The sequence below is a fragment of the Suncus etruscus genome, chromosome 6 (assembly GCF_024139225.1).
Source record: "Suncus etruscus isolate mSunEtr1 chromosome 6, mSunEtr1.pri.cur, whole genome shotgun sequence".
NCBI lineage: Eukaryota > Metazoa > Chordata > Mammalia > Eulipotyphla > Soricidae > Suncus > Suncus etruscus.
In genome coordinates, this window is record NC_064853.1 from 86158841 (window position 1) to 86303019 (window position 144179).

Sequence of the window (144179 nt, forward strand, 5' to 3'; positions counted from 1 at the left end):
ACTCTCTCTGGCCCCACAAAAATACTTTTTAACATGGCTAGTGGCTTTCTTTTAGCAAACTGAAATGCTGCTCAAAATAGTGACTGTTCTTAGTATGTTACTTGCCAAAATTATTTCAATATCTGGCAAGGATAAAGGGAAGTTAGTTCTCTTTCCCACAGATTAAAATGTCAGCTAAATATGTACAATTAATCTTAAGATAATTTTCTAGTAGTTTTTTCTCAAGTTTTAGCTATTAAATAGAACGTTAAAAACAAAACCAGGGGCCGGGAAGGTGGCGCTAGAGGTAAGGTGTCTGCCTTGCAAGCGCTAGCCAAGGAAGGACCGCGGTTCGATCCCCCGGCGTCCCATATGGTCCCCCCAAGCCAGGGGCGATTTCTGAGCACATAGCCAGGAGTAACAACCCCTGAGCGTCAAACGGGTGTGGCCCAAAAACCAAAAAAAAAAAAAAAAAAAAAAAAAAAAACCAAAATAAATACCTTAACTTTATTGTGTACCTCATTTTGAAAAGTAAAATTCACGTCAGTATCAGTGCATAAAACTACAATTACTGTCAAGTAAGAGATCTCAGGTTTTCATTATAAAATGGGACTAGGTCCGGGAATGCGATCCAAATGGCAAAGCACAAGCTTAGCATGTACAAAACACTGAGCTGGTTCCCCAGCATTATATGCTTCCAGAGCATCAACTGATGGCTCCCAAATAGTAGGAAGCTGAGTCTTGCATGGTAGGGCCCCATTGTCCCTTAACTATAAATATAAAAACATAAATAATATAAATATGTAAGAAAAAAATTTAAATGGATCTAGATAGCAATCAGGGATGTGTCTAACTCAACTATAAAGCATTTGCCCAACATCAGAAGTTGTAGATTTAAAATTAGGAAACCACAAAACAGTCCATGTGCCAGTTCTTACTAAAAGAGAACTTAACTAACAATCCATAATAAAGCAAAAGAATATTTGGACTGGAGAACAGAAAAGGCTTTTCTCCCATCAGCTCCCATGCTGACCCAGCAGTCATCCTCCTTCTCTCCCTGCCCCCACACCCTGACTTCTCCCAAGGACTAGAGGCACAGAGTCAACCTGGGTTCAATCCTCGGCATCCATATGGTCCCCACGAACCAACAGGAGTAATTCCTGAGACAGACCAGAAGTAATCCCTGAGCATCGCCAGGTATGACACCCCCCCCAAAAAAAAGAAAAATTAATTAAATCTGTCCTATAATAACTTTCCAAATAAAAGATAAAAAGTCCGGGGCCGGAGAGATTTCATGGAGGTAAGGCGCCTGTCATGCAGAAGGTCATGGGTTCGAATCCCGGTGTCCCATATGGTCGGTCCCCTGTGCCTGCCAGGCGCAATTTCTGAGCATGGAGCCAGGAGTAACCCCTGCCTGAGCACTGCCGGGTGAGACCCAAAAACCACCAAAAAAAAAAAAAAAGATAAAAAGTCCTTACCTCTACTGCAAAGATCAGAATATCACTCTAGAACTCAGTCAGGGAGATAGTACAAGTGGTAGAGCACATGTCTGGCATAAACAAGGCTCTCAGTTTGAGCGTAAGCAGCATGTACCTGTCCTCCAGCACTACAGAATATGGCCTTAGTGGCCCCCTCAAGCACTCCCAAGCTGAGAATCAATGGAACCCCAAGCCCTAATGGAAAAAAAAGGGAGGGAAGGAGTGACGGAGAAAGGGGAGGGAGAGAGGGAGGGAGGGTGGAAGGGAGGGGGGAAGGGAGGGGAGGGAGGGAGGGAGGGATGGAGGAAGGGAGGAAGGGAGGGAGGGAGGGAGGGGTGGAGGGAGGGTTGGAGGGAGGGGTGGAGGGAGGGGAGGGAGGGAGGAAGGGAGGGAGGGAGGGAGGGGTGGAAGGAGGGAAGGGAGGGAGGAAGGGAGGGAGGGAGGGAGGGATGGAAAGGGTAGGAAGAGGTAGATAGGGGAAGGAAAGGGAAGGGAAGGGGAGGGGAGGGAAGGAGAGGGGAGGGAGGGGAAGGAAGGGGAGGGGAGGGGAGAAAAGGAGAGAATGGAACTCTAGCACTACACTTTTCTGCAATATGAATAAAGTCAATGCACTAGGAAAACATTAAACACCCCTCCCCCACTAATAAAAAGAGCTTTTACCAAAGATGTCTATTAAGTATTGTAGTTGTGCCTAGCAGGCAGGTGACTCAATGCTCTTCCCAGACCTGAATTATTCAGCCTATTTTAGGACCTCATATGATTTCCCTTTGGCTTAAATTAATCTGAATTGAGTATCACACAAGAATTCTACACCAACTTTGGGAAGTTGACCATTGTTAAGGCAGATTATCACTGTTAAAACAAGTTACAAATGCTCTGGAATCTATATAAACCATTAGTGAAAATGCCTAGTCCTTGTCATATTACTTAAACAAAATCTCTTTTCATTAAAACTTAAGAAAAATGAAATGTAAAATGTTAATCCTTTTGTTTATTTTTCATTTCCCTGCTTTTTCCAAAATCTCATGCTAACTACAAGTACAATCCTTAGAGCAGGGGTCTCAAAGTCAATTTACCTGGGGGCCGCCGGAGGCAAAGTCGGGGTGAGGCAGGGCCGCATAAGGGATTTCACCAAAAAAAAAGTCCTTAAACATCATTATTAACAATTGCAAATACTGCAATATTTGAAGGTCGGCCGCGGGCCACAAAATGTTGTGCGGAGGGCCACAAACGGCCCACGGGCCTCGAGTTTGAGACCCCTGCCTTAGAGAAAAGCAGACAACACTTTTGTCCCTGGGCTTCCTTTACTTTGGATATACATTAAAGCCTCTTTGAATCCTCTTGCGAATGCAACCTTTTAATTATTTCCAGTATTCTACAGTAAGGATGAAGCAACTGAAGGTTATGACTTACTGACTAAATCGTTCCTGAGAAAACAATTCACTCAAATATTTGTGCAATTCCTATCAGGTCCAGTTTTAAGTCCTGGTGTGAGAAGATAAAGAAGTCCCTCCCTTCTCATGGAATTATAATTCTAAGGGTGATACATTTTCAAACACTGATAGGAAGCTATTATGGAGATGTGTTAGAAGGAAAAAGAACTTTGGGAAGGAAAAATCCCAGGGAAAGAGCAGCTATTTTCAAATGTGACCTAAGGTAGTGACACTGGAACTGAAATCTGAATGACATAAAAGAATTAACCATAGGACAATCTCCTGGCAAAGCCTGAGGCATAGATTGCAAAGCAATTAAGGCAGTGAGACAGGAACAAGCTTGTTCAGTGGAACTGGTGTTGCTGGGCATAGTAAGGAAGGGTGCTACAAAACAGAATCAAGTTTGTGGGATGGCCAAGGGCCAAATCACATGGAGGAGGGGGCACTTAATCGCTAACAGTGATGTCTGAGTTTTACACTATGATGGAAAAACCAAGGAAGGTAAAAAGAAAAAAAGCAAACATTGACTGAGCAAGCATCTAATGCAGTACCAGACAAGAGTGAGCACAAATGTTTGTACAGTACCCTATAAAATATATTCATTCATTTAATAATGTGCGTTTACTGAAAGAACATTACAATGTTATTATGCAAAAGCTCAAAAAATAAAGTTTTCCTTTTACTAGTTCTCACTTTCTCACTTGCAGAAATCACTTTGTTTTTGTTTTTGGGCCACACCCGGCAGTGCTCAGGGGTTACTCCTAGATATCTGCTCAGTAATAGCTCCTGGCAGGCACAGGGGGACCATATGGGACACGGGGATTCGAACCAACCACCTTAGGTCCTGGATCGGCTACTTGCAAGGCAAACACTGCTGTGCTATCTCTCCGGCCCCAGGAATCACTTCTATGTTGATTTGTCAGGTCAACTCAACCAACTAATGTTATCTACAAAGAAAGCATATATATATATATATATATATATATATATATATATATATATATATATATATATATATATGTATGTATATATATATATATGTATGTATGTATATATATTTGTTTGTTTGTTTTGGGGTCACACCCGGCATCGCTCAGGGGTTACTCCTGGCTCTATGCTCAGAAATCGTTCCTGGCAGGCTCGGGGGACAATATGGGATACCGGGATTCAAACTGATAACCTTCTGCATGAAAGGCAAACACCTTACCCTCCATGCTATCTCTCCTGCCCAAGAAAGCATATTTTGAGTCACCTAGAAAAGAACGCAAAAAGCCAAAAAGAAAAGAATTCAACAAGGTATTTGTAAATGCATATGACCAAAAGAAAGGGGAACAAACCAAGAAAAGAAACAACAAATAAAAAACCATATCCAGAGACAAGCAAAGAGCCTACAGATATGAAAAATTACTTATATAAAAATATTCTAGGGATAAAAGAATAGGAGACTAAGGAGTTTAACTTGCATGAAGCAACACTGGTTCAATGCTCAGCATCTGGTTGCTATCTCCACCCCAAACTCTAACAGCACAAAATACAGTATCCTTGTGTGGAACAGCCTTTTTGGTTGGCCCAGAATTAAGGAAGAGGCCAGAACATCTTAACATTGTTTGGAATCACTCCTCCAATCCCCCCAAAAGAGCAGACAAATAAAGAATTAAAAAAAACTGACATCAGGGGACCAGAGTGATAGTACATAGCAGCAGGTAAGTAAGTAGCACTTGCTTTGGATGCTAACAACCCAGGTCTGATCCCAGGCATCCCATATGGTCCTGAGCAACCATAGAGTGACTCCTGAGTAGAAGCCAAGAATGACCCACACTGCTGGGTGTGGCCAAAAAAACAAAACAAACAACAAAAAAAATCGATATCCTACTGACCCCAATTCAATTTCCAGCACCAAATATGGTTCTTTAGCACTGCTAGAAGTAATCCCTAAGCAAGGAGTCCAGAGTAAGGAACTCCTGAGCATAGCGAGGTGTGCCCCCCCCCCAAAGAAAGAAAATAAAACAATGTTCAGAGGGAAGCAAAAATGTTAGTGTTTAAAGTTATCTTCCAAGGCCAGAGAGATAGTATAAGGGTTAAAGCACTTGCCAAGCATGTGGCCAACCATATGCTCTGGTTCCCTGGAGAGCAGCCAGGAGGAGGCCCTGAAGATGACAAACAAAAAATAAAGAATTCTCCTCTTGGTAAAATTTTTAATCACTGAACTGTAATTTTCACTTTAAGTAGAAATATTTCTTAAAATAATGAAAAAAAAGGGTCAGAATGATAGCACAGCAGGTAGGGCGTTTGCCTTGCACGTGGCCTACCTGGGTTTGATGCCAGCATCCCATATGGTCCCCAGGAAACTGTCAGGAGTAATTCCTGAGTGCAGAGCAAGGAATGAACTCTGAGCATCAACAGGTATAACCAAAAAATAAATAAATAAATAAATAAATAAATAAATAAATACATACATAAATACATAAATAATGATATACTACCAGAATTAAAGCAAGGTGGAGGGAAATAAGAGAGTGTACACTACAAAAAATGCAATCAGGGGCCCGGAGAGATAGCACAGCGGCGTTTGCCTTGCAAACGGCCGATCCAGGACCAAAGGTGGTTGGTTCAAATCCCGGTGTCCCATATGGTCCCCCGTGCCTGCCAGGAGCTATTTCTGAGCAGACAGCCAGGAGTAACCCCAGAGCAATGCCGGGTGTGACCCAAAAACCAAAAAAAAAAAAAAAAAATGCAATCAGGAATATGTGAACAAGTTGACACAACACACCAACTCAGGTGTAACTGCAAAGGTCAGGTCAAGGTCTTCTGTCCTCTATTTTCTATTTTTGAGTCATATCCAATACTATTTAACAGCCATTCCCACTGGTGTATAGGTGACCATACTGAACCAAGAACTCCCTAGGGTTCCCACATACAAAATATACTCTTTCCCTCTGAACTAGCTAGCTCCCTGACCCCATATTTCATTTAATTCAAGGTCAGAGTATATACACTGTCTCTAATGCTGAAACCTACAGAGCAGTGCAATAGGTCATCCATAACCTCTTAACTCAGACTAGGCAAGCACTTTACACTTTGTACGATCTCAATGGCATCCATAAGCCTTATATGTGAATGTGTGAACATGAGTCCAATATGTAAACATGAGTGAATCGTTTTCTAGTTTTATATCTCTGAACCACTCTCAAAGATGCCAAGGCTGGGACTAAAGCAAGTACAGAGAGTAGTGTGCTTGGTTGCATGCTGACACCCCAGATTAGATCACCAGCACCCCATATTCACTTCTGCATAGCCAAGAGTGACTCAGGAGTGCAGAACTAAAAGAATTAGAATACTAATGGGTGTGTGCCCCCCCCCAAAATTAACGAAGAAAAAAGGGATATTCAAGAGTCTTGTGGATTTACTTCAATGTAATGCCTACAATTTACCAGACACGGACCAAAAGAATGAAAATGGATGAAAAAATATAACTTCTCAAAAAAAAGCCCTGCCAAGTGAGAAAAAAAAAAAAAAATCAACCAATAACTCTCAAGGAAAATTTTGGAGCAAATGCTAGAACAGATAACTTAGTGGGTCACTTCAGAACCTAGAAGAATGCTCAGTGGCTTACAATAATTTCCTGGCACATGCTAAATTGATCAGGACAATCCCACTGTTTGTGACTTCATCAAGATGGGTCTAGATCTGCCTTTGTGGCTTAAAGCACTTGCATAGCAAGCTCAAGGCCTTGAGTTCAAACCTACTGGCACCCCATACACTGAAGTAAAAATGATCACACTATTGTTTGGAATTCCCAGAGAAAAACCCAGATGACTCAATGGCTTCGGACATGCTGAGGACAACCAAGAGGTCCTGAGTTTTATCCTGGGCATATGCCAAGGCAATCTTGCTCACTCACCTCATGGTCAGGGGTTCCCAGTAAAGGGAGAAAAAAAGAAAGCAGTTTAATCTTCAATCCAATAGTATTAACTTCATGTAGTCAACAAAGCTATGGTAGTTCCATTTTTATATAAAACAATCTATTTAATCTACATTCTCTAGAGCAGGGGTCTCAAACTCGCCGCATTACTAGCATACTAGCATTAGATATTAATACTAACAAACATGACTTATCTATGTTCTAGCATTCAAAAATAACAATTTGTTTCTAATTTTAAGTCATTTGTTTCTAAGTTTAAGACCTGATTCTAAGTACCTGTAAGTTAAAGCAGCTACTTCCAACCATAGGTTTAGACCACAGCCATTCTATAGGTAAAAAGGCAGAAAACCACTGAGTTAAAAAAATTATGATATACTCTACTATATTTTTAAACTTAATCTAGCAAATGATAAATATACTATTTATAAAGTTAGTTAACCTTTATAAAAACAAAAATTTAATAAAAATATTGAACATGAGCATATATCAAGTGTTAAAGCAAATATTTTTGAAGACTTTTTCAGTATGTCTGCACAAATGCAATTCCTTTGCTCAATAAATTTCCAAAAATCTACATCAAAATTCAAATATTTAACATGCCTACTTGTGCTGATTGATCACACAATCAGTACCCACTAAAGGAATAGATTCCATTCCAGGAGCAAAGACTTTTTAAATAAAGACATACTTGGGGGCACAATTTACAGATGTGACCAGTTACAAAACTGCTATGAAACATATGTAACTGAAGCACAGCAAAGCTCTACCACAGACATTCTCATTTGAGATTGAACAGCAGAGAGCAGCCAACAAGGCAGAGTCAGAGTTATCTGAATTGGAAATTTTAACCAGCCCATTCTGCTGCTGTCACAGGAAGCCATGAAAAGTTTAGAAGAGAACTTCACTTTTCTATGTATCTTTAATGCTAGTACTGTTGCAGTTAGCAAAGGCACCTTGTAGTAGCTAGCAGTAAGTTAGTCCTATATGCCAACCCTCCAAAAACTGTTAGACGTGTATTCTCATTTAAATCCAACACGGCTATGTGAAGTATTATCTCATTCTACTCAGTTTGAGTTAATATTTGAATTTTGATGTAGATTTTTAGAAATTTATTGAGCCAAGGAGTTGAATTTTCAAGGTCCATGCAATTAATAAGTAGGGGGATGATAGGATACAAGCCAAGTATGCCTAGAAACAGACTTAAGATCTTCACCACAGAAACTACCTGACAAGAAATTCTATTATCCAAGATTATAAACAAACCCTTGCTAGTCCTGCTATGGTCAAAAGGCACACTGCTCTTTAAAACACATTCTGCAGGTGCAAGACAGACTTAAAACGTTCAAGTTCAGTACAATTAAATATACAAAACCATTGCTATCTTTCTCTTTAGTTAAGTGGTTCCAGCTTAAATTAAAAGTGATGAGTACAAAATGAGAAAGCAAGACCAAGATTGGCAAATTAAATAGCCAATCAGAAAATTCAAACACAACTATCAATTATAAAAATTGCAGATTTTTTTCAGAACCTTCAAAATATAATGTGCCTGTATCAAAATACATAAAGTAGAGGTAGGATCTATGTCAATATCAAAATCTACAATTTCACAAATCCCACTGTGATTACCTTAATTATTAAAATCAATTGTTCAAGTATAAGAAGCCCAATTTCCACTTGACTTTCTAACTTTGGCAAAGATCCACGTTTTATGTATGTGTATTATATAAATATATAATAATATGTATATATAAAGAGAAAAAGGGGCCTCCCTTTATGGTTTTTGGGTCACACCCGGCAGCTCTCAGGGGGTACTCCTGGCTCCACGCTCAGAAATCGCTCCTGGCAGGCTCGGGGGACCATAGGGGATGCCGAGATTCCAACCAATGACCTTCTGCATGAAAGGCAAACGTCTTACCTCCATGCTATCTCTCCAGCCCCCAAGACCTCCTTTTAAAGTTTGTGTTGAAATAATTCTACCTTGGATAGGACTTGAAAAGTTCTGTCACTATCACTAAATAGTTACTTGCATTGGTCTAATGAGGCAGTCATGTATTATAATCAACAATTTTATGTTTTCGTTTTGTTTTCTTTTCTCTTGTTTTTTTGGGGGGTCACACTCGGAAGCACTCAAGGGTTACTCCTGGTTCTACGCTCAGAAATCGCTCCTGGCAGGCTTGGGGGACCATATAGAATGCCGGGATTTGAACCACCGTCCTTCTGCATGCAAAGCAAACGCCGTATCTCCATGCAATCTCTCCTGCCCGTACAATCAACAATTTTAATTAATACTTAAAATGACTTAAACTGTCAGTGACTCTTGAGATACAAAAATGTGTGTAAAACTATACACAATAGGGGCCAGAGAGATAGCATGGAGGTAAGGCGTTTGCCTTTCATGCAGGAAGGTCATCAGTTCGAATCCTGGCATCCCATATGGTCCCCCGTGCCTGCCAAAAGCAATTTCTGAGTCTGAAGCCAGGAATAACCCCTGAGCACTGCAGGGTGTGACCAAAAAAAAAAACACAAAAATATTAATTAATATCTATGTTATTCAAAAAAATGTTTAATAAATCTATTACTCTTCTAAAAAAAAAAAAACTATACACAATAAGAACAGAAAGACCCAACAAAACAGTACAAAAGCTTTGAACAACTTCCAAGTACATCGTCATGAGGTCAAATCTCTAGAGTCCCACACGTGCCAAATATAATCGCATCGATTCTGTTTTAGCTTGTGGCTCTGATGCCTGCTATGACCACTGCTGCAAACCATTGCTAACTGCACCTGAGCCAGATCTCTGGATGAAACACAAATAGCAGAGTGACTCCCTACCCTAGAGATCACCACAACCAGAAAGATATAAAAGCACCTTGGCCAGTATTAACCCTATAAAGCACATGTGTGAGCACCATACAAACAAACCCCTAGGAAGTAGCACAAACATCATTTGTGTACCCTAGAGAGGGAGGGGAGGGAAAGAGGAAAGGAAGCTAGGGAAGGAGGAATGAATAAAAAGAAAAAATGAAAATGAAAAAGGGGGAAAAAAGAGGAAAAGAAAAGTGGGGAGGGGAGAAAATCAAAAACATACCTACACAAATCTATAATCTAGAATTCACACAAAACTTTTCTCAATGGATGTAAAAATTCATAATCTTGGGTGACAGGACATATAGAAGTTCAAAAATGTACTCCCAAGGCCAGAGCAATAGCACAGCAGGTGGAATGTTTGTCTCCCACACAGCAGACCCAGGTTTGATCCCTGGCACCCCATATGGTCCCAACACACACTGCCAGGAATGACTCCAGAGCACTGAGCCAGGAGTAACCCCTGAGCACTGCTAAGGTGTGAGCCAAAACAACAAAATAGTATTCTCAGGGAAAGTCTATCTGCGTAAGAAATAATAATGAGGGGACCAGAAAAATAGTACAGTGGGCAGGGTATTTGCCTTCAGCTAACCCAGGTTATCTCCAGCACTCCATGCGATTCCCTGAGCAGTGACCCCAGAGCACTACACCAAAAAAACTTAGCACAGCTCGGTGTGGCCCAAAAACCATAAAGAAAATGGAAACTGATACAATAACAGCAGGCACTTCTAATCCCAGTATGGAATCTCCAAGATGCACTTGACTTGGGCCAGATAGTCAGTAGGCTTGAGCAAAGGTTGAATCCTAGGTAACCCAGATTTGTCAATATTAACAGTAAGATATGCAAGATGTGCCTAGTACACAGATCTGCGTGCACGCACGCAGACACACAGACACACAGACACACACACACACACAAAACAGTATAGTTATCAAGAAAGAGAAATGAAAGGAAATGATTTAGAGAAAACCCATCACTTTGATGAGAATTTTACTTACATAGCATCTATCATATATATGTATATATGTGTGTATTTATGTGTTTGCCCAAGAACATCAGTAGTTACATATAGCATCAAAAATTTCACACACAGGATAAACTCTATCCTATAAAAAGATAATTATGCAGAAAAAGAAAAAATATATTAAGGAAATTCATTCATTACCGACTCCCATTACCTTATTTTAGAAACCCAAAGTAGATGACCCAATTGCTTTATACTGTGAGTTAATGATGTTAATGACATCTGATAGCCCCCATATAGAAATGGAACAAAATTAGTATGCTTTACCCAATTAGCCTGCTCAAATTGAGAGGAAAACATAAAACACCTCTCCCTAACCCAGAAGCTTTGCTCCATTAGCAGTTGACAGTAGCCACCGGAATATACTGTAACAACTATGGCAAGATGTTTGCTAATTCTCATGCCAAGTACTTTCCATTATTTTACGAAGGGCTATAGATTTTGTCTCTAAATACTCTAAAAATTTTTATGCCCCCCAAAAATTTAAATTACAGTCACCGTTTTAGTATGGGAATTGACTATTAATGGTTGAATGAATGAGCATATTTTAGGCAACATTTCAAATGATCCAATTCATAGAAATTTCTAGAAGCTGAAAGAATTATCTGTATTAACTATGGCTTGGCAAAAAAATAATTCACCTTATTAACATTAAATCCATGTGTAATGTTGATATCAAGTTGGTAGATTAGAAAAAAGAACAAACAAGAGAACACAATAATTTAGTCACTGATGACTTCATCCTAACATCCTATCATTCAGTGTACTTAAGATTTGGATGCATTCAGAAAGAACCAAAAATATCTATATATGACCTGTAATGTCATATAAAATAATCAAGAAATAGATCAATATGAAAACTTCATAATATAAAAACTTCTTCAATTTGTTTCAAGTTCTATCTTAGGATTTCATTTTAAGTATGTCTCTAAATTTTTTACTGGCGTACCCAGGTTCAAGCCCTGAAACTACATTATTCTCCTGGCCCACCAGGAGTGATTCCTGAGCACAAAGACAAAAGTAAGCCATAAGCATAGCCAAGTGTGGCCCAAAATCCAAATTAAGTCTGAGGGCCAGAGAGGTAGCACAGGGGTTGTTGACTGAATCCCACCTGCCCAGGTTCGAATCCCAGGACCACACAGGATCCCCTAAACACAACTGATCATCCCTGAGCAAAGAGCCAGGAAGAGTCCCTGAACACTACAGGATTTTGACCCAGGGACTGGAGCTGTGGCGCAATCCATAGTGTTTGCCTTAAGCGCGCTAACCTAGGACAGACCGCGGTTCGACCCCAGGCGTCCGATATGGTCCACCAAGCCAGGAGCGATTTCTGAGTGCATAGTCAGAAATAACCACTGAGCATCACCAGGTATGGCCCAAAATCAAAACCAAAAAAAAAGGATTTTGACCCAACCTCCTCACCAGAAAAAATTATGTTTGGGTGTCCATGAGTACATGTCCAAAAATGAAGAGCTATTCTATAAGATTCTGGAATGATGATTGCCAAGGTCTCCTGGATTCTTTTAAATTTTACCTCCAGATACAACAAACTGTAGGTAAAGAACAAAACCATTCTAACTTCACAGTTTAAGCATTATTCTCCCTCATTCATTCCTTATTTACTTTATATAAACCTTTACCTTACTCGGAATTATCTGTTTACTAAATGAAATTTAGCTAATCTTTCAGAATGACCCTTAAAACTCTGGGTCAAGCTATGTTGTCAGAAAGTATGATAATACCCAACTCATTTTGGTTTCTGATGAAAATTAAGTTATGCTAAAGTTTGTTTTTATAAACTCTAAATATAAAATAATTCGGAGGCTGAAGTGATAGCACAGCAGGAAGCGCATTTGCCTTGCATGGTGTCAACCCGGGTTCGATCCCTGGCATCCTATATGGTCCCCCAAGCCTGCCAGGAATGATTTCTGAGCACAGAGCCATGAGTAACCCCTGAGCGCCATCAGGTGTGACCCCCCCCAAAATAAACAAATGAATATTAAATAATTCAAATTATCATAATACTAAATCAATCCCCTTCAGCGCAAATGACTTTAATATTAGAATTAGTATAAAATCCTATAAAATGGCTAAGAACATGCCTCAGAAATGTGAGGATCTGGCTAAGATTTCCTGTGGGTATATGGAAAAATGGCATCCTATTGAGATGGTTTGTTATTTTTGTTTTTGTTTTTGTTTTGAGGGGGGGTTGGGTCACACCCTGCAGCGCTCAGGGACTACTCCTGGCTCTATGCTCAGAAATTGCTCTTGGCAGGCTCAGGGAGACCATGTGGGATGCCAGGAGTTGAGCCACTGTCCTGTATGCAAGGCAAATGCCCTACCTCCATGCTATTTCTCTGGCCCGGAGAGGAGATGGTTAAAATGGCATACTTCTGATAAACCATACCATTTATACTGTATAATAAAGACACCCTATACTGAACATTAATACATTCATAGCAATGGCTTAAACGAGACGTCAGTGTGATTGGAATGCTAACATACATACCTAGAAATAGAAATAAAATCTTACTAACAGCACACTACAGAGAAAGTAATGACCAAAAAGCTTTAAACTACAAAATAAAATCCAAACTCTTAAATTTCACTGTATGTGGTAAAAAAAAAAAAATTAACAAATGAACCAGCAATAAGACAACTAAACCAAATAAATTTTCCACATATCTTGTGACTACTATTGCAGGTCTGAGAACAAAACTATGCATTCCCATTTTACTTTTAAATTTTTACAGATTTTCTATCCTCCTTAACAGAAGCAAAATTAAAATACATCAATAGTGTGATTTGAATTGTGAGTATAGTAACATACTTGCCATTTTCAAGATCAAATTTTTACAAGTAAAACCGGAGCCTGTCACTTATTTGAACATGGGCATAGGCTCTAGTAGAAAGCTACTTTTTAACACAAAGAAACAATTTTAACAAGAATCAAAAATTCAGCCAAGTACTTGAAGAAAAAATGTCTTCAAGAAATGGAACATACATTTGGGGTGATGAGATATATAACCAAAAACCAACTAAAAATTATGTAATCCCTGATATTCATTAAATGAAACAGATTTTCAAAAAAGAAATATTGTGCATCAGGATGGCTAGGAAAACTTTCATAGAAGTAAACAGGACAAAGAGGGCCTAAAAGATATTACAGAAAGGGGCCGGAGAGATAGCACAGCAGTGTTTGCCTTGCAAGCAGCCGATCCAGGACTTAACATGGTTGGTTCGAATCCCGGTGTCCCATGTGGTCCCCCGTGCCTGCCAGAAGCTATTTCTGAGCAGATAGCCAGGAGTAACCCCTGAGCGCCGCAGGGTGTGGCCCAAAAACAAACAAACAAACAAAAGATATTACAAAAGGTAAGATACTTGTCTGCATGCAGTGGACCCTAATACCATTACTGGCACCCTACCCCACCCCCCTAGTCAAAGGGGCAGAGCAGAGGGCACTACCAGGTATAACTCAAACCAATCCTCATATTTTTATTTTGTAAACAAAAATAAAGGTGTCATGAGTACAACAAAATTGTAGTTCTAAACAGGTTTGTTAGGGAATGTGTGGCAGGGAAAATTGAACAGGTAGAAAGGAATCTTACAGGGCAGACTAAAGAATATAAAGTCAATCCAATTGGCAAAGAGAAGCCATGAGGGGTTCTCCAGCAGAACTAACATTATTACCATTATTTTAAATAAATCATCCTGTCGGTGGTTACAGAAGATAGAATGAAGAAAGGCAAAACCAAGTAGAAAATTAAAGCAATAATCCATACCTGAAACCATTCATGTATTCACTAACAACATCAGATGCTACTAATAAAAAACACTAGTTAACCAAGTCAAATATTCTGCGTCTAAATATATCTTCTGCATTTTCTTACTACCTAAGCCTTGGTTTACTTGGTATTAAAATCAAAACAGCACAATGTTACAAGACATAGGGTACATGCCTTGCATACGACTGACTAGGGTTCAATCCCCGACATCCCATATGGTTCCATGAGCTACTAGGAGTGATCCCTGAGCAGAAAACCAGGAGTAAGCCCTGAGCACAGCTAGATGTGGCCCTAAACAAATTACCAAAAAAAAAAACTTAATTAAAAAAATTTTAGATCATGGGCCGAAGGCAGTGGCAGAAGCGGTAGGGTATTTGCCTTGCATGCGCTGACCTAGGACCTCGATTGGATCCTCTGGCATACCATATGGTCCCCCAAGCCAGGAGCGATTTCTGAGTGCATAGCCAGGAGTAACCCCTGAGCATCTCTGGGTGAGGCGCTTAAGACAAATAAAAAATTTTAAATCAAATCAGGGTATCAATCACTCAAGATTGTCAGAAGTGCTTGTCAAAGCTTTGCAGTCCAGAGACAGAGAACTCTATCAGTAGTTAAATTTAAAGCTGAATAGAAGCAAAAATAGCTCAAAGGGTTGGAGGGCCTGTGACTACCATAGGTTTGATTCCCAGTACCTGGTGTGGCCTAAAGACAAATTTTAAAAGTACTGAATGAATGGAGGAAAAAAGAGAGAGATGGAAGAGGGAAGGGGAAGAATTATATCAGGGAGAGAATGAGGTACTCATAACAACATCATTAACATAACAGTATTATAAATCAGAGAACCTCAATATATTAAAAAAGTAAACTAAAGGGGCCGGGGAGATAGCATGGAGGTAAGGCATTTGCCTTTCATGCAGAAGGTCATCGGTTCGAATCTCGGCGTCCCATATGGTCCCCTGTGCCTGCCAGGAGCAATTTCTGAGCATGGAGCCAGGAATAACCCCTGAGCACTGCCGGGTGGACCCAAAAACCACAAAAAAAAAAAAAAAAAAAAAAGTAAACTAAAAACTCACGAAACCATATTGTCTATATGACTCTATACACACATACAACTTTCAAGTAGAGGTGTCTGGGTTGAAAATATGAAAACAGAAATATAAATAAGACGTCAGAGACTGAAGTAAACAATAACCAACTTAAAGTAATCATCTCAACATAAAAAGCAGAGCCTAGATATTGCGGCCCCTGACAGCAAAGAAACGAAACTTGGAAGCAGAGAGTACAACACATAGGCACTAGCCTTGCATGAGATCCTTGCATGAGATTCAGATTCCTACTAGCATCCTATGTAGTCCCAATATGCGCACTGCTGGGTGTGACCCTAAAGCAGGGGTCTCAAACTCAATTTACCTGCGGGCCGCAGGAGGCAAAGTCAAGGTGATCCTTGAGTGCAAAGTCAGTAGTAAGCCTTGAGCATTGGGGGATGAGACCCAAACAACTAAAACAAAACAAAACAAAAAATGATTCCTCTAGGGCAGGGCCACAAAATGTTGTACGGAGGGCCACAAACGGCCAGCAAACGGCCATCAGGCTGAGTTTGAGACCCCTGCCCTAAAGCAAACAAACAAACAAACAAACAAAGGACGAACTTAGGACTCAAATAGATGTAGTTGTACAGTGGGCACAGCACTTGCCTTTCAAGAGGCCCATCAGATAGGACCCCCTTGGTCCAATCCCCAGCATCTTATATGACCTCCGGAGCCTGCCAGGAGAGAGCCCTGAGCACAGAACCAGAAAGAGTAAGCCCTGAGCACCAAGTGATCCAAAAACAACAACTTTTTAATTTAAAGTATTGGAAAACAATTCTAATGCTGCAAAACAAAAATTCAAGCAGAAATGTATATAAAAAAAAAAAAAGAGCAACAAAGACAAGCGAAATTATTTCCACCTCTTACAACCAAGCAACATGATACATTTAGTGTTAAAAATCCAATCTAGTTCTTCAAGATATAATATGGGAGTCTTACAGCACAACTTTGAAATTACCATAGTTATCTGTTGGGAATATTTTGCAAGGAAATTTAAGAATGAGAGTATTGAAAGTCTTTCTTTGACCTTATGACTTCACTAAAATACATACCAAACAAAATGTAATACAAAGAAACAAAGACAAACCCATCATCCTTATCCTACAAAGTTAAGGTCTAAGTTGCTAGTTGTAAATCAAGAACCATACAAAGTGCCTAACAAATACAATTTGTAGCCTTTCAACTCCAGTTTACTATGCCAGTTACACAGAGGGGAAACAGACTGGGGGGTGGCTTCCTCAAAAACTAGGGAGTTCAATAGGGAGGAGTCTGAATATGAATCCAGGGCAGCTCAACCCCAAGAAACCTGACCAAATCACTAGCTACATAAAAAGCTTTCTAGGAGTTTTCTTGTGTATGTTTTCTGAAAAAAGCAGCTGAAGCGGGCAAACCCTTATTTGTTTCTTCTCACAGATATGAAACCGTATTTTGTTTCTTCTGGCAATACTTGAAAGAAACTATCTTTTTTTTGGAGGGTGAGGGCGATGGAGGGGCCACTGAGTTATTCTCAAAACCTACTACCGGTTCTGTACTCAGTAATCACTCCTGGAGGGCTCAAAGGACCATTAGGGCCAGGAATTAAATCCATCTCAGCAAGCACCCCTACCTGCTTTAATGTATCTCCAGCCCTTTCCACCACTGTCACTCTTTAGTATACTGTAATGTAAGAGTAGATTGCATTTCAGGATTCTAGAAAGTTAATAAATACAAACCCTACAAATTTCATTCATCCATCCCACAACTTAGCCCAGTTAGCAGAGATATCCAACTACAGAATTATAAATTTGATCAAAAACACTAATATTTGTAAGAATATGTAAAGACAAGATTTAACAACTGGGGGAAAACTGACAACTACAGTCCTCTACAAGTACATGAATTAGGGCTGAGAGGACTGAAGTGCACCACTTATCCATCCATTTTCTGGCCTGGAACACAACGAATTATGTAACTCTGAGTTGTTTCATTGCCCAAAAACCCAAATAGGGGGCACTACCCTCCTCATAGGATTCACTTGAGAGATAACACCAAAAGGCCTTCAGGCCAATCCCAACAACAGTGACCAACAAACCTCTTCAGCAGCAACTCATTCAGGAAGGGTTATTTGGGGGGTTTTTTTGCTCTTTTGGTTTTTGTTTGGTTGGTTTTGATTTGGGGACCACATCCAGTAGTGCTCAAAAGTTACTCCTGGCTCTGTACTCAGAAATTACTCCTGGTGGGATGCCAGAGATCAAAACCGGGTCAGCAACACGCAAGGCACTACCTACCCACTGTGCTAACACTCCAGCTCCCACAACACAAAGGTTTCTTTTCATCTGAGTTTCAGAGGGGATAAAGCAGAAGCTACCAGTCTCCAAACTGGGTCATCCTCTTAGCAGCATTATGCTACATAGCCTTGGGGATCATAAACTGGGGATCTAAGTAAGGATCTCATTGTTAGTTGTGGGGTTTTTTTGGTTGTTTTTCAGTAACTTCTATTTATGTTATATGTGAAAAGAGCCAACTTCATAGATATCAGAAAAAATAGCAAGATCCAGAGTAGCTCTATGTCTGCCATCTATCTCTCTTCTGACTTACAACCAAGCCACATTTCTCCCTGTTCTTAAATTTTTACGTAAGACAGAAATGGAACAAACTCAGTGAGTTATTTCCACTAATCTCATCAAAATCTGTCCCATCAGAAATTATTTGTTAACAATGCCAAAGCAAGCTTAAAGGAGTTCTTTGTCGTATGACTTCTACTCCACTCTTACATAAAAACAAAAGTATTTACTCAACAGGTTGTCATTCAAAAGGCTCATTAGTTTCATCTCTGTAGCAGTAATCCCTATATTTATATTAAACTGCCGTTTTTGCATTTTAGGTTGCAAGGCCCTCAGCAAACAGAAAGCAGTTCCTTTTTGCATTCTTGGTAAACTGGTATCGTGGCAATTATGATAAACTGATACTAGAAAACAAGTAACCAAGATTCCTGGCCACGTGTAAGACTCCCTAAAATGTTTCACTACTTTGAAGCAAACAAAAAAATAATAAAACGTCGCCCAAATGGCCATCACATTTCTCATGTCTCAATACTAATAATCAAAGCCTGTAGATGTTGAAAAGAAAAACGTCCCATAAACGAGCACAGCCACAACTTTATGTCCTCAAGAAGTTCCCCAATTAAGCTATTTAACTGCTCTAAAAAAAAAAAAAACTTTCACATACACATTGCTTTCATTTCTCACAGCTGAATTATTGTGCTCTACAGGTAATATTCAAAATGACTGAAACATTTGCCCATTCAGTGGTTGTAATTAAACATATCACACGGTGCAGGACAACAGAACTGGATGGAAAAATCACCACGTCCCAGGAAAACCTGGATGTGGGAAAAAATATAAACACTCCTCTCTACTCTCAGGCCTATTTTTCCCCTGGCACTCCTCCTCCAGAGGGTAAATGCTCACTCTTTCTAGAACCTGGCTCCAATGATAATTTCCGAGGCTGGCTTGCCATGAAAACTCCCAAGATACAACCCACTTGTTTTCATGGAGACAAAGCTGCTCTAGGTTCCCTAGACTATAAACTTGCTCCAAATGATGAAAACATCCAGTTCCCAGAAAGTCCAGATTACTAAAATACACCAATGTGATACGGAGACTGCGTAACAAGAATGAAAACGAACCACCCTGAGGAAGCCAAAATATTACTAATGTTCTTAAATGTGTAACTAGGATATTTACTGCCAATTTGATTGAGGTAAGCAGATGAAAACACCATGAGGGGCCTATTATCCGATCTGCTAAAAGGGGAAAAGAAAAAAAAGGAGGAGGAAGAGGATTATTTCACTATGGGGGAGGAAGGGATAAAACCATCGGACTAAAAATAATCCATCGCTTTGCCCACCATATTTTATTAATTAACAAGCTTGTTTAGATCAGCAGACGGTCCTGGTGGAAACAAGAAAACCAACAGTCAACTTCCCTGAGTCCACTGGAAATCCAAGTCTATGGTGCCCACACAAGTCCAACTCCAGACAGGGAGGAAATTTAGGGTTTGTTGTTGTTTTTTTGTTTTTTTTTTTTTTTTGCAAAGTGGGAGCACTTGTCACTGGCAGATCACCCGAGGATTGGAAGAGGCAAAGTTGTGAGCTGGACCTCACATCGAGAGCAATTTCTCGAGCCTTTCTGAGCACGGTTTTACAGAAAACACACAGCATTTTCCCAGCCTCCACGGGATCTCGGCGGCCGCTGCAAACGCGCTGCCTTTCAGCAAATTAGGAACTTCCCAAAACACTGAACATGTTAGCACATGCATGGCTGCCCTCGAGCTGCCGGGGGGAAGGAAAGATGCCTGTTTCACTGGCATGGAAAAGTGAAATAAAATCAAATAAAAGCCTGCTTCGGTTCCAATCCTGACATGGGGTTTTTTGCAAAGAGGAAGTTACCCAGAGCCACCCCGCACAACGTGGCCCTTTTTTTTTGGGGGGGGGGGAAGAGAGTCGGTGCCACCTCTAACTTACCAGGAAGCTGGCAAAATAACTTTGCCAATTCCCCGCTTCGGAGCCCAACTTGCAAGAGCAGGTTCTCGTCCCAAGCAGCCCAGGAGGGGTGACGAGAAGCGCCCCAAGAACGAAGCCGCCACTGGGGCCCCAAGAACAGGCCAACCCCGCGCGCCCCTCCCCCGCCGGGCGCCCCAAGATCCCGCCGCCTGCCCCCCCAGCCAGCATGCCCGGGGCCTTGCTTGGGCCTGTGTGTGGAAGTGGAAGGGGGTGGGGGGCTGAGAGAGGCTGCACCCCCAAAAATAATAATACCACCCTGCCCCAAAAGAAGGAAAAAAAAAAAAAAAAAACCTCCCTCTCCTCTGCTAAAAATAGGTTCTCCAGGAGTCAGTCGGCCTCATGATGGCTCCTTGATTCTTGAGGTGCCGTTGGCACATTCTTTCCTGCAAGCCTCCCCCGCGCCCCAAAAAGAGCCCCGCGCAGGCAGGCAGGACACACAGACAGCGGTGGCGGCCGGCGATGGGGGGCTGGGACGGGGGGAATAGGAAAAGGGGGTGAAGGAAGGCCCGGGAAGGGAAAGGGGGGAATAAGAAAAATAAAGACACGTTTTCGGGAACCCGCACAGCACCTCCAAATCAGGGTGAGGAAGAAGGGGAGCACAACGTTCCCCGAAAAAATAAACAAAAACACAGCCCAGATTTGGGGGGGAGGAAGGCTGAAGATGGGGGAGGGGAGGGGGCCGGGCACGTGAGCGTGGGCTGAGCCCGGCGGAGACGCCGAAGAGACGAAGAGAGGACTGGAAATAGGCATCAAGGGGGGAGGGGGCGGGACGGGACGGGACGGGACGGGACGGGGCGCCCCAAGTGCGCCTCGCTCGGCTCGGCCTCCCCTCCCCCACCCGGCGCCCCAAACGGGGCCGAGCGGCGAAATGCGGGTGCGGGGAGCCCATCCCCCCTTCCCTCCTTCGCCTCCTCCTCCTCCTCCTCCCCTCCCCCCGGCGCCCCCCCAAGCCGAGCCCAGCCTCGGGGTCCGGCCCCCCCCCCCCGAGCGCTTACCTGCACGGACCCCGCGCGAGGAGAGCCGAGCCGAGCCGAGGAGAGAGCAGAGGCCTGGCCTCCGCGCCAGCCGCTCCCCCTCCCGGAACGGAGCCCCGGAAACTCCCGCTCGCGGCCCCTCCGCGCCGCCGCCGCCGCCGCCGCCGAGCACCCCAAAGAGCCCCTCCGGGGGGCGCGAGGCAATTAGAACCCCGGCGCGGCGCGGCGCGGCGCGGCAGGCGAGGGAGGGAGGGAGGGAGGGAGGGCGGGAGGCGGGCGGGCGCGGCGAGCGAGCGAGCGAGCGAGCGCGGGGGAGGGGCGGCGGGCGGGGGAGGGGCGCGGGTCCCGTCCCCAGGCGGCGCGGCGCGGCGCGGCGTGGCGAGGCGAGGCGAGGCCGGGCCGGGCCGGGCGAGCGAGCGCTCGTGTCCGCTCCAAGCGGAGGCTCCGCTCGGCTCGTCGGCGGTGCTCCGGGAGCCGCGGGGGAGGGGCGCGCGGCGGGTGGGGGAGGGGCGCTCCTCGGGCCCGCGGGAGGAGGGAGGAGGGAGGGCAAAGCTGTTACTCGGGGAAAGAGCCCAACGGTTCGGCGCGGCCAACGGCTCAGACACTCGGAGGGAGAGAGAGAGAGAGAGAGAGAGAGCGCGGAGGAAAGAGAGAGCGAGAGAGAGAGAGAGAGCGAGCGAGCGAGAGCGCTGGGGACCAGCCAGGCACAAATGAGCTCGCTCCTCTCAGAGGCCCGCGGCGGCGGCGGCGGCGGCCTGCGCACGGCAAAACAAACCAAACCGAGCTCAGGCCCGGCGGGCGGGGGAGGGGCGGCCCGGCTCGCCCCGCGCGCTCCGGGTGGGGGATGGGGCGGGGGTGGGGCCGGGCTTTTGGGGGCAGGAAGAATTAAAAAAAAAAAAAAAAGAGCGAGCCAAGCCCGCAGGCGCTCAACTAGGCCGCCCCGCCCCCGCCGCCGCCGCCGCCCGCCGCCTTGGGGTGCGGGGCTGCTGGGGGATGGGAGGACAGGGGCGCCCCGCAGCACCCACCGCCCGCCACTTAACCCCGGTGGGGTCACTCTGCCCCGGGGAAGGCCGCCTGCAGCGCCCCCTAACACAGCGCGCGCACGCGGTGAGCAAGCAGGTGTGGGGTGCACGCGGTGGGCTTCCCCCACCCCTGCACCCCTCAATTTTTTGGGGGGGACTACAAGAACTCCGCACACCCCTCAAGTGTCCCACCATCATCCTCGGCCCTGGAGGAGACGCGTGTGTCGTCTAGGCCCAGCGTTCTCCTCCCCCCACACACACAAACACACCCGGAAAAATAAAAATAAAAAAGGGAGCATTTTTTTATGTTTAACTCCGTGAAGAACAGCGATTTTGTTGTGTTGTGTTGTTGTGTTTTTTTCCTCGCCCGAAATTCGAACCCGGGATCCGGAGAGGAAAAAGCCCACACGAGGCAACGCCAGCAAAGCGTTTCTGCTCCAAAAAGCAAAACACACCAGGCCTGGCAGCCGCCTCCCCCACCGCCCCAGGGATTGTGAAGCAGACGCGGTTGGGTGTCTCCAGTCTCTTGGGGGGCTGCTGAAAAGGTTGGGGGGGGCTCGGTGTCCCTTGCACACGCGCCCCAAAAGAATCAGAATTAGCATTAAATGTTGGCCCAAGATGCACCTACCTCTCTGGCTCGTCCCCAGAAGTTGATCCACTTTGTACTTTTTGCGTGAATGGAGCCCAGGCAGACACTAAGTGGAACTTAGTAATAATGTGACAACCGGCCTGAGCCTGGGAGTTGGGCGGGTGATTGCTTTCTCTTTTTTTTTTTTCTTAAGGGAGGCACCTAGGTTTTTTTTTAAAACAAACGTCTTCATCTTTTCAGAAACTAGGAACTGGATCCCTTTTAGACCTTTGTATGATCCTAGGACAGAAAAAAAAAAAAAAAAAAGCTCTTGGAATATATTAAGAAAACCATTTTTTTTTTTTTTGTAGTCATTTCCCATTCTGACTGCCTTCAGAGAAAAAAGTAACCGTTTTTCTGCAACTTTGCCAAAGAGGTCGTTTCTATATGTTTTCATCATCCTATTTGGAAATAGGTGTAGTCATTATTTGAAAGCATTTGTCGTTGCCTCTCAGCAGAGAGTGATTTTCTCAGGGAAAAAAATGAAAAGTTCATTTGAAGTGACTTTTATATGTCTGGACCCCTGGTGGTGGCCTAACCAGCTATGTGATTAAATGTTTTCTTTTTTTGTTTTGTTTTGTTTTGTTTTTGGCCTATGGCAAAGGCTCAGTTCCCTCCCCCACCAGGGCTGGGCTGGCTTGTCTGGGAGAAGAGCCACCGAGAACTTTGCTGCCCAAGTTTTTTGGGGGGGAGATGAAGTTTAGGAGTAGCCATCAGAAGAAAGAAAGGGAGTGGGATTGGAAACTCCCCTGAGCACCAGAGAGTTCAAATCTTTAGGTGGTTTGTCCTAGGGGTTATTTTCACATGCGAAAGAGGGAATGTTAGATTAAACAATGTCACCTGATGGGAATTCAGATAACTGCAGGTTTCCAAGATACTGTTGGATATACAGGGAAGTAAGCACAGAGAAAGCAACTCTTGCATTTCAGTAAGATGTCATGACGACTGAGCAGAACTAAAACCTTTGCAAAGACTTTTATTTAGAAAGACATAAGGGTCTAGCGACTCCCTAATTAAAAATAAAAATTAGCCGTAAGAGTTGATTAATGGCATATGCCACTAAATAGTCTTCTTTTCGATAAACAAACAATCACGGTACAATTAGGATTGATTATCTGAACTGCCCCAGGAAACAAATCTATTGACCCAGATTGTTCTAGAAAGTTCACATTGTTCCACAGAACATGTGTCTTCTCCAGGGAGCAGCTACTATCAAAATCAAACCACTCTTGCAGTAAATGAGGGCTTCCCAAGTACAACCGATTCTTAACTGAATCCTCTCCAAATCCGGGGCACTAGACAGTCCTCCCATAAACTGACCTCTATCCACCTCCACAAGGAACTGGACACAGTCCTTGGCGTTCATTCCGGTGACCCAGGGCTTTCAACCTGGGGATACCCTGTAACACTCCAAGCTGCCTCCTTTTCTAACAAGTGTTATCATCACGGCCATAGTCATCCATGTATTTGTTTACACCCAAGTCATTTACAGGTGTGTCTGTGCATGAATTAATCCACTCATTTGAATAGCATCTCAGGGACCTGTGCTATGAATTTGTTCCAGTTGCTGCACCTCAACCCATTGATTGCTCTCTGAGGAAACTAGTATTTGGGGGCAATGGGGCCGGGGAAGAGCACTATATGTAGAAAGCCCTTGATTCTCATAGCAAAGGATTTTCCGTTGAGATCATGTTTTGATCATTCTGATTTCTCTATTTGGGGACCTGTCTGAAATGACAGGTGTGTGGCTTCAATGTGAAATGTTCAGAGAAATTGAGCTGCTGCGCAAACGTCACCTGTTTTATCACTCCACCCTATAGTCTTGCCAAAGATCAGAGGACACACATCCATTAGGCACAGGGATAAGTAAAGTAAGGACAAAATAGCAACAGTTATTACTAATTTCCAGGTCTTTGTCAGTCTGCAAGCCACCAAGATCCTCTGCTTTAAATATAAATGTTAATATGCTTCTAGAAACGATGCGGCTAACTAAGACATTTTTTAAGTGGAGAGCCATGTTATTAAGGAAGTTCTCTTGAACTTTCTAAACTCATTACTCAACAAAGAGAAACCTCATACTAGCAACTATTACCAGAAGTTACATATGTATTATAAAATAACTAAACAAATCTTGACTTGTTTAAATTCAGAAATTTTACCCCCAGGGGTGTGGTCTGGCAAGATAGCCGAGACTTCTGCAACTTTCATCACTCAGGAAATAGAACTTAATTTTAAGCTGAAGGAGTTTAATCCCCGGCCGACAGGATCTGGTTACTACATATATATATTTGTTTATTTGCTTAAAGAACCCAGGATGTGTTAAGTTGTTTACATTAGCTGATCTATGTGATTGAAATGTTTAAAACGGACTTAATGGCATAAAAAAAAAGTGAATTTGATACCGAAAATATCCTGGTTACGATGCTGCTTCATTTTCTTTATCCAGCCAGGAAGCTGGGCTTTATTTCTGTAGCACTTACCTCACACCCACCCGACCTCCTCCAAGTGTCTTTCTTGCCCAGACCCTACAATATGTTTCTCTTTCATTTTGACTCTACAGTTTTCAACACTTTGTGGTTCTTACCGCTTCTAGCTCTTGCCATCCTGAGTGAAGCCCATCTCAGCCGCACGTTCCAAGCTCTTTTTCCTCTGTCTGTGCTTAGCATGCAACCTTTCCTCGTCACTGTGAACCTTGTCACAGGTTTCCATTTCATTACAACAATGAACTTTACTTGGGAGCCTTCATTTAAATTACAAAAGAAAGACACAGCCATCTTAAAGCATGTATGTCTCTCCAATGATGGAAACAGCAGGTTGTATCCTGCCTTGGTGATTCAGTCAGCACAGAGATCCAGCCACACAGAGAATGAACGGATTGCTGGACTAGTCACTTACACTGCCCAGCTCTGCACTTCTCCAGAGCTGCACTCACAGCCTTGCATTATGTTGATGGTTTTGTTATGCATTCATTCAACAAATATTTATTGAATGCTTACTGTGCCAGGCACTCTTCAAGAAGCTGTTTACAGTGAACTAAACAGAAACCCTGCTCATGGAATTTGACATTCCAGGACTGGCAGGTGGGGGTTGGGAGGACAGATAGACTTCGAATAAACACAGGTCTGAGTTTGGTGATAGTTTGATTTCTGTCACAAAGGCAGTGTAAAAAATGGCTTAAACAAGATAAAACTTTAGCTGCTTGTTTAGATCAGGGAGATGACTTAAAGGGACTAAAGTATCTATTTTGCATACCAGACCCTGGGTTTAATTCCACTGTACCACATGGATTCCCATCTCCAACAACAAACCCTGCTGGAAATAACCCTTTAGCACCATTATGCATTACTCATTTATGCATTCATTTATTCATTTCATTTGGTTTTGGGGACCACACCCAGCTGTGCTCAGGGTTTACTCTTGGCTCTTCACTCAAGGGATTGTTCTGGAAGGACTTGGCAGACTCTATGCTGAGATTGAACCTAGTTGGCCACATTTAAGGCAAGTACTCTAACCATTGTACTATATCTCCTCAGCCCTGACAAAGCATCAGTATTAGATAGTATTTCCACCACTTACTGAGCATGTCACTTTTAAGATTGTTACTTTCAGGAAGAAGAGATAATATAGACTATGGTATTTGCTTTGCATGCAGCTGACATCATTTGGATCCTCAGAATCTCATAGGGTCCCCAAGCCCCTTGCCCAGGAATAATGCATAAGCACTGCTGCATGTGTCCCCAAATAAACAATTTTTTTTCTTTTTTTTTTTTTGGTTTTTGGGCCACACCCAGCGGTGCTCAGGGGTTACTCCTGGCTGTCTGCTCAGAAATAGCTCCTGGCAGGCACGGGGGACCATATGGGTCACCGGGATTCGAAACAACTACCTTTGGTCCTGGATCGGCTGCTTGCTGTGCTATCTCTCCGGGCCCTATTTTTGTTTTTGTTGAAGAGCTACAACTATCAATGTGCAATGTCCCCTCACATTTGCCAACCCAGTTTCTATCCTGGTTTTCCATATACCAGATTATACTCTGTTATCCCTGAGCACCACCAGGAATAATTCATGAGTATAGAGCCAGAAGTAACTCCTGAGTACTGACAGGCACTTGACCCACAAAAGCAAAAAAAAAAAAAAAAAAAAAATCTGTTTAATAAATGAGTAAACTAAAGTAACATCTATATATGACAAGGCAATGATTTGTACACTAGACTGTCTGCGTGCAGACTTCTTTTTCCACTGGTAAAAATTATCAAATTAATTCAAGAAAATTGAAAAGTCCTTCAACAATAGTCCTTTCAGCCAATGCAGGGAAATACAAAGTGAGGGTGTGAAGCAATAGCACAGCAATAGGGCATTTGCTTCCTCGCAGCTGGTTTGATCCTGGTGTCCCATATGAGCCCCAAGCCAGGAGCAATTTCTGAGTGCATAGCCAGGAATAACCTCTGAGCATCACCCGGTGTGGCCCAAAAACCAAAACAAGAAATACAAAGTGAGAAAAAGGGAGGAAACTAAGAAAACCACTTCTAAATCACATTTTCTGACCTATATTCCCAAAATCAGAATGGCAAAAAATGTTTCCTGAATAGTAGCTTGGATATAATCAGTCAGGTTCGGGGCCGGAGAGATAGTACAGTGGCAGTTGCCTTGCAAGCAGCCGATCCAGGACCTAAGGTGGTTGGTTCGAATCCTGGTGTCCCATATGGTCCCCCGTGCCTGCCAGGAGCTATTTCTGAGCAGACAGCCAGGAGTAACCCCTGAGTGCTGCTGGGTGTGGCCCAAAAACAAAAAAAAAATCAGTCAGGTTCTCTTGGTTGCACATGGATACTCTGAGTATCTGTGCTGATTACATAAAAAAGAACTTTGTCCACCCATATCTACCGCTCCTCTGCCATCACGTGACCACTAGGTTAGGACTGCTTTGAGATTGGGGGCAGGAGAGATAATACCTATTATTTCAATTTATTTTTGTTGTTGAAGAGCTACAACTATCAATGTGCAAGAACTACTCTCAGCCCTTTGCTCAGAATCACTGGCAGCAGGACTCAAAGGACTGTGAGGTACAGAGGATCAAACTTGGTCCTCCTGCACACAGAGCACAATGCTCCAACTTCTGAGTTCTCTAGTCCAAATTAGTTTGTTTTTTTTTTGTTTTTTGTTTGGGGTATTTTGTTTATTTTTCGGCCACACCTGGTGACGCTCATGGGGTTATTCCTGGCTATGTGCTCAGAAATCACTCCTGGCTTGAGAGACCATATGGGACGCGTGGCGGGGGAGGGAGGACACACAAAGTACGGTCAATCCTAAATCAGCACGTGCAAGGCAAATGCCCTACCTCTTGCGCCAGTGCTCCGGCCCCCAAATTAGTTTTTCATTGCAAACTTGAAAACATCATTTTTAGCTTTTACTTTCATATTATATGTATGCACCTTCTTTTTAAGAGAATGTTGAATTTTTACCCCTCCCTGAGAATGTTGAATTTTTAATTTTAATTTAATTTTAATTCAATTGATTTTAATCATTATATTACATTATATATTAAATATATTTAATTATTTTTATTTTTGGGGGGGTCACACCCAGCAGCACTTAGGGGTTACTTCTAGCTCTACACTCAGAAATCGCTCCTGAAAGGCTCGGGGGACCATATGGGATGCCAGGATTTGAACCACCGTTCTTCTGCATGCAAGGCAAATGCCCTACCTCCATGCTATTTCTCTGGCCCCCAAATTTATTCAATTCTTAAAAGTAGTACTTCTGCGGGCAGAGAGATAGCATGGAGGTAAGAGATAGCATGGTCCCCCGAGACTGTCAGGAGTGATTTCTGAGTGTAGAGCCAGGAGGATCCCTGAGGACTGCCAGGTGTGACCCAAAAACCAAAAAAGTAATACTTCTGTGTGGCTTCTTCTTAAGCCAATTCTCTCCCTCGATTGCTTGTCATCTCCATTTCTTTGCTTGCATAACCTGTTTTCTCTCTCAAGTGCATACTTCTCTTTCTCTTGCATCTTTCTAAATAAGTTGAATATAAACTATCTTGCTTCACAGGAAATAAAAACATTTAGTTGTTTAACAAATAAAAGAATAACAAGTAGTTAAGGGACCAGAGAGATAGCACAGTGGTGTTTGCCTTGCAAGTGGCCGATCCAGGACCTAAGGTGGTTGGTTTGAATCCCAGCGGCCCACATGGTCCCCTTACCTGCCAGGAGCTATTTCTGAGCAGATAGCCAAGAGTAACCCCTGAGTTTAGCCAGGTGTGACCCAAAAACCAAAAAGAAAAATAAGTAGTAAAGTCATGCTAATAAAATCTAATGAATCAAGTTCTTTTGAGTATCGCAAAAATGTTTATAGATTTAATTAAATTATCATATTTTTACTTAAAACCAGAAATTTAAATCAATTACTGAATGTTTAAAATAAGTTGTATAAGAATAGCCTGTTAGGGCCAGAGAGATAGTATAGCAGGTATAGTGCTTGCCTTACACATGACCATGGTTCAATTCCTGACACCACATGTGATCCCCTGAGCCCCAACAAATGTGATCACAGAATATATAGTCTGGAATAACCCCTCAGCACAGCTGGGTGTGCTCACTATCTCCCAGCAAACAGAAGAAGAACCTGTTAGAAATTCTAAAACATCAAATTATATTTCACATCATAAATGTTTAATATCTACTTCCAAATACAAATGTGTACAAATTACTTTTAAACACAAAATTAAAAAAAATATTTTAAAAGAATAGTATTATGGATTTACATTGTCTATTTACTTATCCTCATGCTTTTTTAAAGCTAAAACAAAGCTATGCTTTAGAAACAGAGGTGTGGACCAGAGAGACAGCATGGAGATAAGGCATTTGCCTTGCATGCAGAAGGATGGTAGTTCGAATCCCGGCATCCCATATGTTCCCTTGAACTGCCAGGAGCAATTTCTGAGCATAGAGCCAGGAGTTACCCCTGAACACTGCCAGGTGTGACCCAAAAACCGAAAAAAAAAAAAAAACCAGAAGTGTGGCAGAAGATAATTCACAGAGCTGATATATGCCTAGATCCTAGCTATTTGCTATTTACTTCCTAGGAGACTCCTCCCAAAGGTTGAGGGCTTGGGATTTAGCTCAGAAGTTGACTAGATAGATTCCTTGCACACACGAGGTAGGATCCCAGCTAACAAACAAACACACACACACACACACACACACACACACACACACAGTATGCCTGTTTTAAGTAAACAATTCTGTTGGCTCAGGGGTGTGAGAGTCATTTCAGGGAGTGAGGGGTTCTACTACTTGGAAATGCAAACATTTCTTGAAAGGTTCCATCTGGAAATGCAAACATCAAAAAAAGCATTTCTCATATCTCAAAGAACATGCAGAAATCTCCATAATACCAACAACCCCAGGTCCTTGCCTTCAACTGAGTAATCTTGCCACAGTCCATGTCTGCCAACTCTGGCAAGACCTACTCCTTCCAAACTATTTGAATTTGGGCCCCAAATTCCAGAGAGCTGACTCAATTACTTTATATACTACAGCTTCATTTTATTCCGAGTTACTTTCATTATTTTCTCCTCTGATAGGATACAATTCTTAGAGAAAGTACTTTCAGACTGTCTTGTACCTTTGGTTCTACAGTTAGAACATCACACACACACACACACACACACACACACACACACACACTCATACTCATATACTCACATGTGAACAATATAATTTTATAGCCTCTGATAGAAAAAAGACTCATCTTTAAATGAATAATGTCTAAAAATTCCCTTTGGTAGATCATTGCCTTGGGGGAAAAAAACCTAGTGACTATTATCACTTTCTTAGATCAAGATTTCTGACTGTGTTCCACTCATAATGGACCATAAAACCAGAAGCATAGATCATGCTTCTGGGTGTAAAAGGTTCTAACCCTTAAACACTTTGGGAAAATCATGCTCTGAATAAATTCAGAATAAGTATACTCTGAATAAGTGCATTGTGAGGCCTTGAACCTCACCTACATAGCATCCCACCTATCACTGAGACTAGGGGAAGTTGTCATGGTTCTGCCCTCAGCCCCAGGACCTCCCCTACAGATCCTCAGATCCTTCGTAGTAACTAACAGTTCAGATATCTGTCTCAGAATACCTTCATATTGACACTGATATGTAAATGGGAGTAATTGGATTTTCACTTGCCTTGCCAATGAAATTCCTCTCAAAGACATAGATATTGTTAGAATAATATGTCATAAGCAGTAGCCCCTCATTTAAAATAAGAAATCAGATCAATACTCATAATTAGGAATCTAAAGCTCAACTCTCAACACCTACAAAATTCTAAGGGCAATGAGGAAACAGAAATTCATCTATATGGCAGACTGGGACAGAAGTTCCAGCAAATTCTCTTCAAGGTCAACAAAAGCCTTAGGTTTTATCACAGTGGACCTCAAGTCAACACTCCATGCAATCACAATAGAATTATTGCAATCACTAGATCAGAAATTTAGTCATCTAAGGAAGAACTAATTCAGGGTCTTAAAAAATTTGTATTGGGGGCCAGAAAGATAGCATGGAGGTAAGGTGTTTGCCTTGCATACAGAAGGTTGGTGGTTGGAATCCCAGCATCTCATATGGTTCCCCGAGCTTGCCAGGAGCGATTTCTGAGCATAGATCCAAGAGTAATCCCTGAGCGCTGCCAGGTGTGACCCAAAAACCAAAAAAAAAAAAAAAAAAAAGAAAAGAAAAGAAAAAGTTCATATTAATGGAGAGACCAGAGCAATAGTATTGTGAATAAGGTGCTTGCCTTGCACACAGGCAATACATATTCAATCCTTGGTGAACCATAGTCTTCCCTGAGCCTGCCAAGAGTGATCCCTTAGCCCAGAGCCAAAAGTAAGCTCTGAACACCACCAGGTATAGCCCAAAGAGAAAGAAAGTAAAGAGTTCACATCAATGAAATTGTAGGAGTTAAAGAATACAATAGCAAACCACAACAGGATTCTGAATTTAGAGAACTGTATTGGCAAAGTTGAAAACAAAATACAAGTTATCGGGGCTGGAGCACAATGGGGAGGGTGTTTGCCTTGCACACAGCTCACCTGGAATTGATCTCAAGCATCCCACATAGTTCATCGAGCACTGCCAGGAATGACACTGAGCACTGCGCCAAGAGTAACCCCTGCGTGCAGCCAGATGTGGCGCAAAAGCAAAAATAAATACAAGTCAACAATAATGAAGTAGTAAAAGAAAAGAGAAGTCAAAAACAGATGAGAATGTTAAGATTTTTGATGGATAACAAGAATAATCCCCAAATTATAGGAATGCCATAATGAGATAAAAATAGGAAGAAGAGGGGCCCGGAGAGATAGCACAGCGGTGTTTGCCTTGCAAGCAGCCGATCCAGGACCAAAGGTGGTTGGTTCAAATCCTGGTGTCCCATATGGTCCCCTGTGCCTACCAGGAGCTATTTCTGAGCAGACAGTCAGGAGTAACCCCTGAGCACCGCCGGGTGTGGTCCAAAAACAAAAAAAAAGGAAGAAGAATAACTGATACAGAAACTAATAACAGAACATAACAGGTTTCTTCAGGGAGACTTTTGCACAAATTCAAGAGGCTTAAATAGTACCAAATAAAATAGATACAAACAAAACAACACCAAGACACATAGTGATCAAAATAAAAAGGGGGGGGGGCGGGCCAGAGAGATAGCATGGAGGTAAGGCATTTGCCTTGCATGCAGAAGGTCGTTGGTTCGAATCCCGGCATCCCATATGGTCTCCTGAGCCTGCCAGGGGCAATTTCTGAGCATAAAGCCAGGAGTAACCCCTGAGTGCTGCCGGGTGTGATTCAAAAAACAAAAAGGTAAAAAAGGACAAAAACCTTCCATATCATATAAGGAAGAAAAAAATGGAATGACATGTTCAAGGTATTGAATAAAATATTTTTTTCAATCTAGACTCCAGTACCCTACAAAGCTATAACTTAGATTTGAGGGTGGGATAAACTTTTTAATACAAGTAAGAGCTGTCAAGATTTATGACAACAACAGGGGCCGGAGAGATAGCATGTAGGTAAGGCGTTTGCCTTTCATGCAGAAGGATGGTGGTTCGAATCCCGGCATCCCATATGGTCCCTCGAGCCTGCCAGGAGCGATTTCTGAGCGTAGATCCAGGAGTAACCCCTGAGCATTGCCAGGTGTGACCCCCCTCAAAAAAAATGACAACACCAATCGTGCAAGAATTACTCAAAGGCTGAGAATAAAAGGCAAACATTCACTTGCAAAAATAACACTCTTCGGGGGCCAGAGAGATAGCATGGAGGCAGGGCGTTTGTCTTGCATGCAGAAGGATGATGGTTCAAATCCCGGCTTCCCATATGGTCCCCTGAGCCTGCCAGAAGTGATTTCTGAGCATAGAGCCAGGAGTAGCCCCTGAGTGCTACCAGGAGTGACCCAAAAACCAAAAAAAAATAATAACACTCTCCAACAAACACAAATAGCAACAGAGTCCTTATATCAATAATCCCTCTTAATGTCAATTGACTAAACTGTCCTATAGAAAGGCATAAAGTAGCAGAATGAATCAGAAAGAAAATCTGTCTATTTACTGCTTATGCCTTATGGGAAACTCACCTAAATTTATAGGATAAATACCGGCTCAAAGTGAAAGGGAGCTGGGACATTTATACTTATATCAGATCAAATAGCATTCAACATGAAGTAAGTAATTAGAGGCAGTGATGAACACTACTTACTAGTTAAGGGAACTATAGATCAAGAAGTACTAACTATGATCAATATTTATGCACCTATAAAGGGTCAACAAAGTTCATAAAGCTTCTGCTCACATACATAAAGAAACATATTGATGAAAACAATAGTAGTAGGAGACTTCAATACCCCACTTTTGCCACTAAAATCTGGACCGAATAACAGACAAGAGTCCAAAATAAGAAGCTCGAATTACTGGGATTATTGGACATATACTTTCCACGCCCCAAAAGCTGAATACACTTTCTTCTCTACTACACAAGGAACAATCTCTAGGATGGCCACACACTAGGATATAACTCAAACATACATAAATTAACAAATATAAAAATCATACATAGCACCCCATCAAACCACAAAACCATGAAAAGAAAGCTTAACTATAAAACTAAGGGCCAGAGAGAGAGTATAGCAAGGACAGCACTCTACTTGCATGTATCAGATTCATGTTTGATTCTTGGAACCTCATATGGTCCCAGAGTACACCAGGAGTGATCTCTCAAAGCAAAGCCAGGAGTAAGCCATGAGCATCAGCAGGTATGGCCCAAAAACAAAAGAAACAAACAAAAGATGATCTACCTAGAAAATTTCCAACACTTGGAAGCTGAAAAAAACACTTCTAAATTACAATGGAATCAAAGAAATCAATCAATAAATAAAAAAATTCTTGAAACTAATTAGAATGAAGATATGACTCAGAATCTTTGGGATATAGGAAAAGCTGTACAAAGGGGAAAATTTATAGCAAAACAGGCCTATATTCCCTTTTGGGGGGAGGGGTCACACCCAGCAGTGCTCTGTGACTCACTCCTGGCTCTGTGCTCAGGGATCATGCCTGGTGGGACTCGGGTGACCATATGCAGTGCTGGGAATCGAACTCGGGTTGGCCGTTTACAAGGCAAGTGCTTTACCTGCTGTCCTATCACCCCACCTCCCAATGCAGGCCTATATTGATAAAAAAGAAAAAGCCCAAATCAACCATCTAAGCATACATCTCAAATATCTAGAGAAGAAACTACAAATGAATGCAAAAAGTAGTAGAGGGAGAGAAATAATGAAAACCAGAGCAGAAATCAAAGAATCAATGAAACGTTTATATGATTCTTCTAAAGAATAAAGATAAGTAACTAAAACGAGGTACAGTATGTATGGTGTTGCCTTGTATATGGATGGTCAGTACCCAGCACTATATATAATCCCCAGAGCCCACCAGGAGTGACCCTGAGCATAGTGCCAGGAGAAGACCTGAGCACTGCCAAGTGAGTCGCAAATAACCAAATTTTTTAAAAATTAGGGGCCGGAGACATAGCATGGAGGTAAGGTGTTTGTCTTTCATGTAGAAGGACGGTAGTTCGAATCCCAGCATCCCATATAGTCCCCCATGCCTGCCAGGGGTGATTTCTGAGCATAGAGCTAGGAGTAACCCCTGAGCACGGCCCCAAAAAAAACAAAAAACAAAATTTTTAAAAATTAAAAGTGAGCAGGAGGGGCCCGGAGAGATAGCACAGCCGCGTTTGCCTTGCAAGCAGCCGATCCAGGACCAAAGATGGTTGGTTCGAATCCCGGTGTCCCATATGGTCCCCCGTGCCTGCCAGGAGCTATTTCTGAGCAGACAGCCAGGAGTAACCCCTGAGCACCGCCGGGTGTGGCACAAAAACCAAAAAAAAAAGTGAGCAGGAGCCGGAGCGATAGCTCAGCGAGTAGAGCTTTTGACTTGCATGCAGATGATCTGGGACGGATCTAGGTTCAATTCCCGACATCCTATATGGTCCCCCGAGACTGCCAGGAGCAATTTCTGAGTGCAGAGCCAGGAGTAACTCCTGAGCATCACTGGGTGTGGTCAAAAAATTAAAAGTAAGCAAGATATACAGATTTCTAGTGATACAAATATAAAAATATTTTTATAATATATTTTACAAATATAAAAATGTTCAAATAAATCAGATATGAAAGGAAATATTACAATATATACCTCAGAAATTCAAAATATAATTAGAAGGTACTATAGACAACTTTATGCTGTTAAGCTAGAGAATCTAGAAAAAACTGGGCAGGTTCTTAGAATTGTGTAGTCTCCCAAACCTGAATATAAGGAGGAAATAGAAGTGTTAAACAGGTCAATCACAGCAAGGAAATTAAAAGAGTGATTAAGAATATCTCAAGAGCAAAAGTCCAGGTCCACTATATTGTATACTTTATATAAAATGGGGGGCCAGAGAGATAGCGTGGAGGCAAGGCTTTTGCCTTGCATGCAGAACGACTGTGGTTCGAATCCCTGCATCCCATATGGTCCCCCGAGCCTGCCAGGAGCGATTTCTGAGCTTAGAGCCAGGAGTAACCCCTGAGCACTGCTAGGTGTGACCCCATCCCAAAAAAAGACTATATAAAATGTATTAAGGAGGTTCCGGAGCAGTGGCACAGCAGTAGGGCGTTTGCCTTGCACAAGGCTGACCTAGGATGGACCACGGTTTGATCCCCCCAGCATCCCATATGGCCCCCAAGCCCTGAGAATCACTGGGTGTGGCCCAAAAACAGAACAAAAAAAAACCAACAAAATGTATTAAGGAGAAAATAGAACATTACAAGATTTGGACCTCAAAAGGATCTTCAGCAATATCATGCCACTGGCAAAGGCAACAGAATAAAATATAAACAAATAGAACTATATCAAATTAAAGAGATTCTGCATAGCAAAAGAAAAATGGACTAAAACAAAAATAACCTCACCTAACTGAATGGGAGAAAATATTTATGCTCAATATATCAGATAAAGGATTGATATCAAAGATATAAAAGTACTCGCAACAATCAACAGCAATAACAACAAAATCAAAAAACCTATTCAAAAATGAGAAGAAATGAACAGGCCCTTCTCTGAAGAAGACAGATAACCAATAAACATATGAAAATGCTTGATATCACTTATTATTAAAAAAACTCAAATCAAGGTGACAATGAGATATCTCACACCAATAAGAATGACCCATATTAAAAATACTGGTGTTTGCAGGGATATAGGGGAAAATATCCACTGCTGGTCAGAATGTTGTCTGGTTCAATCCCTATAGAAAGTAATATGGAGATTTCTCAGTAACCCGAGACTAGAGCTGTTATACAACCTAGTAATTATACTTCTGGCTATCTACCACCAAAACACAAATCTATTCACTCAGAAGGATATATGCATGTCATTATTCATTGTTCACTTAGTATAATAGCTAAGACAAGGAAATCAAGTGCTGGAGCAATAGGACACCAGGGAGGATTTTGTTTGCCAACCACCAGGTTCGGTCCTTGACATCCCACAGGAGGCACACCCTCCAGGAGTGATTCCTGAGCACAGAGCCAGAAATAACCCAGGAACACCAATGCATATGGCCCAAAATTTAAAATAAAAAATAAAATAAAAGATATGGAATCATCCTAGGTATCAATGACAGACAACTAGATTATAAATATGTGATATACACATAACAGAATACTATATACTTGCTAGTAGTGATGAAATCATGCATTTGCTGCAACAAAAATAGAAGTGGAGGATATTGAGGCTTGCGTGGTGGCGCAAGCGGTAAGGCATGTGCCTTGACTGCAATAGCCTAGGACGAACCGAGGTTCGAGCACATATCCAGGAGTAACCCCTGAGCATCACCAGGTGTGCCCCCAAAAAAATAAAGAAGTGGAAATCGTTCGGTGAAATAATCCAGAAGAATAAGCATGGGGGGGTTGCATCTGTGTATACAAAATAAATGAAAAAGTCAGTACAAGGTATTAAGTAGGGGTATAACTTAATCACCCTTAACTTCAAAATATGGGAAGGAGAAAGAAACAGAGGGAAGGAAATCAAGGCGGATAGCAAAAAAAAAAAAAAAAAAAAAAAAAAAAGGCTAAGGGTCAAGGTCCTTGGGTATATCAATGGTGCAGAAGAGTGATATAGCTTTATACTCAAATCTCAGAGTAGATAATAAAAGAATTGACCAGTAGGTTCTCCATGGCCACTAACCAGTGGACTATGCCAGATCATTTGACTCACTGGCAACTTTACTCAGCTAATATTTATGGATGCCCTCAGTGTGCCAGCTCTTACCCAGGGCTCTTGCAGATACCAAGTTAAATCATGTTTGTGAAAGCAATTACCTACATACCAAAACAAGGTCTTTTTGGTAATTATTTTTCCATATTTAAAAAAGGGAGCAACAGAGTCAAAGATAGAACAGCAGACAGAGTGCTAACTTTGCCTGCTGCCAACCTGGGTTCAATTCCCAGCATCCCGTATGGTTCCCCCAAACTCACCAACAGTGATCCCTAAGCACAGAGCCAGAAGTATACCCTGAGAACCCTGGGTGTGGCTCATGAAGCAAAAATAAAATAGAATAAATTTTAAAGGGGCAGTTGGAAGCCCTGCACACATTTCCTCAGTTTCACAATCTTGCTGATCCTGAGTCTGAGAGCAGATGTCACCTTGAGCAAGAGCTAAAGGAAGCACAGATCTCAGCCAACTTCAGCACATTAAATCCTAGTCAGAGCTAGCAATTGACTGATTATTAACCAAGAGTGAGACTATGCTCAAAATTATTTTATATGGTGACTGTAAGGATAGTACTGCAGGTAAAGCCCTTGCTTTGCATGTGATTGACCTGGGTTCAATACCCAGCACTCATGTGTTTGGTACTCAGGGTTTACTCCTGGTTCTGTGCTCAGGAATCACTCCTGGTGGTATGCAGGGGACCATGTGTGTTGCCAGGGATTGAACCTCAGTTGGTCAAGTGCAAGTCAAGCTCTTTCCTTGCTATACTATTTCTCTGAACCCTCCCTCCAAACCTTTATTAAAAAAAAAAAAGGTGGGGCCGGCGAGGTGGCGCTAGAGGTAAGGTGTCTGCCTTGCAAGTGCTAGCCAAGGAAAGGACCACGGTTCGATCCCCTGGTGTCCCATATGGTCCCCCCAAGCCAGTGGCAATTTCTGAGCACGTAGCCAGGAGTAACCCCTGAGCATCTAACGGGTGTGGCCCAAAAAACAAAAAACAAAAAAACAAAAAAAAAAAAGAGGGCCCGGAGAGATAGCACAGCGGTGTTTGCCTTGCAAGCAGCCGATCCAGGACCAAAGGTGGTTGGTTCGAATCCCGGTGTCCCATATGGTCCCCCGTGCCTGCCAGGAGCTATTTCTGAGCAGACAGCCAGGAGTAACCCCTGAGCACCGCTGGGTGTGACCCAAAAACTAAAAAAAAAAAAAAAAAAAGGTACAAATCATTCATAGTTCTGGGCTGCAGCTGGATTTGTTCAGTGAACTAGTGTTTGCCAACCAATCTCTTCTCTAAAGAAATAATCGGTAAACCTCACCGATTTCCTGAGTCTGACTGTTATCCCTCTCTGGCCTACTTTCTGATCTTTTGGTCATTTGGCTTAAATCACCACCTCCCAGCCCCATCCTGCTGCAGTTAGAGGTGCTATATGATGAGGGAAAAGGCATAAAGTTCAGACTCTGGTGATGCATCAGGAAATCTGAGATATGTTCCACTGAGATGCCTCAGAACTAACTCTGTTTGGCAACCGGAAGGTTTGCTCTGGGGATTTTTATGCCATGCACAGCTGCGCACATGAGCAACGCTGTGAGAATTATGTTTCATGCCACATTCCATTTAGGAACTGATGCCCAAGACAATATTACAGAACAATGAAACTTAGTGTTACTCTATTTGAGAGGAAATGAGTAGCAAACTTTCCCTCTCTCTCTCACACACACCACACACACCATCACACATAGACACATACACATGTGGAAACTTTCAATGTCCTTAGAAGAGCCTGTCAAAGGCAGGAAGAATATATTATAATTTGGGGGGAAACTTTCAGTTATAAAATTTTCTTTGAAAGAATATACCAGGAGCTGGAGTGATAGCACAGTGGGTAGGACATTTGCCTTGCACACATCTGAGCACTGTTTTCTCCCCAGCATCCCATATGGTCCCCCAAGCTTGCCAAGAACAATTTCTGAGTACAGAGTCAGGAGTAACCCCTGAGAGATGCTGGATATGATCCAAAAACAAAACAAAACAAAACAACCAAAAAAAGAACATATTAAAAAAAAAAGTATGGCTCTAAATGTCTATCATTATAAAAGCTAGAGCAATAGTACAACAGGTAGGGCCTTTGCCTTGCAAGTGGCCTACCTGTGTTTGATTCCAAGCATCACTTTTGGTCCCCCAAGCCTGCCAGGAGTAATTCTTTTTTTTTGGGGGGTGGGTCACACCCGGCAGCACTCAGGGGTTACTACTGGCTCTACACTCAGAAATCGCTCCTGGCAGGCTCCGGGGACCATATGGGATGCCAGGATTTGAACCACCTACCTTCTGCATGCAAGGCAAATACTTTATCTCCTTGCTATCTCTCCAGCCCCAGGAGTAATTCTTGATGTTGAATGAGACTAACACCTGAGAACTGCTAGGTATAAATCCAAAACCAAGTAAATAAAATAAATTACTACAGTGATGTATTAGGTGTCTCAATTTTTTTCTTTCCTTTTCTACACATACCTGTGTGGTGTGAGCCTCTGGGTACCACAATAATAAATTAACCAATAATCAAACAAGCAAATAAATTCCTAGCTTTATTATAGAAAATTCTTCTGGGAGTGGGTAAAAGCAATTTGAAATGTTTTATTATTAAGATAGTTTGGGACCGGAGCAGTGGCACAGTGGTAAGGCATTTGCCTTGTATGCATCTGACCTAGGACAACCACAGTTCGATATGGTTCGATATGGGGACCATATGGTCGCCCAAGCTAGTGATTTCTGAGTTTATAGCCAGGAGTAACACCTGAGGGTCATAGGGTGTAGCCCAAAAACTAAAAATAAATAAATAAATAAATAAAGACAGTTTATTGTTCTACAATCTGCCCTAAACTCTCAGCTTATTGTTCTACCATCTGCCTTAAATTCTCTGTCTGATAGCTAGACATAAACATACTCTTCCAACACTGACCTTGCACTGCACAACTAAAACTGTTGTTATTGAGTCACATTTTAGGCTTACAGGGGCCACCTAGTAACTCAGCAACTTACACTTGGCAGTTAGTACTTTGAACCAGTGATAAAGTGGGGTAGGGGCAGGTGAGGACACAGGACTACTCAGGAAGGGGGGAGGGGCAAGAACTGTAAGAATTTAATTTAGAGTCTAATATATTCTGGGAATGTGTTCTCCCACTTAAACTATCTCTCAAGCCCCTTAAAATTCTCTCTGAATATGGGCTAGAGAGATAGCACAGGGATAAGGCATTTGCCTTGCACGCAGCCCATCCAAGACAGAAGTGGTTCGAATCCTGGTATCACATATGGTCCCCCATGCCTGCCAGGAGTGATTTCTGAGCACAGAGCCAGGAGTAACCCCTGAGCACAGCTGGGTGTGATTCAAAACAAAAAGCAAAAAAACAAAAACAATGTGTGTGTGTGTGTGTGTGTGTGTGTGTGTGTGTGTGTGCGCGCACGCGCGCGCCATACCTGGCAGTGCTCTAGGCTTATGCCAACTCTGTCCTCAGAAATCACTCCTGGTGGAGCTTAGGAGACTAGATGAGGTGCTAGGAATGGAACCCTGTTTGTCTGCATGCAAGGCAAGCTTCCTTCCTGCTATATTCCTCTCCAGCTCTTAAAATACCTTGTTAATTATTAAAATCACCATGAGATAAAGAGTTAAAAAGTTGTTGGTAGTCAAGTTTCTGTCATACAATGTTCCAAAACACATCCCTTCACCAGTGTCCATTTCTTGTCACCAATTTTGCCAGCTAATCCTTCCATCTTTCCTACCTCTCCACCTCAGTCGGCCTCTATGGCAGACAGTTTTCTTCTCTCTTTTTCTGTTTCTCTTTTTTAAGCACCGTAGTTTACAATGCTGTTCAGGAAGAGTACTATCTTTAATAAAGTAAAGGACAGAGTTTTCAGATAGGGACTGGGAGAAAAGAATTTATGAAATACTTCTATTAACAATTATTTACGATTTCTTACTTGGGGCTGGAGAGATAGCATGGAGGTAAGGCATTTGCCTTGCATGTAGAAGGACAGTGGTTTGAATCCCCGCATCCCATATGGTCCCCGGAGCGAAGAGCCAGCAGTAACCCCTGAGTGCTGCCGGGTCTGACCCCCCCCCAAAAAAAAAGATTCTTATTTAAGAATAACAGTAAGCCATGGTTTTAGATAATTATTAGAACTGTCCAATGCATTTAACATGAATTAATATGCTATAGAAACAGCTTGTCATGGATATGGGGGAGGTTATGGTTATGAAGCCAAGGATGGAAACTTGTCAGAAGGAGCATAAAGGAAAAAAAGAAAGAGTTGGCAGGACTCAAGACAAACACCTTTTTGGGAACTTTAGTTCACAGTGGTGTAGAAGCCAGAAAGACGGCACTTGCTAGGGCAAGAAGCATTATAAACAATTTCATCTCCACAGTCCCTGCTTAAAGGCAAATAGAGAAAGTACCTACTGAACTCATTGCATTCATTGTTTCTTGCCCAGGCAGCCATGAGATCTCTTTGATAATAGTTCTCTGTGAACAAAGACAGGCTGCCTAGACTACATATTCATCAAGAAACAGTAAGAAGAGAATTGCCTCACAGTACATTTTAGAAGTATGTTCTGTACAAGTTTTAACTGATAGACAATGATCTATGTGGAGTAGGTAGGTAAATTAATGTTTTGTAGTTATTTTCCGTTTTGTTATTTGAGCCGCACCCGGTGACGCTCAGGGGTTACTCCTGGCTGTGAGCTCAGAAATTGCCCCTGGCTTTGTGGGGACCAGGGGACTGAACCAAGGTCCATCCTGGGCCAGCCTCGTGCAAGGCAAACACCCTACCACTGTGCTATCGCTCAGGCCTCTGTTTTGAAGTTCTTTTTTTTGGTTTTTGGGTCACACCTGGCAATACTCAGGGGTTACTCCTGGCTCTTCGCTCAGAAATCGCTCCTGGCAAGCTTGGGGGACCATATGGGATGCTGGGATTCGAATCACCATCCTTCTGTATGCAAGGCAAACACCCTGCCTCCATGCTCTCTCCGTCCCTTGTTTTGAAGTTCTTTCTTTTTTTTTCTTTTTTTGGTTTTGTTTTGTTTTGTTTTTGGGTCACACCCGCCAGTGCTCAGGGGTTACTCTTGGCTCTATGCTCAGAAATCTACTCCTGGCAGGCTCGGGGGACCATATGGGATGCTGGGATTCGAACCACTGTCCTTCTGCATGCAAGGCAAACACCCTGCCTCTATGCTATCTATCTCTTTGGCCCATGTTTTGAAATTCTTAAATAGAGTTCTTTAACCCCCTGAGTTGCCTCTATATACTGACCTTAAACCAATCAGCAATGTCACTCATCTGCAGTAACTTCTGCCTCTAATCTTAGTGTTATTTCCGGTTATCACATGCTCCGAGTGCTTCCCACCACCAAACTTTTATCACTGAAATAACAGGAGAGGACCTTCCTTACTCCAGGATTTCAACCTCTTCCTGGTTCACTTTCCTTGGGAAGATAGTTCTGAGCTCTGAAAACATGAAATCTCCCTTTATATCTATGATTCACCTTCTCTCCCTCCTCCTCCTCCTCTTTTTCCTCCTTCACCACCTCCTACCTTCTCCTTTTTTCCTCCTCCTTGTTCTCCTCCTTCTCTTTTTCATCTTCCTCTTTCTTCTTTATTTTTAGGCCATACCCCTCAATGCTCAGGTCTTACTCCTAGCTGTTCAGGGGTCACTCCTGGTGGGACTTGGGGTGCCAAATGTGGTGCAAAAATTTCACTCTGCCCCCTTGCCCTTGATCTCTCTCTCTCTCTCTCTCTCTCTCTCTCTCTCTCTCTCTCTCTCTCTCTCTCGGAACACATTCAGTGGTGCTCAGCGCTCACTCCTGGCTTTGTGCTAAGGAATTCCTCCTGACAGGGCTCAGGGGATCATATATGGTTCTGGGACTTGAATCTGGTCAGCTACATGCAAAGCAAGTGTCTCAACTGCCTTACTGTCTTTGCTTTTCTCAAACAATCTCTTATCCTAGGAATTTGCTCCTCACAGTGGTTATTACAATGATTATTCTGTATATATTTGCCTGTTGATTTGAGTTACAGTCTCTCTCATCCATTTGGCCGTGTGCTTCTTAATGGTGAATTTATGCTTGTTTTATGAATTAATGTACAAGGCAGAGTAAGCATTCAAGGTGAGCTCTCTTAGTGATATACATCAAAAACAGTAGATCAACTTTTCATCATTTAGAATGCTCTGTGTAAGAGCTACTTATGAAATTGATTAAAAAACAATTAATCATTGCATAAAAGACATGATGTCAAACTGCTCAGTCCAATAAATTCAGAGAAAAATAAAACGCTACTGAATAAGTGTGGACTACTGTTTTCTGTTATTCATGAACCACAGCGTATCTACGTCTGTGGTTGTGTATTTTTTTGTGTATTATAGCAAAACAAAAAGATATTATGGAGTGTTAGAAGTGAAAAATTAGGGCCTGGAGAGATAGCACAGCGGTGTTTGCCTTGCAAGCAACCGATCCAGGACCAAAGGTGGTTGGTTCGAATCCCGGTGTCCCATATGGTTCCCCCGTGCCTGCCAGGAGCTATTTCTGAGCAGACAGCCAGGAGTAACCCCTGAGCACCGCCGGGTGTGACCCAAAAACCAAAAAAAAAAAAAAAAAAAAAACAAACAAACAAAAAAAAGAAGTGAAAAATTAAAGATGTTTTTAGTGGTGGAAAGGACTTGTAGGAATCACTTCTCAGACTCCATATCTCTCCCTCCAGTTAGCCCAGAGGGGCAAGAGTTCCACTATTAATTGCATTTTACTGGAATATTGAGGTGTGTCTAACAAAACGGGATTTCATCACACCTTAAATATGGAAGGAATTTTCTTCTTTGCTAATCTTTTGTTTATATATGTGTGTATATATATGTACATACAATTATTTTGTTTTTGGGTCACAACTAGCTGTGATTAGAGATTACTCCTGGCTCTTTCCTCATATGTTCCACTTATCAGTGCTCAGAGAACCATAGATATTCAGGATCAAACATTGCTGGCCACATGCAACTCAAACACTGCACTCTCTCTCTGGTCTAAGTTTTGAGCTAGCCTTTAAAAAATGTGAGATTAAATGATCATCATTATTATTTAAAAATGTAAGATTCGGGCCCGGAGAGATAGCACAGCGGTGTTTGCCTTGCAAGCAGCCAATTCAGGACCAAAGGTGGTTGGTTCGAATCCCGGTGTCCCATATGGTTCCCCCGTGCCTGCCAGGAGCTATTTCTGAGCAGACAGCCAGGAGTAATCCCTGAGCACCGCCGGGTGTGACCCAAAAACCAAAAAAAAAAAAGTAAGATTCTTGCCCAGTACCCTAGCAATTTATTTTCTTCTAGTTTTTAAACATTTCCCAGTCATATCCTGTCTGTTGAGGGTTTATTCCTGTCTGCACACTGGGGTCACTCCTGGAGAGGGTTCAGACCAGCTGTGTGCGAGATAAGCACCTCACCCAGTGTACTATCTCTCAGCATCACCTTCAGCAATTTCTTATGCCTAAATCAATTTGTGATAGAACGTTATTTTCCAAAATGCCTATCTCAACTTAATAGATCTGTAGAAGTAGATGATTTATAGAGAAATACTTGAATTAGAAGAATGCTATGGGAGCCGGAGAGATAGCATGGAGGTGGGGTGTTTGCCTTTCATGCAGAAGGACAGTGGTTTGAATCCGGGCATCCCATATGGTCCCCCCGAGCCTGCCAGGAGCGATTTCTGAGCATGGAGCCAGGAGTAGCCCCTGAGCACTGCCGGGTGTGATCCAAAAACAAGAAAGAAAAAAAAAGAAGAAGAATGCTATGAATATACTAGTCTTGTAACAGACGGTAAAAAACTTTCATTTAGTAAAGAAATACCTCCAAGGAAGCGTTGGAGTGATAGTACAGTGAATAGGGCATTTGCCTTGAATGTAGCTAACCCAGGCTCTATCCCAGGCACTTGACATGGTCCCCAAAGCACCATTATGAACAATTCTTGAGTGCACAGCCAAGAGTGTAACACGTGAGTACATACCCATGAGTTTTGGGTATAGCCCAAAACAAAAAAAGAAATACCTCCAAAGAGTTTTCTTAGCTTTATTTACTACAAAGGAGGTAATAACACCCAAAACCCTGCTAACCCCCAAAGTTTAATACATTATTGTTTTAAGACATTATTTTTCCCCCACAGGTATGTTCCAAAGAAACCTGAAGGTGGCAAAGCAGGAATGTTGTTCAGGGACTTCGCTAAATTTTTATTTAATTTCAAATTTAAGAACTTGTTTATTTTCTATGGAGATTCTTCTCTTCAACTCGTCATTCTGTGGTTCAGCACTCATAAATAAATCACTTACAATTGAGGCAAAATATCACCAGATTCCTTCAGAGCTACAGAAAATGCCTTGTGGGGGCTAAAATGAAATAGGGAATGGAACAAGTGTATGGAGTCTTTGTTCTATTCTAGGGGGTGATGGTACTAAGAAGACTTACAAACCCTATTTATGACTCACTGCCTTCCACCCACACTTCCTCTCTAAGTTCTTGGGGTTTCTTGTGTTATCTTAGGTTTTCCCCCACTGTTCTCCAATTAACTTCTTTCTCTATTTGTAGACACTTGAGAAAGAATGACCTGATTGGACCGACATTTTCTTTTTTTTTTTTTTTGGTTTTTGGGCCACACCCAGTAACGCTCAGGGGTTACTCCTGGCTATGTGCTCAGAAGTTGCTCCTGGCTTGGGGGACCATATGGGACACCGGGGGATCGAACCGCGGTCCGTCCAAGGTTAGCGCAGGCAAGGCAGGCACCTTACCTTTAGCGCCACCGCCCGGCCCCGGACCGACATTTTCACCCCAGTCTTTAGACTCTCCAAAGCCATCACCTCTGAGGTAACAATTCTCTCCATAGGCCTTTTGCATCCTGTCCTCATATGATCTTGGCTTCTCTTTAGGTCCAGTTCATGCTCTTTTCTCTAAACAATCAGGACAGTCAAATTTGTAATTTGTCTTGGTTATTTTTTATCTCTATGTTTCCTCAGATCTTGCCATTGAACTAGTATGGGGAATAGTTAGGCTAACTTTATCCTGCTAGATTACTCTAGCAAGGGTAGAAAAAGGCTTACCTAGCTTGCTTTGCATGTGCTTCCCAGCACCACATAGATAATTGTTCACTGAGCCAAATGTACCTCCTGAGCACTGCTAGATGTGACTTTAAAGCCAAAAACAAAACAAAACAAAACAGGGGCCGGAGAGATAGCACAGCTGTAGGAGTTTACCTTGCATGCAACCAATCCAGGACAGATGGTGGTCCGAATCCTGGCATCACATATGGTCCCCCATGCCTGCCAGGAGTAATTTCTGAGCACAGAGCCAAGAGTAATCCCTGAGCACAGCTAGGTGTGACCCAAAAACAAAAACAAACAAACAAAACAAAACAAAACCCAATAAAACACAATCAAACAAAAACTCCAAAAGTTTGAAAGTGGAAGCTATAGTACTTCTGGTAGGGCATTTGCCTTACATGCCCTAACACTCCATAGTATTTTTGGAGCCCACCAGGAGTGATCCCTGAACATAGAGCCAGGAGTAAGCCCTGAGCAGGGCTGAGTGTGGCTAAAACCAAATAAAAAATAACTGACTTGACTGCTTTCATCAGAGACCTTTTCTCTGCTCAGTTACTTTGGACTTTTCTATCGTTCTCAAATCTGTGGGCAGCTCTAATAACAAGTATGGATAATGTTACTCCCTCAAGCAGGAAGGAACAATCTGCCTCTTTCCCCCTTTTTTTTAGAACTGCCTTCCTCAACAGCAGGTCTCCTCCCCCACTAACTCCCCCAAGGAAAGTTCCTAGTAATTCAAGTGATAGACTCCAATGCCTTAGGGAGTGTCCAGCATTTATTATGCAACGTTCCTAAATGTTATCTGCTGGGGGAAGGGGGAAGGCTTAGACACTGAAATAAGTTATGAAGCAGGTTTAGATTCTTACTCCCTGGAGGTCTTTAAAAGCAAGATATATTCTCATCTGTCTGAAATGATTATGTTGGATACTGTTAGTAGGCCAGGGGATAGACAAGCTTATCATCAACAAATAAATTTAGTAAACTTCTGGGCACTTATAATACTGTTCTAGTTTCCTTATATAATCAACAGCAATTTAAAAGACACAGCCCTACTCTCAAAGAAGTTTTTAACTAAAGAAATGAAAGATTTGTACAGGGGATGAAAAATAAGATTGTCAATAGCACTGAAAGTTTTTGTACTACATGGATATTCTCATTTTCTTTCTCTTCTTATACTCTTTAGTTTGGAGCTAGGCAGAGCTAAATTTCCAGTGAACATATTTTTCTAACTCATATTTTCCAGGAACTTGTGAATGATGTAAAATGGGAGCAGATATCAGAAGAATTAAGTGGGGCAGGAAGCACAAAGTGGCCTCAGTTCTATCATGCAGAAAGCAAGAAAGTGCTGGGTTTGCTCTCAAAGGATCCTTCATTTTGTAATATCCTGGGAATCTAGGTCAAGGGGTAATTAGGGTCAAGAGAGAAACAAAAGGAATAGAAAGAGGCAAGAAGAGAAAAAAATATCAAATATTTCCCCCATCAAACCCATAAAATCTTATTGGCCAGGGGCCCCTTACAGGTCAGGTTTTGGCACAGAAATAAGTTTATATTCCTGGAGAAACAGCAGGATCACGTGATTCTCCTCTGGGTGCATCTTTCACGGAGGCCCATCTCCCTGCTGCTAGAAAAACCCTGAAGAAGTGCCTCAGGTCTGTTTGTGCAGAGCCCAGAAAAATAACTGAAGTGTCATATAGACATTCATTATCCTGTTTTTTTTTGTGTGTGTTTGTTTGTTTTTGTTGTTGTTGTTGTTGTGGTTTTTGGGTCACACCCGGCAGTGCTCAGGGGTTATTCCTGGCTCCATGCTCAGAAATTGCTCCTGGCAGGCACGGGGGACCATATGGGACGCCGGAACTCGAACCGATGACCTCCTGCATGAAAGGCATACGCCTTACACCTCCATGCTATCTCTCCGGCCCCTCATTATCCTGTTTTTAAAAAAACATCTCTTTGGTGACTGAACAGATAATATAAGGACTGATTAAGGTGCAACAAACCTTTTGTTCAAAAGAACACTGTCCAATCCCTGATATTACAGGGTTCCTTCAGGAACTGCTAGGGACAGCCTCAGGATCTACCTCTACCCCTAAGCACCTTTGGATGTGACCTTGGTGGACCCAATGGATCACAGGATCTGGGCTGTGCTGCACCATAGGCTCTTCACATTAAAAACAGGCTAGGGGGCTGGAGCAATAGCACAGCTGTAGGGCTTTTGCCTTGGATGCGGCTGATCCAGGATGAACCTATATGTGTGTGTGTGTGTGTGTGTGTATACAGTCTAGGTTGACTGAGTATTGCCTGGAGTGGTCTCTGGGCCCCTGTTCCACTTTGAACACTCCCAAAATAAAGAAGTAAATAAAGAAAGAATAAAAGGAGCACTTCTTTCTGAACTATTACTTTTGTCTCTCTTAGGAGAATAAGACCCCTGAGAGTCTTTACGTCCCTCTTGGTGCATCAGTTAGAACCAGACACACATTTCTCTATGGGATCTAATATTGGGGAGCTGGCTGGGGTTTTTAAGTTTTGTTTCTTTTGGGGCCACATCTTGTAGTGCTCATAGATTTCTCCTGGCTTTGCACTCAGGGATTACAATGTGTGGTACTTGAGGGATCTTATATGATGCTGGAGATTGAACTGGACTTGGCAGTGTGCAAGGTAAGTGCCTATCCATTTTACTATTTCTCTGGGTAGCTTTTTTGGTGTAGGGACTCAGACTGTGACTTTCTTGGGGTTTCCAGCAAGCCACTGTCCAGACTCTCAGAAGCTGTATCTTTCTGAAGTTTTACCCAGTATGTGAAGATACAGTGAGGAAGCAAATAAGTCAGTGTAGAAATAAACTCTTACAAGCATGCTTCCTCCCACCCCCCAACAGTTTCAATTTCATTTTGATGCTTGGTCTCTAATTTCTCTCCTTAGATCCCCAGGCTCCTGAAAGGTCAGGATCAGCTCTGGCACGTGTGCAGCACTGGGAATTGCTCACTGCCTCACTCTTGCCTTGAGCACTTCCTTAGTCACTCAGCCATTGACTATTAGGATTGTTTCAGAGCTCGTGGGTGGCACCAGCATTGACATTTGAACTTGTGGCCTTGAAATTTCTTGCCGAGCAAGCATTTGAAGCCATTGAGCATTCTTTCTGGCCTCTCCTAACAGTTGGATGTCTCAACTCTATTATTATTTGAATTGGGAAGGAATCCACAAGAGGACCTTAAAGGGCACTAAGATGTTTTTCAATAATAAATTAAGTAGGGGGCCAGAAACATAGTTCATTGCATGGGGTATGTTGCTTGTAAGCAGCCAACTTGGGATTCGATCCCTGGCACCCTAGTTGGTCTCCCAAGCCCATGAAGGAGTGGAACCCTGAGCACCCCTGGATGTAGCCTCCAAACAAACAAAAAACAAAACAAAAAAATATAGATGGTTCACTATTATGTCCAGTTTCTTTTAAATTACTTTTTTTTTTTTTTAATTTTTTGGGTTTGAGACCACACATTATGTGCTATCCTTAACTCTATGCTCAGGAAAATATGTGCTGTTGGAAATCAACTTTAAAGCTTCTGCATGCAAAACATGTATTCAGCCTTTTTAACTATCTTTCCAGGCTAAATTATTTTTTAGCATCTCCATTTTTAAGTAGGAACCAAGACAGTTGACATTTAATAAAGATAATATGAGTGGATTTAAAACATGAGTAATTAAATGTGATATAATTCATCTTAGGGTGATATTTTTGCTTTTGTTGTTGTTGTTGTTGTTTTTTGTTTTTTGCCACACCCATTGATGCTCAGGGGTTACTCCTGGCTATTCACTCAGAAATAGCTCCTGGCTTGGAAGGACCATATGGGATGCCCGGGGGATCGAGCTATGTTCTGTCCTAGGCTAGCGCTTGCAAGGCAGACGCCTTACCTCTAGTGCCACCACTCTGGTCTCTTTTTTGTTCCTTTTTTAAAAATTTGATATTACATTAATTAATATAAGAATTTCAAATGCATTCTTTTTTTTGTTTAGTTTTGTTTTTGGGTCACATCTGCAATGCTCAGGGGTTACTCCTGGCTCTACACTCAGAAATCGCTCCTGGCAGGCTCAGGGGACCATATGGGATGCTGGGATTCAAACCACGGTCCTTCTGCATGCAAGGCAAACACCCTACCTCCATGCTACCTCTCTGGCCCTCAAATGCATTCTTTTTTTTTTTTTTTTTTTTTTTTTTTTTTTGGCTTTTGGGTCACACCCGGCGGTGCTCAGGGGTTATTCCTGGCTCCATGCTCAGAAATTGCTCCTGGCAGGCACGGGGGACCATATGGGATGCCGGGATTTGAACTGATGACCTTCTGCATGAAAGGCAAACGCCTTACCTCCATGCTATCTCTCCGGCCCTCAAATGCATTCTTAACAGATATTGACATTGGAAAATTAAAGAATACTGTAGGTTCTTATTTGTTTGTTTGCTTTAGAGCCACAATCAACTATGTTTAGGGCTTACTCCTAGCTCTGTGCTTAAGGTTCACTCCTGGCAGTGGTTGAGGGACCTTATGGGGTGCCAAGGATAGAACCAGTGTTGGCTGCATGCAAGGCAAGTGAGTTATCAATTGTATTTTTTTCTTCAGCATCTCTTTATGTGACTATATTAGGGAACACTTGAAAATGCTTGAGACTAGTCACATTAGGCATCCTCTGTTTTCTTGGTGTGCTGGAGTATTTGAAGAACTGCTGATTACTGGCTGTGGTCCTCATGGCAGAGTCAGTCACCTGGTTAGTGACATGTACCAGATTGCCCTAGAGTTTCTTAGTGAATGAGAAGATGCCAATTGTAGACATATTATAAGAACATGTAGAATTTCCATGAAATGCTGTTAGTCATCCGGATATGAGGCATTATCACTTAGAGAAAAATCAAAGCTTCTGCCCAACTGTCAATTTTGATAAACAGCGGACCTTGGTCAGTGAATAGTCAAGGATCACTGCTGCCAAAAATGAACCTGGATCAACTCCTATCATAGATGTGTGGTGATCAGACCACTACAAAGTTTTGGGGGAAGGCAAAGCTCTGGAAGCAACCTGTTGCTGTTTTAAATTTCTAAATTTAAAGTTTTTAATTTTTAGCCAAGAGCTGAGGAGATCAAGGAAGTGGACAGGGCCTTGTTCTGGTAGTTTAAAGCTACATAAAGGAAGGTTCATTAAATGCTACAACTGCTCTTCTTAAATTAAAATTAAAAAAGTATTGGATTTCAAAAAATATTTCTATTCTACACACCTAAATTAAAAAACAGTTTCCAGAAAATTCAGCAAAAATATACTATCTAAAATATTTTAATGAGTTATTGAGGACGTTCAAACATTATTTTCATACGTTCTGTGTGTGTGTGTGTATGTGTGTGTGTCACACCCGGCGGCACTCAGGGGTTATTATTTTCTCAGAAATCACTCCTGAAAGGCTGGGGAATCCATATGGGATGCCAGGATTTAAATCATATACTATTCTGGGTCGGCTGTGTGCAAAACAAATGCTCTACTGCTGTGCTATCTCTCTGGCCCCTTTACTTTTTTTAAATTATTATTATTTCTGTTTATTTGTTTTGGGGCCACACCCGGTGACACTCAGGAGTGACTTCTGGCTGTGTGCTCAAAAATTACTCTGGTTCAGGACTATATGGGATACCAGAGATTGAACCCAGGTCCGTCATGGGTCAGCTTCATGCAAGGCAAATGTCCTACTGCTATGCTATCGCTCTGGCCCCTACTTTATTTTTTTAATCAATAAAAAAAATAAAAATTTTATTAGTAAGTACACACAAAAGAAATCTATGCATCCTGAGGCCAGAGCAATAGTACAGCAGGAAAGATGTTTGCCTTGCTTAAAGCCATTTAGGGTTTCATTCCCAGTTTCATATGATCCCCACAGTCTGCCAGGAGTAATTTCAAAGTACAAAGCCAGGAGTAATCTATGAGCTCTGCCAGGAGTGGCCCAAAAACAAAATCTATGCATCTTTTTACTTTACAGAATTTGCAACAGTTCAGACCATAAAGTAGTATCTCTGGCAGTAGTTTTCCTTTCAAGAAAATTGCGAGTACCATCAGTACATTGACTGATCCTTGCCGCCATATTGCTTCCTAGCTGCTTCCACCAAGCATACTATACTGGTATTACTTTTTTTGGAACTTGATTATGATTAGTGACAATTTCCTATTGGTAAGATTTGAATCTTTATAATCCAAATTAAGTCTCTAATGCTTTCTAGTTTGATTCTAAAAGACAAAAATAATATGCAGCAGTTACTTTATCATGACTGTGTAAATATTGTTCACTGCAGAGATAAACAGTATAATGCATTTCTTTCTCTATTGTTCCAATGTCAAAATACTGGTGAGAGGCAAAGAATATTATAATAATTTCTCCTTGTTCCACTCTATTAATTGCTCAAAATCATGGCAAATTTATAAATAATAGCATGAGGGGCTAGAACGATAGTTCAATGCACTGGGCACTTTCATTGCATGCTGCCAATCTAGGTTCTATCTCGGGCATCCCCTGAGTTCCTCCAGGAGTAGTTCCTGAGTGCAGATCCAGAAGTAACCCCTGATCATCTCTGGGAGTATTTCAAAATTAAACAAAATAAAAAATATATAAATAAATAAACAAAATATTAGCATTGAGTTTTTGTTTGTTTTTGGGCCACACCCAAAGACATTGAGGGGTTACTCCTGGCTCTGCACTCAGAAATTGCTCTTGGCTTGGGGGACCATATGGTATGCCCTGGATAGAACCCAGGTCTGTCCTAAGTCAGCCGAGTACAAGTCAAATGCCCTATTGCTGTGCTCTCGCTTCAACCCAGCATCCATATATATATGTATGTATGTATTGTTTTTTGGGTCACACCCAGCTGCGCTCAGGGGTTACTCCTGGCTCTCTGCTCAGAAATCGCTCCTGGCATGGGGGACCATATGGGATGCTGGGATTCGAACCACCTACCTTCTGCATGAAAGGCAAATGCCTTACCTCCATGCTTTCTCCGGCACCAACATCCTTTTTTTTTTTTTTTTTTTTTTTGGTTTTTTGGGCCACACCCGGCGTTGCTCAGGGGTTACTCCTGGCTGTCTGCTCAGAAATAGCTCCTGGCAGGCCCAGGGGACCATATGGGATGCCGGGATTCGAACCAACCACCTTTGGTCCTGGATCGGCTGCTTGCAAGGCAAACGCCACTATGCTATCTCTCCGGGCCCGCATCCATATTTTTTAAATGAAGCTTTTATTTTTCTGTTGCTAATTGTCCTAGTAGCATTATTTTTTATATCATTAGCAGCAATCTATGCCACGAAATACTATATTTTACTTCATTCTCCTATTTTTTTTTTTTTTTTGGTTTTGGAGTCACACCCGGCGGCGCTCAGGAGTTACTCCTGGCTGTCTGTTCAGAAATAGCTCCTGGCAGGCACGGGGGACCATATGGGATGCTGGAATTCGAACCAACCACCTTAGGTTCTGGGTCGACTGCTTGCAAGGCAAACACCACTGTGCTATCTCTCCAGCCCCTCATTCTCCTATATTATTCAACATTTAATTGTTTTAAATTATTCCTTAGCATGTAGAGTAGTTTATTAAACATCTTGGATGTTTAACAAACATATTTTTGGAAAAAAATGCCTATTGAATAAGATTTAATAGCAGAGGGGTTGGCGAGATAGCACAACAGTAGAGCAATTGCCTTACAAGTGTTTGACCCAGGACCCACAATGGATCAAATCCCGGCATCCCATATGGTCCCCCGTGCCTGCAAGGAGCGATTTCTGAGTGTAGAGCCAGGAGTAACCCCTGAGCACCACCAGGTGTGGCCCAAAAACAAAAACAAAAAATGTAGAAGTGGAGTAGCTGGATTGAAAGGAATATTTTTATTTATTTTTATTTTGGGGTCACACCCTGCAGCGCTCAGGGGTTACTCCCTCTATATAAGAATTTGCTCCTGGCAGGCTTGGGGGATCATATAGGATGCCAGGATTCGAACCACTGTCCTTCTGCATGCAAGGCAAACACCTTACCTCCATGCTGTCTCTCTGGCCCTTGAAAGGAATAGTTTTATATAAAATTTTAATTTAATCAATAAGATCCACAGTTCATGATTAAGTTTCAGTCATAAAATGTTTAGTGGCTGGAGAGATAGCATGGAGGTAAGGCGTTTACCTTTCATGCAGAAGGTCATTGGTTCCAAACCCAGCATCCCATATGGTCCCCTGTGCCTGCTAGGAGCGATTTCTGAGTGTGGAGCCAGGAGTGACCCCTGAGCGCTGCTAGGTGTGACCCAAAAACCAAATAAATAAATAAATAAATAAATAAAATTTCCAACACCCATTTATTCACTGGTGCACATTTCCAATGTTCCCAGTTTCCCTTCTGTACTTCCTCCAGCACTTTCTTTATGGCAGACATTTTTCTTCTCTTTTTCTCTCGCGCTTGAAGAGATTATTGATTGTTTTATTCATTTGAAGTCAGCTGATGAAGAACGTTCAGATAGTCATTGTCATCTACATTTTCACTAATAATATAACACATTCTTTTTTGTTTGTTTGTTTCTGTTTTTTTGGGTCACATCTGGCAGCGCTCAGGGGCTACTCCTGGCTCTACACTCAGAAATCGCTCCTGGCAGGCTCAGGGGACTATCTGGGATGTCGGGATTCGAACCTTCGTCCTTCTGCATGCAAGGCAAGCACCTTACCTCCATGCTTTCTCTCCGGCCCCAACACATTCTTTTTTTATTGTGGTGATTTTTACTAGTCTGTTTAGTTAAAAGTATCTGATTTCTGTTTAGATTTTTTCTTTATTATTACTGAGGTAAAGTATCTTTTCTTTTTTGTTGTTGTTGTTTGTTTGTTTGTTTGTTTCGGCCACACCCATTTGATGCTCAGGGGTTACTCCTGGCTAAGCGCTCAGAAATTGCCCCTGGCTTGTGGGGGACCATATGGAATGCCTGGGGATCGAACCGCGGTCCTTCCTTGGCTAGCGCTTGCAAGGCAGACACCTTACCTCTAGTGCCACCTCGCCGGCCCCGGTAAAGTATCTTTTTATATACTTATTGATATTTGGTATTTTTTAATTGATTTTATTTTGTTTTGTTTTGTTTTGTTTTACTTCTCAATTGTTAAGGTTTCTTTATATATATTTGTTTATTTTCCTGTTAAACAAACTGTGATCATATTCTCCCAGCATATCACCATAAAAAATTTTTAACTTTACAGTGTCGTCTCTTAAAAATATGTTTTAATTTTAATAGTCCACAGTCGTTGCCATGTCAGCTCATCTATCGTCCCAGCTCCATAGATTCACTAGTCTTGTAAGAGATGCAGGCAAGACACAAAAGTTCACAAGAACATAAGTCTTCTTTCTGAAAATTCTGGGGTGCACTCAGCAGGATTGGTCTAAATTCATGCTCTATCAAAACCCTGGCAGCTGCATCCACACCCTATAGCTGCCCTCCCAGATATTCAACTTCGATGCTTCACAATTAAATCTCTGCAGACACCTTAACTGACAAACTCTCCAGTTACATCAGTTTGGGGGCTGAAAACTCTGGAACCTTCTCAGAGTGGGAACAGGCAGCCTCCACTCCCCTCCCCCCCCCACTTCTGAGGTACCAGCAATTACACGCAGGTGCCTCAGCCACACCATATAAGCTCAAACTTATTTCTAGAAATTCTGGGGTTCCTGTAATATACAACTACAAATGCAGCTGCATGACACTTTCAAAGACCTTAATACTAACACTTTCATAGGAACACACCAAAGTTAGAACATAGAAGCCAACTAATATCAGTAAATAATAATAACAGCAACAAGAATACTCAGCCAGGACTGAATAGCCTAGTAAACCATCCACCATGACTTTTTGCTTTTTGATCCGATGACCTCTGCTCCCATTCTTTTTTTTGTTTTGTTTTGTTTTGTTTTTGGGCCACACCCGGCGGTGCTCAGGGGTCACTCCTGGCTGTCTGCTCAGAAATAGCTCCTGGCAGGCACGGGGGACCATATGGGACACCGGGATTCGAACCAACCACCTTAGGTCCTGGATCGGCTACTTGCAAGGCAAACACCGCTGTGCTATCTCTCTGGGCCCTCTGCTCCCATTCTTGATTCACAAATTTTCTTTTACTGAAATATCTTTTGATAATCCTATCAGCCATTAAGTTGTAAAAAGTGAAAAAAAAAAAAAAAACCACAATTATTTTGCACTTGGACAAGGGTGCAGATTGTGGGGGGGCAAGGGAAACTGGGGACAATGGTGGTGCACTGGTGGTGGTAATGGTGTTGTAACACTGAATGCCAGAGTTTAAATAAAATAATTAAAGAAGTTTCAATTTCATGTAACTAAAAATTAACCTGAGTGTGGCTAAATTGTAAAATGCATGCCTTGCATGCATGAGACCTGGATTCAATCTTGTTAGAAACAAAAACAAACAACCTTTCCCTCTCAATAGGTTTTACATTGTTTTTCCTTAGCTAAGGAGAATGATGGTCATCTCCTGTGTCTTTGAAAATATTTTCATTGTACGTTTAGGTCTTTAACTCATTGTTTAAAAGTTAGTTATTTTGTATTCTTTTTGTTTGTTTTTGGGTCACACCCTGCTGTGCTCAGGGCTTACTCCTGGCTCTGCACTCAGAAATCACTTTCCTGGCAGGCTTGGGGACCATATGGGATGTCAGGAACCAAACCCGGGTCTGTCAATGGTTGGCAGCGTGCAAGGCAGCAGCCTTGCCCTACTGCTGTGCTATTGCTCCAGCCCCAGTTATTTTGTATTCTGAGGTAATTTTCTTAATTTTGAATGTGTATTATGGATTGTATAATAATTCTCCAATTCATGAAGAGAAAGGAAATAAAATCCTCTTCTTGTCCATTTTCAAATATGCCTCCTGACTTCTCATTTTTCTCTCTCTTTTTTTTTTTTTTTTTGAGGGAGAGCTGGGGGAGGGTTGGGGAGAGAGGAAGTGGGGAGGACAAAAAATAACCACTTCGCAGACAGCACAGCAGGCAGTCATTTCTCTCTTACCTCTACAGATCTCTGACTGTATTCACTGGGCTTTCTTACATTATGAACAATTTTAGCACCTTCTAAATATCCCTTCTTTTCTCTATATGGAAAATGTTATTGTGACTCAATTCTATCCACACACAAAACTATACATCTCAGTTCTTGTGAAGTTAGTTGGCCAATACTTTCAAGAGGAGTGGTGCATCACAGGCCATTTCAGGCAATATTGTAAAGCTATGATTGCATTGCAGCATTTCTGGAGTCCTTGCTTGGGATGGTAGAGCTGCAAGAAAACAGTTTGGTCACTGAGGATAAGGAATCTGTTGATTTGCTTGAACAAGAGTGAAGTCATTGTAAATGAGAAACTCTTACGGGTTAAGCCACTGAGGTCTTCGGACTTGTTTATTATGCTATCAAAGGATAAGTGGGCAAGGAATGACCATTTCCAGTTTATTTGATTTTGTTCTAGTTTTTAAAAGATTGACAGTAAAAATTATCATTTGAAACAAATCGTTTGTAAAATTGCTTGTAACATATTGGTCATAGATTTAGTCAAGTAGTCAAGAAATTAAGGTGCTTGCCTGGCAGACAATGACTTTGTTTTATATACATATAATATATATATTCCTTCCCATACTCAGATGTGCTTAGGGCTTACTCCTGGCTCTGTATATAGAAATTACTCCTAGGGCCAGAGAAATAGCTCAGAGGTAGGGTGTTTGCCTTGCATACAGCAGATCCAGGACAGATGGTGGTGTGAGTCCCAGCATCCCATATGGTCCCCCATGGCTACCAGGAGTGATTTCTGAATGTAGAGCCCTGAGTGCCTCCCTGAATGTGACCCAAAAACCAAAAATAAATAAGTAAATTAAAAAAGAAAGAAAGAAGAAAAGAAAGAAAGAAAGAAAGAGAAAGGAAGGGAGAGAGAAAGAAAGAAGAAAGAAAGAGAGAAAGAAAGAACAAAAGAAAGAAAGAAAGAAAGAAAGAAAGAAAGAAAGAAAGAAAAAGAAGAGGAAGGAAGGCAGGGAGAGAGAAAGAAAGAAGAAAGAGAGAAAGAAAGAAAGAAAGAAAGAGAGAAAAAGAAAGAAAAAAGAAAGAAAAAGAAAGAGAAAAAAGAAAGAAAGAAAGAAAGAAAGAAAGGAAGAAAGAAAGGAAGAAAGAAAGAGAAAAAAGAAAGAAAGAAAGAGAAATCACTCCTGGTAGTGCTGGGACAAACGTCCTGGGAGGATGCTCGGATTAAACCCAGGTTGGCCACATGCAAGGCAAATGATGCTATACTAGTTGATGCCAGTTTGATCCTCAGCATGTGAACTCTGAGCACAGATAGGAGTAAGCCCTCAACATCATTGGGGATGGCTCCAAAAGCAAATCATACTAACAAAAACAAAACAAAACAAAACACACACACACACACACACACACAAAATCTTGGAAAATGAATTGAGAAACACCAACATCACTTATTAATTACTTAAGGTTACTTATTGACTTATTCAGAAATGTCTCTTTGAATCAAATGAGACTAATAGACTGGTCTTTTTTTTTCTTTTCTTTTTAAAAAGCTTTTTATTGAGAGCATTGTGAATTACAAGTCCTTTTTAGTTGTATTTCAGGCATAAAATAATGGTGAACTCGGGCCATTCCCACCCGTGTTGACCTTCCTCCACCAAAGTTCCCAGCATGCATCCCACACCCACACCCTTAGCCCTCTGCTCTACAAGTGTATCAGGTCCATTTTGTGTTTAGACTGTTATAGTTTGGGTCACTTCATTCTATTGTCATCGACTTTGGCTTGGGTATTTAGTTCTGACCATTTTTTTCCCCCACCCAATATACCTGAAGCCAGTTGACCCCTGGGTCTCATCCACATTTTTTTCTTCTCTAAGTTTGTAGAAATATGTAGAAATATGAGGTAGAACAAAGTGATTCATGTTCCAAGGTTCTATGAAAAAAGTAGGAGCCCCCTAACTAAAGACATAAATAAAATTTATAAAAGGGGGGGCAGGTACGGTTGGTTTTTCTTTCTTTTCTTTTCTTTTCTTTTCTTTTCTTTTCTTTTCTTTTTTTGCATAGGTAAATTAAATACTGGGGAAATTAGAAAAGAAATATCCTTTGCCTAAAAAAAAAAAAAAGAGAAAAGACAAAACAGGGTGTCTCTACCCATGAAGCATACTGTCATAAGATTGACTACAGGCACCTGGCATACTAATTGTCTAATCTCTAGGCCTTTCTTTATGATCCCAGGAGAAGTTCTTGTTTTGTTTTGTTTTGTTTTTGGGTCACACCTGGCAGTGCTCAGGAGTTACTTCTGACTCTGCACTCAGAAATTGCTCCTGGCAGGCTCAGGGGACCATATGGGATGCTGGGAATCAAACCAGGGTTTGTCCAAGGTTGGCTGCATGCAAGGCAAATGCCCTACCACTGTGCCATTACTCCAGCCCAATTCCAGGAAAAGTTCTACTCAGTCATGATTGTCATAGTCTTCTATTATTAGAGGTCATGGTTCTTGCACAGATCCTAGGTCAAACTTGGGTGTCATGGAGTGTCTTCTGCTTTCATATCAAGGGACTGGTCTCTTTGTTCATGGAGCTTGGTGGTAAATCCCAAGAAGAGACCATGCAGGGAATCATTCAGATCTTGGTATTGATGTAGATGCCCTCTTTGAGCCCTGGCTCTGCCTTTTGTTAATTGAGTAAACTTATTTACTTAATTAACCTTTCAGTGTCTCATTTCCTAATCAATAAAAGTTAGAGTAAATGAGTTAATGCATGTAAAATGTTTAGCACAGGCTTTGACAAACAATAAGCACTCAACAAATATTACTTATCAACACTATTGAGAACTTGACCTGGAATACACCCAGGTGCTTAAGTGCATGCAGAGCTATATCCACCAAATATATAGCCAACATCCTGAAGTCACAATTGCAGCCTAGCAGTTGTTTTGGGGCTGCAGCTTGGTTTATTCACAGTTTGAAAATACGGAGATGGGTTGGAGTAATAGCACAGTGGTAGCGCATTTGCCTTTCATGAGGCTGACCTGGGATGGACATAGATTCGATCCCAGATCCCATATAATCCTGCAAGCCTTTCAGGAGCAATTTCTGAGTGCAGAGCCAGGAGTGTCACTGGGTGTAGCCCAAAATCCATATATATATATATATGTTATATATATATATGTTATATATATGTTATATATATATGTTATGTATTATATGTGTTACATACATACATTTATACACATATATAGACATAGTTTTCAGTAAGAAGCAGGAATTATGGAAAGTATCTTGTGCTGTTATCTTATTTTTAATGTTTCAGCTCTCTGGTGTCACAAAATATAATAATCTATTATTAGATGTCCTATAAAAGATGAGATAAGTCTAGTTTATGAATTCTAAAATTCTCAATTTAGAATACAAGAGCTTTGCAAATTTAGCTCATGGGACCTATATTACACATGTACACATACACTTAATATTGTGCAGGTATGCACACATTCCAATGGATCATTCTTATAGATAGTGTCATTTATTCTCTATTATTCAAGGCCACAGAACTGGTCAACAGCAGTAACAAGATTAGAATCATGAAATCAGCAATGCTCTTTCATCACAACCCCATCTTGCAGGACAAATAGCCACCTTTGACTTTCAAGAGCTGCAGTCAACATTGAAAACAGAGTAATATATTATACATGCACACATTTTTATTGCTAAATTGCATAGCTTTCTCTTCAACAGAAGTTTTAATATTTTCTGTGTAAATATATACCACTATAGCTAAATTATTAATAAACACAGAAAACAAAGTGAATTCTAGATCTATTTTCAGGCCAATAACAAAGTCTCATACTTTTCCCTGTACAAACATCAGTTTACTTTTGTATTGTGATAATTCCTTCTAAGCAACCTATCAAATTCCTAAGGAAAACAAAACTTTTATTGAGATACTAACATTTATATTTTAGGAACTGTGCAAGAGCTCTATATGAGTATAGCCTTCAAGAAATAGACAATCACTGGGGCCGAGAAGGTGGCGCTAGAGGTAAGGTGTCTGCCTTGCAAGCGCTAGCGTAGGATGGACTGTGGTTTGATCCCTCGGCATCCCATATGGTAGCCAGGAGTAACCCCTGAACGTCAAACAGGTGTGCCCCCCCAAAAAAAGAAATAGACAATCAGTATAAAAACATTAGTTACATAAAACTTTATTTCAGCTTTACTAAACATAAGAGAATAAATATCTACTTACCAATCTACCTTTTCACTTATCTCTACCTATCATCTATCTATCTATCTATCTATCTATCTATCTATCTATCTATCTATCTATCTATCTATATCTATCTAACTAATCTATCTATTTATCTATGTGCTTTGGGACCACATGCAGTGGCACTTAGGGTAACCCCTGGCTCTGTACTCAGAAATTACTCCTAATGTAGGGCTGGAGCAATAGCACAGAGGGTAAGGCTTTGCATGTGACTGATCCAGGATTGACCCAGGTTTGATCTCTGACATCCCATATAATTCCTCAGCCTGCCAAGAACAATTTCTGAGTCCAGAGCCAGAAGTAACACTTGAGTGCTGCCAGGTGCGGCCCCCAAAAAAGACAAAAAGATGAAAGAAAGAAAGAAAGAAAGAAAGAAAGAAAGAAAGAAAGAAAGAAAGAAAGAAAGAAAGAAGAAAGCAAGAAAGCAAACAAGAAAGCAAGAAAGCAAGAAAGAAAGAAAGAAAGAAAGAAAGAAAGAGAAAAGAAAGAAAGAAAGAAAGAAGAAAAGAAAGCAAGAAAGAAGAAAGAAAGAAAAAGAAAGAAGAAAGAAAGAAAGAAAAAGAAAGAAAGAAAGAAAGAAAGAAAGAAGAAAGCAAGAAAGCAAACAAGAAAGCAAGAAAGCAAGAAAGCAAGAAAGAAAGAAAGAAAGAAAGAAAGAGAAAAGAAAGAAAGAAAGAAAGAAAGAAGAAAAGAAAGCAAGAAAGAAGAAAGAAAGAAAAAGAAAGAAGAAAGAAAGAAAGAAAGAAAAGAAAGAAAGAAAGAAAGAAAGAAAGAAAGAAAGAAAGAAAGAAAGAAAGAAAGAAAGAAAGAAAGAAAGAAAGAAAGAAAGAAAAAGAAAAATTACTCCTGATAGGCTTGGGGATTATATGAGTTGCCAGGGATTGAACCTAGGCCTATGTGTACAAGGCAATCCATTTCTTGCGAGCCATCTTTCTTTCTTTTTTGGTTTTTGAGTGATCCTCAGGGGTTACTTCTTGCTCTGCTCTAAGGAATTATTCCTGGCAGTGTTTAGGGAACCATATAGGATGCTGGGGATCCTAGTTGGCTGTAATATAAGTGCCCTATCTACTATACTATTATTCCAGTCCCCACAACCATCTTTTCTTACAGCCATACAGTTTCCCTGAGCCATTACTATATATTATAATTTATGTACGAATTCTCATATTATTGATTGACTAGGCTGTTTTCTATTGTCTTTGTCATAATTGATGAATTACTGAATTTAATTCTTCAGAAGAGAGACCATGATTGCCCAAAGTAAAAGTATTTAGCTAGTCTGTTCCAAAGGTTTAATAAAAGGAGCTTTCCTCTTCTTCACCAAGCACAGTACATGGAAGTAATACAGATAGGGACATCCTTGAGTTATGGGTCCTAGTCTCACTTCTAATCATTCATGACACTGTTTACCCTTAACTGGATTTAAGTTTCACTTTTGAAACTAGTACTAGTTGACTTCCTGAAAGTTCACAGAAACTGAGAAATGTGGAAATTGGATTGAAATTAGAGCACAACAAAGCAGCTGACCATCCAAATGACCTGAGGGATTGAACATAATTTCTTGGTCTTGATCTGGGACTCTGTTCCTTATAAAACTCTCTGGATGGCTGGAAACATAACTTCAAAAGTCAGAGTGCAAAAAGGCCAGAGTGCAAAATTTGCATGCTGGAGGTCTGGGTTCCATTTCCAGCACAATATGGGACCTTCCTCCGGCACTCCTGAGAAAATCCCTGAGTATGGAGTAGTTATGAACACAGCCAGGTGTGGCCCCAATAATCACCCCTCCCCCACAAAACTATACACCCTCTGCCCACCCACGCCCCACTCACAAACGCACAAAACCCTCTATGGACCAGAGTGATAACTCAAAAGTGAGGGGCATGTACTTTACATGTACTAAATCCTAAATTCAATCCCTGGGGCTACATAGTGCCTGACCACGAGCTAGTGTGTATATGCTGGAGACCCCTGCGCATTGCTGGAATAGCCTCAGTGATTCCCAGAAGAGCAGGGGTGAAGCCACATCACCAGCCCCTAGAATTAAATCCCCCTCTCCTCCCCGAAACTCTTCCCCCTATCTTCTTTTACCTAATTTTTTTTTTAAAGATGTTAATCACCCCGGAGAGAGCACAGCGGTATTTGCCTTGCAAGCAGCCGATCCAGGACCAAAGGTGGTTGGTTCGAATCCCGGTGTCCCATATGGTCCCCCATGCCTGCCAGGAGCGATTTCTGAGCGCATAGCCAGGAGTAACTCCTGAGCGTCACCGGGTGTGCCCCCCCCCAAAATAAAACAAAATAAAAGAACAAAAACAAAACAAAACAAAACAAAACAAAACCAAAAAAACTCAACCTGATTCTCTTTCTGCACCAGGGGCCACAGGTTAAGTTTAGTATTGGGAACTGCTTGTAAACAGATGCTTGGTTGATTCACCGTCAATCCACACAGGCTATTTGACTTGCAATTTTGGATGCAGCACTTCTTTTCCCACAGTCTCCCACAGAGACGAGGTGGTGGGGTGAGAATCGGGCTGTTCCCAGTTCTTTTATTTTTTTTTGGTTTTTGGGCCACACCCGGCGGTGCTCAGGGGTTACTCCTGGCTGTCTGCTCAGAAATAGCTCCTGGCAGGCACGGGGGACCATATGGGACACCAGGATTCGAACCAACCACCTTTGGTCCTGGATCGGCTGCTTGCAAGGCAAATGCCGCTGTGCTATCTCTCGGGGCCCTGTTCCCAGTTCTTAAGTACTGCACTGTGTGCTTGAAATTCATATTGTACTCATCCAGGAAAATGTGTTGCTTGAGGTTGTCATCTGTTAGTGCACTGTCTTTGGCAGCCAAGAGAACAGTAACTGCTACTAGGTTGTCCAAACTGTCCCCTTTTCTGTTTAATCTTGGGAGGATGATTTTGGCCTCTCTAGTATCAGAAAACCTACACTTCAGACCTTCAAGTTTTATGTTTGCTTTGCCAGCCAAGGAGATGCTCTGGGAAAGAAGATTAAAGTGCTAGGTAGGGTCTGTGAGAAGCTCCTCAATCCAGGGCCCCTTTAGCCTACCCAAGACCAGGCCACATTAAAATAGTTCCTTTGTGCATGCTTTTGCTGGGGAAGCGACCAGGGCCTCATTCGTGTGAGTGGAGCTATATCTCTTGGTTATGAATAATGCAAATTAGGGACAAAACAGTAAAATGATCTCACTTCTGCTTTTTTTTTTTTATCAATGTGCTGATTTATCAACTTATTATATCTTTGGTTTGAAAAAACTAAAGTCCAAGAACCAGATAGAGTAGTACGCACTTACCTTTTGTCTGCCAATACAGGTATATGATGTCTGGAATCTTAGGTACCACTGTGAATGCAGAGCTAAGACTAAGTTCTGAGCACATTCAGATGTGGCCCCAATACAAAATAAATGAAAGAAAAGGATGCAGTAAAAATCACTTTTTTTCAAAGGCTAATTATGATTTTTCTTGACTTTCAATAAATATCACCTGACAAATGACAAGTGAGCTGTTTTTCAAGTTACAGTTGAAGTCTAAAGTTACTAGAGTTCTGAAAAATCTATTTTTTTTTCTGGCAGAACGGATGCAAAATAAAAAATGTATGCAGTTCTACAACTCATTTTCTTTTAGAGGAACATGGTAATACAAAAGTATGTTAAAATGCAGTTTTTCCTTAGAAAAAATAAAATATATAATTATAATGTTATTTTCTTTTTTGTTTGTTTTTGTTTTGTTTTTGGGTCACACCTGGCAGTGCTCTGGGGTTACTCCTGGCTCTAGGCTCAGGAATTGCTCCTGGCAGGTTCGGGGAACCATATGGGATGCCCGGATTTGAACCACCGTCCTTTGCATAAAAGGCAAACACCTTACCTCCATGCTATCTCTCCGGCCCCAGTGTTATTTTCTTTTTAAAGTTACTTTATTTAAGCATTGTGGTTACAATCATAAACAACTTTAACAATCATGAATAATATAGTTGTTTGGGTTTTTTCCATAGGAACAAGGTTGTTCATGATTAAATTTCAGTCATACAATGTACAACAATTTTTCATCAGTGCACGATTCTTTTCTTTAGGGGGGATGGGCCATACCTGGTGACCCTCAGAGGTTACTCCTGGCTATGTGCTCAGAAATTGCTCCTGGCTTGGAGGACCATATGGGACGTGGGGGATCAAACCCAGGTCTGTCCTGAGTCAGCTGCATGCAAGGCAAACTGCCCTGCCGCTGCCGCTATCACGCCAACCCCAGTGCACAATTTTTGCTGCCAATGTCACCAGTTTGTTTCTTGCCCTCACCCCCCTGTCTGCCTATGGGGCAGCTATATTTCTTCTCTCTCTCTCTCTCTCTCTCTCTCTCTCTCTCTCTCTCTCTCTCTCTCTCTCTTTCTCTCTCTCTCTCTCTCTCTCCCTCCCTCCCTCACCCTCCCCCTCTCTCTCCCCCTCTCTCACTCTCTCTCTCTCTCTCCCTCCCTCCCTCCCTCGCCCTCCCTCTCTCTCTCCCCCTCTCTCACTCTCTCTGTCATCTTCTTTTTGTTTCCTTTTTCCCCATATTAAACACTGTGTGCAATATTGTAAAATTTATTTCTTTGAGATCTGTTTTCCACTGTTTATATATTTTTTATTTTTTTTGTGGGGGGTCACACCCAGCAGTGCTCAGGAGTTACTCCTGGCTCTACGCTCAGAAATCGCTTCTGGCAGGCTCGGGGAACCATATGGGATGACGGGATTCAAACCACTGTCCTTCTGCATGCAAGGCAAATGCCTTACCTCCATGCTATCTCTCTGGTCCCTCCCTCCCTCTCTCCATCCCTCTCTCCATCCCTCTCTCCTTCCTTCCTTCCTTCCTTCCTTCCTTCCTTCCTTCCTTCCTTCCTTCCTTCCTTCCTTCCTTCCTTCCTTCCTTCCTTCCTTCCTTCCTTCCTTCCTTCCTTCCTTCCTTCTTTTCTTTTCTTTTCTTTTTTTCTTTCTTCTCTTCCATGCCTGCTGTGTTCAGGGCTCTGTGCTCAAGAACCACTCCTGGGGGCCGGAGCAATAGCACAGTGGCAGGGCATTTACCTTGCACGTGGCTGACCCAGGACGGACCTGGGTTCAATTCCCAGCCTCCTATATGGCTCCTGAGCCTGCCAGGAGCAATTTCTGGTGCAAAGCCAGGAGTAGCCCCTGAGCACTGCTGGGTGTGGCCCAAAAACAAACAAACAAACAAACAAAATACCCACTCCTAGAGGGATTCTGGGGGACTATATGGGATAGCGAGAATCAACCCCCATTTGGCTATGTGAAAGGAAAGCACCTTGCACACTATACTAATGCTCCAGCCCTAATTTTTATATTTTCTTTGTTGTTGTTGTTTTTGTTTGTTTGTTTTGGGTCACATTCGGCAGTGTTCAGGGGTTACTCCTGGCTCTACACTCAGAAAACGCTCCTGGTAGGCTCGGGGGACCATATGGGATGCCGGGATTCGAACCACTGTCCTTCTGCGTTTAAGGCAAATGCCCTACGGCTGTGCTATCTCTCCGGCCCTGGCCCCCAATCTTTATATTTTCTATGTGATTCAGAGAAGTGATTTAGAGCATGTTATATTTTAAAAGTAAATATTAACTGAATTTAATTTTATAACTGCAATATGAAGATTACTTTTTTATCCATGCTAATGGATAAAAACTAAGGATCTTTGAGATGTTAAAAATACATTATTTCTAAGTGAGGAAAAAAAAAGCTCTGTTATACCAATTTATTAATTAAGAGGTAGTGGGGCTGGAAAGATAGTGTAGTTGTTAGCACACTTGCCTTTCTTGTGGTAGCTGATTCAGAGATAAGCTCAACGCTGGTAGTAGTCTCTGAGAACCATGGATTTTAAGACATGGCTAGCATGAAATTCTAATGAAAAATATGAGACTTTTATTCAGAGATCATATACCACTATGATAGGATCTGCACTTTCAGTGGAGACTTACATAACAATGGAAATGAAGGAACATTATATCAAATATCAGGCCCGTAATGGATGAATATAATTGCATTAAATTCTTCTCTTCTGCACTCTAAGTCTAGTTTATATCGTCTGATAGAATAAACCATTTGATCCAAAACCAGTAGTACAATGAAATAAAACTATTCTAGAAGACTTGGAAGGTACTGAGTTGTTTTATGCATTGCATTTTACTTAGGATGTAATATCCCAGAACTGAAGCCCCAAAGGTTACTATTACTGGGAGTCATTTATCTACAGTTTCGATAACAAAGCTAACAATAAATATAAAACTATTCATAATACTGCTCGGTAAGAAAAGTATCATTAAAATAACTCCAGGATTCCAATTTAAGTTCATGTAACAAAAAGAAACCTTGAATTGAAATTGTCTTTATAGCCTCAATTTATTATTTGAGAGGTTGAAGAGGAGAGTTAGGATTTAATTCTTTCTCCCTGGGGAAGAGAGATGACTATTATGATGTTAAAAAGCTTAGAGCAAAGGTTCTTTTGAAGTGATTTCTTTTGAAAAGATGGGGGAATTACTTTTAATTCTTCCCAAACCCAAAATTTGTGATAATGAGTCAAGTAGAGATGGACCATGTCAACCCTTTCCTGTCTCCCAGTCCTCTGGAGGTATATATGGAGCAGCCTGGTTTGTGAGGGGTAATAATCTACTCAAATTTAAAATTACTTGTATATTTCTTGTCTTTTCCATGATAGTAGACTTATCCTATGGGGAGTGGCTTTGTATGTGTGTGTGTGTGTGTGTGTGTGTGTGTGTGTGTGTGTGTCTTTGTTTAAACCATCTTGAAACAGGAAACAGTGAGAGCTATCTTATGCTGAAAATAACTTTAATGGATTTAACATTTCAAAGATGGGCCTAGAAGTGAGTTTAAATTTAGAAATAAATTTCATTGTTATCTCTAATGATATTCTCACATTAGGGCAGTCTGAGGCAGAAGGTAAAAAGAAAAAAGTATGCCAGTAAGATTGAAGATAATTTTGAAGTTTGGTTGGAATAGAGTTGAAAGATTTAGCAAACAATGTTGGCAATTCTCTCTGTAGTTCTGTAAATAGAAAAAGGAAAGTGCCTGCACTGTGTCTCTTTACTCCCTTATTCCCTAAAATCAACCCAGTAACAAAAGTGTTGTAAGAGTAGAATTTGCCTGGGGGAAGAGCTGGGTGGAAATTGAGTGGGCTTTACATTTCATGTTTAGTTGATGTTGCTAGGAATAGAGAAGAAACTTGAGAAATATCATGAATAACATTTTCTAATTCCTCAGAACTAAAAGATGGGAGCCATAGGTAGATATAAAAATACAACCTCATGGGCATTACATTAATCTTTTATTTAATCTTTTATTTAATATAGAAACTACTTTATTTAAAAACCATGTATTACAAAGTTGGTCATAATACATTTGTTTCTAGTGGGAGTGAAACTATAAGAGAAACAATAAAAAGAGAAGAGAGGGCCCGGAGAGATAGCACAATGGCGTTTGCCTTGCAAGCAGCCGATCCAGAACCAAAGGTGGTTGGTTCGAATTCCCGGTGTCCCATATGGTCCCCCCTGCCTGCCAGGAGCTATTTCTGAGCAGACAGCCAGGAGTAACCTCTGAGCACCGCTGGGTGTGGCCCAAAAACCAAAAAAAAAAAAAAAAAAAAAAAAAGAGAAGAGAAAAAATAGTACAGCAGCAAGAAAATTTATATCTCACAATGAAGTCATTAAGTTGTCAGAAGGTTTACTAAGCTCTTGCTGCTAGTTGATCTTTCTGTTGCTTCTTTTGTTTAGGTAGCTTCCAAAAATTGGTGTGTTCCTACTGGGATGACAGTTTAAAAAAAAATTGTAGTTTTAGGCTGTGTGGCCTAGGAATTCCAAGCACTATGGCTGATACTGTAGGGAGTGTGGTTTGTGGAGTGTGGTTTAATCTACTAGGCTTTTCAGAAGCCTGAGAAGGCTGGTGAAGGGTGTCCACACTCAATCCAAAAAAGTCCAATTCTACTTTCCCAACATCATGTCAGCCTAAATAACTAGCATCCCTGGAATTTTGGTTTGATTAGTGACTTTGCAGAAAGCCATAGCTTGACAGTGGTGGGGATGTGGCCCACCCTCTCCTCCCTGGATTGCCAGCTTTCAGCTGTGTGGCCAGTGTACCCATGATTTTTCCCATCTTGGTTTATATTTCTTTCAGGAATAGATTTAGTCTATAGAGCTGGCTGAATGAGGACATAGCCACTGTGTTCATGGGGTGTTCTAGGCAGCCAGGCATTACATTAGACTTGGAGAAAGATTTGAGACTTGAACAACTCAGATCTGGTTTACTGTAGACATGAGAACCTCAGTCTTATGTCTCAGTTTGGACAATCTCACACTGTATTTGGGTTTTAGTTAGAGGAAGTTAACTGCTGCCACAGATAACCCCCACATCTAATCAGTTTAACAAAATGAAAATGTATTTCTTGTTCATATAGCACTCAAATATAAATCCATGGCTTCAATAGCAAAGCTAGTTTCTTTTTTTTTGTTTGTTTGAGATTTTTTTTGGGGGGGGTCACACCTGATGGCGCTCAGAGGTTACTCCTGGCTCTGCACTCAGAAATCGCTCCTGGCAGGCTCGAGGGACCATATGTGATGTGAGGATTCAGACCACTATCTGTCCTGGATCGGCTACCTGCAAGGCAAACACTCTACCTGCTGTGCTATCTCTCTGGCTACCTAGCAAAGCTAGTTTCAATAATAACAATATTCACCATGTTTGGTTGTAATGAAACATCATTGAAGTGACTTTAATTTGCACTTGCATAACCTAGTGAGACTTTAAGATTGGAATTAAGAGAAGAAACAGGAAACTCTGATCCAGACAGGATGTCATTTCTCTAGCAGATCCTCAGATAAGTAGTAAAGGAAGTGGAACACCTGCTTTTAACTGCCATTTTCACCTGAAAATACTACCCATTATTCTGCTCACAACTCCTTCTGAGATTCAAGGGATCTTGCATCTGCCACTCTCAGTAAATAGCTACTAGAGTAAATTACTACTCTACAGCTTCTGTTGGTTATCCATTCTGGGTCTTGCACTTAGAATTTTATTTTTTAAATTACTCTTTAGTTACATTAGAGTTCTTTTTGAAGACATGTTGGAAAACTATTTTTTTTTTTTGGTGGTTTTTGGGTCACACCCAGCAGTGCTCAGGGGTTACTCCTGGCTCCATGCTCAGAAATTGCTCCTGGCAGGCACGGGGGACCATATGGGACGCCGGGATTCGAACCGATGACCTCCTGCATGAAAGGCAAACACCTTACCTCCATGCTATCTCTCCGGCCCCTGGAAAACTATTTTAATTCATTTAAAAATTAATTTAACTTTAGGCACTGTGGCATATAATACTGTCAATGATAAATTTTTTTTGTATAAATCATTCCAGAACACTACCCTCCTCCCCCAATCCTATTTTCCCTTATTCAGCTTCCCACTGAAGACCGTTCTCAGTGACTATTGCTTTAGGGCATTTGTTATTCCCCTATTATGTTTCTTCATATCCCTCATATGGAAGGATCATTCTGTGTCTATCTCTCTCCTGACTAACTTCACTCAGCATGGTATTCTCCAAATCCATTCATGTAGCAGCAGATTGCATGATTCCATTCCTTCTTATAACTGAGTAGTATTTCACTGTATATATGCACTATAACTTCTTTATCTATTTCTCTGTTCTTGAACACTTGGGTTGTTTCCTAATTTTGGCTTGTAAAGAGTGATACAATGAACATAAGAGTTGCACTTAGGGCCGGGCGGTGGCGCTAAAGGTAAGGTGCCTGCCTTGCCTGCGCTAACCTTGGACGGACCGCGGTTCGATCCCCCGGTGTCCCATATGGTCCCCCAAGCCAGGAGCAACTTCTGAGCACATAGCCAGGAGTAACCCCTGAGCGTCACAGGGTGTGGCCCAAAAACAAAAAAAAAAAACAAAAAAAAAACAAAAAAAAAGAGTTGCACTTAGAGCTTATTGAGAAGATTGTGGTAAAACAACTTCATGCTTAGAGTTTCTAATAGACACTTGCTTAGCATGAGAAATTTCTAAATGGCAACATTTTAATAATGGTGAGAAGGGGGATAAGCCTGACCTAGATCCTCTGAAATTATGATTATATATAATTACCTGTTGTGATTGGTAATACACACCGGTAACTATTAATGCTTGTTAATCTCTTTGGCAATAGTATGTTCCATGTAACATGTTTTAACTATAAACCCTTGTGGATGCCAGGGTTTCTGTTCCACCTTGACTGGATCTTCTAGACTTTTGTGCCCTCTTTGAGGAATGGAATCAGTCCTGTTGAAATGGGCCTTCTCACTGGTATCAGTGTTGCCATGACTAAGGATAGATGTTGCTAAAAGGAGGCTTACACTCTGTGGAGAGGGGTATCTTGTCCCACCCTACTTGAGGAGGACTAGTGATTGTCCTTTGGACTCAGGTCAAGACTTAAACAGTTCCCCTCACTCCTTGAGGCAGGTTCCTGTTGTTCTGTGACTTCCAGTCTGGTGTGAGGCCTGTGCCCTGCAGAGTTAGGACCCTCCACTTCCGGACTGAGATGATACAAGATGCTCAAGTCAAGTTCAATGTTATAAGTTATGTGGCCATTTCTATTGTTGAAAACAAGCACAATGGAACCAAATAAAATTGAAATAAAAGGAAGAAAATTGGGGGGGGGAGTAAAAAAAAAGGGACAAAATCACCTTATTGAATTCCAGAATCCTATGAGGCACATGATATTATCTCTATTTTACAGGGGAGAAAAACTGAGATATAGAAGACAGAAAACAGCCATAGCTCAAACTGAAAAGTTTAAGCTCACAGCTAGAACAGGAGGCTGCCTCTTCTCCTAAAGGCCTCTCCTTTTCACACTTAAGACTGCAGTCTAGAACATTGTGTCGTAAGTAGGTGGTTATCTGAAATTTCCACAGTAGAATTGTGCTTTCATAGAGTTTCTTAATGGTAGCTCCAGTTATAAAGAGAGTCCAAATAAGCACAAATTACAGGCAAAATGATTATATCCCAGAATTTCTTTTTCAGGTGAGCTGGGAATTGAACTGAGGGTCCTTCCCATACAAAAGGAATGGGTTTGACCACTTTAGCTACATCTTCAGCCCTCCAGAAACTTTAAATCAATTTCCCAATCCATGTTGCTTCATTAGATTAAGCAATGAAGAGAATTCAAGGTCTTAAGAGCAAGCTGGTGGAAAAATAAGTAGTTAGAAATACCTTTTACCTCATTCCTTCATTTTGTTTTCAATCAATATTTATTGAGTCCCACTTTCTTTTCAAAAGTCATGTGATACAACAGTGTGTAACACAGACATGTTGTATGAGATTTATAGCCAAGAGGAAATATATATTCGACTTAAATATGTTTATAAATATATGATAATTCCAATTGGCTAAGTGCTGTGAAAAAAATAGATAATAGTATAAATAGAATGAGTAATGTGAGTCACTCTAAAGATGCTGGCAAGGCTTGTTAGCCCTTAAAAAGTGAACTTTGGGTAAAAGTTAAATACGTCAAGGGAAGCGTGAGGTGGAAAGAATATTGGAAGCTAAAGGAGTAAGTTGTGTAAAGGCTCCTTAGAGAGAAGGGCATCTAGAGGGGACTGACGAAAAGAAAACTGGCTGTCACTCACAGAGTTAGACAGGGAAAGGTTAGAAATGTAGGCTGCAAACTCTTGGGGTAAGAGGGGTGTTGCAAACCACAGTGAGGATTTGATGCTTGTCCCTGGAGCAATGGATATCCAGTGGAATTTTTTAAGCAGGGAAAGTGCACAATTATATTTTCATTTCAGAATGATCATTTCAGCTGACAGGTGCAAGGGATTTATAAGGAAAATAGGTAAACTGGTGAAGTGACTACTACAGTCATCTATAGCACTTAAACTCTACAACTTACTGCCAGTATGTGTGAGGTGTCCTTGTCAATGACCCTTGCAATGAAAGATACAGTAAGGACTTTCCAAACTTATGTAAAATTGCCTGTTTTGGTATGGATATTCTGTCTTTCCTTGAGGTGAGGACATGTGTAGGACTCCTACTAACACTGATAAGGTGTTTTGCAGTTGGATCTTCTTTCCTCATTATAATTTAAGATTGATAATGTGGAAGCAGTCGGTCTTGGAGATAACTGGATAATAAAAAAAATGAGAGGTTATATAAAAAGATCATTGAATACAATAAATATTTATGGTGCCCATGAGTAAAAGAAAAAAAGCATATAAGAAATAATAAGTGAGGGGAGAAGAAAAGAAGAAACCATACGTGAAATGAGAAGCAATTCCAGTTTTTTTTATGGAGAAGAATAATATTTTTTACAACATGAGACAGGGATCTTGTGAAGTATTCTAGAGTCTTTTTTTCCATTCACAATGTAGTTTGAGAATATATTTTTGGACTGATCTAAGGTTACCTGTCAAAATAAGTGTTGCTTACTCTAGTTTGGGTGATAGCTCTCACTGTTACTAAGATTTTTACCTTTTTTTTTTTTTTTTTTTTTTTTTTTTTTTTTGGTTTTTGGGCCACACCCGGTAACGCTCAGGGGTTACTCCTGGCTATGTGCTCAGAAGTTTGCTCCTGGCTTGGGGGACCATATGGGACACCGGGGGATCGAACCGCGGTCCGACCAAGGTTAGCGCAGGCAAGGCAGGCACCTTACCTTTAGCGCCACCGCCTGGCCCCAGATTTTTACCTTTTTAAGGTTTTAAATTGCTTATTAGGCAACTAGAAAGTGAAATGAAGAAATGAAGAGTGAACACATTTCCTTTAAGAACACAACTCGGGGCCGGAGAGATAGCATGGAGGTAAGGCGTTTGCCTTTCATGCAGGAGGTCATCGGTTCAAATCCCGGCGCCCCATATGGTCCCCCGTGCCTGCCAGGAGCAATTTCTCAGTCTGGAGCCAGGAATAACCCCTGAGCACTGCTGGGTGTGACCCCAAAACCACAAAAAAAAAAAACCCACAATTCCAGGGCCCGGAGAGATAGCTCAGTGGCGTTTTTGCCTTGCAAACAGCTGATCCAGGACCAAAGGTGGTTGGTTCAAATCCCGATGTCCCATATGGTCCCCCATGCCAGCCAGGAGTAACCCCTGAGCACCGCCGGGTGTGACCCAAAAACCAAAAAAAAAAAAAAAAAAAAAAAAGAACACAACTCCAGGACCAGAGTGGTGGTGCAAGTGGAAAGGCATTTGCCTTGCACGCAGCTAACCTAGAACGGACCGAGGTTAGATCCACTGGTGTCCCATATGGTCCCCCAAGCCAGGAGGGTTTTCTGAGCGCATAGCCAGGAGTAACCCCTGAGCATCACCGGGTGTGACCCAAAAACCAAACCAAACCAAACCAAACCAAACCAAACCAAACCAACAATAAAGAACAAAAAAGAACACAACTCCACAGGCTAGAGAGAGAATGGTAAGGCACTTGAAATGCATGTGGTTGACTCAGGTTTGATCTCTGGCTTCTAAACACTGCCAGCAATAACTCCTGGGCTCTGCTGGGTGTGCTCCAACCCCTCCCCATCACCACACAATAAAAACCCATGTTGTTTCTACCTCATTAGCTAGAAGTTGGTCACTTGTAGCCATAAGAGGTTAAAAATATAGTCTGTTACTAGAGAAGTAAAAAAAAAAAAAATATATATATATATATTGGAAATGAACAGCACTGTAAAATCTGTGGCGTGAATACTCTTTTGATAAAATGAAACTATGTTTATTTAATACTGAAAACATGATGTTTAAGTTGAAATCACTGAGCTTTAAAGTATCTGCCAAAGTGGCAGGTGGAATTGGGGAGGTAGGTCAGGGGTGAGAGATGATGGAGTATGGGAGCACTGGTGATGGGAGCACTGCTGGCAGATTGGTGTTAAAATATTATATGCTTAAAACTCAACTATCGGGCCCGGAGAGATAGCACAGTAGCATTTGCCTTGCAAGCAGCCGATCCAGGACCAAAGGTGGTTGGTTCGAATCCCGGTGTCCCATATGGTCTCCCGTGCCTGCCAGGAGCTATTTCTGAGCAGACAGCCAGGAGTAACCCCTGAGCACCGCTGGGTGTGGCCCCCCCCAAAAAAAAACTCAACTATCAATAACTTTGTAAACTGCAGTACTTTAGTTAAAAAAAAAGAAAAGAAAAACTAAATGTAAACAGGAGTGTGGTACATAAAATGCTCATAGTAACAACAAAATTAAATGAAACTATAAGTATTTATTGTTGGCTAAGAAAAAAGAAATTGTATCCTATTATATTTGTAGATTGTTGAAGGCCATATATATTCCAATAAAACTATTAAAAAGGTTGGGGCTGGAGAGATGTCGTGGAGGCAAGGCATTTGCCTTGCATGCAGAAGAGGACAGTGGTTTGAATTCCAGCATCCCATATGGTCCCCCGAGCCTGCCAGGAGTGATTTCTGAGCTTAGAGCCAGGAGTAACCCCTGAGCACTGCCGGGTGTAACCCAAAAATAAAAGAACAAAACAAAACAAAACAAATGAGTGACACATGGAAAGCTAAGTCAAATGCTTTACCCAGGGATTTCCCTTTGAGGAAAGATTTGTGGTCTTAATTTTAGAGTGCTGTCAGTCAACAGTCTTTTAGCCCATTTGTTTTAACTGCAGAGAACTGCCTTGCCCAAAGTTATGTCCTTCAGCTGGTACCCACATTTCAGTGATGAATCAAATGAGAGATATCCACGACTCCCCAGAAGAAGAGACATGCTATTGGATCTACTTTCACATTCATTGTCAAACTCTGCCTCAATTTATGCTTACTGCATCCCACTGTCCTATTTTACTCACCTTTTGTCCTATGCTGCAAACAGATGTTACATGCTTTTTAAAATTTCCTTATACTGTAGGAGGGTTTTTCAAATATTATTCTGTCATGACTATATATAGAAACTATTGGTCTGGGATGCATGCATTATGGTCATATGGTCATTTTTATTTTTGGCTTCTCTACACATTGAGAGATGGACTCTAATTCTCAACTATTAAATCTGACCAGGTCTTAAGTTTTCCCTGGAGTGTGGGTAGAAGTGATATTCTTGGGTTTCTGGAAATCATTACTCAGGGGAAGCTGGTCACATTATAAGAAATTTGACAACCCTGAGAATGCTGTGCTGAAAGCAATTTGTTGGTGCGCTGGTTGACAGTTCCAGCTGAGACCATTCTTCAATCACCCTAACCAAGGCACCAGGCATATGAGTAAGTCTGCCTCCGAATCTTCAGACCAGTTTATGTCATGTGTATATAATCAAATGACCCCAATAGATGACACAAGAAATAGAAAAATCACCCAACTGAGACATGCCCAATTTTCTGACCCATAAACAGTGTGATGTAATAATAGTGTGTAATAATAGTGTGATGTAAAGTGTTTTTCAAAAGGGAGGTACTTGGTATTATAGCAGTAGAGTTCTGGATTATTACCAAGGACATATTTTGACTTAGAAAGTTTGGGGCCGGGTAGGTGGCGCTGGAGGTAAGGTGTCTGCCTTGCAAGCGCTAGCCAAGGAAGGACCGCAGTTCGATCCCCCGGCGTCCCATATGGTCCCCCCCAAGCCAGGGGCGATTTCTGAGCGCATAGCCAGGAGTAACCCCTGAGCGTCAAATGGGTGTGGCCCAAAAACCAAAAAAAAAAAAAAAAAAAAGAAAGTTTGTAATTTGAGGGGACAAGGAGAGAAATTTTAGGTTTGGAATATATACTTTGATTGCAAGAGGCCTAAGTTCAATTTTTCTCACTAAAGCACTGCCATACGTGTGTGTGTGTATGTGTGTGTGTGTGTGTGTGTGTGTGTGTGTGTGTGTGTGTGTGTAAGCACAGCTTGGTGTGGTTCGAATAACAAAATATTGTTGCTATTTGTTTAAATATTATTTTTTTAGTCTGGTTTTGGGGAATTGTTTTATTCCAAATAGTAGTAAATTTTCAATTTTCTTTGGGGATTGGATAGGATATGTGGGTAGCTAGGTTCTGTGAATAAAAGCCCAATTTTAGGTATGATTGTAGAAATCCCTATTTAAGTTTCCCTTATCCAGCATCATTCACTGCTTAAATCCTTTCAAACCAAAACTCACAAATTAAAGAACAGTGTCTGAAAATTCTCAACTGAAGATGAATGCTTGATTTGTTTATTTCCCTTCTTCATTCTCTTTCTTCCCTAACAAATGAAACTTCAGAGTTTCTTGACTGCTCTTCTTTGCCCCACTAAACCACTCATCACGCTCATTCTCCAGATAGATTGCTCACTTTCTGGGGTCAAACACCAGCCGCTCACCTTTCTACTTTCATGGGAAAATAAAAAGCCTTGATTCATGCTGCTTATGCAAAGATGGTAATTTAATGAATTACTCTGACAACTGTATCAAATCTACGCTAGGCTTTAATTTTGATGTCTCTAAGCTTAGAATGTAACTGAAACGACTTTTATTTTTATAGCGAAGAGTTACATTATTCATATTTTATTTTCCTGAATGTAATTACACTACAAGTGAAACATAAAAAAAAAAAAACTTAAATGTTTTGAATATGGATGGTTTTGCCTTTCAGTCTATTCAATTAACTTTTGTCCCAGAACCAGCAAATTTCAGATGGGGGATAGAAATCTACTATTTTTTTTTCCACCATATTTGGTATCTGAGTGCCTCTTGTTTTAAAAGCTCTCACTACATTTAGTAGGACAGTAACAAATATATAGCTTTGAGTGCTGGGTATATGGCTCACAGCAGAGCACTTGTGTTCCAGTACTGGTAACATGTGTGCACATGTGAGAACACACACAAGATACAATTTTATTCTGACATTATTGCGTTAAATGTAGCCTTGTAGGCATGATATCATAAGTGTGATTCCTGGTGCTGCCCAACATGTGAGTACAATTCCCCAAAGCACTATTGAACTGAGGTCCTTCAGGGCTTGGCCACATCAAGGCAAACGCCCCAACTCTGTGCTATCCCTCTGGCCCCTTGATTAATTATTTCTGATTAGTGGTGCCACCCCTAATAATGGTGCTCATGTTTATGTTTGGTGATGCTTGGTGTTGTTTCTAGGTAGCGTTCTAACTAAAACTTTTACAGGCAACGTATTCCAGAACTCTGGAATGCACTCTTGCTTCTGAGCCATCTCCCACATCTTCAGATATTGAACCAAATAAATATTATTTTGATGAAAAATTTCTAGTGAAGATGTATAAGATATTTTTTCATCTCAATCTATTCTCTTCCCAAGAGCTTTCTAAAAATCATATTTACTCAGCTTTTAAAAAGTACCTAAGCAATTTTTATAAAAAAAAATATACATTGTGGGGGGTGGGCAAAAAGGTAATACGATAAGTAATGTGCCTACCTAGAACTCTACTAATTTGGGTTCAATTCCAGGCACCACACATGGTTTTCTGAGTTCGTTAGGAGTAATTGCAAAGCCAGGAGTCAGCCCTGAGCACAGTCAGGAGTGGTCCCAAACAAACAAATAAAAAATGATTGCGTGGTCTGAAAGAAAACAAAGTTTCATGTACATATAATAGAGGCCTTAAATAGAAATAGAAAGTGGCAACATCCAGACAACTCTTGTAGGGAAATGGTTCCTATAGCATTTCCCATGTTAGAGGGCATTTTACCTTGCTGTTGTTTTCCATGGCATCTTATTTCTAGCCACATTTTTTTTGGTCTGAGTTTTTGAGCCACACTTGTTGTTGCTCAAGGGTTACTCCTTTTTTTTTTTTAATATGTTTAAACACCATGATTACAAACATGTTTGTAGTTGGATTTTAGTTATAAAAATGAACACACACACCCCTTCACCAATGCAACATTCCCATCACCAGTGCCTGACTCTGCACTCAAGAATCTAGGCAGGGCTCTGGTGATCATAAAGGATGCTGGGAATTGAACCTTGATGGCTGCCTGCAAGGCAAGCATCTTACACACCCATTGTATTATTGTTCCAACCCCTAAAACACATTTTTTGGTAGAGGGAATGTTTGTTCACTTGGGGGCTATTCTGGTTAGTGCTCCAGGGCTACTCCTGGCATGTTTGGGGAGTTGCTTCCTGCATGTCACGAATTAAACCTGGTCTTCTGGTATGTGAAGCACTGACCCTTTTAACTATCCCTTTATTTAATTTATTAATACCCTTTAAACTATCCCTTTATTTAATTTATTTAACACCCTTTAAACTACCCTTTAAACCATCTCCCAGGTTTGAGAGAGAGAAAAATGTTAAAGGTTTTTGAGATTTTTCTTTTGCTCCTTCTTATTTTGTGATTTATTTAGTTTGCCATTCTCTCAGATCTTTTTCAACTATTGTGGAAATTTGGGTTCTGATTCTAATATTCACCAGATGCAAACTAAACTCCTGACCACCTGCCGCATTCCTGAGTGCTTATGTAAGAATGGAGGAATTGGAGCTCATTCGCTCAGGGCTGTTTACTCAGGTGTACTGACTCCCTGGCAGAATCTGGGACTCTTCTCAAAGCAATACATGTCTCACGTACCACATTTCAAATACCTAAGAACACAGTGAAAATAAAGCCTCTCTCCCTGGTGATTTTGATTGTAAATAAATTTTGCTTGTAAAATTCACTGGTGTTTATATTTTAGTTTACATTGTGCTTTTTCTCCTATTCATTTATTGGGTGGAGAAGTTGTTGTTGTTGTTATTGTTGTTGCTTTAATTTGTATTTCTTTTCAACTTTCTATTTACTTAAATTTCTGGTGAGATAATGTTTGCATTTTGTTTTTAGTACAGATATTCTTTGTTAGTAAACAATTAAAATTTTGTTGTTGTTGTTGTTGTTGTTGTTAGACAAAGGAACAGAAGAGAGAAAAGATCAGCAAATATGTATCTTCACTCTGATGTGGTCTTTTGGTTTGAGCCATATCTCGAGGTATTCAGGGATTCTTCTTGTGTCTGTGCTCAGTAGTGACCCTGGTTAGGTTTTCAGGGGATCATACGTAGTACTAGGAATTCACACTGGGGTCAGCTGCACAGGAGGCAAGTGACTGACATCCATATTATCTGTCCCTTCTGAGTTTGATGCTCTGATTTCAACTTTACGTGGATGTATTTATTTACCTAATTATTGCTGCTGTAGTTGAGGAGATCATCACACTTGTGATGTTGGAGAATCATCCTTCAGATCTCATTCATGCTTTCTATGACTATCCATCTTCTTAGTCCTCAACTTATCCTTATCTGTGGCTTACACTGTTAATGGTTTTGGTGTCTGAGTTGTTCATTTTTGGCTTCCCCTCAGAGATGTTAGCTTGAGTTTCGTTTTCCAGCTCTCTCTGCTTTTAAAGTTATCACTTAAAAATTTGCACTAACTACCTTCTTGGAATCCAAAGTCTGTTCTTAGCATTCTGCTTAAGGTTGTCACTGAGGGCTGGGAATGCCACTCAGTGGTAGAGTACATGCCTGGTGTGTAAGAGATGTGGGTTTAACCTTTGGCAATGTGTGGTCTCCTAAGAATTTCCTGGACTAATTTGTTGTGAATAATCCTCAAACATTGCTGAGTATGCCCTTCCACCAGCCACAGAAAATAGGGACTTTAGGGCCTGGAGAGATAGCACAGCGGCATTTGCCTTGCAAGCAGCCGATCCAGGACCAAAGGTGGTTGGTTCGAATCCCGGTGTCCCATATGGTCCCCCGTGCCTGCCAGGAGCTATTTCTGAGCAGACAGCCAGGAGTAACCCCTGAGCACCACCAGGTGTAGCCCAAAAACAAAACAAAACAAAAAAATCCCATAAGTGATAGCATAGTAGATAGGGCACTTGCCTTACTACACATGGCTGATCCAGGCTCTATTCCTGGCACCCCATATAGTCCCCTGGGCTCCAACAGGAGTAATCCTGAATACAAAGACAGCAGTAAGCCCTAAGCACTGGCAGCTGTGGCCCCAAAGCAAAACCAACAAATTAATTAATTAATTAATAAGTAAAGTTGTCACTGACTTACCCAATTCTTCAAAAGGAAAATTAGGGATGGGAAAGGTTTTCTGTTCCAACCCTCAGGACCTCACAGAGGTAGCAGCTGCCTCTAGGCCCTCTAGAAAGGATCATCGCCTGTCCTCAGCTTCCTTAGACACATCTTAATTCTAGAGCTCTCCCTGGAAATTCATCAGTTTGCTTTACAACTTTTTTTTTTCTTGCCCTTTTCTATGTTTAGGTCAGTGTTTCTCAAACGTTTTTCTTACTGTGGACCCCTTCTAATCTTGTTTTCTTTCTGTAACCTCATGATCCTACAGATTTGTCCCTTTGTCTTTGGATGTATTCCCCCACTTAGGCAGTTTTTACCTGTGGCCCTCTTAGAATATTGTGGGCCCACAGGATTCATTTGCAGCTCTGATAATGGCAGCATTATAGAACAAATACTTACACCTATAACTTAAACAATATACATCAAACTACATAATATAGTTCTATATAAACTAACAGTTTATATAGAAATTGAGACAAATCATCATTATTATTGTGATGATGATGATGTTTTTCAGACCATGCCTGGCAGTGCTCAGGTCTCACTCATACCAGGTTCTACACTCAGAGATACTCTTGAAAAGCTTGGAGGACCATATGGGGTATCAGGGATTAAATCTAGATGGGTTCCCTACCAGGCAAGCACCCTACCCACTATACTATCACTCTAGACCTGATCATGACATTTTAAAAGAAATGCCAACTTACAGTTTCCTTTTACTTTTTATTTCCAGGAGAACCTTTCCACAAGTGTATGGGAATTCCAGAATTCTTTTGGTTGGGGGAGATTTTAGATCCCATCTGGCACTCCTCAGGGCTTACTCCTGGCTCTGCGCTCAGAAATCACTCCTGGCAGGGCACAGGGGATCATATGGGATGCTGGGATTTGAACCAACATTGATCCTGGGTCATCTGCTTGCAAGGTAAATGCTCTACTGCTGTGCTATCTCACTGGCTTTGCCTTTTTGATTTCTGTAGACGGTTGTAACAACAACTTAGAGTTTACCCTCTCTGAGTTAGGCCACTATCTTTTTCCATTTTTTTCTTCTGGACTGCTAGTTCCTTGTATTGAATTCCCTGTTTAATACTATTTTCTTAACTGAGCCTGATAAAGTGATAGCATGCAACTTAAAGGTGGATCAGAAAACTTTGCAAAACAACTGGTGAAGGGGGGTGTTCTGTTTATGACTGAAATCCAACTACAATCATGCTTGTAAACATGGTACTTAAATAAAGATTTTATGGGGCCGGAGAGATAGCATGGAGGCGAGGCATTTGCCTTGCATGCAGAAGGTTGGTGGTTCAAATCCCGGCATCTCATATGGTCCCCCAAGCCTGCCAGGAGTGATTTCTGAGCATAGAGCCAGGAGTAACCCCTGAGTGCTGCTGGGTGTGACCCAAAAACAAAAACAAAAACAACAACAACAAAAAAAGATTATATATATATTAAAAGGAAACTTTGCAAAACATATGAGATGCAGGAATCAAACCAGGGTCTGTCCTGTGTTGGCCACATGCAAGGTAAATGGCCTACTGCTATGTTATCTCTCTGCCCCCCCAAATTCTTTATTTATTTATTTATTTATTTATTTATTTATTTATTTTTGGTTTTTGGGCCACACCCGGCGGTGCTCAGGGGTTACTCCTGGCTGTCTGCTCAGAAATAGGTCCTGATAGGCATGGGGGACCATATGGGACATCGGGATTTGAACCAACCACCTTAGGTCCTGGATCGGCTGCTTGCAAGGCAAACACCGTTGTGCTATCTCTCTGGGCCCCCCAAATTCATTTGTAATGGTACTCAGTCCCAAAGTATCAGAGTGAAATTTTGATGCTCAAGTTAGACAAAGCAGTATTGATTGGGCCTAGTAGTTCTGGGGGTACCCAGGAGCACACTTCATTCAGGGCCAGTGGAGGTCTAAGTGGGAGTGAGGAATGGTATACAATGCTGGGAATCCAAGGGCTAGGATGTACAAAACATTGAAGTGCAAATCATTGACTCTAGTCCTTTAAACTAATGCCTTAACCCCACAGATTTCTTAGATCATATACCCTGCTCTAGTAATAGTGCCATCTATCAGTATCAACATTGTCAGGGAATCACTATTTATAAAAACACCATGACAGGACACTTGTTTCCATTTCCTGGCTTCATTAACAACGTATAACATTAGAGTTAGTCATGGTTCTTTAGGCAACAAGCATATGGCTACATTATGCTAGCTAATATTGATATAATACATTCCACAAACATAAATTAATCTGAATTTGTTTTTATAACTATGTGGAATAACTTATTCTTCACTAGGTTTTAGTTACAAAATAGTACAGTGTCCATTTAGGGTGGAAACTCATTTTATTATCTGAAAAAATAATCTGGAATAATACTGGAAATAACTTACAGCATTAGAACTACTTTGTGTTCATGGGCCTGGAGAGATAGCACAGCGGCGTTTGCCTTGCAAGCAGCCGATCCAGGACCAAAGGTGGTTGGTTCAAATCCAGGTGTCCCATATGGTCCCCCGTGCCTGCCAGGAGCTATTTCTGAGCAGACAGCCAGGAGTAACCCCTGAGCACCGCTGGGTGTGGCCCAAAAACAAAAAACAAAAAACAAACAAACAAAAAAGAACTACTTTGTGTTCTATCTGTTCCAAACAATTTTTAATTACCCTTGAAATGATTACTGATAACTTTTATTTCCAAATAGGTCTTGGTTCAAATGACATGTTTTATGGTCCCCAGCACATGACGATGTCGTTAGAGAAGTAAATGTTCAGGACTGAACTGACAAGGATGCTGTCACTTGTTACCATTGAGGAATATAACATGTGGAGGATTACTACAGACTTACCACAGACTTCAAGGCCTTGTTCATGGAACAGGGAAACAGGGGTAATCTCCATCACTGCTTCCACCTATGGCATCATTAGCTTCATTAAAAAATAAATTCCCTGTGCTACTCCCATTTTCTCAGATGGTACATACTAGGTATGACTCATACTATTTGTAAAGAATCTATAATGTTATATTTTGGGAAATATAAAATTTATAAATTAGAAATAATAAAAAACATTGTTTCATTAGAAACAATGAAAAACGGGTCGGAGAGATAGCATGGAGGTAAAGCGTTTGCCTTTCATGCAGAAGGTCTTTGGTTCGAATCTCGGCGTCCCATATGGTCCCTGAGCATGCCAGGCGTGATTTCTGAGCGTGGAGCCAGGAGTAACCCCTTAGCGATGCCAGGTGTGACCCAAAACAAACAAACAAACAAACAAAAAAACAATGAAAAACAAATAAAAATATCTTTCTTTTTTGGGGGGTCATACCCAGCAGCGCTCAGGGGCTACTCCTGGCTCTATGCTCAGAAATCACTCCTGGCAGGCTCAGGGGACCATCTAGGATGCCGGGATCCGAACTACCATCCTTCTGCATGCAAGGCAAACGCCTTACCTCCATGCTATCTCTCCGGCCCCAATTAAAAATATCTTGAGGGGACAAAAAGATAGTACAGTGAGTTAGGTACTTGACTTGCATGCACATGGCCGACCATAGTTCAGTCCCAGGCACCTGATATGGTTCTCTGAGCACTTCTGGGAGTAGCCCTAAACATAGCCAGATCCATTCCTTCTAAAAGAAATACTTTGAGTGGTCACAGAAAACAGAAAAGCACACCATAATTCTTTCTTTCTTTCTTTTTTTTTTTTGAATTTGTCTCTATTTCCCAAATTTAAAACAAAAATATAAACAGAAGTCATGTTCTTATCAAGAAGACAGACAATTTTTCATATAAACAAAACATCACTCTTCAGATGAGACTTGAAGACTCTTTATTTAGTACAATATTTTCTAATTTAACTTTTTTTTGAGGAGCTACACCAGGTTTATTCCTGTCAATGTTCAAGAGTAACTTCTCACAGTGTTTGGAAGACCATATATGGTTGCCAGGAATTTAAACTAGAGTTAACTGGACAAAAACTAAAATCTAGATATAATTGTTTTGGGAATAAAAGCTCTGGGGTCTTCTCAGATTTCCTGGAATGTTAGATTTTCCATTACTGACACCCCTGTAGGAACACACCAAATTAAATGTGAAAGTAGCATAAAAGTTACTTAAACCCAACAAACAAAACCAACAACACAGAAGACTCAACCAGCAACCAACACTTTAGTAAATTTTCAATGACTAATGACTCCACTGGTGATATAACAATTTTCAGAAATTTTCTTTTAGTGAAGTTTTTTTTAAAAAAAATAATTCCATTATCATTTAGTTGTAACAGGCAATATAAAGTGAATTATTTTGTGCCTGCCAAGGGACAGAAATGGGGCAATGGTGGAGGGAAGGTCGCAGTGGTAGTGGGATTGGTGTTGGAAGACTGAATGCCTGAAACAACTCTATTATGAACAACTTTGTAAACTATGGTGTTTAGTGGACTGAGCGATAGCACAGTGGTGGGGCATTTGCATTGCTCGTGGCTGACCCAAAATGGATCTGGGCTTGATCCTCGAAATCCCGGATGATTCCCCCAAGCTAGGAGTGATTTATGAGCATATAGCCAAGAGTAACCCCTGTGTGTCACTGGGTGTGGCCCAAAAACAAACAAACAAAAAATCTCATAAACTATGGTATTTAAATAAAATAATAAAATTTAATAAACAAGGGGCCTGAGGGGGAATGGTAAGGCATCTGCCTAGCATGATGCAAGGCAAGCCCTTAGCCTTTATTTCTGACCTTAGATTAATGCATATGGTAATTATTGTATTTCAAACTTTCTGCCTTGATATTTTTCATAAGTATACTAAATCATAAAACAAGTGACATAAAAGATTGAATAAAGCCAGGGTAAAAGAGAAAATCTGTTATATTCTCTGAAAATGATCTTTAGTTGATATTTATGACTTTCTTCATTAGTAACTATTCAATATGTTACTTCATCTTAAAATAAATATTAATTCATTAACTGAATTCTTTGCCTAGTATGAGATACCCCAAACTTCCATTACTTGGGATCTGAGCTCCTGTTTGTGTTGGTGCCTACATGAGCTATTTTATATTAACATTTGCTAATGATACAGCAATACAAAGAATAGCTGTAGGAATTCTGTATAAAAGCAAAGGTACTATATGCTTACGTTGCTTAGCAGTAACCCCTTTTAAATCATGTTCAATTCAGTAGACAACACAATAATCTTCTTGTCAGCTTTGCCAAGTGGTCTGAGACATTTTTATGTCTTTTGGTAGAAGTATGCCACTTAAAAAGACTAAGACCCTTAAGCCAATGTTGTTGAAAGTGACAAGGATGTGAGGTAATTTTTATGTTTTAGGGGCATTATAGACCAGTGAATAGTGTTGCTTCCAGTTTTATTTCTTGGTGTCTAAGCTCAAACGTTCTGTTCTGATCATGACTAAAATAGTGCTATTTATGGGGCCGGAGAGATAGCATGGAGGTAAGGCGTTTGCCTTGCATGCAGAAGGATGGTGGTTCGAATCCCGGCATCCCATATGGTCCCCTGAGCCTGCCAGGAGCGATTTCTGAGCGTAGAGCAAGGAGTAGCCCCTGAACGCTGCTGGGTGTGTATGCCATTCCAATTTGCAATATATCTCACAATTGATATGTCCCAAACTAATCTCCAAAAGATTTTTTTTGGCTATTATATGCATCCTAAATGCATCCATCAAATGTCCTGTAATATAAGGTCCTATAATATAAGATCCTTGTTATATAATTGATAATGATGGTAATTAAGGCATTTGGTAAATCCACAGATGCTGTTGCTATCAGAAACTTGGTAGAAAGGTTAGACAAATCCATATCTACTAACATGTATCAATTTTAAAGAGGACAGATACCAACACTTTCTATGTTGGGAAAGGCCCTATGCAATTAACCTGCCATTAGGTAGCTGGGTATTCCTTTTGGAATATGACACCATATGGTAGGCTCATGTTTATTCACGTCTGCATTCAAACTGGCACTCAGCAGAAATACTATCCAGACATTTAGGGGAAAGAAAGTCCAGGTTAAGAACATGCTTAAACACTTTAAAGTCACCTTTGTTTTTCCTTGAAATCACTTAATAATTGTAGGTGAGTGTGGACTGATGTTAAAAAATACACATGACTAGTCATCTTGTTCAAACATCTACTAAATGCTTTCTACAATGTGTCAGTCTTTTTGCGTATTCACTTGTGATATCTCTAATTCTAGAAGTCTGAAAGTCTAAATTGGTCTTTGCTCTAATCTTTACTATTGATTCTCCAACCTTACTCCTCCAAGTCTGTTGGAATACTGTTTTTATCCAAAACAAAGGTGTTCCCCAGCTTCCTCTTTCCTTTTCACCAATCCCTTTGACATGTAAAAGTCCACCTATACTAGATTAGCTTGATAGATAGATAGCTTGTCTCTCACTCAATCCTCCTCTTCTCAGTTGGATTAGAGCTGTCAATAAAGAGAGGTTTCGGTTTGACTGGCCAAGAGACCACGAGGCTAGAAGCCATCCAAAACCGTGCTTTTCTCTCTCTTGATTGTCTTCAATCAAGCGATCAGCTTCAAATCTGCTCACCAGGGGTTGGAAATACTGTGTGTGGGACATTTTCACACAAATCCCAGACTAAAGAGTGAAATTATTAGCTATTACCTATACATTAATGTAAAACTCTAACTTAATCCCCTTTCCAGAAAACAAATCATTGGAATGTATTATTTGGCTTTTTGCACATTAGAAAATTTATTTATTTATTTATTTATATTTTTGATCACACCTGGCTATGCTCAGAGTTTACTCTTGACTTTGTCCTCAAAAATCACTTCTCTGGGGCCGGAGAGATAGCATAGGCGTTTTTGCCTTGCATGCAGAAGAATGGTGGTTCAAATTCCGACATTTCATATGATCCCCCAAGCCTGCCAGGAGCGATTTCTGAGCATAGAGCTTGGAGTAACCCCTGAGCACTGCCGGGTGTGTCCCCCGAAAAAAAACAAAATAAAAACCAAAACACCAGAAATTACTCCTTAGGAAACTATATATGGTGCTGGAGAGTGAAGCCTGGTGGACCTTGGGTAAGGCAAACCATCTTATTTCCTCTACTATCTCTTCAGGCCTGAGAATATTTATTATTATATCCTGACTGTCAGGTCATCCCTGAATGAGCTTGTTATGCAACAATTTTCTTTTGTAGGAGCAGTTGCTGCACTCCATTAGAAAGGCCCAAGAACTACTGCAACATAATGTGAGTCAGGAGAATACTATTACAAAGGATTTCCTATAAGGTGCTTCGTAGTATTGCCTTGCCCAATAGAGCTGACAGTAAAGTGGAATATTTTCCTTCTCAGTCACTTGGAAATAGGACTCTCCTAGTGAGGTTAGTGGTGTGGTTTCAAAGAACAAAGACAGCAAGGCAGGAGTAGCTGTTCTGAAAATATGAGTCACCTGTTCTGGCAAATTATGTTCTCAAGACCTACCTGAGCTTGTTCAAACATAATGATTCCAGGGATGATGGAATGCTGCAAGAAATATCCGACTACATAGAGTTCAGTAGATAAGGTAATAGTTGATGGTGGGTAGGTAGTTCATTTTCCACAGTCACCTGATGAAATACTTTCATTCAGTTTCTACAAAATGTCAAGTCAATGAATCCTTAAAAGGAGATGGTTCCTTATTAAAATAGACACTGTACTTTGAAATTTGAGAGTATGCTCCATAGGGGAAAATATTTTGGTGAAGATTTTTTCTGGTAAGTTTCCTTTTTTTTTTTTTTTTTTTTGTTTTTTTGGGCCACACCTGGCGGTGCTCAGGGGTTACTCCTGACTGTCTGCTCAGAAATAGCTCCTGGCAGGCACGGGGGGTCATATGGGACACCGGGATTCGAACCAACTACCTTTGGTCCTGGATCGGCTGCTTGCAAGGCAAACGCTGCTGTGCTATCTCTCTGGGGCCTCTGGTGAGTTTTCTGTTACCTTCCTAAACTCTAAGCTCTAAGCTGGAATTCCGTTTTTTTTTTTTTTTTTTTTTTCCATACCGGCAGCGCTCAAGGGTTACTCCTGGCTTTGCACTGAGAAATCGCTTTTGGCAGGCTCAGGGGACCATATGGAACGCTGGGATTCCAACCGGGGGTTCGGAGCCTGAGAGATAGCATAGAGGTGGGCCGGAGAGATAGCATAGAGGTAAGGCGTTTGCCTTGCATCCAGAAGGACGGTGGTTCGAATCCCGGCATCCCATATGGTCCCCCGTGCCTGCCAGGGGGCGATTTCTGAGTGTAGAGCCAGGAGTGACCCCTAGCGCTGCGGGGTGTGACCCAAAAACAAGACAAAAACAAACAAACAAAAACCAACCGGGGGTTCATCTGAGATTGGCTGTGTGCAAGGCAAACGCCCTATCGTTATGCTATTGCTCTGGCCCCTAAACTGGAGTTCTTTTAAGTGAGCTGTTAATTATTTGGAGAAGCATAACCAAATGTCATATATATATATATATATATATATATATATATATATATATATATATATATATATATATATATATATATATATATATATATCATACAGAATCACAAAATGCAAAATAGATTTAATAAGTACTGCTCTCTTTTCTTAGTGATAGGCATGAAACATAGAGATAGATATAAAAAGCTTTTAGAAATTTCACTAAAGTGACAGGTTCGTCATTGTTAATACCATCTATTTTTTTTTTTTTTTTTTGGTTTTTTGGGCCACACCCGGCGGTGCTCAGGGGTGACTCCTGGCTGTCTGCTCAGAAATAGCTCCTGGCAGGCTCAGGGGACCATATGGGACACCGGGATTCGAACCAACCACCTTTGGTCCTGGATCGGCTGCTTGCAAGGCAAACGCCGCTGTGCTATCTCTCCGGGCCCATACCATCTATTTTTTAATATATATGCTTACCCCCACATTTGTTTGCCTTTTTTGGGGGGGCACATTTGACAATGCTAAGGAATTAGTTCTGGCTCTGTCCTTACGTAAGATACTTGGCAGTGCTCTGGATACCAACTGGGATGCCAGGGATTGAATCTAGGCCAACTTCATGGGAGGCAAATACACTACTGGCTGTGCTCTTACCAGACAGTATATAAACTCTGTGAACATATTTAGGGTTCAAATTCTTCATATTCACTGAGCTACATTGGCATAAACCATCATTTTCTAGATCACCATGATATTCTGTGGATGAAACAAAGACATAAAATCAGCATGTCCTTAGTGTTTCTAGGCAGCATACGTGTGCATCTCTCCCTGCCAGAAAAAAACAAAGGCCACACAGTGTTCTCTAGTTATTGGATCAGAGAAACAGGCCTGATCAATAACTCTATTCTAGTGGCAATAGAGAAGCTGGATTGATTTTCCCCTTTGGAAGTTCGGCCTTATGATGTGGCAACTCAATTAATGTAAATAACCATTCTGCAGGACCTAACTCTTTTGCAAAGATCAGATAGGTGAGTTAGAAGAGGAGGTGAACCTAGTCATGACTGGTGTATCTCTATTGTTATTGTTGCCCTGTGTGGGAACTGGCACCAGGAAATGAACCAGGCTTCTCATAAATGCCAGGCAGACATTTCACCCTTTGAGTCACATCTTATCCTCCCTTCTATCTTTATTTAATTAATTTTTTGTTGTTGCTGATTTGTTGGTTTGGGGGCCACATCCAGTGGTGCTCCGAGTTTATTCCTGGCTCTGTATTCAGGACTCACTCCAGACAGTGCTCAGTAAATCAGATGTGGTGTAGGATTAAACCTGGGTTGGTTGTCTGCAAGGCAAACAATCCTCTGTACTACTTCTCTGTCACCCTCCCCTCTTGCCTTCAATTCCTTGTGTCTTTATAAGTATTTATAATAGTGATAATGATCTCTATGGTTACCCTAGATCTGTGATAATGCTTTGTACTGAACATTAGAGGCAGGTTTTTCGAGGAACTTACATTTCATTATGTCTTGATAATTAAACATTTTTTTTGTAGGAGTCAAGAGTCAAATGAAGTTGTTTTTTTTTTTTTTTTTTTCTAGTTTCCAGTATTTTTCTTAACTATTTTGAAAACCGGGAAAAATATCAACAAGATGGGTTTTATGGAAGTACTGGGATCAGTGTAAGATTTATGCTGTGCTCGAAACTCATTTGCCTCCTGGCTCCCATTACTCTCATTCTGACTAGTGGCTATAGTAAAAGTCTAGGTTGCTATGGATTAACTGTAACTCAGAGCTAAGGAGTGTTTTCTTCTTTCCACTGCAGCACAGTCATCGTCACAAAATGACTGAGACCCCATGGGAGAAGGTCTGAAGAAAGACTTCCACAGCACTCACATGGATTGCCCTCTCCGGGTTTTTGTCCAGGAGTTTCCTTTCTTCTTTGATTGGCTCTGGTTCTGTGAAGAGCCAGGTCTAGGTACTGATGGCTGAGCTTTGACCCACTCATGGCTGCTGATTTTATGCTTTTTTCCAGAAAATCATATGCTTATTATAGCTTTCAAAATTAGTTCTTAGGGCCAGAGTGATGTCATAGCTGTAGGGCATTTGCCTTGCATGCAGGATGGACCTGGGTTTGAACCCCAGCGTCTCATATGGTCCCCCAAGCCAGGATCAATTTCTGATCGCATAGCTAGGAGTAACTCCTGAGCATCACTGGGTGTGGCCCATAAACCAACCACCCCCCTAAACAAAAGAAAAAAAGCCAGAATTAGTTCTTTATTGTTATTGTTGTTTCTCTTCATGTTTTTTTGGGGGGATTTATTACTTAAATTTTTTTTTTCCTGAGCCGGAGAGATAGCATGGAGGTAAGGTGCTTGCCTTTCATGCAGAAGGTCGGTGGTTCGAATCTCAGCATCCCATATGGTCCCCGGAGCCTGCCAGGAGCGATTTCTGAGCATAGAGCCAGGAGGAACCCCTGAACATCCTTGGCTGTGGCCCATAAAACAATAAATAAATAAGCATTGAAAACAACTTTTTTTTTTCTGCCTAGAATCCAGATCTTGTGCTATACCTCTGTGCTAGTTTGTTATTTGTCTTGGTTCCTCTCAAGCAGTACTCAGAAGGTGGAGGGGACCATCCTGGCAATTCTTGGCCAACCAAGTCAGCATTGAGAAGATTTGAAGAAATGGTTCTCTTTGGGGCTGGAGGTGCCAGGGATTATCTGGCTCAACCCAGTGGTTCAGTGGGCCTTCAAGGTCATTCCTTTAGGGATGTGCCATGTAACACTCATGAGAGAATCATGTGATGTTAGGGATCTAACCAGGGTCAGCTGCAATGGAAGGCATAGCCTTTACTCCTCTCCTATCTCTGGTCCTTGTACATTTTAGTTTAATTTTAATTAATTATTTATTTTTAGTTTACTATCATCTCCCTTTTTAGTTAAGATTAAGTTTTCACTTTTTTTTTCTTTCTGCTACATCCGGCAGTACTCTTAACTTATTCCTGGTTCTGTGCTCAGTGATCAGTCTTGGCAAAGCTTGGGGGACCATGTGTTGTGAGGAATTGAACTTTGGGTTGACTGTGTGCAAGGCAAGTGCACTACTCACTGTACTATCACTCTTGCCCCTTTACTATGTTTTTAATGTCTAGAACAATTGTCAAAAGAAAAAAGAAAAAAAACCCAAAAAACCAAAAATCAATTGTCTCTATATTTTTTGCCCTGGGAATCTAGTGATCAATTAGCAAGATCAAAGATTACTCTCTATTTTTTGGAGCCTCTCCAGTTGTAATTGGATTCTAGGACCATTTCAGGTGATGGTTGGTTTGGTGCTCAGGTAGGTAATAAGGTGATGCTGAAGTTCAGAAGTTCAGAATTTCACCAGGACCATACCAGGAGTTTGGAGGGTCACAGAACTAACCCTATGGTACTTGGGGCCGTGATGTGAAGGGGAGCAAACATATAAGACATGTGATCCAATTAATTTTTAAGTATTTATTTAAACACAGTGGTTCACATGATTGCTTGTTAGATTATACCTTGTTTTACTCAAAACAAAGATTATTTCTGGTTTCTTTGTATCTGTTTGTTTACAACTTGGTTTCACCCAAAACTAAGATGGTCTTACATGTAAACCTGGGTGGGACAGGTTCAGGATAACCTGAACTATCTGCCCTTATTCTGTCCTCACTCTCCCATCTGGAGGTGGTCTCTATACGTGATACAAAGGACAGTTCTGGCAGGCAGCTTGCTCTAAATATGAGGCAGAAGATTGTCAGACTACACACGTTTCATCCTCAGCCTGGTTTGGAGCCTGAGACTACCAGGGCCACTTTAGCAGTGCTTGAGGGACTTCAGGGCAATATAGGCAATATCTAGAAGGTCATAGATCAAACCCTGGTCAGATGCAATCTGACTGCTATACTATGTTCAGGCCATACTGTGATAAAGAAAGTTGTATGAATTTCTTAGAGAGGGCTATGTATACACATGCAAATGTGGTTTATAAATATTCACTAATAATCTTAATCATTCTAACTAATATTTCTTTTTTGTAAGATCAAATAATAACAATAATACTAATAAATATTTGTTTGGCAAAACTTGAAGGACTATGTGATGTTGAGATTGAGCTGGGGTCAGCTGCATGCAAGACAAAAGTCTTAACCCTGTATTATCTCTCCTTAGGACAAATTTTTTTTTTTTTTTTTTTTTTTTTTTTTTTTTTTGTGGTTTTTGGGTCACACCCGGCAGTGCTCAGGGGCCACTCCTGGCTCCATGCTCAGAAATTGCTCCTGGCAGGCACGGGGGACCATATGGGACGCCGGGATTCGAACAGGACAAATTTTTATGCATCTCTATTTATGGAAGGCTACCACCATATTCAGATTTTAGCCTACTACCTAAAATGTATTTTAAACTCAAACCACCTGACTTAGCATATTGGCTCCAGAACTTGTAGTACGTACACTTCTATCAACAGCACATCACATTAAATTTATGTTCCTGCTTCACTGGCACAAGTTCTATTTTAATTACTAATGTCCATGTAACAAGCTACCCCAAACTCAGTCTCATAAAATTTTTATTTTTTAAGATCCTGGATTCTGAGAGTCAGGAATTTATTAGGAACCACATGACTTTGTTCCAAGTCTGAGACCTAAGCTAGAAGGATGTGAAAGCTGGGGTGGCATGGGAGGGTGAATGACGGCCTGCTTACTCACACATTTCTTTTTAATGTATGATTACTCAATGCTAGGTGCTCCCTGGCATCTTAACTGAGCTCTAGGGATAGGAAGACTGCAAGAGGCCTCTTTGTGATGCTGCTTGGACCGCCAAGCACTATGGAATACAAAACAAATACCAAAAATATCTGGATCCTAAAGGTGAACCAAGTGGAAGCATTTCCTTTTATGTCTTTGTTTAGAAGTTGTCTAGAAGTGACAAGCCCACTCATATTTAAGGGAAGAATATTACCTCTTGTTGGGAGGAGTATTAAAGAGGAGAACGTGCATGGAAAATGTCTGCCATCATCGGAAAATCTTTCTACCACAAGTACCCTCCATATTCATTCTCAGATATGCTGCAGATTTTTTGCTGTTATAATTAGCAAAATCTTGCATCCTTGTAATCATGCATGTGGTATACATTTGTGTGTGTAAGCTTTCTCCTTCCTGGTTTGACTATGTAATAAGCCTCTGGAAATTTCTAATTATAAGCCTGTAGGCACTGAGAATTCTCAGGGGAGGGGAATGAGGAGAAGTAGATTTCCCTTGCAAAGTAATTGCCTCTGTCTAGGCCATTACATGGAATTCAAGAAAGGCAGGAACAGCCTCATCAGACAGGAAGAGCTGCTTCAGCAGGCATGGGGAGTCTCAGTGAAATTAGGGAGTCTGGAGTACAGTGAATCACCAGACTCCTCCCATATGCCCCACTCTAATTATTAGAGGGATGGGGGTGGGGATGGAGGATGGTATACTTTTTTCTAAGTAAGACCTTTATTTTTATATAAGACAAGTGACGTCACTATGAAATCAACACAGCAATTGAAAAACCCATAGGAAAATGTTTTGTTCTTTGTTTTCACTTATAACAGCTCTGTGACCACATAAGTCATTCTCTAGGTATGTTTGTGTAGAGGGGTGGTAGAGGTGTTTGAAATTAGGGCTAGGTATATGAGCTACCACTTGAATTATCTTCCCAACCCCCCATAGCTAAACATTGTTTGGGGAAAAGTACCAGACCTAGTGTGTCTCTATATACAGGGACACACCTACTGGTGCTTAGATTACTATATCTACATAGCAGGGATTGAACCTGGGTTAGTCTCCTGCAAGGTAAATGCCCTACCTGTTGTGCTATTGTTTGGACCCCTCTCATAGCTAAACCCTTTTTATGGGGGGGGGGGGTCACACCCGGCGGTGCACAGGAGTTACTCCTGGTTCTGTGCTCAGAAATTGCTCCTGGCATGCTGGGGGTCCATATGGGATGCTGGGACTCGAACCAGTGTCTGTCTGGGATTTGCATATGCAAGGCAAATGCCCTACTGCTGTGTTATTTTTCCAGCTCCCCTCATAGGTAAACTTTAAGATCACATTAGTCTGAGTTCTTGAGAGAAACAGAGTTAAGTTGAACATGCATGCATACATATATATACACACACACACATATAAATATTTGTAGGTATGTATGTATATTAATGTAAATTGACCAAAGAACTGGGTAACATGACATTGCAAATTTGACACAAAAATAACTACCACACTATCTTATGATCCCCAAAAGATTTAGAATCCTCTAGCTTGATCCTCAGCTTTTTCTGTGACATGCTTTCCTATTATACATCTGCATGTGCTTAGTCCCTGAAAGTTGTGCCATAGATAAGCTCCTTATCCCATCAGACTAAGTGAGAATTTAAGTAACTCTCTCTCCATGCTGCCCTGGTTTGGATTCTCATTGTCATTTAACCTGACCTCTTCAGATAAGCAGGCACATTCTAATTTCCTGAAAGGAAAATGGCCACGGCCACATCTGCAGTTAATTATTATATTGGTCAAAGTTCTTGTTTGCAAATAATAGAATTCACTCTATCTAGTTTTAGCTGAAGTGAGTTAAACAAAGAATATTAAATGGCTCAGGAGGTAATTGGGAAGTTGGAGAAAGCTACTAAGTCAAGGCCACCTGAAGTCACCCTGAAGAAGGAGGTGTTATAATTTTTGCAAATTCCAGAGTCAGATAGCAGAACAGGCACCACCACCGACTACAAGTTTGGTGCTTTTGGTGGTACAAAAAAGAAGAGAATAGGACCAGTTCAATGGTTCTGTATTTTTGTGGGGAGACTACACCCAGCAGTGTCCTGGTGAGACTCAGGGGACTAGGCAAAATGAACAAAGCTTTGTTCTTTCTCTATAATTTTTCTGCAGTCCCAAAGTGACTCACTTTTCAGTCTTGCTTAAAGTTACAGTCATCCTAGCTAAATTCAAAATAGTGGTGATAGCACAGTGGAGTTACTGGTATTTCCAGATGATTAGGTAGGAACATGAGCATTGCCTCTCTCTCTCTCTCTCTCTCTCTCTCTCTCTCTCTCTCTCTCTCTCTCTCTCTCTCTCTTGCTCACTCACTCTCTCTCAAGGCATATTTAACCATTGTAACTACTTCAAGCAGTTGGTGGGTTGGTGTGGTTGGATGAATTCTGAGACAATCTTAAGATTCTGTTCTTTGACATACATAACCTCTAAAACCCCTCCCAGGAGTGTGGGTAGAAACAGGGAATGTAATGGGATAGCAGGACCATGATCATGAGGCTCACCGATCTGGAGATAATCACAAGGAAGCTTATCATGGCTGGGCTTGATTTAATCACCAATGTGAAAAGAAGCATTTCCTTGAGGTGGGGGAGGGGAGAGGAGGGGACTAGGGCCTTGGGAAGAGACCTGAGGGCCTTTGTGAAAGGAAGCAGTTACCCTGGTGATGGGTTAAATAGACACATAGAAAGAACATTGACAATATTGTAAATCATAGTACCTCAATAAAAATAGGAAAGGGAAATAAAATTATCAATGAATGTTTGTTTTTCTATTGACTATGAAGACAAGCAAACTGACACATGAGAGGAGGGAACATGGCTTGAACCTGAACACTAATCTGATGGCCAGTGAGGTTCCTGTTTCAGGGTAATTTTGCAAGTATAAAATGGGGGGAATATTAAATGCTATGGCCTCAGTGCTATGCCACACAGAATAGAATTTTACCAACAATCTGTGGTACAGTACAGCAAAGTCTGAGTGAGCTCAGAAAAGTATCCCAAACTCCAGACACAATACTTTTTTGGCTTGATTATCATTTTAATTTTGGTCTTACGAGTTTGGGATCAGATATATGATCTGATATTCTATAATATAATAAAGTTGTGACCCAATGAAATAAAGAAAGAAATGGTTATTATTTAGGACACTAAATGTATGATTTGTTATATCATGATGGAAAATAATACAGCTTCAGTTTGGAGCTATAACTGAAAGAATTTTTAACCATATAAAAGTCCTCTCAAAATCTTTTCACTTTGTATATGCGCTGAAAAGAAATACTTCCTAAAAATACAAAGAATAAACTCAACAATGCACAGATGAACCCACTGAATACATTTCTTCTTGAGCTATACAATTTCTAATCTCTGACCAGTGATTTGGAGAAATAGAACCCAGATTTGGAGCTCAGTGAAAGGTCTGCCTCCAAGACTCAAAATCAATCACATAGAATTTGGCCGGGAGGCTGGAGAGACTTTTCAGTGGGTAGGGAACTTGTCTTGCACAGAGCTGACCTGGCTCAAATCAAGAACAACATCAAAATGAATTTTGTCCCTCAATGGCACATTTAAAAACTAACTATTAGGTCTGAGAAATTCTACAAAGGTTAAGGCTCTTGCTTAGCATACAACAGTGGCTGAAACCCTGGTTTGAAACTCAGTGCTCCAAATGATCCCAAGCATTGCCGGACATGGCCCCTGAGCACACAACTACAGGTAGACCCTGAGCACAGAATCAGGAGTGAACTCTAAACATCATCAGGTATGCACCAAACCAACATACATAGTAGTTATTTATATAAATATAGAAAAAAAACTTTCTTTATAAAAGACCAAACTATACTTGCTTGTGAGATCAATACATGCAAGATCAAGATATTGACTGATATGTCCTGAATGTAAGAATTCTTCTTGTTAAAAATAAATTTGTATTAGGCTGAGGAGATAGCTTATGTGGTAGAGTACAGCAAAATCTAGGGGCTGGAGTGGTGGCAAGAGAGGTAGGGCATTTGCCTTGCACACACTGACCTAGGATGGACTGCAGTTAGATCCCCCGGTGTCCCATATGGCCCCTCAAGCCAGGAGGGATTTCTGAGCGCATAGCCAGGAGTAACCCCTGAGCATCACCAGATGTGTCCCCAAAACCAAAAAAAAGTATATGTAAAGTCCCCTCTTGGCACTGCATACCACCCTTGGCCCTCTACCTTTCACTTCCCTCACCCCTGCTGAGTTGCAGATCACCAGGAGTGGTTCCTATAAAGCAAACAGCAATGCCCATAAAACTTTATGTACCTCCTGCCAACTTCCCAAAGAAAAACCAAATCATACTGCATTTCTTCCTTTCCATCTTCCAATTAATTTTATTGAAGTAAATGGAGAATATAGGAGACTTATTATTTTTATCTTTCTTAATAACTGGATTGCACTTTAAAATGATTGATCTGATTCACCAACAAAGGATTTGATTTCAAATATTGTTAGAAAATGCCTAATGGCTGTATAACAGAATGTTTAACCATGCTTTGCAGACCTATCCTAGTTTTAAGCTTCAAGATGTTGAAAACTTTATATCCTCTGTTACTGTTTATCTGATCACTTAGGAGTTAGAAATTATACTTGACTGTGGGGAAAAGAAACCAGTTAAAATAAAAGCTTAAGCAAATCAAAGTTTTGATTATCTTCATTATGTGTGATGCTTGGATCTAGGCATTATAGGGCTGGCATGGTGAGTCCCTGTTACCAGCATCACATTATCTTGCATGCTTGTTTTTAATGCTCTTATCTCTCTCTTTTTTTTTGGGGGGGGGCCCACCCCGCGTTGCTCAGGGGTTACTCCTGGCTGTCTGCTCAGAAATAGCTCCTGGCAGGCACGGGGGACCATATGGGACACCGGGATTCGAACCAACCACCTTTGGTCCTGGATCGGCTGCTTACAAGGAAAACACCGCTGTGCTATCTCTCCAGGCCCTAATGCTCTTATCTCATGAACCCAAGTGACCTACACCTGCCAGTATAGTGTTTATGCTCCAGAAAGACAGTGTTATATTTATTAGTTGAATATATGCGGCTTTTTAAAGAGGCTTCTAAAAGTCCCACTCAAAGATATGCACTTAAATCTCAGTAATAGTCATTTCTTCTATAAGGAAAACTTACTAAGAAATTTTGCTGGCTCCCCCCTGACCCTCTTTGGTCAATCATTTTTTTATTGACCAGAGAAAAGTCAGGAAAATAGGAAGTGTTGAATTTCTGCTAGATAGAGCATAGACAAAATTTATTTATTTTAATTTTTTGATGTTTGGGCCACATAGAGCAATGCTTAAAGACTAACCTTGGTTCTGTGCTCAGGAGTAACTCCCAGTTAAGTTCTGGGAAAATTGTGATACTGGGGATGGGATCTGAGCCTCCTGTGTGCAAAGTATATTGAGCTATCTCTCTGGTCCCAAGTTATTTTAAAAATTAAAAGCAGTTTGGACTATCCAAAATGACAGATATATTCCAATGGTAGAATTAAATCTGTGACACAACATAACAATATGGTATAGTGTTGTTTTGGCATCAAAATATAAAATCTTAAATTATTTAATTGGAAGAGCATGCTTAAAATTCAATGTACCTTTTGTAGTTACTTAACTGTTGACTCTTAATGAGTATAAATTTTGAAAGATGAGTACTTAAATGCCTATTTTTTCCCTAAAACAAAGATCAATATTAGTATTCTAGTGCTTATGGACATCTGTATAGCAATAAACCAGATGTTCAAAGGGTAAAGACTATAACTATGATAATAAATAGCTAAACAAAATGATGAAAATTTTTAGTCCTGGGATATGCTTTATAAAACATGAAGCATTTTCTTGAAAAGAAGAACTGCTAATCTAGCTGAGAATGATCTTCTTTTTAGGTACAGGTTCAGTGTAGTTGGATAATTTAATTTTGTCCACTGACAAAGAAGATTGGTTTCAATTTGGTGGAAGGAAAATGATGAGTGAAAATATCAATGTTCATACTTCATCAAGTATTATTCAGCATTAACTCAACAAAAAAATCACTAGAAGATGACATTTTTCACAGCCTTACAAAGTCTATTTAGTTTACTAACAAGCATGTAAAATGTATTGTGGCTCTGGTTTTTGTGTGTGTACGTAATGGGAAAAATAAATGTGCTTATATTATAGAGTTGTAAGTTTATATGTGAAAGGTATGTAATATTGGGTAGGTACGGAGTAAGGTCTATATTGAATATGCTATTGTTGGGCTAATAACATCATCTATTCTTTGGATGGATTTTGTCATACGGTGATTTACTTACTACTGGTAAAGAACGAGGAATGGTGGCTTAAAGTAAATTGTTTATATCCTAGTACTTTATTTGTCAAGGATATGGTCATTTCACCTTTAAACATTAGACTAGAGGATCTTAACAGTATAATTGTAAAAGCACTGGGCAAGTGAGATATATTCACTGAATCAATGGGAATTAGGATTCATTATCTGAGGCCTATAATCCCTCTACTTAGTTGTGAAGTTTCTTTTATCCTTATTAGTTGTAAGTTTTCTGCCTATGAGTTTCAAAACTATAAACTGGTTGAAACTACCAAATTACAAAAAGAAAAATAAATGATTGCTTCCAGAAAATGTATTGTACTCCTAAACTCCCAGGCTAGATTAAGCTATTGTTGAGATAGGACCTGTCAGCTCATTTGGACAGCATTGTCTATACAAAAGAAAAATAGTAACTATTCTAAATAAAGAAATGACAAAAAGACATGGAATAAAATGCACCATTTTTATAATATGACATTGTTATTTTGCTATAAAGTGTTCAAGTACTGACAAGATATTTTTATACAATGTTGGAAAGCTCCATGGTGAGAAGACTGCTATTCAGAATGGCCATTGTATTTGGTTGTGATTCACCTCATTGTCTGTAATAAAGAGTGCCCGAATAACATAGTCCTAAGTAAAGAAGATACTTGTTTCTTTGTAGAGGTTCAGAAATAATAGTACACTTCTGAGTTAAAGGTACCTGTGTCATCCCCTTTTCTTGCTCACTGTCCATGTAACAGCAGGACGAAAATAAAGGACCAGGTGTATAGGTGTAAACTCTCAAAATGGTACTCATCACTTCATCACATTCCAGAATCAATTTCATTTAACCTTCTTACCCTGCCCAACTAAGCTCTATTGTTATGGAAGGATAGGACAACTAATAAAAAGAAACTAACAATCTACCTTATTTGCCCTATTCACCTCATAGTACACGGGAGGAAGCAAAAGCATAACCTAACATAAAAATTTTCTGGCCTGGGCCATAGAAATAGTACAAGAGATATGGTGCTTACCTTGGATGTGGCTGACCCATGTTTGATCCCTGAAATGCTATATATAGTCCTCAGAGTCCTGCCCAAAGTGATTTCTAAACAGAGGGACAGTAGTAAATCTTGCCAGGGTAGCCCCCCAAATACGTACATACTGTATTTTCTGGCATATAAGACGACAGGGTGCATAAGACGACCCCCTACTTTTCCTGTTAAAAAAAGGGTTTGGGCTATATTCACCGTATAAGACTACCTCTCTTTTAATGCACACCAAATGGAAATTAAAAAACTTAAGAGAAAAAGAGTAGAACCCTCAAAGGTTAACCATATATGTTTAATAAAGCTAGACTTTGGAGTACCAACAATCATTTGTCATTTGTAGTGAGTGACTATTTTTTTAATTGTGATCTACATTGAGAGCAGGGAGAGGGGGCTCTTAGTGACTGGATGGGATGCAACGCTCGGTAACTCAGCTCCTCTGTGTACCCTAAAAGATCAATCAGGACAAGCAGAGGACTGAGTGATGATGCCTGGCAGTTGGATGGATTGCAGCGGTAAGAAGGTGGGCAGATCACTCGACCTTGAAGCTGGAGTAAGTTTTAGCATGTCATATACCAGCATATAAGACGACCCCCAACATTTAAGACGTTTTCATGGGTTAAAAAGTAGTCTTATACACCAGAAAATATGGTGTGTGTGTATGTGTGTGTATATATTTATATGCATATATTATATATAATCTATATGACTGAACTGATTTTAATCCAATATGTGTGGTGCCACCATTATGTTTTGTGAGCAATCCATTCAGCTTGTGTTTTGGGTAAAAAGGCCTGGATGGAAACAAGGAGATCGGACTAAATGGATCTGTAATTCTTCTGCATAATTGTATAAAAGGATACTACTTTCTTTTGGGTTGGGATTAAGTTCGAATGATTTTAGAAAATTGAATATTAAAAAATTATTTAATGCCCTGTCTTGAATTTGCTCTGCTTATTGGGCTTCTATATTCAACTTAACTTATTTTTTAATAGACTGATTTTTATTTTTATTTATTATATTAGACTTAATTTAAACAAAGTGTTCAAAATTCGAAAATTGCCATTTTTCAAAGTTTGAAAACTACCACACTAAATGATTTTTTAGTTTTTTATAGCTTTGGAATATTAAGTGTGTGTGCAGTGGCAATGCCAATATACAGATCATTAGCACAGCAAAGAGCACCAGGGGCCTTAGGAAGCAAACACATTTTGTGGTCTATTTGAAAAAAAAAAAAAAGACTCCTGCTATTTAAACTTGCTGGCTTCCATGTTTCAGACTGACATTTAACTGGTGAGGAAATAATTGTGGTATCTCTAGAAATATAGCAACTTAACTTAAAGACAAAATCAATCTCAAAGGTTGTTTGTCATTGTGTTGGCAAAATAATAACTGGTAGATTACCTGAATTTCCCACTTTTTCACTAGCTATTTTAGTATTATCAATGGCTATAATCAAATATGAGACCTGTTGAATGACCTGACATAAGACAGCTGTGCGTTCAAATGCAGATGTAGCCAGAGGCGATCCAGGTGTCTGGTATGGAAACTTGTCTGTAGTTTAGAGATGCTATTTAACCTATTTGAACACTGCACTCTAGGACATCTTTAGAAATAAGCAACTGTTTACAAATGAATATAACCTTTGCTTTCCCACTCCCTCTTTATCCCAGGGGAAAAAAGGTCTGCAAAATATATATGGCAAAATGTGGATTCAAGACCAGTTCTGTGCTTACTATGTACTTTGTTCAAATCACCTATGTTATCTGAAGTGCAGCATAATAATATCTACTTTGCAGTCCTGTTGTGAGGATTAAATAAGATAATGCATATGAAAGCATTTTCATAAATAGCACAGTCTTACAAATATGAAGGTGCATTTATCATAATGAATAATGGCACCATATTCAAGCAAACAGCATTAGGAGAAAAGCACCATTAAATTCACAAACTATACAAATGCTTTTATATATAATAAGAAAATAGGCAGCCATTAACAACATTCATTCACTCACTGTTTCCTGCTTGTTATAGCACAAGTTCTTATGTGAGATCAGAAGTAAAAATAAAGAGGAAATGTTTGAAAAATATGGGTAGGTTTTGTTTAAGCTGATAGCTCAGTGTCTGCTAATTTGACCCCTTAGCAAACACCCCAATGATGGGATAAGCCTCTAGGAAAAATAGTTTAGGTCTTAAAATGCATAAAAATTGCAAATGTGCATCCAGGAAAAAATGGAACAGAAGGAAGAATAGATGACAAATATCTGCTGGCTGCAACAGTGTACCAGACAAGTAGAGAATTAAGTCTTTCAGCTGTAGAGAAAAAGGCAAAAATAGAATTTTGGAATTGTTACAACTTCATTCTTTTAAGGATGTCTATTGACTAGCTATATAAAATACCCTACACCCTAATCTTCATAAACCTATTATATGTTAATATTTGTAAACTTAAAATTAGCCTGACTCAGGGAGCTCTAGTGCTTTGAAAAGGTCAGCCTATGAGACCACTGATGGCTTCCCAGATGATCCTCAATCTTGGACAGTCCTTGTGTGTATTCATCTCTTTATGTGTGTGTTTTTCTTCCTACTCTGCAAAAACCCTCTACTAAGACAAAGATCAAAGGTGCCAATCTGATTGGCATTAGATAAATGTCTGTCCAGACAGTACTGTGTTTCAGGAACATGATTTCTTCCTGTGGGAAAGATGTTGTTTCTCTAGAGAAGGTACTCATTCATAGAGAGGACAGACAGGCTCAGGAAGTGTTATTAGTCAGTCAGAGTTCCCCTCTCCCCCAATGCCCTAACATGGCAAATAAATGTTAACTGAACATAGGCTTTTGTCTCTCAAGACCACTTAACAGAATGTTTGTCATCCTAATCTAGGCTAGTTTCCCCATTTAACCCATTCCCCACGTAACCATGCCTGAATATCCAAGTGTTTCTTCAAATACTAAATCAGATAAATTGCACACTATCTTTCTAAGGTTGATCCCAATTTGGCCATTCAGAGCAGAATGATTCGTAGATTGCTGGACTCAGACTAAGACTGACAATCCTTAGAGCTTCTCTAACCTTCTATTGCAAAAGGAACAGTAAGTTTTTGAGCAAGAAGTAAAATACACTTGGTGGACATTAGAGCATGTTCTTTTTACTGAAGTAGAACACACAAGTATGTATGTGCATGTTAAAATATAATGCTAATATATATGTATATTTTGTTTGTTTGTTTTTTTGTTTTGTTTTTGTTTTGTTTTGGGGTCACACACGGCAGTGCTCAGGGGTTACTCCTGGCCCTATGCTCAGAAATCACTCCTGGCAGGCTCAGGGGACCATATTGAATGCCGGGATTCGAACCATCGTCCTTCTGCATGTAAGACAAATGTCCTACCTCCATGCTATCTCTCCAGCCCAAAAAATAATTTTAAATTATAAAAATAATGATGAGAGCCTCTAGAAGGATTCCGCCCAGTTTTGGTGTATTAGACCCTCACCCCAGTTTATTACTTTTCTCTTTTTCAAACAAAACCATGCAACTTGAACTAGCTAGTCCTGCCTCCAGTTAGAGGGGGAACTAAGGGAGGCATCAAGACCAAACAGGTGCAAGACTACTAAGTTGTGGGTTAGATACAGAGGGGACCACATATTCTAGCTGACCTGGGGTGAGGGAAGGGGAAATGGGAGGTAGGACAGAAATGGAGGTGTAGGGAGGACAATTTGGTGATGGGAATCCCCCCTGATTTTATGTAAATATGTACCTAAAATATTATTGTCAACACTATGTAAACCACTATGATCAAAATAAAAATTAAAAAAAAATAAATGGACATGGGCTGCCTGTTGAAGGGTTAACTGGTCTACCACACCCTTTATTATCTGTGTTACATTACGTCATTTGTCTTCCATACATGGATAGTTAGATCAGTGTTTGCACTTACACATGGCTAGTTACAAACTTGTTTTTCTTGCTTTTAATAAATGTAAATAAAAACAAAATGTAAGCTTGGCTGTATGATACCTTATAGGTAGGCTGAAATTGGATAATAATTACTAGACTTTTCCAGTCTGAGTACAGCTTTTCCCTTTGATCTCTCTCACTTCTCTGAGAAAATAAAGACAATGAAGATTAAAGTTGTTTTTTTTTTTTCCCCTTTGAGTGCTCCTCTCCCCGCCCCCTTACCCTCTTTCTGAAAGGCTCTTAGTTCAGACAAGAGCGTTGCATGTGTTTTGCAATCCAAAGAGATCAAGCAAGGATAAAGGGCAGGGTTTCCTGCTTGGGGAATGCTCCAAAGCCAGCAGCTACCCTCAGAGCCTCTGTAAGACTCTTGTAAGCTACTTGGCATGTTCTGACAGTCTCTGTGCTTTTGACTTTGATTACATCCAGTGACTCCTATTGGGGAAACCACGGAGGGTGTATTTTTTCTAGGCATTAGAAAGACTTTTGGGCGCCATGTGGTGTCCAGGTGGATCCCTCTCAGTCTGTTACTGGTTTTCCTCAAAAGAAAGGCTGTGTACACTTCCACAACCTTTGGGAGGTGAAAGTTCTACTTTCGATACTTTTGTGCTGACTGCGATAACACCTGTACTTTGTTGCATGCTGTTCGGTATCTAAACATTTTTTGCTTCTCTAGCTGTTTTTTTAACTGTTTTAAAAAATAATTTAGAAATATCATATATGTTCTAGATGCTATAGCATTAGTATAGCATGCATATTATTTTCCTTAAAATGCACATAGGTAGGTGTGGGAATGTTGTATATATTGGTCATACCTGATAATAATCTGGGGCCAGGCAGTGCCAGTTCAAGACCTTTCTTTGTTCTACCACTTTGCTCTACCACATCCATCATCCAAGATAAGTCACTTAAAATTAGGTTAGGTAATAAACAGTCTTACAGTGGCTTAACTTGCACACAGACAACCCAGATTTGGCACTATGTATAGTCCCCCAATCTCTGCAAGGACTGATTCCTGAGCATAGAACCAGGAATAAGACCCGAGCTCTGCTGGATGTAGTGCTCCTCTAATTCCCCGCCTGAAAGCCACCTCTTTGGGTTTGTTTAACTCACATACTTCTCATGACCAAACATTGTCATACAATCTCATAATAAATCTTGTAATAAATATTCTAATAACTCAAGAGAATTCTATGACTTAAGTTATTATCTCTCTTCTATACAATAACAACAACAATAAAATACAGTAATTTAGAAAGTATTTTTTCTAGGGCTCAGAGATACAACTCAGTGGTAAAGTACTTGCAGTGATTATTTGAGGCTCTTGGTTTAATCCCTGGCACTGCTGATCCAAATCACTGCCAGTTTTGTCCAAATACCTGGCACTCTTAGAAAAAAAAAGAAAGTACATTTTTATAACTTTCCTATTATGTTCCCATATTATTATCAATATCTTTTTAAATGTAGGAACTTTAGACTTAGAGAGAAGAGATTTGCTAGAATCAGTTAGTGGGCTCATGTGTAGCCTGGATTTGAAAGCTAAGTTTCTCAGTTCAGTGCCACAGTTGATCCTAATCCATGGAAGTGTCCTGTACGTCTCCCAGTTGTGGGTTCTGGCCAATGTGAGTGGTGTAATACTCACAGGAGTAGGCAGTGAGGCATTGTGGCAGATTATCATTCTGCTACCGGTAATTGTATGATCCTGATATCCCTTGATCCATCGGCCTTGTTTCTGGTGAGAAGAGTTTAAGTAGACTCGTTTTTATTGGTGGGAATGATTTCATACAGGTATTTCACAGGTCTTGCAAACTCTTGGCTGACATAATGTTGGTAGAGGTTGACCTATGGTCATTCTATCTCCTATTTCCCAAGTTTAGAGTTTATTTTAATATAACCTCACAAACTCTGTCTTTCTTGTCTCTATACACATGTACTATATATAACATAAAATATAACATATATAAAGTTTATACATTATAAAAAGTTATTTATTATATATATGTACACCAGACCATTTTAGATAACAAGCTTAGAGATGTTTAAAACTAGTCTTGCAGCTTTTACCTCTCACCCATTTGGCATATAAAATGACTTAAGTTTAAGAGGCCAAGAATGATGTTTAAGAGACCAAGAATAGATGGAAACCGGAAAACATCTTTAGAGAGAATTATCAGTATGCTGTTAGCATCTGTTTCTTACAGAGTAGCAAGGCACAATGCCTTTTTCTTACCTGATGTCTTGTGAGCAGGACTTCATGGAGAGCACATGGAACTCATAATTAGAGTGTCCTAAAATCTAAGAAGATCCAGTGGGCATGTATCAGACTTTACTTTTGAGATATGTAGCAAGAACTTTCAGAAGTATTCACGTGGAAAGAAGAATGTTGATTTTGCAAGTAACTACACTCTTTGGATAAAATAGTATAAGCTTCTTGGGGACTTAATACAGGGCAAGAAAAATGTACCTGAATCCCTTTGATCACCAATGTACCTGAATCCCTTTGATCCCTGTCCTCAGTTATTTTAGTCCTGTCTTTCATGTCATTTATTTCTTTCTTCTCACTATACTCTGGGGCCAAGCATGTTCTAGACAACTCCCATCTAAACCATTGCATTCCTTCATGTTGTTATTCTAAATACCACATGTAAGTGATATCAACCTGTATTTATCCTTTTTCTGACTTATGTTTTAGAACCTACCTAAGCCAGGATAGACAGAATATGGAATAGAATATGGAAACGGGGAAATAACTACACTAACAACTATCATTACAATCTTAATGAGTGAGAGAAGTAGAATGTCTGTCTTAAACACAGGCAGGGGTTGTGGGAGGAGATGGGAGGCATTGGTGGTGGGAATGTTGCACTGGTGAAGGGTGGTGTTCTTTTTGTTACTGAAATCCAACTATCGTGATGTCTGTAATCATGGTGTTTAAATAAAAATATTATTAACAAAAAGAAATTGTAAACAACTGTATGAAAGAAAATCAAATTAATTTTTATAAGTAGTAATATTTTTTTTGATTGTGGATCATACCCAGTGATACTGAAGGGTTTATTCCTGGCTCTGTGCTCAGGAATCATTCCTGACAGTGCTCAAGGCACCATATGCATTCCAACTGGCGTCAACATCATGATAAACGAAAACCTTAACCACTCACTATCTATTTAGCCCAACTTTAACTTTTTTAATTAAAAACAGTTTTTGGAAGGCATTTGTACAGTACTTAGAAAATGCTGGGGTCACTCCAGTTGTTTCAGGGGCTCATGCATTGCTGGAAATGAAAGATACATGATCTCCCACTCATGCCATATCTCATTAAAAGTTTATCTTTTTTTTTTTGACTTTTAATGATATGTTTATTTAAGCATCATGATCATAAACATGTTTGTAGTTGGGTTTTAGTTATAAAAAAAAGAATACCTCCCCCTTCACCAGTGCAACATTCCCACCACCAATCCTCCCCATCTCCCCTTTCACCCCTACATATACTCAAGACAGACATTCTATTTTTTTCCCCAAGAGTCATCTTTAAACACTTAGTAGGCCATGGGACCTCCAGTGTCACCTTGAACAAACTTTTTGCCTACTTGCCTCCCCTTTTATTCCTGACTCCTTAATTTCAGGAATGAACTGTGGACCAAACTTTTAGGGGAAGAAATTAGGAAGCTAAAGAAAAAAATCAACACTAATTGCTGATTCTGAAGCAATTCATACCAAGGATGAGAGAAGAAAAGGAGAAAAGGGGAATGGATACATTGAAGAAGTATATCAGGCAAATAACTGAACAAAAATTGGAGGAATGCAGTGAGCAGAGAACTTTTTTTTCTTGGTTAAATCTGAGAAGGATCAGGGCTAGACAATTAACACAGTGGTTAGAGTGTTTGCCTTGCACACAGCTGACCTGGGTTCAATCCCCAGTATCCCAGATGGTCCCCAAGCCTTCCAGGGGTGATTTTTGAGAGCAGAGCCAGGAGTAATCCCTAAGCATTACTGGATGTGGCCCCAAAACAAACAAAAATCTGAGAAGGAACAGAGAAGACTGTTACTGAATTGCAAAGGAAAGAGGACATCAATTTCAAAAGTTCATGGGTTATTAGAAGAAAAGAATAAGGATATTTTCTAATACTTTTATTGGTTCTGAATATTGAACATAATAGTTACTGTTATGCACTAACATATATATGTATTTAATCTCTATATTTTTATACATGCATGTGCTATGCATATATAATTTAATTTGTTCTTGGTTGATCAATTTGAAAGAGTTCTGTATTTGAAAAAATTTGAAAATTATTAAAACTCAAAAGTTAAAACTTGGGCTAACCTAGGTTTGATCCCCAGCATCCCATATGGTCCCTTGAGCCTACCAGGTATAGTTCCTGAATGCGGAGCCAGGAGTAAACCTTGAGCACAGCCAGGTGTGTCTCAACCACCTTCCTTTGCCCCCACTTAAAATTCAATGTTAAAAATCATTGAAACTAAAAATAGGCATTAACATCAACTTGGTAAATAGTGGAAGAACACTACTGTTACCCCTTCTTTATTATATTTATATTCACTTATATCTTTTGACATAAAATTAGAGGAAATCAGCTTGTTTCTTCTGTGAAGAGATGACACAGCATTGACTCAAATTCCTCATATCTACCCCTCATTTAACACATAGTCAAGAAAGAATTTTATATTGGATTAGGAGTGGGATGTTGAGAAAAAATAAATCAGAAGTGAAAGGAAAGGTTGCATCGGGTACAGAGGCGAGAGAAGGGAAATAGAGTCTGGAGGAAGAATAGAAACTGGCTCCTTGATTTTTTTTTTTTTTTTTCTTTTTTGTTTTTGGGTCACACCCGGCAGCACTCAGGGATTACTCCTGGCTCCATGCTCAGAAATCGCTCCTGGCAGGCTCAGGGGACCATATGGGATGCCGGGATTCGAACCGATGACCTTCTGCATGCAAGGCAAATGCCTTACCTCCCTGCTATCTCTCCAGCCCCTGGCTCCTTGATTATTAGCAACCTTAATTATCACTGTTTTTTACCTTGCCCCTCTTTCCTCCTTTGTGGTTGGAGGTAATTTAGGGAACCCTCTACTTGAATGAGCCTGCCCACAAATTACAAATGACCCTCTGCTTTTGTACAATTGCATTGGCTTTTCCCACCACACTGTTGGTGTCTTTCTTCTCTCTTACTTTCTTTTTAGGTTCTTATCAATGTCCCTTTGTTCCACATCTGGCTGAACAATATGGCATAGGTCATCTAGAGTTACCAACTATAATTTGGTGCATCATCTTACAAAATAAAATTTTTTGCCATGCCCAGTAGTACTCAGAGCTCACTCCTTGTTCTTCCTGGTTCTCACTCAGGGTTCTCCTGGTTATTCACTTAGGAATAACTCCTGGCAGAGCAAGGGGGACTATATATGGTTTCTGGGATGGAGTCTGGGCTGACAGCATGCAAGGCAAATGCCCTATCCATTGTACTATTGCTCCAGCTCCTACAGGATCAATCTTATTTGCTACCACACAATAAAAAAAGTCTTTCAAAATATATACTTGGAAGCATAAAACGTATATGAGTATTGAATCCAGCAAGAGACTTGATATATAATATACATACATACATACATACATACATACATACATACATACATACATACATATATATTAGTTTTCTTTTACCTGGGTCATCCAGAGTCTCTGGGTTATTAGTTTGGTTATTAAAGATGTGTTGCTGAAAGGTCGTGAGAAAGTATGACTTTGTTTCGCTTAGCAGTATCTGTATTGTGCTGTAGAAGAGCAGAAATTGCTCAACAACAAAATTTTGTTTTTCCTTTGATTTTTTATCTCCTCACTCCTTTTTCTTTGATTTTTAATAAAGCATATCATGCTTCCAGAAAAGATCAAACATTGCTAAATAAAAGCTTAGTGAATTTTTGCACAGTGAACCTTCATGTAAATAGTAATTTGATCAACAGAATATTACCATCAGCCCTCTGTACTCATCATGTTCCTATTATTACTTACACATTAGAAATTATTAGCCTGTTCTATAGATCAACTTGTTATATTTTTAATACATATTTAATAGCAATTCACTTCTTTAAGCTGAATAAAATTGATAACCTTACCTGGGGATATTTCTGAAATTAAAAAAAGCAAGTCCTAGAGTAATCAATGTCAAGAATGAGAAAAATGTATTTATTGAAACAGAAATGGTATGGCATATAAAATAGAGTGATTCTCTTAAGTTAAAACAAAAATTTTAAAGAGAATACTCTAAAATATCCATTGAAAAAATCTGATAATATCTAACTACTTATGCTGCATACACACACACAGATAGAATTAAGAGATTCAGAGTAGGAAAAAAGTTATCTGGGATACAATCCAAAATTATTAAACAAACAAAAAAAGAATTAAAGCTACATGACCTATTTTTTAAAAGAGAAGAAAATCAATATCAACCAACCCCGATTTAAACTAAATCTTGGATTGGCAAAAGAAAATCCAACATCTATTATAATCACATCCAATGACAGAATTAAAAACATGCTGATGATATGTGAATATGCATAAAATCTCAATATAAAAGATCTATGGTTTCTCTTATTTTTAAAGTTTTTTTTAATTAATTCACCATGAATTACCAACTTATTCGTGATTGGGTTTCAGAAATACAATGTTACAACACAAGTCCCTTCACCATTGTCTACTTCCCTCCACGCATTCTTGTTTTCCAATCATCTACCAGCATGCCTCAGTGAAAGAAACTTTTTTTTATAACTTTTGACACTATGATTTATACTAGTATAGCTAACAGGATTTATTTATTTATTTTTTAGCTAACAGGGTTTTACGCATAACAAATACTTTACCACTTTTATTAGCTCTCCTATTCTTTTTGATAGATCATTTCTCTCTAAAACAGAGATGATCCATTAAAATTAACAGAAAATTACAATATTTAAAATTTAGAATTCTTTTAATTTAGGATGGAAATAACAAGGAAAGGAACAGTAAACTTTAAAAAATAAACAAAGAGAGCCCCCATAATTATTCTCTCTTTCTCTTACATTTTGTGTTTATTAGAGTATCATACTACTTTCAAGGGAGGTTTCTTGTCCTTTTATAAACATTTCTTAAGTATCTCTATTTCTTGGAGGGCCAATTTAGTGGTAATGAATTCCTATTACAGTTGTTTTTCTGAAAAATTCTTTATTCCTCTTTGTGTGTGTGTGTGTGTGTGTGTGTGTGTGTGTGTGTGTGTGTGGTTTTTGGGTCACACCCGGCAGTGCTCAGGGGTTATTCCTGGCTCCAGGCTCAGAAATTGCTCATGGCAGGCACGGGGGACCATATGGGATGCCGGGATTCGAACCGATGACCTCACGCATGAACGGCAAACGCCTTACCTCCATGCTATCTCTCCTGACCCCTTTATTCCTCTTTTAACACTAACTGAAAGCCTAGTTGTTGTTGTTGTTGTTGTTGTTGTTGTTGTTGTTGTTCTTCTTCTTCTTCTTCTTCTTCTTCTTCTTCTTCCTCCTCCTCCTCCTCCTCCTCCTTCTCCTCCTCCTCCTCCTCCTCCTCAATTCTTCTTCTGTTTTTGGGCCACACCCGGCAGTGCTCAGGGGTTACTCCTGGCTGTCTGCTCAGAAATAGCTCCTGGCAGGCATGGGGAACCATGTGGGACACCAGGATTCGAACCAACCACCTTAGGTCCTGGATCGGCTGATTGCAAGGCAAACGCCGCTGTGCTATCTCTCCGGGCCCCCATTTATTTCTTTATATATCTTTCATCTGTGTGGAGAAATTGACTGATAGCTTCTTGGTTTTTATATTGACTTTTGCTTTTCTCTTACTGTTCTTAAGATTTTCAATCTTTGATTATTGCCATTTTAATTATAAAGTATTTTTGTAAGTTTCTGAGTTTATATTGTTTGGAACTCTTTGGGATTCTTGGAACAGGGTATCTAACTCCTTTTTCATCTTGGGAAAGTTACTGGATATTATTTTATCAAGTAAGAATACTGTTTTCATGACAAACCCTTGGCCTTAAATTATGAAACAGAGATAACTAAGCAGTGGAGGGAGAGGGAAGGGGCGAAAAAGGTGAACTAAAAGTAGAGGGACAGTGGTGGAGGGACTTCTTTTCTTCTTCTCCTCCTCCTCCTCCTTTTTTCTTCTTCTTCACCACTACCTTCTTTTCCTACTTATTTTTCTTCTTCTCCTTGTGATTTTTCTTCTCTTCTTCTTTATCCTTTCCTTCCTTCTGTTCCTCCTCCTTCTTCCTTCTCTCTCCTATGTTTTTAGAGGGTAGTCATACCCCTTGACTCCATCAGAATTTTAAGAAACGAGAGCTAGTCAGAAGCTGCCTACAGCAGTCTATTGCCAGATTCAACTGATGTAATTTCAGCTTAAAAACATATGATGTTACAAGTATTTTATGTAAATAAATATATGATGTAGACAATTGGATTTAGGAGGTTAAAAATCTCTATGATCAATGAGGATAGTGAATGGAGTGTATTCTTTGCACTGATGGCCTCCAAACACCACTAGCAGTTTGGTACTAAACAGTACCACATAGTTGGGTCTTAGTATGCAAGGCTACATGCCTGGGAGGATTGAATATTTCTGAGAATGCTCCTCAGACTCTTTAGCAGCACTGAGGTGCTGTCACCACAAAATAAATCCAGATTGTCCTGCCAACTTCACAGTTCCCTCAGCCTTCAGGCATTATAAATGGTTAAATACCACAATAGGCTATTCTGCGAGTACTCTTATTGAACCTAAATCATATACTTTTATATTTAATATTCTATGATTCTAAAGATGACTTACTGTTACAGGTATTTTCATGATTACAAAAACTAACATATTTCAAAAAACATCAAAAATTAGGATATTATTAATCATGACAAACTTTTAAGCAGAATTTTTTTATTCTCAGTTAATTGACTAAAAGGACTTCAGAGGAATCATATTCAGGCATTGCATTTTACAGAGAACAAAGTATTTCAATGTGAATCATCTCATAAATTCTCCCATCACTCCAGTAGCACATTATATAATGCTTAGGGTCTGATAGGTTGAAGTCTTAGAAACACAACTCTTGCAAAAAGTCAATATATCACAAAGACAATCAAGTTCTTTTTCTTTTTAAAGGAATTCTAGGAAGCATTGACTAATCAGGACACAAGAACAGGGATGCTGCTTGGTTACTTATAAAAGCTGGGAACCAGGAACTAGAAGAATTCTTCCAAAATTTCCCTGGATATTGTCTTTGCTGTCTTTTCTTTCAAACTGGCTTTCCTTAGTTTATTAAAAAATATGCTTGCCAGTAGCTTGTAAGGTTTCCATTGATGGGTTGGGGGGCACTGGAGTAATATTGGCTCAACTTGAACTTAATTCCTATGCCACAAGCACAGCATAGTTCTGAACTGAGTTTAAATATGGTGTTAACCTTGGAGGACTTAAGTATTTCCAGGGAGCAGAATTCTAAAATAAACATATGGAATTATGCAAGATCAGGTGCATTCATTATGATATGCCATAGATAGCATACAGGATTAATATGGTGAAAATATATTGAAGAGAGGTTGTGAGAGTAGGGATGGGGATGGGAACAACTATTAGTAAAGATATTCCAGAGAATTGTGTGTTGTTTTTTTTTTTTTCTTTGCTCTGTGTTGGTTATCAGCAGGTTCCTCAAGTCCACTGTAGACAAATTGATGCTCAGTGAGATCAGGAGAAAAACTATTAATGGAAGTTCTTCCAGTCATGACCTTTAAAGCAGTCCAGTATTCCCATCTGACACCAAAAGGAATGTAAATCATGCTTTATTCTAGCCTGGAGTGAAAACAGTAAGAGGGTTCTTATCAAGCTTCTCCAGTTAAGGGTGATACTGGTTAGAAAAGGATTATAGGGGGGCCGGGCGGTGGCGCTAAAGGTAAGGTGCCTGCCTTGCCTGCGCTAGCCTTGGGCGGACCGCGGTTCGATCCCCCGGTGTCCCATATGGTCCCCCAAGCCAGGAGCAACTTCTGAGCACATAGCCAGGAGTAACCCCTGAGCGTTACCGGGTGTGGCCCAAAAACCAAAAAAAAAAAAAAAAAAAAAAAAAAAAAAGAAAAGGATTATAGGGGAAATGGCTCATGATCTCAAGGAAAAGAGGACAATTCTGTGCCTGGACTGAATTTTCTTACATAACAACTAGCCACAAGAAATGGATGAGGGGTTGGGCTGGGCTCCGCACTTTGACTATCTAACCTGTTGCCCAGGAAGGTCTGTCTGTATGACTCAACCACCTCATCAGAAGGGAGAGGGAGCAAGAAAAGATAAGAAAAAGACAAGTGACATCTCTAAGAAGAAAAAAGGCAGACTTGTTTGAGCAGAAACGAATTCCTAGGCAGGTGGCAGGTGCAGTCTGACCAACATAGCTGCGAACAAGCAGGCAATTGTTTAGATCAAAAGAGTTCTTTTTTAAAACAGGTTATATTTTTATTTATTTTTTAAATTCTCTTTAAACAACATGCTTGTCAATGATGTTTTAGGCATTCAATATTCCAATATCAATCCCACCACTAGTGTGACCTTCCCTCACCAAGGTTTTTTTTTTTTCAACTTTATGTAAGCACTATGGTTACAAAATTGTTAATTGTTGGGTTTCCGTCAAACAGTGTACACACCATCAGTCACAGCGCATTCTTCCTGTCACTGATGTCATCCGTTTTCCTCTCCCCCCACCAATTTGCTCTAGGGCAGGCAAATCCCTTCTCTCTCCCTCCCTCCCTCCCTCCCTCCCTCCCTCTCCTCCCTCCCCTCCCTCCCTCCCTCCCTCCCTCCCTCCCTCCCTCCCTCCTCTCCCTCCCTCCCTTCCTTCCTTCCTTCCTTCCTTCCTTCCTTCCTTCCTTCCTTCCTTCCTTCCTTCCTTCCTTCCTTCCTTCCTTCCCTCTCTCTCCTTTTTGACACTGTGGTTTGCACTACTGTTATGGAAGGGTGCCTGGCTTGTTACTTTCTTGAGTTTCAGCGCACCAAGGTCTTGTCCATAGCAATCATTTCCACCTATCATTGTACTAGTATAAACTTTTCTACTTTAGCTACACTCACCACTCTTTGTAGTGAGCTTTATATCCTGGGCTGGATCTCCTGACCTCTGTCTCTATTGGCTCTGGATAGTATTACCATACTGTCTCTTGTTTGTCTTATATGCCACAAATCAGCGAGATTATTCTATGTCTATCCCTTTTCTTTTGGCTCATTTCACTCAGCATAATAGACTCCAGGTCCATCCATGTATAAAAAAATTTTATGACTTCCTAATGTTATGAAATTTTTCCTAATGGCTGCATAGTATTCTGTTGTGTAGATATACCACAGTTCCTTTAGTCATTCATCTGTTGTTGGGTACCTCAGTTGTTTCCAGATTCTGGCTATTGTAAATAGTGAAAAGATATTTCTTTTGGATCTAGGGTCTGTACACTTTCAGTAATATATATATATATATATATAAATATATATATATATATATTTCTCTTATTCTAGCAGGATAGGGTATTATTTTTTTCCCAGCCATGCTAAGAGGATTCTGCTTTACAGTGTTCATAGTTTATGGAAGAAATTGTCTATTCATAGGCTAAATTTGTTGTCTCTAGAATAAAAGTAACAAAATACCTGATCCAGAAGGAATCCTTTATTTTGTAATTAGTAGTGGTGGTAGTACTGGGCCATATTGCCCAGAAAGTCAGTAAAGCATTATTTTATATGTTTCTTGGAAGATATTTTATAGATGTAAATAATATTTAAAGGAATAGAATGGGTAAAACCAATCATCCTTTCATGTGAGCCTCATCAAATCAGTGGATGGCTTGCATAGAGGGCCTAACCTTTCTTAAATTGAAAAAAATCATACCAGCTTTGTATTCTTTTTTGAACTTGTAGCCATTATTTTTGAATCTATCAAGTTTCTACAGTTGTAACAGCCCATTCTTTTTATGATTGTTTTGGAGGCCACACATGGCAGTGCTCAGGGGATACTCCTGGCTCCATGGTCAAAAATTACTCCTGGCAGGTGTGGGGGACCATTTGGAATGCAGAGAATCAAACCCTGGTCAGCTGCTTGCAAGGCAAATGCCTTCCTACTGTGCTATTGTTCCTGCCCAGTAACAGATTATTCTTGAAAATAAATATCTTGGATTGAATAGATAGAATTGTAGCAGGTTCAATCTACAGCATCCCATATAGTCCCCCAGCTCCACTGGGAGAGAGCTAGAAGTAAGCTTGAGTGCCAAAGGATATGTACCCTCACATACACCCCCTCCAAAAACAAAACAAAACAAAACACAAAGTGTCTGGAGCTATCTACAATGGGTAAGATCCTTGCCTTGTATGTGGCCAGTCCAGGTTTAATTCCCAGCATCCCATATGCTCCCCATAGCTCCCTAGGAGTGACTCCTGAATGCAGAACCAGGAGTAAACCCTGAGCACAGCTGGGTATGGCCCCAAACCAACCAAACCAAGCAACCAACCAACCAAAGAAATATAAGCAAATGCTTGTAAGACTACTTCTCAACATTTAAGTACTTAAAAGGGCATGGCCTTCATCAGATTTTGACATAGAAGTGAGTTCACATTGTTTGCAGGGTGCCTAGTAGAATGGTGGGAAGTGGAGGAAGTGGTAAGTACTTCTGTGCTTTGTTCCTATTTTATTTCAAATTAGTAGAAGACAAGACCCAAACTGAAGAGGGAAAATAAAAAGCAAATCAAACCTGCTCTCTAGGGTGACTCAAGAATAGGCCTGAAGGAAATGCCCTTAGGCCTAGTTAGCCCAGTGGTGATGACTCACAGTCAGAGGCTGGGCTCTGCAAAGGAGAATGGACTTGGGCCTGTGATCAGAACACAGACTTTTCTAATCTTTCATCTTCATAAAGCCAAGTCCCCGGTGCTTTTTCTAAGGCTCCATTTTATAAAGAAACCTCTTCAAACAGCTGTATGCCCTGTGGAGCCCCACTGAGCAGCCAGTAGTGGAGGCACCTGCACACTCCGGTGCTCAACAGGCCCAAGTCTGGGACACAGCATTTGTGTGAGGGGGAGAAGCAGTTACACTCCAAAGTGCCACAGTTCGCTGAAGGGCTAGGAGGGGTTTCATTTCAGTCATTCATTCATCTGGAAAGTCTCAGCTCTATCTCACGAACCTGGTTTCTGAGAGGCCAGGCAACCTGATTGTACTTTACCACTTAGTAAATGATATATCCAAGGGTTCATAAAAATTAATCCAGACACATGCGACCAAGCTGATACCATTGCAATGAAAGAATGAGCAGAGACCTCCTGTCTGCCTGGGCTGAGGTGTGTGTGTGTGTGTGTGTGTGTGTGTGTGCGCGTGCGTGTGTGTGTGTGTGTGTGTGTGTGTGTGTGTGTGTGTGTGTGTGTGAGAGAGAGAGAGAGAGAGAGAGAGAGAGAGAGAGAGAGAGAGAGAGAGAGAGAGAGAGAGAGAGAGAGAGAGAGTTCACCACAGGCTGAGAGGAAAGAGGCTCTTCTTCTATCTCTTTTTCTTTTTAGAACTGAATTTGTTCAAAGGCTCAGACAAGACCCTTTGTCTTTGCTCCATGTAGACACAGATCATTTAATAGGTATAAGGATGTGGGGAATGCTGCCTTTGGAAAGACTTCTGGAGTGTTGTCCCCTTTCATTGCCCCACCTTCCCTTGTTTTCAATGAAGTGGATCAATTATTTTGAAAGTAATCATAGATAACCTTTTGTGAGGACCTATTTTGTGACAATTTACTAAAAAAAAAGTCTTTTTCATTCTTACCAGGAACAATCATATTCAGTTGACTTATACTCTGAAAACTAGAAGGACTTATCAAGGTCACACAGTTAGAAAACAAACGAGGCTGTATAAAAACATAAGAGTGTTCCGCCTGCCACTGCCCACATTGATATAAACTCTACCTTATTTAAGGGCAACATCTTAGTTTTATTTTATGTAAATATGCTGGTACCACAGTCATGTATATTTTAAATAAGAAGTAAGAATTTTTTTTCTTCTATCAAGGTTCTCTAGGTCTCTTTATTTCAGATATTATAAGGAAAAGTATATGGAAGAATTTTGAGTCATCCTTTTTAGATAGTCAATTTTTAATAACCAGACAATAGCTAGGGAGAGACTTGATATTTTTAGAAGTGAAAAAATTATTTTCAAAGATGTAAAAGATAATTGGGTACATTCCCATTACTGTTCAGATCTTTGCACATTCACTTCTATTATTTTAAAAAAGACAAATGGCTTTACTGTTTTAAAAATAATTCACTCTTAAGGAAAGAATAAAATAAAATACTTGAAATGCTACCACCCAGAAATTGCCAAAGCTAACCCTAGATGGACATACTTGTTTCTAAAATGTGCATGAACAAAGATGCACTTTATAAAAATGACATAAGAAAGAAAGTTGAAGCATTACTGGAATAATTGTTGACCTTAGTGATGCTCCTTCAGTAGGGATATTTCCTAAAATATCCCTCAAAAGGTGAAAATAAAAAGTGAAAATTATCTAAAATATGTCCCTCTAATTTTATGCTGTACAAAATAAAATAATTAACATTGTCATTCTTTCTCTTGCATTTCTCATTTTCTCTTATTTACATTATCCACATATAAAATATTGATCCTGTAAGTATAATTTTCATCATTTTAATATTCTTGGTTTACATGGAAAATAGTTTAACAACAGACTGTAGTTTTGTGTTTTTTTTTTGGGAGAGAGGAATCACACTTGACTGTGCTCTGGTCTTGTTCCTGGTTCTGGTCTGCTTAGGGATCAGTCCTAACAGAGATCAGGGGACTGTAAGTGGCTTTGGGGATCAAATCGGGGATCAAATTGAGGTTGACCGATATGAAGGTAAGTTGCTTTACCCCCTACATACTTTCTGGCTATAACAACAGAATATTACTAATAATATTCCTACAGACTACATGTGTTTTACATATGTGTGTATTATACAAATAGTATATATTACAATTTCTTTTATTTTTTTTCTGAGCCATCTCATTTGGTTGGACTTTGTTTTTATTTATTTATTATTTTTGATTTTTGGATCATACCTTGTGGGGCTCAGGTTTCCTTCTAATTCTGTGCTTTGGTGAGTCACAGGGTAACTAATATATGTTGTGTTGAAGGTTATAGCTGGGTTGGCCTCCTACAAGCCCCCTGCTCACTGTACTATGTCTCTAGCTATGAACTTTATTTTTAGGTATATATTTATAGGAGAAATATTGACACTGTAGTTATCAATTTTTTCATTCGTTGGTATATCTATCATCTTATCTTAGAAAGCTAAAATGGGGCCCGGAGAGACAGCACAGCGGCGTTTGCCTTGCAAGCAGCCGATCCAGGACAAAGGTGGTTGGCTTGAATCCCAGTGTCCCATATGGTCCCCCATACCTGCCAGGAGCTATTTCTGAGCAGACAGCCAGGAGTAACCCCTGAGCATTGCCGGGTGTGACCCAAAAACAAAAACAAAAAAACAAAACAAAACAAAAAGCTAAATGATTAAATCAATGTTTATGAGTCACAATATTTTGGGGGAGCCTCTAAGTGAACCTACTTTTGGTGATTGTTCAATTGGGATTAATTTTAGGACCAAGTATGAAGTGCCATACTTGGGTCCTTTGGTGCCAGGCCATAAGGGCCATAGGTGCTGGTGGTGGAAGAATATAAAACTTGAATAGTTGGTGATGAGATTCCCTGTGTTGTCTCTATGGCACAGCCTGTATTTATTTTTCGGGGGTGGGGGTACAACCTGTGGTAATCCTGCCTGTGCTGGGGATTACATATGCTGTGGGTGATAGAACCCTGTTAAATTCTGACTAGATCAATTGCGTATAGCAAATGCCCTCCCTACTATGTTATTCCCCATCCATATATGTGTACTTTCATTTCATAGAATTTTGTGGCTATTTCTTTAGATGACTATTTCAGTATTTCCTTCTTGATATGAGATGAGGCTAGTCTGGTTTTTGATTCTATGTAGATACTTCATCAGAGTTCTACAGAGAATAGATATCTGTATTTGTTTATATAATAATTTGTTCTCTATAGAGGCCGGGGAGATAGCATGGCGGTAAGGCGTTTGTCTTGCAAGCAGAAGGACGGCGGTTTGAAATCTGGCATCCCATATGGTCCCCCGAGCCTGTCAGGAGCAATTTCTGAGCCTGGAGCCAGGAATAACCCCTGAGCGCTGCCGGGTGTGACCCAAAAACCACACACACACACACACACACACACACACACACACACACACACACACACACACACACACACACACACACACACACACAAAATCGTATTAAACATTCGCATACCCCGAGCAGTTCCGTTCGAGGTATGCAAATGTTTAATGCGATTTTTGCGATTTTTTTTTTTTTTACTAATGCTATATTTTATTGCGAATATTCAGTAAGCGAAATCCCTTATGCGGCCCTGCCTCACCTCGACTTTGCCTCCTGTGGCCCCCAGGTAAACTGAGTTTGAGACCCCTGATCTAGATAGATACTAAATTCTTCCATTTTCCTTGAGCCAGTAACTTCTGTGAATCATAGTTTGAACTTTCTGTATCATATTTTCTTGGCATTAACGTACTTGTGCCCTTTTATTCCTCATTTGGTTATTTATTATTATTATTTTATTTTTGCTCTTGATTTTTTTTACTAGGACTTCTGTTTTATTTGTAGCCATTTGTTTTAGAACAGAGATACCAATTAACATTATTTGGAGGGTTTTTTTTGTTTGTTTGTTTGTTTGTTTTTATGTTTTTTTTTATTTTTTTTTTATTTTTTTATTTTTTTTTGGTTTTTGGGTCACACCCGGCAGTGCTCAGGGGTTACTCCTGGCTCTATGCTCAGAAATCGCTCCTGGCAGGCACGGGGGACCATATGGGACGCCGGGATTTGAACCACGGACCTTCTGCATGAAAGGCAAACACCTTACCTCCATGCTATCTCTCCGGCCCCTGTTTGTTTGTTTTTTGCTTTTGGACCATCCCCGGTGATGCTTAGGAGCTACTCCTATACTCAGAAATTGCTCCTGGCTTGGGGGACCATATGGGATGCCAGAATTCGGAATTTGAACCACCTTCCATACTGGATCAGTTGCGTGCAAGACAAATGCCCTACTGCTGTGTTATTGCTCTGGCCCCAACATTATTTGCAGGTTTATTTTATTTTATTTATTTTTGGTTTGGGGGCCACACTGGGCGAGGTGTTAGTCCTGGTTCTGAGCTCAGAAATTTCTCCTGTATCAGCGCGAGCAAGGCAAATAACCTTCCAACTGTGCTATTTCTCTGGCAAACTCCTATTTGGAGTTTTAATCTGCCAGTTTAAACATATTTATTACTGTTATTATAATAAAACTCAATGTAATTTATTTATTTTTGGGTTTTGGGCCACACCTGGTGAAGATCAGGGGATACTCCTGGCTATGTGCTCAGAAATCGCTCCTGGCTTAGGGGACCACATGGGATGCTGGGAGATGGAACCAGTCCGTCCTAGGCTAGCGCATGTAAGGCAGATGTCCTACTGCTTGTGCCACTGCTCTGGCCCCAATGTAATTTATTTAATTAAATATCATTTATTCATTGAAATGTCATTTTTAGTGGTGATGATTCTTGCTGTCTCTAGTTTATTAGCTAGTTTATGAAGTTTCAGTTTTAAATAGATCTATCTTCTAATTTAATTCTGTTTTTTTTATCATCTTTCATCCATTCATAAATTCAAATTCTTGTTAAGCTCTGCTATTACATGCAGCTAATGTTAATGGTTTCCTTTTCAATCTTTTCTATGCTAGCCCATCTATCCCCTGTTCCTCCATAATATTCTTCTTTCTCTGCAGTAAGTTTTGACAGCTTCTATTACACATATTTTTATTCTGTTCTTACTTGGTCAATTCTGCCCAGGCTTGTTTTTGTTATGGTGTGAAAGACTTCTTGACTTGATTTCTACTCTACTCAATGTAATTTCTTCTATGAGAAAGGATTTGAAGCGTTCTTCTGTATTTTTTCTAAAGTTAATATGACTTTGGGGGCCTGATTTAGTGTTACTAGCTGAATTAAAATAGTTTTCTCTTGTTTCTTTCCCAAATCATCAATTTTTGAAACTTGACATCAGGTTATACCCCTTTTCCTGCTTAGTTCCCTCCTTTGGTGAATTTATATCTATAGGTCTTTTTTTTTTTTTTTTTTTTTTTGTGGTTTTTGGGTCACACCCGGCAGTGCTCAGGGGTTATTCCTGGCTCCAGGCTCAGAAATTGCTCCTGGCAGGCACGGGAGGACCATATATGGGACGCCGGGATTCGAACCGATGACCTCCTGCATGAGAGGCAAACGCCTTACCTCCATGCTATCTCTCCGGCCCCATATCTATAGGTCTTAAGTTTGTATTATGTTCAAATTACTTAACTGAAAAATTAGTTTGGCTTATACTTACTGGTGCTATTTTTGCCATTCTGGCTGTATTTTTATTAAGGGATTCCTCAATAAGGGATTGAACTCAGATCTTTTCCATCAAATCATGTACTCAAGTCCCTTTGAGTTATCTCCCCATTTTGTTCAAATATTTTTATTTTGGGGGCAGAGTAATATGCTTTCTTCCCCTTTATGTTTTTAGAAGTCTTAACCTAGGAAAGAATGGTAATATAAAATGTCAGTTAAAAGTGCTATTAGGGGGGCCGGTGAGGTGGCACTAGAGCCTTGCAAGCCTTGCAAGCGCTAGCCAAGGAACAGACTGCGGTTCGATCCCCTGGCGTCCCATATGGTCCCCCCAAGCCAGGGGCTATTTCTGAGCCAGGAGTAACCCCTGAGCATCAAACGGGTGTGGCCCAAAAAACCAAAAAAAAAAAAAAATGCTATTAGGGGCCAAAGCAATAGCACAGCAGGTAGGATGTTTGCCTTGCACATGGCCAAACCAGGTTTGATCCTCAGCATCTCAAATAGTCCCTTGAGCCTTCCAGGAGCAATTTCTTAGAGCAGAACCAGGAATAACCCTTGGGAGCTGCTGAGTGTGGACCTCCCTCAAAAACAAAAGATAAGCAGAAGAGATGGTCTTAAAAAGGAAATTTGACAAGATAAAGAAGACTATCTGATTAAACTAGAAGCTACTTTTGATTCTTTATATTCACAAATAAATAAATTTATCTAATTTATCTTTAAGACTTATTTCACTGAGCACAATTTTCTTCAGTTACATCTATGTTATCATAAGTGGCAAGATTTAGTTTAATTTTTTATAGCTGATTATTTACATATAAATATGCATCTCTACTACATTTTAAAATCTAGTCATCTGTCCTTGGGGCACTTAAGTTATGCATTTACTATAGAAAAATTATTTTTGCTGCTATTATTTAGGAAACCATCCAATTTTTTTTTGAAACTATGCAATTTATAGCTAAGTTCTGCAGTTCATTTTGGCTGTTTATATTTAGGACTCATTATTTTGTAATAAATTCATTATATTATTTGGAAGTATGTTCTTTGGAATCTCTTCATTACTTATTAGCATAATCATTTCAAATCTGAAATGAAGACTGGAAATGGAGTATGTGATTTAAATATATTAGAAGGAAGGCCATTGTCACATAATTTATTATATCAACTCTATATCACTTGATCAAAAAGAAAAAAAGTGAGAAAGACTCCTTTTTATAAGGGTTAGATATTCCCTCAGAATTCAGCAATTTGACAGAACAAAAACAGTGTAGAATGTTTTTATTCACCCAAGCTCATAAGTTGGTTTATTTAAAATTCAGCGTATTTGAAGTTCAATCTCTGGGTTGTCTTCATGTACCATAAATCTTTAGACATACATCCTAGATCTCATAACATAAATACAAATTAGCATTAGTAGAAGAATCAGAGCATTGATATTTGCTTTCATCTTGAACTAAATAATTTAAAATTTGTTGTTAGCTCTGTCAAGTTATGGACAATGCTTTTTTGCTTTTTGCCTTTTTTATTATTTCCTGCTGATGTAACAATAACTATTTGATATATGTTTCTCATATTTATATATTCTCAGCAGCATGGTAGAATTAATTCAAATATAGAGTGTCAGGACATCTTCATCAGCCAATAACGTGTGTGTGTGTGTGTGTGTGTGTGTGTGTGTGTGTGTGAAATAGATATTTTTGTTGTCAGTTCTCTAACTGGTAAAGGAGAAAGCTGAAGGTGGCAATGTTTCAGGTACTTGTGTAACTAATCCACATCTGAAGCCTTCTTGGCTAACTGAGCAGATGGGAATATAGGTTCTTTTGCTCTCATTTTTGCTGTTTTACTCTTCTCTGTTTATTACATTCAGCATATCCCTAGAATTCTATTCATAGAAGGGACTTTGCTCAGAAAAAAAGTTTTTAAACAAAACTAGAGAAAACTATTCTGTTCTATTATTGATTACATTATGACAAATCACCCCAAAGTTAGTAGATTAAAAAATAAATCAGTGATTCCTAGTTCTATGAGTTATGATGTCACATGAAGGCTTGACTATTGTTGAACATCAGGGACTGATTTTTCACTTACCAGCTTGACAGTGGAAGTTCAAGATATTTGCATCCTGGAAATCAATTGGATTTTTGAAAACTGCTTTATTGAGATCTAATGTACATCACAATTTCTACATGTTTAAAGCATATCTTTATGTTTTGTCTATTTTATACCTATGAACATCACCACAATCAAGAAAATGAATGCATTGGTTGGAGAGGTAGAACATCAAGTAGGTCAATTGCTTGTAGATGGCCATGACAAGTGATATGAGTGATAACTGAGTGCAGAGCTATGAATAAGTCCTACAATAGCCAGATGTGTCTCCAAAGCAAAAAACAAAAACAAAAAAATCAGTGTATTAAACCCAAAGTTTCTTTATGCTCTTCTGTAATGCTTTTGTTCTAGCCTTCATTTTCCTTCCCTCACACCAAGTCAAACACTGATGTGCATTTATGGCACTATAGATTAGACTCTTTGTTCTAGAGTTTTGCATGAACAGAATTATAAAATACATGCTCTTTTTGTTTGGCTTATTTACCTCAGAATGATTATGTGAAGATTTGTTGTGTTGGGCCAGAGTAGTAACAATTTGGGGGGAGGGACATTTGCCTTGCATGCGGCCTACCTGGGTTTGATCCCCAGCATTTGGTATGATCCCCTGAGTCTGCCAGGAGTAATTTCTGAGTGCAGAGCCAGGAGTAACTCCTGACCCCACTATGTGCGGCCCAAACGAGCAAAGATTTGTTATGGTATTATTGCATGTTCTGATGGCTCATTACTTTTTTGTTTAATCAAGGAGTATTCCATTATGTGAATATACTCTAACTTGTTCATCCACTTTTGTTCTAAAAGAAGACTTTAAGAATTGTATTACTTTGGGACCAGAGCAATAGTGCAGCGGTAGGGCTTTTGCCTTGCACTTGGCTGACCCAGGACCGACCGATTTCTGAGCACATAGCCAGGAGTAACCTCTGAGTGTCACTGGGTGTGGCCCAAAAACCAAAAACCAAAAAAAAAAAAATTATTAGAATTTTGTATTACTTTATTTAAACACTATGTTTTACAAAGTTGCTCATAATAGTTGTTTCTGGCATTCTGTGTTCCAACACCAATACCATCACTAGTGTAACATTCCCTCCACCTAAATTATCCTCAGTTTCCTACACTCTCCCAAGCCTGCTTCCTTGGCAGGCACAAAATAATTTACTTTATATTGCTTGTTACAACTAAATAAGTAATGGAATTACTGAAAAAAAAAATTCACTTAAAGAAAATTTGTGGAAATTGTTGTATATCACAATGGGATCATTGAGTCATTGTCTGAAGGTTTAATAAGCTGTTGGTTGCTAGTTGAGCATTCTGTGTCATTGGCTTTGTTTGTTGACCTTACATGACTTCTGTTTCTTTTCTTTTTTCTTTTCTTATCTTTTTCTTTCTTTCTATCTTTCTTTCTTTCTTTCTTTCTTTCTTTATCTTCTTTCTCTTCTTTCTTTCTTTCTTTCTTTCTTTCTTTCTTTCTTTCTTTCTTATCTTTCTTTCTTTCTTTCTTTCTTTCTTTCTTTCTTCTTTCTTTTTCTTTCTTTCTTTTTCATTCTTTCTTTTCTTTCTTTCTTTGTTTGTTTCTTCTTTCTTTACTTTCTTTCTTTCCTATTCCTTTCTTTCATTCATTCTTTCTTTCTCTCCCTTCCTTCCTCCCTTCCTTCCTTCCTCCCTCAGTTCCTCCCTCCCTCTCTTCCTTCTTCTCTCCCTCTTTCCCTCCTCCCATCCTTTCTCCCTCCCTCCCTCCCTCCCTCCCTCCCTCCCCCTTCCCTTCCTTCCTTCCCTTCCTTCCTTTCCTTTCCTTCCTTCCTTCCTTCCTTCCTTCCTTCCTTCCGTCCTTCCTTCCTTCCTTCCTTCCTTCCTTCCTTCCTTCCTTCCTTCCTTCCTTCCTTCCTTCCTTCCTTCCTTCCATGTTTCTTTGACATCTAATTTGGTGCATTTCTACTGGGGTATCAGCATTGAAAAAAATCTAAAAGAATATCAACATTTTTGTGGAACTGGACGATGGATGAAGTTCGTGTTATGAGATGTGGCTGTGATGCCTGGTTCTAGAAATTGGGGTAAGGGGATGGCAGCCCATCAAGAAGAGGATTTTTATAGTCACTTTTTTGTTTGTTAATAGTTATTAACCCAAATTATAGTCATTTGGGTTTTTTCTTCTTTTAGCTTCAGTAGGTTGTATTTATATAAAAGTAGGTCTTATAGACATAATTATTCATAGTATATATTAGCATCATTTTACTTTTTTATTATTATTTTTTTATTTTATGAAGACAAAGATGCAAAGAAAGAACAAGGTGAAGTTACAGTGGGAAGACAATCACCCATAAACAGAATTCTCGAAAGAAATTCCCTTGCTGACACCTTAATTTTGAATTTTCAACCAATAAACATTAAGAAAAATAAAAAAAAATAAAAAATAAAAAATAAAAAAAAAGAAAAAGAAAACAAAACACATGCACAATTACTTTGTCCCTCAGGTCCCCAGATTGTAGTACATTATAACATTTCTTAGCAGTACACAAAGCAATCTAAAGCCACAAGTATTATTTTAATTTTTATGGTTACCTGTACAACTTCTTTTCTTTAATTTCTGATTTTATTTATTACTTTTCTCTCTTATTCACCTTATAAAACTAGGTAAAATATATAAACATAAGGATATATCAGTTTTATTTAAATTTTTATAAAATAGCTTAGTTTTACAGATATTTTTGGTGATATATTTTTGTTTCTATATTTTTACTCTAAATTTATTATTTTCTTTCTTCTACTAATTTTTTATTTTATTAATTAATTTTTAAAAAAATTTTAGCTTAAGTTTCATTTTGTGACTTTTCTAGTTTCCCCCCCCCCCCCACTTACCTTGACTTTTCTAGTTTTATTATGAGGGCTCTGTGCTCATGGATCACTCCTGGTTATGCTCAGAGGACCCAGAAATTGATTTCATTACTGTTGTCTTTGTTTTGATTATTTAGTTCTGTCCTTTTATAACACTACCAAAGAAAGCGCTCTGGCATTTTTGGGGGGAAGTGTCACACCTGGCAGAGCTCAGGGGTTACTCCTGGCTCTATGCTCAGAAATTGCTCCTGGCAGGCTCAGGGGACCCTATGGGATGCTGGGATTCGAACCACCGACCTTCTGCATGCAAGGCAAATGCTTTACCTCCATGCTATCTCTATGGCCCCTGGCAATTATTATTATCTTTTTTTTTTTTTTGGTTTTTGGGCCACACCCAGCGGTGCTCAGGGGTTATTCCTGGCTGTCTGCTCAGAAATAGCTCCTGGCAGGCACGGGGGACCATATGGGACACCGGGATTCGAACCAACCACTTTTGGTCCTGGATCAGCTGCTTGCAAGGCAAACGCCTCTGTGCTATCTCTCTGGGCCCTGGCAATTATTTTTTAATAAATTTGATTGCACAGTGCTTTAGCATAATTTTGTTCAAGCTATGTATGTGTTCCAAACTGGAGCATTTTTTAAATCTGTGAGTTAATATTTTACATTAAGCTTGGAAAAATTTTAGTAATTGCCACTTTACATATTTTTTTTCTTCACTTCCCCCTTTCCCTTAAGAATTTTATTTTTTTTTAAAATCATCTTTTTGGGGCCCGGAGAGATAGCACAGCGGTGTTTGCCTTGCAAGCAGCTGATCCAGGACCAAAGTTGGTTGGTTCGAATCCTGGTGTCCCATATGGTCCCCCGTGCCTGCCAGGAGCTATTTCTGAGCAGACAGCCAGGAGTAACCCCTGAGCACCGCCGGGTGTGGCCCCAAAACAAACAAGAAAACCAAACCAAACCAAACCAAACAAAACAAAACAAAAAATAAAATCATCTTTTTATTATAAAACTGTGATTTACGTAGTTGTTTCTAATACAGTTATTCCAACACCAATCCATCATTAGTGTGACTTTCCCTCCACCAGTGTGTCCAGTTTACCACTGACAAGACCTTAGCAGGCACAAACAAATTTACTTCATATTGTTCATTACAACACAAAGACAGATTGAATGATTAAGATTTAGATTAATAAAAGTCAATATATTGTTATATCTCACAGTGCTGAAGTCATTGTGGATTTACTGGAGTGATTGGTGCTTGTTGAGCCTTCTGTATTATTGTTTTTATTCACTGGGCATGGTGGTCTTCTCTGCAATGTTCCCAGCATATTTGCTGTAATCCTACTGGGCAAATTAATGATATGAAATTTGGAGGTTGCATATGTATCTTGCAGTTGCATATGTAGCCATGACTCCAGAAGCTGTGATGTTTAACGGCTGTGTCTTGATGAGGTTCACTTGTGGAGTTGGGCCATTTCTTTCTCTCTTTTTTTTTGGCCACACCCTGCAGGTTCACCCCTGATTTTGTACTCATGGAACACTTTTTTATTTTTGGCCACACCCAGCAGTGCATAGGGGTTATTCTTGGCTCTGTGCTCAGAATAAATTGCTCTTGACAGGCTCGCGGACCATATGGGATGCTGGGAATTGAACTGTGGTCTGTCCTCATTGGCTACGTGCAATGCCAACGCCCTACTTCTGTGTTATTACTCCGGCCTTCAAATCTTTTTTTTTTATAATTTTTTTTATTTTTAATTATGAGAACAAAGATGCAAAGAAAGAGGACAAGGTAAAGTTACAGTGGAAGGACAATCACCCATAACATAATTCTCAGAAGAAGTCCCCTTGCTGATATCTTAACTTTGAACTTTCAGCCAAAGAACATTAAGACAAACAAAATGGAATCCATGTACAATTACTTTGTTCCTCAAGTCCCCAGATTGTAACACATTATAATATTTCTTAACAGCACACAAGGCAATCTAAAGCCATAAAACTTACGTAACTCCTTAAACATTAGAGGCATAGTATTTTTTACATTTCCCTTTACATGCATATTAGCTTAAGTTAACCTCAAATTTTAAGTGTTTTTTTTTTTTTTTTTAAGGATTAGAGTCAAAGGAGCACAGTAAAAACGGTGTTAGAGTGGCAATTGTTGTTTGCATAGGTCCACCAAAATATGAGAGGCATGGAAAGGAATAACCTTGGCCTAAATACAAAGAGACCTTAACCCTGAAGTTTCCTGGCATAAGACCAACTCTAGGCTCCAGGCAAGTTAGATCGTCCAATCCAAGACATTGTCTGTAGTGCCAACACACTTTTCATACAGTCTCTGTTGTTGGTATCATGTCTCTGTATTAAAGATCCTTGAATATGCATATCCTACATAGAAGTCAGGATGTGGAGCGTCCTCTCGTTTCACCTCACCATTAAAGGGCAATGCAGGAAGCCCTGTCCTGTAAGCAGGTCGTTGTTGTTAAGTCTTCTCAGTGTTAAGGGAAGTCTCTTTTCAGCAGGTCGATGTCTGAGCAGTGGTAGGGTCTTCCGTGGTAGAGGATTGCTTCTAGGTGATGTTATAGACTAACCTGGATGTTTCGTGGATGTCTTCTCTAGATCAAGGGTGAATGAAGAATGCCCATTCTTCTGAAGCCTGTTCCAGGTCATATGTCAATGTTCAGGGTGTAAGGTCCCTTTGCACTACAAGATTTGTGTATTCCAATCTCTATTAGATAGGATCTTATTTGTATGTATAGTATTTTCTCATTTTAATGTGCCTATGCAAAAAAGGAGCAATGCCACGTGGTGTTATTGGTGCATATGGGGGCCATAAGAACAAGTCCGATAATCCTCATGACATGGTTCAATCATAAGCATTAAACTGGGGGACTCTTTCCCCAAAATTCCTTGTTGAACAGCTCATAAAGAGAAGATAAAAAGTGGTTAGAATCGTCACTGTATAAGAGAGTATTTAGTAAGACTTATAGTTGTCAGGGAAAAACACAAAATATTCTAAAGACAAAAGTGTCCATTTTATGTCTTTTGAAACAGTTCAGGGTTGTTACACACAATGCACGGCTTTGGTCTGTGATTAGAATTGTGCAATACTGAAGTTAAAAAGAGTAATGTGGGTTAGTGATGTTTGGGGGGGTGAGAGAGTTAAGGAGTAAAAATGAGCTTTGAAGGGGTGTGGAAAAGGGCAGAATACAACATGGACATTCTGGATACACAAAACATAACATAAAGATAAGGAATACTCTTAATATATGCAGTGCTAGCGGGGGCGCTAGCCCCCGCGCGGTTTTCCATATGCAGAGTGGTCATAAATTGCCAGTGACAAACTTAGCGCAACCGAGCAAATCTCAGCACACCCCAAGTTAGGACCAACCTTGTCTGGCCGCCTGGGCTGCCACCCCAGAAGGCCTGGAGGCCGGGGGCAGAAGAGGGGAAGGCTGGGGGCCTAGCAAGGCTCCCAGTGCACCCAAGTTAGGGAGAAGGCCTTCCACATGGGGTCTCCCCCGATGTTGGGTCTCCCCCAACCCCATGCCGGCTAGAGCTAACCTCCAGCTCAAGAGAGGATCGAGAGAGAGAGCCGGAAGCCAGGATCTGCCCGCCCTACACCCTGTGCCCTTCCCTCCCTAGAGCTGAGGGAAGGGCGGGGAAAGCTTGGGACCCCATCCAGGAGGGACTCCCCCCCCCACGACACCCACCTTGTCTGGCCGCCTGGGCTGCCACTCCAGAAGGCCTGGAGGCCGGGGGCAGAAGAGGTTAGGGAGACCGCCTTCAAATCTTTATGTTGAAGAGCGTTGGGTGTGGATGGAGGTTAATGTGCTTTAGACCAAAAGGGGAATCTGTCCACCCTATCCTGAAAAGGCCCCAGAGCTTTAACCCTAGCTGGTTTATGCCGTAGAAATTTTCTTAAGCCATCTGATGTCCCAAAGTTCTTTAAAGCTATATTTTCCCCAAGACTTTTAATTTTGCTTAGTTTCTTTAGTTATGTGTTCAAATTCACTAATGTTTTAATCTGTAGTCTGATTACTCCATCAAGCAAATTTTTATATCAAACATCACAGTTTTCAGTCTTTGAAATTAAGTTTGTCTTTATATATCTCATATAAATCATCTCTAGTTGACATGCTTAATTATTCCTTTAATTATAATTGTTTTAATATCATTACACAGTTTCTTATGTAAATTATGTGTCAATGTAGATTAACTTTCTATTCATAATATTTTTTCTACTTCTTTTCTTATTTTGTCACTTATGGTAGATATCAGACATACTTTTTATTTGGGGGATATTTAATTAACTTATATATGTTTTGACTTTTGGGTCACATCTGGCTGTGCTCAAGGCTGTGCTTAGGGGTCACTCACAGTAGTGCTTTGTGGAACATTAATTTTTTTTAGGGATTGAACCCAGGTTAGCCACATGCAGGGCAAGTGCCTTCTCTACTTGCCTCTTAAATGTTTTGATATCTTGAAGATATTTTTCTGCGATCAGACAAGTTCATGCATGTTCAGGGTTATATGAAAGTAGACTATTATAAATTTTCTTTTAAAAATATCTCCCATTTTTATATGGCTATAGAACCTTTTACCCCATAGCCTAGTGAGGTAAAGGATAAAGAAGAAAAGAAATCAAGGAAGGAAGGAAGAAGATGAGAATGAGAAGTAATGAATATTGGTTATGTTGGAGATGAAGGAGAGTGGTATAGCTATATATACAAAGCACAGAGAACAACATTGAAAACATGAGATCTAAACTGAAACACTGAACTTTTATGTGTCTGCTAAAGTGGAAGGAAGGGAGTGAAAAAGGTTGATTGGGGGGTGGGAAAGACACATTATATCTGGTGAGGACTGGTGATGGGAGTTGACTTTATAATCCATGGTATTTTAATCAAATACAAAATTTAAAAAGATTAAAAAATCATCAGTTTTATTGAGGTATATTTTTAAAACTATTCATACATATCATTGTAGGTTGTATCTAAATTTCTTCATGATGTAGTTCCTTTTTTATTTTTACTTAAAAAATGTTTTTAAATAACCATGATTTGCAAGTTCAACCATGACAGTTGAACTTTAGGCATATTTCAACATCAATCCCATCGCCAGTATTCCTATATTCCATCATCCCCTGAACCTCCCACCCTACACTCTAACGTCTCTTGACAGAAATATTACAAAATTTGGTGGTTGCAGCTATAGTTCCTTTTTAAAAATTCTACCCCAGTAGAAACAGGACCTTTTAAGTCTGGTTCTAAAATTTTATAGTAAGACTAAAGCAATGTTTAAACTAGGACTCTATTATATATTTTAAGTAATGTCACTTTGAATATGAAGTTTTTTTTAATTTGACTGCTGGGAACAACATATTTTTTGTTCTTGTTTTTGTAATGCCTGTATCAAACCATAGGCCTATCAAACAGGCAAACTACATGGTCTACCACTGAGCCATATTTTCAGTTCAAAGGTAAAATAAATGTTTTTTCGTACAGCTCGAAAGATTAAAATACTGCCTTTGGCATTTTCAGTGCTGTTGTTTAACAAAACTGGCCCCTTTTAGATTCTTATCTGCTTGCAGTCAGACTCTTCCGAGCACCAGTAGAGTTCTAGACTCTGCCTTGTACTTGCAATTTTGCAATTCTGCCTCCTCAGCAAAAGAGATGGTCATGCTCTACTTGGTTTTCCCCTTCCTGGACCAAGGTTGGAAAACTTTCTTTAGGAATAAAGCAAGGCCACCACAGAGCTCACTTTAATTCTTTTCCTAGCCTTTCAGAAATTCCTGTTCTTTCTTGCTTGATGACTAAGGTTTTGTGACCAAATCTCTTATAATTCATTTGCTTCAGGAGGGAAAACCATTCAGTTATTGCAGATCAGATGTTGGCTTGAAACAGAATTCTATTTGGAGTCCTTTAAAATCTTCTTTACAGAATCGAAGGACCTGAATAGGACAAAGGCTTTGGTAAAAGAATATGCTGTTCTCTCAATAACATAATTTTATTCAACATGACTTCATTATAATATTGATGAATAGAAACGCTTAATTCCCCATGGGGCCACTATATACAGCTTGCATGGGCTCCCCATCTTTGCTTATTTATTCTTTTTCTGGACACTCTTGTTTCTTTCCATATTGCAATATTCATTGAATGTTAGATTCATTGCTTTATCTCCATGTTCTCAAAGTGTTTGCTGTGTGCATAAGTATGCTTCCTGCAATTTAATGTGTCCCAGCCCTGCATTCTACACCCTAGGGAAAGAAGAGGATTGATGCAGGAGTTTTATACATGCCTCAGATGGAGATGACCAGGCAATAACTAGAAATATGGATCTGGGTTTCAGAAAAGAAGAGGCATTATTAGGTACTTAGATTCTGGAGCCATTCTCCAGAAGTGAAAAACATCAGGCCCAGGTCTATATAAGATCCATGAAACTCTGTTGCTTGTCCCAGATATATGATGGAACAGATGCATATGCTTGGCTGCTCTCTGCTTGTCTACCTGTGCTGTATGGCTCATGAGTAATATTATAGACATCTTTGGAAAAAAAAATTAATGTCCCCCTCCACAGAAATACTAGTACACAACTGAAAAGAATGACATATGTCAAGATTTTATGAATAGGTAGTCCATGTGAACAACTTGGTAGTACTGTAATTTCTCTCTAAAGGAATGAATAAATCTAACACTGAATTCTCTGTTCACTACCATTTATGGTATTTGTGTGTTTCCATTTTTATTTCCCCTGATACATTTTAGATAAGTGAGAAACAAAATCTTCAATGTAAAATAATAATTTTGTAATATACCCACCTCTCATAGAAACTTGTATCTCCAACTCTACTTTAAAAGTTACTTACACTAAAGGCATCTTCAAGGAGGAAACAGCACTCTCTAAACTATTGAAGCAGAGATAAACAGATGGGACTATATTAAGCTGAGTTGCTTCTGCACCTCAAAGGAAATAGTGCCCAGAATACAAAAGCCACCCACAGAATGGGAGAAACTATTCACCTAATACCCATCAAATAAGAGCTGAATATCGAAAATATACAAGGTACTGACTGAACTTAACAAGAAAAAAAGAAAAACATTTAACCCCATTAAAAAATGGGGAGAAGAAATGAACAGACACTTCCTCAAAGAAGAAATACATGTAACCAAAAGGCACATGAGAAAATGCTCCACATTATTAAACATCAGGGAAATGCAAATCAAAACAACAATGTGGTACCATCTCATTTCACAGAGACTGGCACACATCACAAAGAACAAAAATAATCAGTGCTGTGAAGAGAGAGAGGAACACTTACTGCTGGTAGGAATGCTGTCTAGTTTTGCCTTTATGGAAAACAGTATGGAGATTCCTCAAAAATCTGAAAATTGAGCTCCCATATGATCCAGCTATACCACTTTTAGAGATATACCCCAGGAACACAAAAACGCAATACAAAAGTGCCTTTTTCACACTTATATTCATTGCAGCACTATTCACAATAGCCAGATGCTGAAAACAACCAAGATGCCCTTCAACAAATGAATGACTAAAGAAACTGGTACATATACATAATGGAATATTATGCAGCTGTCAGAAGAGATGAAGTTATGGAATTTTCCTATACATGGATGTACATGGAATCCATTATGATGAGCAAAATAAGTCAGAGGGAGAAAGAGACACACATAGAATAGTTTCACTCATCTATGGGTTTTAAGAAAAATAAAAGACATTATAGTAATAACGCCCAGAGATGAGGGCAGAAAGACTGGCTCATGATATGAAGCTCACCACAAAGAGTGGTGAGTACAGTTAGAGAAATAACTACACTAACAACTATTGTGACAATGTTAATGAGTGAGAGAATACTGTCTTGAATACAGGCAGGGGGTGGGAGAGGAGGGAGATGGGGGGCATTGGTGGTGGGAATGTTGCACTGGTGAAGGGGGATGTTCTTTTTATGACTGAAACCCAACTACAATTATGTTTGTAATCATGGTGCTTAAATAAAGATATCATTAAAAAAATAAAACACACACAAAAATAAAAGTTATTTACAATTTAATAAAAAAGAATGAGTCTAAAAGTTCTGCTTTTCTTCTCATTTCTAAAATTACATGTTTTTATACCCACATAACATTTTATGAGATAATATATCAAATATTTTATGAGAATACTAGAAAAATGGTAGCTTGTTCAATTCTATTTTTTTTATGTGATGTAGTGTTTGAAGGGACTGAAATGAATAAACGATACCATTATTTGTATAAAACTTATGGTATTACTGAACCTTGGTTTGGTTCAAGTTGAAACTCTCATTATTATAAATTTTTGCTTTCAGTATTATATATTTCTCAAGTCAGTGGTTTGGAGCCTGTGTTTAAAAGGTGAGAAAACTGAGAGCAAAATCTACTCATCTAAAATAAAAGTGCAACAATTTATTCAGAAATTAGATAAATTTGAATTGAATTATGTGAAACTGTGGATCATTGTATTTTATTATTTGAAATAAAGTGCAAAAAGTATCATATGATGTTAGGCCACACTAGTCAAAATTTCATCTCAGGGGGCCGGGCGGTGGCGCTGAAGGTAAGGTGCCTGCCTTACTTGCGCTAGCCTACGACGGACCGCGGTTCGATCCCCCGGCGTCCCATATGGTCCCCCAAGCCAGGAGCGACTTCTGAGCGCATAGCCAGGAGTAACCCCTGAGCGTCACCGGGTGTGGCCCAAAAACCAAAAAAAAAAAAAAAAAAAAAAAAAAATTTCATCTCAGGTAATTTGGAAAAATGAGTATTTTAAAGAGAGCTTTGTATTTTCAGGGATGCGAAGATAAATAAGTAAAGGAGGAAGGGCAATATAAGTATTGAATAATATTCTTGCATTTCATTTAGCCTGCCATCTAAATGGCCTTTATTAGTCTCAGCTTTTTCTAGAGTCACAATAATGTTGATGCTTGTATCAGGATTTTATTATTGATTGGAGACATAAGCCTCTTCCTTCAACTTCATGTGTGTATACTAATATACACACATATAATCATAAAACATGTATAAATATGAGCATATGTTATGTATACACATCTCTGAATTAATTAAGATAAATTTCCTTTTGCAGTGCCAGGAATTATACCCAGGACCTTATATGTAAATGGCATTTGCTTTATCACTAACTCCTTGGCTGATCTCTGAAATTTGTTAATTTGTAGGAAGATCCTCAGTGGTGCTCATGGCATGTAGGGTTGTACTTGGCCATGCTTAGGAATCACATGATACCATGAACTAGGAACATCATGGTCTACCCAGCAATGCTGAAGGGATATTCTCAGTTCTGTGCTCTAGGGTCATTCATGTCTATTTTGGGAGGGGGACATGCAGTGTTAGAGATGAAAATTGAGCCTCTTTCATTAGAGAAAGTGCTCAGCCTATGGAGTTATGACTCTAAACATGGCATTTTATTTTTAAATGCTATTTATAAAAGATAATTGTTTTAGAAAATTGCCTTTTTGGGTAAGTTTATATCTACCATACACATTTTATAATTGAACTGAAAATAAATGCACTCTTGGAGTGGAACTAAATTTGATTTACAAATGTTGCTGAAGTGCCAGGCTCAAATGACAGAATTTTGAAAATCATTCAATTCAGGAGGACTTGTTTATTTATTTATTTATTTTTGTTCTTGATTTTGACCACACCTAGTTATGTTGAAGTGATACTCCTGGCTTTGCATTTGAGGGATCTTATGGGATGTTCAGGATCAAATCTGGGTCTGCTGTATACAAGGCAAGCACCTTTCCCATCATGCTTTCTCTCTAGCCTCTTTTAAGGAGGACATTTTATTTTCTTTTAGTTGCCTTCATTGTTTGGCCTCTTCAGAAATATCAGTATATTGTATATATAACAATTAGAGTAAAAAAATTTAAACATTGTGATTTTGTAGTTTATAATGATATTAATGATGGCTTCTCATGCATATAATTCCAGCACCATACCCATCATCAGTGTACTCCCTCCCTCTTCTAAGTACCCCAACATCCCTCCATCTTAACGCCACTCCCAACTTAATTGTGTGGATCAAATCTGCCATTATGATGTCTTTGGACCTTTAAATTAGATTTTTAGCAACATGTGTATTAAAAAAAAAGCTCAGCTTTGTTTTATAATATGGATTTATTTTTTTGGTTAAAAAAAGAAAAGAAAAGAAAAGAAAAGAACAGAAAAGAAGAGAAGAGAAAAGAAGACAGGCCTGGTATTTTAGGGTGGTACTGCCCTTTGGGATTTCTGGTGTCCCACTAAATATGTGATTTCCTTTATGGTCACCAAAAACAGCACATTATACTCCCTAGCACCCCACCTCAAGCACTGCAACCGAAGTGTACAACTCCCAGTCATTGCAATAGCAGCAAAGGAAAGCAGGAGGTGGAGGTGGCAGCCAAGCATGAGATGGATTTCTCTTTCCTTTTCAAACAACAAAATATCTCATGAAGTTGTAGTTTTGTGCTAGAAGCTAGCCATTGTAAAGAAATTTTAACAGTTCAATTCACCTTAGTTATGAGTCATCCTAAAATCTAATAGATAGTTTCTTACTCTTTATAACATCACAGAAAAAAATAAAGTAATCCTGGAATCTTTTACTATAGTAAAATAGATAGTTTTCTCTTTTTAAAAAACATTTAAATTCAGACACCTGAATGCACAATTGATTATAAATTGATTTACAATTTTGTCTTTACTACAATTACAACTGTGTCTATCTAAACTAGAGTTTCAGGCATGCAGTGATCCACTTCTAATCCCAATACCAGAATCAGCTTCCATTCATCAATATATCCAGGTTCTGACTTTCATTTTCATCCCCCCCCTTAACAGTCACATTTTTTTTTTGTTTTTGTTTTGGGGTCACACCCGGCAGGCTCAGGGGTTACTCCTGGCTCTACACTCAGAAATAGTTCCTGGCAGGCTCGGGAGACTATATGGGATGCAGGAATTTGAACCAACGTTCTTCCACATGCAAGGCAAATGCCCTACCTCCATGCTATCTCTCCAGCCCCAAGAGTCACATTTTAATACTAATTATTGTAGTGTAGGTTCCCTGCTTCAGTATTAATGGCTCTGTGGTTTAGGAATATACATTTACTGTACCACTACACTACCCGTGTGTCCAAAGTCTTGGCCTTATTACCTCCTGTTCACCTCAACTTACTCCTCCACCTCTTCCATTTTTCTCCTTCTCTGACCCTTTCACTAGCATAATCTCGAGCCATGGGTTTGTCTAACTCTTTGGTATTTTGTGTACCCTTATGTCAGCTTCTGTTTTCTTATTTCCTCAGTTTGTGCCATAGGCATGCAGTTATAAAAGAGAAAGGATTTTAAAATACAAATATAAAGGGCTCTGAAAGATAGTATAATGGGTGGAGCACAGGCCTTGCACACAGCCAACATTGTCATCAAGATAGAACTGTACAAAAAGGTAATTGTCTTATGGTAGCTGGTGTGGGTTCAATGCCTGGCACCACATAAGGTTCTTTGAGCACCGCCAGAAGTGATCTCTGAGCTCACAGTCAGGAGTAAGTTCTGAATACAAATAGGGCCAGAAAGATAGTATAGGGATTAAGGCACTTGCCTTACATGGGGTGGGGGAAAATGTTTAGATCACTGCACTACATTGTTTCATGAGCATTACCAGGAATAGCTCTCAAAGTCAAAAGTGTTATCTATAATCAGCTTGGAAATATATATTGTACCAAAAGAAAGTGAAAAGTACAAACTAAATAAAACCCATACCTTACCACTTTTCAAATTTTGGTATACATATAAACATAAGATAAAATCATAGAGTAACTCTTGATAATTTTTGTTCTATTTTGTTTAGCACTCTTTCTGCCTTTTGGATTTGTAGAAAAACCTCTTTCTCAAGGGTGGGAAGTTCTCTGCTATTATCTCCCTCACTTCTTGTTCTTCCCCTTTCCTGTTTTCTTCCCCTTATGAAATTTTTATAATTCGGAGATTATTTATCTTGTTTTTGTTCATTAAGTACCTTACATTTTGGGGCCAGAGTGGTAGCACAACAGTACCGCATTTGCCTTGCAACGCAACTGACCCAGATGGACCTGGGTTCTATCCCTGCTGTCCCATATGGTCACCCAAGTCTGCCAGGAGCGATTTCTAGCCCATAACCAGGAGTAGCCCCTAGTGTTACTTGGTGTGGCCCCTTCCCCTAAAAATACCTTCCATTTTCTTCCATTGTTTTGTCTCTCCTTTCTTTTTTGACTTCTTTATTACTGCTGGCTTGTAATTTATCTTCAAGTTCATCTATGAGATTCTCCACTTGTGTAATTCTATTATTATGGCCTGCTAATATGTTTTTTAGTTCTTTCAGTTCCATTTGTATGGATTCTCTCATCTTCTGAAAAAGTTCTTTGAGTTGGTTAAATTGTTTACCTATAAATTTCTTAATTTCACAAGCTCATTGATTTTCATTGTTAAACCATTAAGTGTTGATTTTAAGTTCTCATTTATAAAGTTCAGGTGTTTGCATAGACTTGGAGATTTGCCAGGATTTCTCTCCATATCCCCCACAGTAGATGTCTTCTTTAGTTTCCCCACTATTCTTTGCATTTAGTGGTTTGGAGTGCTGGAATATCAGGGAGTTGAAAGAAGTGCTAGATCCAATCTGCCAGGAAGTCTATGATATATATTGAAATGACTCGTGCAGATGGACTAGCGACCAAGTAGTTTGGGGAAAGAAAGACTGATGGGAAGGAAAGGGGTTTCAGAAATGGCACTGAAACCGAGAAGGAGACTGAGGGAAGGCTGGAGAGGAGGTCCTCTTGTTCAAGCTTGTTGAAGCTTGGTAGCGGGGATTAGGACTGGAGCCTCCCTGTTCCCACCCAGAAACAGGCCTCACTGTCCCCAGGGAAAAAAGATTCAGCAATGGCGCTGGGACCTGGAAGGATGCTGGAAAAGACACAAAAAGACAACCTCGTTTGCATTTAGTAGAAGGGATTAAGGCATGAGGTTCCCTATTCTCTTCCTGACACCAACCTGGCTGACCCTAAAGGGCAGATAAACAATGATGGGACTGGAACCCAGAAGGAGACTCTAATCTTCTGATAATTTAAATCTGGTAATATGTTTTGTTTGTTTTGTCTATATTATTTTAATTATAGTTGTCTAAAAATAGCATGCAATGATTCCAAATCTTTTCAATTTTTTTTTAACTAGTAGTACATGTTGACTGAATTTTCATGTTGCTGATTATTCTCTTACAACAAAATGTCTAGCAAATGTGAAGTATGTTTATTGTTTGGGGATACCATAACACAGGCAATGGATCTTCAGTTATTTTTTCCAATATTTTTGTTATCAAACTCAAAATTAAGCATTGAATTTTCAATGGGCACACACATGTGTATGTGTGTGCATATTATAAGCACTTAAGATGCTTAAATGCCTTCCCTTTAACCTTCTGTTGTGGTGGAATAGTTTTGTCATGCCATTTTTGCAATTCTGAAATCATTTTATTTAATCATAGGCATAGAGTTTATTTTTATTTTATCCTAGTTACAGAACTTCTCAAACAAACTCTAAAGTGAGGAATTAACAAAGAATCCCCGTATAACCTTCACTCAGATCCCATGGTTATCACCATCTTACTTTCTCAGTTTTCTACTCCTCTTCTAGGTTGAATGTTTGAAAACAAATTCTAAAATTTATCATTTGTATCCATACATACTGTAATGCGCCTCTCTAACTGATAAGATATTTTAGAATAAATATAATGCTTTTATGATGTCCAACAAAAGCACCAATTAGTACTAATTTCTTTTTTTTTTTGGTTTTTTTTTTTTTTTTGGTTTTTTGGGCCACACCCGTTAGATGCTCAGGGGTTACTCCTGGCTATGCGCTCAGAAATTGCCCCTGGCTTGGGGGGACCATATGGGACACCCGGGGATCGAACCGTGGTCCTTTCCTTGGCTAGCGCTTGTAAGGCAGACACCTTACCTCTAGCGCCACCTCGCCGGCCCCGAGTACTAATTTCTTAAAGCTCATCTATTAAGCTAGTAACCCTTACTCAATTTCCCCCAACTGATTCATAGTTTTTAGGAGTTTTGAAAATATGAGTTTATTTGAAGAATTCCCTTCTCACAGCATTCCTTTTCTATTTTATAAAGAATTGGCATTACTTGTTAAATCTTTTGCATGCAATATTCAATTGAATGCATCTTTGAGGATATAAACTTAATAGTCTTCCCCTTCCTTCCTTCCTTCCTTCCTTCCTTCCTTCCTTCCTTCCTTCCTTCCTTCCTTCCTTCCTTCCTTCCTTCCTTCCTTCCTTCCTTCCTTC